This window comes from Acomys russatus, chromosome 31, assembly GCF_903995435.1.
Source record: "Acomys russatus chromosome 31, mAcoRus1.1, whole genome shotgun sequence".
Taxonomy (NCBI): Eukaryota; Metazoa; Chordata; class Mammalia; order Rodentia; family Muridae; genus Acomys; species Acomys russatus.
In genome coordinates, this window is record NC_067167.1 from 31,879,368 (window position 1) to 32,023,546 (window position 144,179).

The window sequence follows — 144,179 nt, forward strand, 5'->3', positions numbered from 1 at the left end:
AGTATATGCCACAGACTCTGTGAGGGCCAGGGGCCAAACCCGAGACACACTCGAGGATCTGGAGGCTGGCCTTGAGTGTGTGTTTAGGTAAACTCTGAACGTCTTCACGCCCCTGAACGCATCCCATCCCTGCACCCACTAGATTACAAGAGTATGTCTCTTAATTGTGACAACTAGAGAATGTTTTAAGATATCTTTAATTAAAAAACTTTTCTGCCCGTTAGGAAACCTCATTGGAGGTTGTTTATGTACATGGAGTGAAGGAAAACTGTACTGCTTTGGTAAAGATCACAGTTTCTGTTGCTTTTTATTTATTCATTTATCTTTTCCTTTTGAGATAAGATCTCACTGTGTAGGGGCGGGAGAGATGGCTCAGTGGTTCAGAGCACTGTCTGCTCTTCCAAAGGACCAGGTTCAATTCCCAGCACCCACATGGAAGTTCACAACTGTCTGTAGTTCCAGTTATAGGGGTTTTTTGGCACCTTCATCCCAATGCACATAGAATATAATTAAATAAATTATTAGAAAAAAAGGATCTCACTGTGTAGCTGTGGCTGCACTGTGTAGTCTCAGTTGGGTTTGAAGTTGGTGTGATCCTTTTGTTTGTCAGATGCTGGGATACAGCTAAGTCCCATCATGCCTAACTTGTGTATCTGACCCAATCTTTATCAATTTCCCTTGTGAAGCCTCCTCCAAACACCTGTGATGCTGGGAATCAAACCTTGCACACTCTTAGGCAAGATTCTACCAGTTAGCTGTTAGGTTTTTCTTTTCCTCCTGAAATTATGTCTACTTTATGTTTTCTATACAAGCACATTTTCCACTGTGTATCTCCAGCTCTGCATCATGTCCTGAGGGTGTTTGTAAGCGATAAAGGCAAGTGATGCTGACAATAGGACTGTATAAATGCGATTGTGGTTGAGTCAGGGGACATGGGCAGATTAGGGTTCTCTTTCCATATTTCTTATTATGTAGCTCCTAAGTTATTTGAAAAAACAGTTGATAACACCAAGGTTCCTGGACTTTTTGTCAATTTTGACCATTGCTTTTTTTAAAGAATTGGGTAGGACTTCGTGTTTTTCTTATTTCTGATTGTCCCCTTTTCTTACTATATACGCTTCTTTCTGTCTTAGTCTTCCACAGCTGTCTCCTGATTCCACCCCGCTAGCTATGAGACGGTGTTTGCCCTTTAGGTCTCTTTGTATAACTTCCTCTTGTTATATTGTTTGTTTTGAGACAGGGTTCAAAAATGTAGTCCAGGCTTACCTACAACTCCAGATGACCCCAAATTTACAGCAGTCCTCTTGCACCCAGCCTCTGGAATGCTAGAATTATAGGAGTGAGCCAGCATGTCCAGCCGTCATTCTAAAACTCTTTAATTGGATAAGATACCTTTTGTCCCTGTATTCTTTGGAGGCGTGCCTTCTCAGGGTGTGTGTGCTCCAGTCTTGCTGTTTTTCTGGCTAAGCCAGCCAGCCAGCAGGCCCCAGTGGTCCTCCGGTCTCACTCTTCTGGTTTGGGGCTCCTTCAGCCCTGGGATTACAGGCCACGCTGCCTGCTTTTTAGGGTGCTGGGGATCCAAATTTAGGTCCTCATTCTTGCTCAACAAGTGTTCTTTCCTGTTGAGCCACGTCCTCAGCTCACTTTTGTTCTTTCTGAGACAGGGAATCGCGTAGCCCACACTTCGCTTGAATTCACTTTACAGTTGAGGACGATGGTAAACTTTTAAAAGAATATACTGTTAGGATCTAACTGCTGCTCTGGCTGTGGCACAGTTCCAGCCTTTCCCCAGATACCAGCGGCACCCCAGTGAGACACTGAGTCTCCAGCTAACAGGCTTCCGGGGACCGCAGTGTTTTACCTGGGGAAATGGATAGACATCAAAGGGCATTTGTTTTGGTGCGAACATCCTATATCTACCTCCTTTCCCTGCCTCTTGCCTGGCAATCAGAGAGCCTGGCTATAGACTTATGTTTAGAAACCATTCTATCCTCAAAAAGGTGGAATATTGTACACAATTGCCAGCAGAATGTGGCTTACAGGCATTTCCCAGTGTTACGAGTTGTCTGTCCACTATGCCCTTGGAAATGGTCTGCCTTCATTTTCCTGCTGGCTTGTCTGTCTGTCTGAGAATGATTCTGCTTGTCCTTCCTTTCATGTTTGTGATGCTTGCTCTGTCTTTAGAGCCTCCCTTTTGCCCTGTGCCTAGCACTTTGCTGATGTTAATCAGCACATTTTGTTTTCTCCTTATGTTGGACTAGCATTCCCAGCTCTCCCCATGGCCAGGTCTTGTTTTTGTGATCATTCTTTTCCTGCTTAGTTTCCCCTTGGCTGCCTGCTGGTTGTTGGTTGACCTGAGTGGCAAGGGCTGGGTGTCCTCCCCAACTTCCACCTGGGTGAGGCTTTCCCTCTGAGCAGGAGCTCTGGATAGAGCATCTAAGCTCAGGGCAGTAGACTTTGTTAGGGTAAGCGGGAGGAAGCTAGCTACTAGAGCTGTAGGCCTTATACATGCCAGACGATTTCACATGGTGCCAGCATCCCTGCCTAACTTTCATTTTCTCTTTGGAGAAAAGATGTAGGAATTAAAGAAAGCAAAAATAAAAACCTGGGCACAGTGGGCGGAATGGTTGCCAAGCACCTGTGATGCTCTGGGTTTTATGCCCAGGACCACCAAAGCCACCTACCAAAGAAATAGACCTGTCAGTTCCAAGGAAAAGCTGCTTTGAACCTAGAGATTTAAGAACCTGGTTGCTTGATACATTCAGTATGTTTATTAGTACCATATTGCTCATTGCTTATTTTGTAGGACTTCATAACTCATGACGGTAGTTGCTTCAAACTTTTCAACTGAAATTCATCATTTTGTGATTTTCATTAAATGCGGAAGACACATTATTGCCAAAACAGTCACAAAGGCAGATGAAATGGCCCGGGGAATAAAAGTGCCCACTGTGCAAGGCTGACCTCATGAGTTTGAGCCCTAGAACACAAACGGTAAAAAGAGACAGATGACTACTGAAAGTTGTTCTCTGGTAAATATACTGCGACATGTGCCCCCCTGCCCCCGCCCCTGCAGCACATATAAAATAGCAATAACATTTAAAAAATCATTTATGTCTTCTAACCTTGAGGTTGATTAGAATTCCTTTTAGGAATAGACTTATAGTCTCCACTATTGCTTATTTTGGGTAGTTATTCTTAATTTGAATAGTAAAAGTTGTGTTGGTTTTCAGAGGCCTTTTTGATTTGGCATATAGAATTATCTTGTTTACTTAGACTATAAATTAAAAATAATGAGTACTTTGGTTGTAGTAATGTATACCTAGAATTAAAACCAAGGAACATCAAGGCCAGAGTTAGGTAGGTATTCAACTACATATTTTTCTTTTATGGCCATGTTAAAAAGCCATTCTAAATCTTCATTAAGTCTGAGGAAATTCTTCTTGGAATGGAATATCAGTAATAAACTTATATAAGATATTTGAATTAAGATTAAATCTTACGTTTTAAGAGTTGATTATTAATATGTTTTCAGCTTAAATATAGATATGAATTTTTACCTGTGGGAAACTGAGTAACTCATTAAGTTTATTGTAAGTGTTTGCCATATTTAATGAATGAGAAACATATTTATCTTTTCTAGTTCTTCAAGTCAAAACAAGGTTAATAGTTTTCTTAATAAGAAACTTTCAAGAAAACAGAAAAGATATAGAGAATCAGGTAATTTTTTTTTTTTTTTTTTTTTTGAGACAGGGTTTCTCTGTGTAGCCTTGGCTGTCCTGGACTTGCTTTGTAGACCAGGCTGGCTTCAAACTCACAGCGATCCACCTGCTTCTGCCTCCCGGGTGCTGGGATTACAGGTGTGAGCCACCGCGCCTGGCTGAATCAGGTAAATTTCAACTAAATTAAAATATATATCTTTTAAACCATTTAAACATTTTAATACATAGAACTAAGTCATTACTATGTGGTTTACAGCAACATAATTGGGAGCACAATCTTTAAGGAAGACTTGAATTACTCTTTCAGACTCCGATAGGCCCAAGGATCCTAGTGTTTCAGGAAACAGTGTCTGTGAATAGACACACTAGGGAAATGAGGATCCTGATGGAAGTGTGCTGTCTAGGTAGATGCATGGCCTTGACAAGCACTTACTGCTCAGGGACTTAGTAAGGAAGAGCATTGGGGGCAGGTGGTCTTTAGGATTGTCTTGAGGAAGATATTATTTAGAGATGAGAATCCACATCAGGAAACGTGCTGAACCAGCATAATCCTTATAACAATTCTGGAATAAATGCTATTGCCACTTTATAAATGGAATTAACTTCCGTGTTTATAGAAGCTGTGTTTAAGTGAAGCATTTGGCTCCGTGGCTGCTAAGGAGCCAAGTGAGAAGTTGAGCCTTGACCTGCTGTGTTCTGTGGCCATGTTCTTTTTAGTATGACACACAGCTTTCCATGTTGTAATATTAGACTATCGGCGTCATTCTTAAAAGTTGTTCCCTCTCATAATCTGTAGTTTGCCATAAGCTTGGTTTCTGTCACATTGTGTCACTCGGGAAAACTAGAAGTCATACATCAGACCTGTCTGTGGCTTGTGCCCAAAGTACAAATATGATCAGCTTTTAAATAGATAAATCAGAACTTATGTATAGTAGGTGATTAGTGAATCCAAAATTATCTTTAATTTATTTTAGTAATATTGTTCCCCACCCCCCACATGGGGTCCCATTTAGCCCAGGCTGGCCGTAAACATGCAATAGCCAAGCCTGGTCACTACCTTCCAAGAATGTGGTTGCAGTCATATGCTACCATGCCCAGACTTTCTTTTAGTGCCTTTGACCTTATTATTTTAACATATATTCTGTGTGGTAAATTAGATCTTTTGGAAATTAGTTTGATATTTGGGGAAAAACCAGAAGTCATTCTTAACCAAACCATCCTCACTTAGGAAGCAAAATGAGGATTGCCAGTTTAGTTAACCATGGTGAGCGGTGACTGCAGGTGCCAGTTTAGTTAACCATGGTGAGCAGTGACTGTAGGTGCCAGTTTAGTTAACCATGGTGAGCGGTGACTGCAGACGCCAGTTTAGTTAACCATGGTGAGCGGAGACTGCAGGTACCAGTTTAGTTAACCATGGTGAGCGGAGACTGCAGGTGCCAGTTTAGTTAACCATGGTGAGCGGTGACTGCAGGGGCCAGTTTAGTTAACCATGGTGAGCGGTGACTGCAGGTGCCAGTTTAGTTAACCATGGTGAGCGGAGACTGCAGACGCCAGTTTAGTTAACCATGGTGAGCGGTGACTGCAGACGCCAGTTTAATTAACCATGGTGAGCGGAGACTGCAGGCGCCAGTTTAGTTAACCATGATGAGCAGTGACTGGAGGAAGAACATTCTTTCAAGGTGACAAGAAAAGAGTAGTTTCAAAATTGCTTTGTGTGCTGGCAGTTTGGAGAGTCTGGCTGGGGTGGTTCCTGCCTGTGATAGAGCATTCAGGAGCAGGGAGGAGTGTCAGGAGTTTGAGGCCTGCCTGATTACATAAAACCCTGTCTCAGAAAACAAAACGACAACAAAAATGTAGCTAATGTGAATGGAGCTGGCTTTTTGTTTTTTGTGACTTGTTTTGTGAGCAGGGTCCCATGGCTGTCTTAAACTTGCTGAACTCCTGGTTATCCTGAGATTATCCAATTACAGGCCTGTGTTCCCATGCCTGCTTGAGCTAACTATATGGATGTAAATGGCTAAAATTACATCCTGAGATGCCTTTGTTAGTTCTGATTCCTCTTTGGGTTGGTGCTATGCTCATCTGGCACTGTACTGCAGAAGAATAAGCTGGTGAATGAATTCCTTCCATTGTAAAGATTGTCATTTTGTAGAACAGTTTGCAGAAGTTTGCATGATAATTATTGGTTAAATATAACTAGTGTTACATAATTTTTGATTGTCTGTGGCTTGTATAAATCCAAGCAGCTACCACATCTGAGTGCACTCCTTAATGCAGTCTTACATCTAAGTGTAATTTTATCTGAGGAACTTTAGATGCTGGAGGTTGGTAGAGTGTTTGCCTAGCATTCAGAAGACCCTGTTCGTTCCTCAGCACTGTCTAAATCAGGCCTGGTGGCATGCGCCTGCTGCCTAAGGAGGGAGAGGGAAGAAGGTCAGACGCTGCATAGCGTCTGTGGCAGTACAGCAGGCTGCAGTTTATCTTTGGCTGGCTGAAACTCTTCCGAAAGCTAATAAACCAGACGGCAACCCCCATAGACTTAGAGGTTGCATTATTCCTCAGCTGCACGCCATTTGAATGTGAGCAGTGCACTGAGTTCAGGCACTAAGGATAAGCAGATGTGATTACAGAGGGCTTTGTGTATCATTCTATCCTCATGGTGTTACTTTCCCTTTAAAATTTCCAGATGGTTGAGTTTGATGATGTATCCTTGTTTCTAAGGATTAAAAGATAAGAAAAATGTCTACAGTGCCTTTCTATTTTCCTTATCTTTTTTATCAACTTATTTTGTTATTTTGTGACAGGGACTTGTTTCTGTAAATCAGGATGGCCAGGGACTGTCATCACTCAACTCTCAGCCCTCGACTGCTCGGGTTGTAGGTACCCTCACCCCCACCCCTGCCCCACAATGCCTAGCTTTCTATTGCACTTTAATGTGTTTCCTTTTGTGCTTCCAAGAACAGTCATTATTACAAGGCCTTAATCAAACAATGCAAATCACTGTGCCCGGAGCCAGCAGTGCAGTAGGGGCTCTGTGGTTGTGTGGTGTGCCCTCTTTGAGCTTGTGTATGTGTGGGAGGGGAGAGAGCGCCGTAAACTAAAACCACAGCTCCCTTTGGAATCTCCATTGTGGACATTTCCAACAGGAAGGAGTTACAGGATGCCATAGGGATGTGCTGACCTAGGGAATGAAGGGATCCAAAGAAGCTGACATGAACTGAAGGAAAAAATATTTCTGGCAGGGCATTTTGGCCTTTGCTACGAACTGAAAGAATTCGCTGTGCCTGGGAGGGAAATGTGTAAAAAAGAGTGGATAGTAGAGTGATAAGATTGGGGAACAGGATTGGATAACCAAAGGCATGAGAATACCTGAGAGCTCTGTCTGCCTCCTGACCGCTAATGCGCAGATTCCAAGGCAGGATATCGTGTAGCCCAGTAGACCAGGTTGGTCTCAAACTTTCAGTGTAGCCACAGATGACTTTGACCTTTGGATATGTAGACCACAGAGATCACCTGCCTCTGTCTCCAAAGTGCTGTGTGCACCCGTATCCCTGGCTGTCTTGAACTCTTGATATTCTTGCCTCTGACTTGTCTGGCATCACAGATGTGTATTGTCATGCCCAGCTTAAGAGTTGTGACTTCTGTGGTAAGATTTCTTGAGTTCACAAGCCCATATTCCTGTTCTACCTGTGAATTGCCTTGGTATGGAGCTGCTTTGTCACTAGGGTACGCTTCATGGCACTCCAGGCTGCTCAGACCCTTGGCTGTTTATGGATGAACATCTGTTCAGGGACCAGTATGTCCTGTATCTTGCTGTGCCTGAAGGAGCAGTACATACGCTGTGCTTCATACTCCCAGCGTGAACAGCCAGAGATCAAGATACTCGTGTGGAAGATGCTGGTACACTGATAGGGAGGTGCTGAGGAGCTGTGCTGTAAGGAGGAAGTCTTCCCCCAGCCATGAATGACCTGGATTGCTACCTGCCCTGCATACCTACCATAAAGTCACTCACAGCTCATTGCTGTGGTTGTCTGTTGGTGTCCTCCAAGCTGCACAAGACTATACATCATTTTTGTTTTGTTTTCCAGACAGAGTTTCTCTGTATAGCCTTGGCTGTCCTGGACTCGCTTTGTAGATCAGGCTGACCTCAAACTCAAATCAATCCACCTGCCTCTGCTTCCCAAGTGCTGGGATTAAAGACATGTGCCACCACACTCAGCAAGACTATACATCTTGTGTCTACTGTGTAGACAGACCAAGCAGTGCCTCCCTGCCAGTTGTGGGAATGGGAGGTGCAGGTCTTGAGGACGGAAGCTTAAGTAGGACCTTACTGCCGCTCTTGTATATGAGTTCCTGGCCCTTTTCTACATGGGCTCTGCTTGTCCAGTGACCGGCAGGGCTTGGTCAGAAAGCACACCCAGACCTTTTTGGCCCACTGTGTTATTGATTATACCTTTGCCATGTATTGGCCATGTGTGGCTGCAGTAGGCAGCATTAACTAACAGTACAAGGCCTAGATGCTTGCTCCACATCTGGGAACAAGTTCATAGAGCTGTCAACAGGGAAAATAGACACCGAAGTGGACTGCTCTGGACTTGTCAAGAGTGTTGAGGGAGAGTTCGAGGGAAGCTGTCTAGATTATTCCCAGTCCAATGCTCAAAGCCCCTCACAACTGCAGGAGTTAAGGGTTCATCCCCAGCAGCGTTCCCACAGACATTACAGCCACTCTTCAGTAGTCCTCGATAGGGTCCCCATAGTCGTCACCAAGTAGAGGGGGCCACGGCCACCTGCCCCCTTCCTCTTGGAAGAATACACCACATCTGAAACCTGGGCGGGGCACCTTTCCTCTTCATAAACTCCAAGTGGTCCTGCTTATCCCATGATGTGCGCTGAGGACCAGGTTAGCCATTGGGTAGCTTTATGGCCCGTCAAGTACTCCTCTGCCCTCATCTCTAGCTTGGGCTGGGTCAGATTGGTCAGACAAATCGTTATCCCTGCATTTGGAACTCCCATCGTCTCAATGCAAAGCTCTTTTCTAAGGTTATCACATTGAGGTCAGGATCCTCCAGGTCTCTTGGCAGACACGCATGAGGGGAGCCAGCCACATGGTTCCTTCAGCACACTTCACAGTCTCTGCAGTCAGCACTCTCAGAGGGCGGACGAGAGAACCAGCGCTTGCAAGTTGTCCTGGATCTTCCACGCTTGTGCTCCCCTCCACTAGAGCAAATACATAAAATGTAAAGGGAAGTAAATAAGAAACAAGAAAGGTGGGGGGAAACCGGCTATGAATGTAGCAGAATGGGAAGCATTTACTTAGCGAGCCAAGGCTTTGTGTTTGATCTCCAGCCCCAGAATGAATATAGGGCCTTGGCTCTACTGAAGACTTCAGAGCCAGAGCCAGAGGATGATTCTGAGTCATCTTAGACATTTTGAATCTGGGGCCCAGCAGCTAAAAGTGCTTTGTTTTCCAGAGGAGCAGAGTATAGTTTCCTGCACCCAAGTAGGGCAGCTTACTACTGCCTGTAACTTCCGCTCAGGCCATCTGATATTCTTTGTGGCCTTTGGGGCATCTGCACACATGTGGTACACGTTCACACACCATGCGCACCACACCACATGACTTTTTTTTTTTTTTTTTTTTTTTTTTGGTTTTTCAAGACAGGGTTTCTCTGTGTAGCCTTAACTATCCTGGACTTGCTTTGTAGACCAGGCTGGCCTTGAACTCACAGCGATCCACCTGCGTCTGCTTCCGGAGTGTTGGGATTAAAGGCATACGCCACCACCGCCCGGCTAACAAATCTTTTAAAGAAAGATTTTGAAATTTTGTGGTGGGCCTTTTGAAAATTTTCTTTAATACAAGTTTTAGGCTGGTGATTAGGACAGAAAATACCTGCATGAAAATAGTAGTTTAAAAGAGAAGAGAGTAAGGCTGGCGGGGTGGTGCACACCTGTAGTCCCAGCGCTCAGGCAGAGGCTACATCTCTGAGTTCTAGGCCAGTTTGGTCTACAAAGCAAGTCCAGGACAGCCAAGACTACACAGAGAAACCCCATCTTGGGGAGAATATAGACTAAAGATAAAGAGCCGAGAAAGTGGTCACACACGTTAATTTTAGCACATAAAGGTTGAGGCCAGCATACTGACAATTCCAGGCCAGTCTCTGGGCTACATGGTGAACCCCAGTTTAGAAGGATAGGCCCTGCTTTTCCATGCATTAGAAGGAAATTGGAAGAAAACATAATTTTCTCACTTCAGACACCTATTTAAACTGTGACAAAGAAGAGTCAATAACCTTGAAGTCTTCCATTGTAAGAGTCTGGTGTCAACTGCTGTGCTCTGAGTATAGTTTGTTGCCCCCAAAGTGCATGTTGGATTGTGGTCATGAACGTAAGAGAGATGATGGGACCTTTAAGAGATTGTTAAAAGTGATTCCTATCGTTCTCAGAAGAGGGTTGCTCTCCTGAGGGGCTGCCCCTCCTCCTGTTCTCTGGCACACCCACCCGCCCTGTATGGTGATTCAGCTTTCCACTTGCACCACTCATGCTTACCTGATCTCCCAAGTCTGTAAAACCACGAGCGAAAAGTATCTTTCCTTTAATTCCGCAGTTCCAGACATTTTGTTACAGAATCAGAAAACAGACTAAGACAATTATGTGTGTAATACTATCTTACTATTGTGCCTGCTAATTCTGAAGTGAGCTTGTTCATCCTTGTCTTCAGCAGCATTCACGGTATGGCATAACGTAGTAATATTTAAACTTACAGAGGAGATTCAGGTAGGGATATGTGGCCTGTCAAAATGCTCTTTTAAACATGAGTAAAGCCACTGTGATGCAGGCCTGTAATCCCCAGCACTAGGGAGCTGGAAACAGGAAGATCAGGAATTCAAGATTACCACTAGCTACATGAGACCCTGTCTCAAAAGAAAACAAAACACTTGAATAATAGGTATATAACTAAATAATTTTTAGATCACAAAACACCTTATAAATAAAATCTATTTATTCTACCATGTTAGAATAATTCTAATAAAAACTATGCTGTCTTTTAAAACAACAACCAAAGAGGGAAAACACAACAGATTCTCTCATACCCTAGGCTGACCTTGAACTTCTGTTCAAACACCTGCATGTGTGGATATGGATCACAGGTGTGGACTACACCTTACTGAGGTTATGATAGTCATAAGGGAAAGCCACTTTTAAAAATTACTTATTTTAGTTTTGAGACAGTCTTACTCTGATTCTCAGGCTAGCCTTGAATTAAAGCAGTTTTCCTGCCTCAGCCTCCCTAATGTTACTATAGTCAGCTGAGAAGACCACATTTAATGCGAAGACCAGTTAAGGCCATTTCAGTCTCAGTGCTGGTTATAAAGTAGTATTCTTGAGTTTGTGTGTTTGATGGCAGGAGGGAGGAAGGAGGGAGGGAGGAAGGAGGTGTGAAGACAATATGGACTTCAGCTATTTTCTGATTTTTCCCAGACTTATTTAGTTTTAGTCCCCCCCTCAATTTTTAATTTATTTTTTGAAACAGGGTATCTCTGTGTGTAGCAGGGTACAGGATCTGCCTGCCTGTGCATCCTGAATCCTGGGATTAATGATATTCAACTGCACAACCAACCACCAGGCTTCATTGTTCTGTATCAACCTGCACTAAGTATAAAATCCAGTAGCTATGGAAAGTGGGTCTTCAGCCACCAGACTGTCTGAAGTAGTCTTAATAGCCCCAGTTAGTCTTAGTGTCTTTTGTCCTCCTCCTATTCTGTCTTTCTGTGAACACAGCAAATGCACATATTTGTATGTGGGATATTTTAGAAGCAGAATTAGAGCTATGTTTTAATGCTAGTTTTCCCACCTGTCAGTTTTAATTGTTAGTAAGTCATCATTGAGTTTCGTCTTAAAGCAAAACTGAAGAGGCTTAGGAACCAGCCCTCTGCCTGACGGTTTGGACAGATGAGGTAGTCATTTCTGTGCTTGGTTTCTTCATCTGTAAAATATACAGTATTGAAGGGCTGATTTGAAGTTTCCTAATAGCTCGGAATTGCTATTGAGGAATGCTAGAGTTTTAAAGCATAGACATGTCATTGTATTATATGTGGAAAATGATTATTTCTTTTTAGCTGTGAACACTTAAAGGAATAAGCTCTGTCTTTGAGCAACCACATAGTAGGGGAGGAGATCCTCCTCGGTCTTAGACCTAGGGAAGGGTAATAGGGTGAAAACAGGAGGATACAAGTGATGGGATAACAATTGAGTTGTAATCTGAATAAGTTAATAAAATTAAAATAAAACAAAGAATTGTTGGGTGAAGGTGTTGGTTTTGAATTGCCATTACTTGTTTATTATTATTATAAATTACTGTATGTTTACTAAAGCATGACTTTGGGGCTAAGGGCAGGTTACATACCTATGCCAACAGGGGGTCAGGAGTTTAAGCTGTTGCTTGGCTCTATGGTGAGTTTGAAGTCAGCCTGGCTGCATGAGACTGACTTAAAAGCTGAAAAAACAGAAGGCAGGTTTTGTTTTCTTGCCTTTAGTGTTGTGAATTGTTGATTATTTCCTTGCAGTTTTTCACCTTCATAGGTCCTTGAGTTTTTGTCTCCGTTTCCGTTTTTCTTGTGCACTTACTTTTTATGTGTATCTGTGTGCACATAAGTGCATGTGTGGAGGCCAGAGGATGCCTTGTAGGAGCTGGTTTTCTTCTTGTGTCCTGTGGGTTCTGGGCCATGGTTGGCAGCAAATGCCTTCACTACCGAGCCGTCTCACAGGAGCCGTCTGTTTAGCTTTGCTCTTTGTTCATGTACTCTTTGCCCATTTACATGCTGGATACCATTCTTTTGATCCATTTTTTTTCTTTTTCCGAGACAGGGTTTCTCTGTGTAGTCTTGGCTATCCTGGACTTGCTTTGTAGACTAGGATGGCTGGGAACTCAAAGCGGTCGGCGTGCCTCTGCCTTCCAAGTGCTGGGATTACAGGCATGCACCACCACGTCAGGCCTTTCGCTCCGTTTTGTTTGGTGCTAGAGATAGAACACAGGCTGGATGTTTTAGGCCAGCACTCCACCAAGGAACTTCACATTAGCCTTTGTATACTTTGTTCCTAATTTGAATTCAGCATCCTCACCCCCAATACAGTTTTCTTAAGAGACACAAATAAACACGGGTAGTAATAACTGAGGAAAGTGGTGCCTCTGGCAGGGGCTTGGGCAAGGAGAGCTTTAATTTAAGTTTCCTTTTTAACAAGCCAGTCAATGTGTAAATGGAGAGGGAAGATGAGCCTGCATCTTTAACTAAGGAGCTATAGACAGTTGATAGGTTCTGAGAGTCGGCGAGTTGGCTTTCTGTAGAGGTGTGGCTGGGAGGTACGCTCCGCTTCAGGGATGGTCCCACGCCTATTGGTGTACAGGGAGCACAGACTGGACAAGGTGGGTCACTCAGGTGTAGGAGGTGGGAAATGACCTGGGGGTAGTTAGGGAAAGGTGACCATGATTAAAGTACACTGTGTGGAATTCTTAAAGAATTCATAGGATTTTAAAATTGGTATCTGCATATATTCTTTCTTTGAATACTCCAGGCTGTTGAGTAGTACGGGTCTAAGATGACTATTTCAAAATACGTTTCTTATCCTAAACAAGAAATTTAGAACACTTTTCTCTTCTCATATAAAAGTTTTGGGCATTTCTTGTAAGAGATTTTCTTATTTCTTTTAAGTTGTTAAACTCATCCTCAAAGTTACACTTTGAGGTATATAGATACACACACACAAAATTCCCAACTCTTAATGTTTTTTCTCTTGTAATACAATCTTAAAGAGGATTGCAGTTGTAGTGCCTCCTATCCCACGTGAATAATTCTTGAAGGCATTGGTTTAAAAACTTGCTAATCAGCATTGTAAAAACACTAAATCAGTAGCAGTATTAGCAGCGTGAATATTAACATCCTTGAAGCTTATGGCAGTTGTACATACATGTGCATTTGTGCGTGCGTGTGTGCAAGTATGTGTGTAAATATGTAGGCCAAGTGGGGGAAAGCAACTCTGTCTAAGGCTTCTTTTCCCTCTGCCCTACCTGAGCCGAGGCCTCAGCTGGGTGTGGCTGGTAGAGGTGGGTCTGATAAGACCTCTGTTCACTGTACCTTTTCTCAAAAAGCAAGTTAGTTAAGGTTACTATTGGTGATGAAACACCATGACCAACTGGGGAAGGAAAGGGTTTATTTGACTCACAGTTCTGTATTAACAGTTTATCATTAAAAACAGTGAGGGCAGGAACTCAAGCAGGGCAGGAGCCTTGAGGCAGGAGCTGATGCGAGGACTGTGGGCAGTGCTGCTTACTGGCTTGCTCCTCTGGAACAGCCAACCCAGGGGTGGCACCTCCCACAGTGGGCTGAGCTGTGCCTGTCAATCACTAATTAAGAAACTGCCCGACAGGCTTGTGAGCATCCCTGTCTATGGAGGCATTTTCTCTATTGAGCTTCTTCCTCTCAGGTGACTTTGGCTTGTATCAGGTTGACATGAAACCAGCCAGGACGGAGGCTTAGTCTTATTGCTTTGCTTCCCGCGGTGACCCCACTGCTATTGTTTAAAGTTGGCGTTAGACTTTTAATGTTAGTTTCTCATGGTGCGCCTCATCTTCTCATTACGGGCTGCTCTCCTGCTGAGGGTGAAGTGGCGCAGCCTGTGACTAGTTAGTTGTCTTAGCTGGTCTTCCTAAGAAGTGAGACCCTAAGGACACTTTGTGTATGAAATGGAGAGAAGAGTTGCTGCTGTATGAAGGGACTCTTACTGAACATCTGCTAGTTTGAGTAGTATAGGAAAAGCAGTTTCTTCTATGATTCATCAGCTTTACATTTGAATATGGCAATGACTGAGAATGAATCACTAAAATGTATTAATATAAAAATACTTCAAAGTTAAAGTATATTTTACTCACACATGTAATTGCAGCTCTTGGGTTGTCAAGGCAGGTGAATCTCTGAAAAATCCAGGCCAGCTTGGACTATATAATGAGTTTAAAGCCAGTGTGGGATGCAAAGCAATACTCTCTCAGACACACACACACACACACACACACACACACACACACACACACACACACACAACCCTAAAAATTGTGACATCATTCATATTAGGTCTCTTGAAATATAGTTTTAATGTTATGAAGTCACTGCTATATTTGGTTTTTAACTTTATTTGTTTGTAAACAAGGTCTCCTGTAGCCTAGATTGTCCCTGAGTTTTCCACGTAAGAGAAGGAGTTTGTGGTCTTAACCTCCTAATCTAACCCTCCTGCCTTAATGCTGGGACTACAGGCCTGTGCCAACAAACCTGGAGAGTTTTCTGGGGAGCGTTTTTTACATCTTGATTTCCAAATTAACTGAATTGAGATTCTGGGAAAGAAAAAAAAAGTAAAAGGCTTTCAAAACTTGTGAAGCACATGGTGACAGATGCACAGCAGGTCCATATGTTGTGTATCTATTATTATAGTTAATCATTATTTTTGCTTTAGAGATGAGCTGTGGCTCACCTCCAAGAGAGTGAAACTGAATATGGAAATTCACATTGTTTTTCAACAGGAAGAGCTCTCTTTCTGGTGAATATCTTTGTCTCATACATAACATAGCATCTACTAGATGAAGAAGATGCAATTCTGGGTGTTACTGTGAAGTTTAAACGGATATTTGCATCAGATGGAAGACACTCTGTCTTCTCTTCCTCCCATATATGGACTTGATGCCATAGGCACACTAATTTTGCCATCTCCTCACGACTGCTCCTTTCCGCCTCCGTGCTTCTGCACAGCACCAGCCCTCCACCTGCCGAACACTCCCTTTTCTGAGTCCATTTCCTTTTCCCCTTTCAAAACTTGCATCCAAAATTATCTCCTCTGGAGAAGGCCTTTCACCATTTCCTCCACTTAGCGCTTACTGTCTTTGCTTTACCTTAACACAGATGCAGGATTCAGTTCTGTGACTTGCCAGCACCCATGCAGTGCTAAGATTACCTGCCCTATCTCATGTCACAGTTGTTCTGGGACCTCCTTCTATTGCACAGGTAGGGCAACGGAGTGCATGCCACCTCTCCTCTTACTGCATGCATTTCTTTAGGCGTACTCTTAGGTTTAGCTGTGCTAACATTTGAATATTTCCCCCATCATTTAAAAAGTTGTGTGTGTGTGTGTGTGTGTGTGTGTGTGTGTGTGTGTGTGTGTGTGTCTTTTAAGACAGCTTCTCACTTTGTTGCCCAGGCTGGTCTTAATTCACTAGGTAACAGACTGGCCTCAAAGTCATAATGATCCTCCTGTCTCCGCCTTTGAAGTGCTGGACTTAGAAGTGTGTACAGGGCGCCCAGCAGCATTGCTTGTGATAGTGTAGTCTTGTCTTTCTCTGTGTAATCATATGTTAAAATACAACCTAAAGCCCCAGCTACTTTATTCAGGTATGGTGTGCATGAAATTTTAAAAAATCCCTATTTTAAGTAACAATTTGCATTGTTACATACACCCATGAAACTAGCACGACAATTTAGACAAATTTTCCAGTACCCCTTTAAAATTCCCTCCTGCCTCTTCCTTTAATCTCTCTTCTTTCCCACTTTACCCCAGATAACAGCTGATTGGGGTTCTGTCTCAACACTCTGTATTACTTGTGGCTTGTTTTTTGTTTCTGGCTATTATAAGAAGCTGTTACAGAAATGAAGTCCATGTTACACGTCTTTTCATTTCCCTTGGGCCTACAATGGAGGAGTGTTTTATTTGGTTCTTGTCATCCTCGTCAGTCCTTTTATATTGTCATTTGAAAGTATTTTAGCTGTCCTTGTCATCCTTCAGTAGTATGACACTGTGGCTCTTCTTTGACTAATAGAGCTGAGCATCTTGCTCGACTTAGCCATATAGACTGTTTTTGTACTGTAGCCCATGAGGCTTTGCGCTCAGGGCAGTCCTGCCTTGCCGCCTGAGTGCTGGAGTTACGGATGCAATCTAGAATCCTGCCTCTAGAACCTTGACTCTGCTGTCAGATTAGTGTTGCTTCTCATCTTGTGGTTCTTTCAGATTCGATTCTTCTGTTGACTTAAAATTATTTCTTGAGATGTTATTAATTTTTATTTTATGTGCATAGGTGTTTTGTCTGTGCACCACATGTTTCTAGCATTCCTGAGGGAGGAGATCAGAAGAGAGGCTGTCTTAGAACTAGAGTTACAGCTAGTTGTAAGCCATCATGTGATTGGTAGGAACAGGACCTAGGTCCTCTGAAAGAGCAGCAAATGCTCCTCGGGGCGTCGTTCCAGCACCTTCCCATTGACTTAATAATTACTTTTATGTTTTTCCCCCTGAGACAGGTTTCACATAGAGTAGTTTTGTGTCAAACTCTTCTGTAACTGAGGATGATTTTGAACTTCTGGTTCCCTTCCTCTACCACGTAAGTGTTGGAATTCAGTTGTCTATTGTCATCCTGGCTTTCTACTGTGATGGGGCATGCATGGCAATCACTCTGCATCTCCAACCCTACAACTACAAGTTGTAGCAAGAGCTTAATTTTTATGCTGTCTGGCACATGACATTCAGGTTCTCCCCCTCATAGTTGAGGTTTTTGGTCTCCTGAGCAGAGGTTCTTACCAATCTCTCCAGCAGAGACTTACGGTTGCCATTTCTAGGGCACGAGATTGCTTGTATTAAGGAAGAAGCAAAGTACGCTGAGCTGGTCAGTGGATTAGTCAGTGGTTGGTGCTCTTTAGCTACCCTGTCACTGGTTTCAGCAGCTAACCATGGCACACAAATGTGTGGCTTGCGGCTGCATTGGTTGTTTTTTGTTTTCTTTATTTTTGAGATAGTCAAACACTATGTGGCCCTCACTAGCCTAGAACTTGCAGTGTAGGCTAAGCTGGCCGTGAACTAGAAGGGATCTGCCTGTCTCTGCCTCCCATGTACTGGATGGAAGGCTTATGCCGCTACACCTGAGGATTGGTGATTTGGGGCTGCAGTAAGTAAAGTTGTGTATTAGGAATGTAGGATGCAAATATCAAATTTGGAACTTGGGGTGTAGCTCAGTGGTAGAAATATTTCTATCATAGGCCAGACCTTAAGTTCTATTCCTCTGGTGAGAAGACCTGGTATTTGTCAGGAAATGAACTTGTAACTTTTCAGTACTTTAAAATCGTCTGCTATTTTCCCTCACTAGCGTGTGCATTTTCACAAATGCATCCTACTCTTCCCAGAAGCTGTCTTCTGCACCAGCAGTGAAGGATGGCAGTAACTGCTGCTGGTACAGTAGTGAGTAGTGGGATGTTGAATGGAAGAAAATGTTAGATACTGATCGAGTAGGTATAAAGAAAGCAACAGCTTCATATTAGTGTATACTTTGTGAAGGGATTTGCCTGCCTTGAGACAGTCTTGCTATGTAGCCCAGGCTGGCTCATAGTTTTCCTTCCTCTACCATTGAAATACTGTAATTGCAGGCCACAGCCACTGTGACTACCTGCATGAGAACCCAAGATGATTTTCAAAGAGCACCCAAATGCTTTGCTCTTTTCCCCTTGCTTAAGACACTTTAATTTAGGGTAAAAATAACAAGAAAAACAACAGATTATTATTATTATTAATTTTAAAATTATTATTACTTTAAAATATTATTTTATATGCCTGCCTGTGCACCACTGTGTTGTCCATAGAGGTCAGTAGAGGGCATCAGATTCCCAGGAACTGGGATTACAGATAGTTGTGAGCTACCACAAGTGGGCTGGAAATCAACCCAGGTCCTTAAGAAGAACAGCCAATGCTCTTAATCACTGAACTTTATCTATCCAGACTTGGTAGTTTTTTTGTTTTCCCCAGGAGACAGGATCTTGCTCTGTAGCTTAGACTGGCCAGGAAATTACGTAGCTGAGGCTAACCTCAAACTCAATTCTGTGCCTCAGCTTCTTAAACCCTAGTGTTATAGGTGTGATGTTTGTTTTTTGTTTTTTTGTTTTTACTTCTTTCGTATGTATTTTTGGCCCCACACTTAAGTTTTAATGAGAACATAGGGACTTTATATTCTGTTTATGTTCCTGTTCTTAATTTTTCCCATAATGGAAATGCTGATGGATCTTGGGTGTCCATTTTAATTTGTTCAGGAGAACTAATACTTGCTAGGCTAGAGAAGTATTTTGGAGTACATGTTCTCCCTACTGAAATTACATTTCTCCTGTTAAAGACATTTCTGAGCTTTGTGCTTGACACAACTTGGAATTTAAAAAACTGTGCAGATGATAAGTAGACCACAGGTTGGTAGTCTGATTTCTGAACACTTGAGTTTCTTGGCTTTTTGTTTTTGACAGGATTTTTTGAGAGCTCTTCCCTTATTTATTTTTATTTATTTATTTATTTTTGAGATGGAAGTGGCTCTTTTACAGTTGCTATGTGGGAGAAGCTGTGGTCAAGTGCGTAGCGAGGGTTACTCATCAGTTATTTGCGTCCACTCCTTGTTCATGAAGCAGATAGCTTTCTCAGAGTCGGGTGTTGATGGAGGTCTAGCTTGAAGTGTATTTCTTTTTCTTTTCTGCCTGAGAGAAGAGGCATTCCAAGATTGAGTGCTTCTCGTAAAAGGGCTGCTTTCCTCAGAAGATAAAAGCTCTGGTCATCAGAGGAACTAGATTGGGCAGATCAAAACCCAAATCACCTCTTTAATGGTCTACGTTGATTGCTAAATCGATAGGCTATAGAATCACATCAGAGACAAAGCTGGACAAGCCTGTGAGGGAGATTATGGACTGGATTGAGGTGTGAAGACCCCTACAAAGTGGACAATAGTAGTTCATGGGTTGGGGCCCTTGGACTGAGTGAGGGGGAGAAAAGCTGAGCAGACATATTCATCGTTCTCCACTTCCTGACTGTGGATACATGTGGTCTCATGTTCCTGCTGCCAGTGGTAGGTTGTACTTTTAACTGTTTCCTTTCCTAAGTTGTTTTTTCAGGCGTTTTGTATGTGGTAAATTGTAACAGGTGTAACTGAACCCAAACATTCCAGCCCTTGTAGATTTGCCACCACAACAATTGGGTATTTGTTAAATGCTCATAAAGACTGGCCTGTTTTATATGCCAATAACTTTGCCCTGTCTTTTGTCAATATCCTTCCCCCCCCCCCCATCCCCATGGTTTTTCTCTGTGTAGCCCTAGCTGTTGGAATTCCCTTCAGAGACCAGGTTGGCCTTGAACTCAGATCTACCTGCCTCTGCCTCCCAAATGCTGGGATTAAAGGTATATGCCACCACTTCTTTTTAAAAAGATTTATTTCTATTTTATGTGTATGGGTGTTTGCCTGCATGCATAACTGGTGCCCATAGAGCCAGATGAGGTCTTTGGGTCCCTTAGAACTGGAGTTAAAGATGGCTATAAGCCATCGTGTTGGTGCTGGGAACTGAACATAGATCCTCTACAGAGCAGCAAGTGCACTTGGCCACTGAAACATTTTTTTCAGCGCCATTGCTACTCCTAATTGAATGAGTGGTTTAGTTCTTTTGTTTCATGAATCATTTGAGTTCTCACTTGATGCCTGCTTTGTGCTAGGTATTGTTAATAAGATGTCCAAATGCCCAAAATAAAATAAGAACTAACTTACTTTTTTATTTATGGATGTTACAGGGTTGATAGTAAGGCATTAAATGAGATTTATACGCCAAAAATAGAAAAGAAAAAATAGAATAAAGAAAAAAAATTGAAGCAGAATTTTACTCTGTAGCTCATGCTGTAACTTACTATTTAGCCAGGTTGGTTTTGAACTTGGCACAGCCTCTCAAGTGCTGAGATTATAGGTACAGGCCATGACATCTGCAACTTATTGAAGGAGTGTCGGTCTCAGGCTGAGGAAATCACTTTTCTTTTAGAAGAGGGGATGCTTGGGCAAAGTTTGGACATCAGGCAGGTATTAGGAGCCTGAAGAGTGGAGCAGGCTCTTAGAGCATCCATTGAGGTCCAGGAGCTGAGCCCTGTTTATAACAGTGGGTCCTGCAGAACAAGTGTAAGGGGAGATAGATCATGGCGAGATTTAATGGGATGGCTGCTGAGGATGACCTCTAAAAAGAAAGGATAACATAGAATTTATAGTTCTGAAAAATAATAGATTGGTACAAAACTGAAGCCACCAAAGACCATTTGCTCCTTTAAAGAGTTGTAGTAGAAGCGGAAAGATTGCAGAGCCAGTCATGGAGAGTACAGATGAAGAAGATGAGAGCTGGATGGTGGGTTTTAAGAAGAGCCTTCCAGAGTAGAATTGCTGAGAAGGCAGTTGAATAGAGGAGGCTGGAGACAGGACTGGGAGTGCTCAGTCAGTGATGGCAGCTGAAGCCGTGGATCTTTAGGGTGACAGGAGAAGATGGGGACCAGAGATGCTTCGTTAGGGCTGTGAAGTGCACACCAGACAAAGAAGAAGAAGAACTACAGGAGTGTTCTGTTACAACTGGGCAATAGACTGTTATTTAACACTGTGGACTCAGATTCCACTAGGCTTTGAGACAATAATAAAAGTCTGTGTCTCTGTTAATTTAATGGTTTAAACAAACAAACAACAACTAAAACTTACCTTTTAAAACATTTCAGTGCAGGAGCTGGGGAGATGGCCCAGCAGTTTAGAGCGCTTGTTGATCTTGCAGAGAACTTGGTTTCAGTCCTGCTTTAGTAACAACTGCCTGTTTGGGGGCTTCCGTGGGCACCAGGCATGTACACATGGTATACAGATACACATTCAGGAAAACATTCATACACATAATAAACTTTAAAAAGGCATTTAGTACAAGTTACATTCAGGAGTATCACCTGCTCTTGCTTCCTGCATAATGATTCTGTTTCTACTTATTTTACTGTTTTCAACTGTAGCATTTCTGGGACAGGAAAGATGGCTCAGCAGTTAAGAGGTGCATATGCTTTCTGCAGAGGTATTCGTTCTATTGCCAGCACCAATGGCAGAAAGCTCGCAGCTGCTTGTAACTGTAGCTCCAGGGGTATTTGGCCCCTCTAGATTTCCATGGGCATACCCACACAGAGACTCAAATACATAGACCTACAAAAAGACTCACATACATACTGAAAAAAGTAAATGGAAGGCCTTAAAATGAGAAAAATACTGATTATTTTATCAACCTGGTATAGCCCAAGTGGTACACAGAATTCTAAAACCAAATACATGATTGTAAACCACTAATGAGAAAAATTGTAAACTACCCAGGTGAATAAAGGATTTGTGGAAAATCTAAAGAAGTTAGGCTCTCCTAGTCACAGAATGTAAATGCAGCTGCAGCAGCAGTAGGGTAGATAAACTTGACAGTGAATGTGAAGTCAAGCAGGCAAAAGACTCCTGTGCTCCTCGTTGTCTACATTCTCTCTTCTGCACTGAGCGCTAGTGAAAAATTAGCAGGTTTGGTAGAGTCTGAGAAAAACAAATCACCACAGATGATTAAAGCAAAAGGAAAATTAATATGAGGAATTAGATGCTGAGAAGTTTATTGGGAAAATGAGATGTGGGAACAGATGACAGTTTCTCCTTTTCAATTTTGTTCTTTGTGATAATTGTAGTTGTCTGGCAATGCCAAGTGGATAGCTGACAGGGAACCATTTGGTAATCACTCCAGAACCTCATGCCTACCAAAGTCCATGCTCACTGTGGCCAGGATGGACTGGCTTCTGTAGCCCTTGGCCCTTTCCAATGTCATGTACAGCATTACCTTGCCTCAATGTAAATCATTCAGACTCTCAGAGACACAGACCTTTGCAAAGTGTAGTTCTCAAGCCTTTAGCGTCTGTGACACAGAAGAAAGCACAAAGGCACTGAGACTGAATGATGAAATGTAACTGTGCCTATGCAGGTAACATATGAATATGTGCTCTATTAGTCATTTTTTTCTATTGCTGTGATAAAGCACCATGACAGAAGCAACTTACAGAGAAAAGATGGATTTTGGTCTCATAGTTCCAGAAGGGTGAGAGTCTATCACATGGGTAGGACATTATGGCAGTAAGTGCCAGGCATGGCAGGAGGAGCATTGAGCGCTCAAACCCTGACCTGCATGCAAGGAATACAAAGAGCCCACGGAAACAGTGTATGGCTTTTGAAACCTCAAAGCATGCTTCCTTCAGCAAGGAGGTACACCCAGACCTGCCCAAACACTGTCACCAATTGGGGACCGAGAATGGAGATGCCTGAGCATATGCACATCCCATTTAAACCACCATGCACACGTACATATTTTAGTACTTAAGGTTCTACAGAAAACCATTTGTGTGTGTGTGTGTGTGTGTGTGTGTGTGTGTGTGTGTAAGTAAAAGGGGGTGGGGAGCCTAGCGTGGTGGCACACGCCTTTAATTCCAGCACTCAGGGAGGCAGAGGCAGGCGGATCACTGTGAGTTTGAGGCCAACCTGGTTAGAGTCCAGAACAGCCAAAGCTACATACAGAAACCCTGTGTTGGGAGAGGGGGCAGGAGAGGAGCAGGGCAGCATATCAAATGATTTGAGGAACTGGGTAATATAATTATAGGGGCCTAGAAATAAACTCTTCAACTTGGGATAAAGCTCAGTTAGTAGAATGCTGGCCTAGCAGACAGAAGGCTTTGGGTTTGAGTGATAGTGCATGCTTGTCATCACAGCATGTGGGAAGTGAAGCCAAGAATCAAAGTTCAGGATTATCCTATGCTAGAACACATGCACACACACACGGATGCACAAATCAGAACAAAACAAAACCCTAAAATTTACAAGGCAGACTTCCATCTTCAGAGGACCTTAGTTTCTCTCCAAGGCTTCACTTGATTACATGAAGCCCACTTCATCTGTTGACTTTGAGGAATTGGCTCATTGCTATGGTGAGGAGTTGTATTTAGGAATATGCAAGGCACATTGAAAACCTAGAGAACTGGGGCTGGAGTCTTGAATGAAGGGAATCAGGAGGCCCATTTGCTTCTTTTTAGAGAATGTCAGACTTTATTCATTAACATTAATTAATTTAATAATATTATTAGCCTTGAACTAATTGGCTGAGTTCCACTCACATTATAGAAATTAACCTATTTTACTTTGAGAGTTCAAAAGTTAATCACATTTGAAAAAATCTTCTCAGCAACATCTATACTTAGACACGACAGAATCTTCTGGTTATCCTAGTGTAGACAAGTGGTAAAAAATCAACTTGGCAACCATATGTGCTTGTTTTGGAATTAATAATATTTAATATTGAGCCATATAATTATTAAGGCATATGTAAATGGATTAATTATTCTACTAATATTAATTAATGCTGGTTATTAATATGGCAGCAGTTATCCCTTAACCTGCTATTTCATAAATATAAGACAAGCGACCTGTTAGATTTATTAAAAAAAAACCTTAAAACTCTGGAGCTGGGCACATATTAATTCTCTATGCTGTCTTGTCTGTTCCCCAGTGAAAACTCCCATACATACTTGCACATATCCCATTTGGGCTGCTTCTGCTCCATCAGGCCAGTCCTCAGTGCAAGCTGCTCTAGGCCATGTGCCCAGGTTACCCTATGGTGATCTGCTACTTTCTTCCTCCTTCCTCTCTCCTCGATGACCCCACAAACCCACGAACCTTAGCTCTGCCTACTTCTGTTCTGCCCAGCCCAGCTATAAGCAACTTTATTAGCCAATCATGGGAAATTTGGGAGGCCAAAATGACCAACAAGTCATTTTAGATATGTGAGAGTTTTCTCTTAGGACAGTAAGGGTCTTGGGGTGGGTGGGTGGGGGGCAAGGAATTAACATTTGAATACATAGGAGCTCTAGATCAACCCCAACACATGCTTCTGTAAATCATACTTGCTCTGAACTGATTTTTACCTTACACTAATTCTCATGAAATCTAACTTCTGATACTTCTGAATATATCTGTATATGAGACACAGGGTCTCTAAACAGGTGATGTTAAGAGTCAATGAGATAGTTCAGTGGGTAAAAGCACTTGAACATAAGCGAGCCCTAAGTCTGGGTTTGATTCCCCAGAATCCACAGGGAAAGGAGAGAACCCGTTTATAAACTGCCCTCTACTGCCACATACACACCATAGCCTGTGCACCCCCTATCATATATAATGTGATGATGATAATAATAAATAAATAAACTTTAAAGGGACACAAAAGTTAAAGGTAAAAAGTCATTGAAGTGGGTGTTAATTCAGTGTTTCTGATATTCATATAATAAGGTTTACAAAAGACATGCAAACACAGGGAGAAGATGGCTACCTGCAAGCCAAGGGGAGAGGCCTTGGAACCTAACCTCCTTACACTGTGGCTTGGGATTTCCAGTCTTGTTTAAGCCTCCCAATCTGTGCTAGTTTGTCAGGACAGCTTGTATTAGTCAGAGTTCTCTAGAAGAACAGGATTTATAGAATGAAAATCCCCCCCCCCTCCCCGCTTTCTCTCTCCCTCTCTCTCCCCCTCCCCTTCTCCTCACCCCCCCCCCCCCACACACACACAATTTATTAAAGAAGTAAGCTCTAATGCCAATGAAGGAAGGAACTTGCCAACAAGAGTGATGGCAAGCAAAGAGAGCAACTTCCTTCTTCTGGTGTTCTTTAGGCTGCCTGTAGAAGGTGTGGCCCAGGTTAAAGATGGGTCTTCCCTCTTCAAAAGATCTGGATTAGAAGTGGGTCTTTCTGCTGGGGGGTGGGGGCTGGGGGGGGTTGGCGCACGCCTTTAATCCCAGCACTCGGGAGGCAGAGGCAGGCGGATCTCAGTAAGTTCGAGGCCAGCTTGGTCAAGAAAGTGAGTCCAAGATAGCCAAGGATACACAGAGAAACCATGTCTTGAAAAAAACAAAACAAAACAAAAAAAAGAAGTGAGTCTTTCCACCTCAGATGGTTTAATTAAGAAAATCACCTTGACAGGTATGTCCAGCCATTTGGGTTTTAGTCAGTTTCAGTTGTAGTCAAGTTAACAACCAAGAACAGTCATCACACAACCCTAGTAACCAATAAGATGCTTGATCCCAAAGGCAGCACCAAGGTCATGTTGCCATCTGACTGTGGCACAAGTCCTTGTAAACAGCACACTGATCCTTCTCCTTTTTCCAGAGTAGGACGCATAATAATGAGTGATGATGATGCCTGTAACTTCAACACCAACACAGAGTTAACAGCGATTTTAAGTATAATGTGAAGTCAGTGTATCTTACATGACAAGCCAGTGAGAGGAAAGAAAGCAAACTTACTGATTTATATGTGGACATATTCAAAATCAGAAATTACAATTCTCTGGGCACATACAGTTATATCTTCTAGTATATCCATTTTATATTGTTTCCTTTTGAAAGCATCCTGTTTGGTTGTGGTGTTTGAATTGTATTATTTTAGTTTTTCACTGACATTAATCATAAATAGCAATGCAAAGAGATTCCTGGGGGCCTTCCTACACTGCAAATATAGCATTTCTTACCTCCACGTGGACTAGTGTAATGTCTTTGTAGTCATTGAAATGAGTTGTTTCAGAGACAGTGATGTCCTAACATGGCTAGGTTGTAGTTTTAACCTGTGTCTGCTAAATGTAGCCTTCCTCCCTTTGGAACTAATACTTCTAGAAGTATGTGTCCCAACAAGCGGAGAAACAGTACCATTTAGTAGATGTCTTTTTCATAATACATGTATGTGTAGATTCTTGGTGAGCCATGCCACAGGAAGGGATGGCTACCTAGATCATTGGTGAGTAGAAAACCACATTTCTGATCCCTAGTTTCATCCCTGCCAACATGGCCACTTTGTTCATGAACCTATTGGGCAAACAGGAATGCCTGGGAAAAGACTCTGTGATATCACAGAATGGGCTGCTGTCCATTTGATCATTAAAGTCCCCCACTTTTGAGGTCACCCAGTTACCATCAATGTCAAGGCTAGTTAGTTTTTTTTTCTTTCTTTCTTTCTTTTTTTTTAAAGATTTATTTATTGATTGTCTACATGTACATCTGCAGGCCAGAAGAGGGCATCAAGTTACGTTATAGATGGTTGTGAGCTACCATGTGGTTTCTGGGAATTGAACTCAGGACCTCTAGAAGAGCAGTCAGTGCTCTTAACCTCTGAGCCATGTCTCCAGCCCCAAGGCTAGTTAGTTCTTCAGGCTTTGTGGTCTACACAGTGTCTTGTGCTATTTATTTTTGTCCTCCTAATCACTATTCCTTTTATTTTTCCTTTATAACCTTTTAAAACTATAAAGATCATTTTTAGATTATATGCTGTGGTTTAATGACATGCCCTCTCCACCCCCCAAAATAAAGGTTTAAACGTACAAGGCTGACTTACATGAAGTTGCTGTTCACTGTGTGTGTTGTCTTCCTGTCTGTGTGTGCACATGTGTGCATTTGTGAATGTAGGATGATACTGAGTAGCTTCCTCCACGGCTCTACCTGGCTTCTGAGACTAAGTCTCTCACTGAACCTGGAGCTCATTGACTTGCTCATTTGGTGAGTCTGTGAGCCCCAGAGATCTGCCTGAGTTCTGTCTTCCCAGTTCTTAGATTGCATGCGTGTGCCGCCGTGCTAGTTTTTAAACCTGGCTTCTGAGAATACAGTGCAGGTCCTCATGCTCTGTGTCTTCTCGCTTGGTCTTAGTGAGAGTGTATTGGAAAGGAACAACACATGGTTAAGGAAGAATGGATTCTGGAATTTCTAAGGCTTATATAACTCACTTCAACACAGAAACATTTACAATGAAGGCATTATTTTCTTTTTTAAAATTATTTTTTTACATATACATTTATATTATTACACATATATACAGTAAATACCTACAGCAAGAAGAACCATGACACAATCAGGAATTATATAAATGTTACATTCATAATGTTTTGGCTATTTGTATTTTGCAACCTTGAAGAAAATATCTTTCCTATTTTGGTGAGTCTAAAATTCTGAATGTAGATAAATATCTATCATATTATCTCATCATTATCAACTTAAAACATCTATCTAGACCTTAAAACATCTTAACCCCTAAACAATTAAGCTTAATTGCAAAACTAAACTATCTGGTATTCAACTCTATCAGAGACTTGAGTGCAGGTTAGCAGCTTCCTAAATGAGAAAATTATAGAGACAGTTTGCTACCTGAGCAGTCACCTGAAACTCTCTGTAACATTGGAGCATCATCTTCAGCCTTCTGGCCCAATATATCTGACAGACATATTTGTGACGCAGGAACTATTGAGGACTTGCTTACCCTGTCTTGGCAGAGTTTGGCTGTTGACTCTGGGTAGTTTCATTGGAACAAAAATGTCAGTGTCAGCATTATTTATTAAATGCTGTTCTCTAGATGTTTGCAAAGTAATTTAGAAAAGGGAAAGGATAATTACACCTACTCTATTAAGTTAAATGAAGTAAAGTCACCTAATGATTTTTTAAAATTACTCTTCTGTCTGCATGATAGCATTTGGAATGTGCAGGGATTTAGTTATGAAATTGCACAGATCTGCTTAGACATAGATTAATTCTGTTGGCTTCCAAAGGGTTCTTCTGATTATGAAGACCTATATTTTTCCAGTACAGGAAGTTTCTTCTCTTTTTGTTAATTATGCATCTTATAAATGTAGCCCAGGGTGGCTTCTTACTTAGTGACCTTTCCGCTTCAGTCCTGAGATCACAGGTACTCATGTACCACACCTGGGTCATGATAGATTCGTTATTAGGCAAATGTTGGATCTATTTTCAAACTGTACTTATTTACATGCCTGTGTACACATCCTATCTCACCAACTGTATTAACTAAAGCTTATCCACTTACTCTGCACATTAGTTTATTCATTTTACATTTGTATATAGTATTTCATTTTATATTTGTATATGTAGCACTCTTTTGAAGGGATGCCTATGTCTTTTAGTTCTATATATGATGAGTAAAATATTTTTCTTTATTACATTGGCATGGGAGATAGTCTGGTTTTGTTTCTTGAAGTGAGTTTTATATGTATAACCTCATCAGTTTTTTGTCTCTTCTTCCCAAACATTAGATGGTTGTATTAGTATAAGCCTTTTTCTAGGTATTTATTTTTGCTTGGGATAACTTTCTTTTTTATTTTTCTTTGAACCTTAATTCTTTAAAAATCATATTTATGGTTATTATTTTGTTATTGTGTGTGTGTTTTGCTTACATGTATGTCTGTACATCATATGTACACAGTGCCCATGGAGGCCAGAGAAGTGTTGGACCCCCTGTAACTGGAGTTATAGATGTTGGCTGTCATGTGGGTGTTGGAAATTGAACTCAGGTACTTTGAAATGACAGCAAATGCTCTTAAACACCAAGCAATCTCTCTAGATTAATTCTTAAGAAAAGAGCTTTGTCAAAGTCTTGTTTTTTGTTTTTTAATTTCCCAGTAACTGTAACATAAAATGATTTGTCCCCTTTACTGTACTTAATGGTTTTTCTACTTACCTAATACATACAATTTTCTTTTTTTAGGATTTCCAGACTTTAGGATGGCTAAGCATTAATGGAAGGAGAAGCGTAAGCTTTCGTCCATTATGGAGGCAGGGTTAACGGATGGAGAACCTGACAGAATTTCGGTGAGTAGTTTTAGAACAGTATAGAAAGCACATGTTATCAACAGCTAGCTGGGGAGTGCTTGATGTAAGCAGTAACTTTATTCTTTGAAATTCATTGAAAGCAAAGGCTTGTTTATTTGGTTGTTGCTTTTGGGGTTTTTTGTAGCCCTGGCAGGCTGTGAACTCACTGCTGAGACCAGGGTGGCCTTGTCCTAGAGATCTGACTCCCCTGCCTTTGAAGTGCTGGGACTAAAGGCAAGTGCCTACGTGCCTTGCAAACACAAATTACTGAAAGTATTTTTAAAATGACACTTCAGCTCCCATGTTGTTAACAGAATTAAAGATTGTTGGAGCAGAGCCCTGTCAAATTTCTGGTATTTCTACTTTATATCCTTTCTTTCCCAGCCATGTTGTCTCAAATATACTGATGTAATAGTCTGTGCTTGCTTTCTCAAGCCCTTTTTGGGTCTTAGTTAAAATCAAGGTATCAATAGTTGAGGAAACTTAAGTACCTCCAAATCTCAAATCATGTGCAGCTCTGAGCAAGTAGAGGGAACGAAACATTTAAACTAATAGAGTTAAGAGCAAGTGCACTGTAGAGTATATGGAAATGTGAAGATTTAATAACTGATGCTTCCTGAATTAGATTCTGAAATTAAAGTACATTTGGAAGGCAGGTTAAGGATATACTATCCAATAATCTTTTTAGATTGCCACTGGTATAGTTTAAGTGGATGATACATTATTTAAAAAAATGTCTTTGCTCCAAAATTGTCATTTTAACTCTTAGATTTGATTGATTCTATTAAATATTGACTTATAGAAGCTTTGATAGCAGTATTTCTTTTACGCAGTATAAAGTTGTCGTCAGGAAAGTGTAATGGTCATTGGTTAGCTTGTGTGTTTTGAGTGTGGTTCTTGGTGGTGGGGAACAATGAAACTGGCATTCTACCAAGATAAATCACCAGCCCTAGAGTTTGTTTGTTTGTTTTGCTTATTTATTTATTTATTTAGAAAATTTTTTGAGCAACACAGAGGCCATCATTTGGAATTCACTATGGAGATGAGTTACTGTTTCATCAAGGTGTTTGTAAGTTTAGTTGAGTAGATGTTCTTTGTCCAGGCTCCAGGGTAGGAACAGTGCAGTAATTAAAAGCAGCATGCAGTTTTGTGATTTGGATTAACTTGATTCAAACTTCTTTTGACTTTCTGGTTCAGATTTGTTTTGGTTCCTTAAATGTTAAAAAAAAAAAAAAAAGCTAAAAGTGATTGCTTGTTAATAGAGAATTAATGAGATTGGAAATAGCTTGGCTTGTTCAGGACATGGTAGCTGGCTGGGAAAGCACAGGTGATGGCAGGCTCTTTTTTTTTTTTTTAAGATTTATTTATTTAATTTATTTATTGCATATGAATGCTTTATCTACAGAAGAGGGTATCAGATTACATTATAGATGGTTGTGAGCCACCATGTGGTTGCTGGGAATTGAACTCAGGACCTCTGGAAGAGCAGACGGCGCTCTTAACCACTGAGCCATCTCTCCAGCCCCAGGTTCTTTTATCTTTACTCTGATTTCAAAAAAAGTCAAGAATAAACCTTGTATTTAGCATGCTATATTTACTAGACCATAACATTATCTTTAGAAACACTAATTCACTCTTCTTATGGCTGAAATGTGTTTGATACCCTAGTGATGATAAAAATTGTCAATAATAGGGCTTGGGATATAGGACCGCTCAAGCTCACTGTGGGAGGCACCTGAGCTAAGGAAGAAAGCCACTGAAGCACCAGCATTAGGCAGCCAGCAGGCAGCTCTCCTCCAGGTCTCTGCTGCGTGCCCTTGCCTGGGAATCAGTGCTTTTCTTGACTTCCCTTAAGAATGCACAATTGACTTGCTTATGTAAGCCATAGGAATGCTTTCCTCTCTTAAGTTGTTTTTGTTCAGTCTTATTACAGCAACAGAAAGGAAACTAGAATATAAACTAAATAGCATTAAATTTTGTATCAGAATCTGTATTAATGAAACCTCAGTGAATTTTTTAAAAAAAAATTCTAAATTCTGTTCCTTGAGAAGTTGAAACAAAGATGTTAAAAAAAGTGGGGAAGACTGTTTTGTTTATGGCCACTTTTTCTTCTATGATATAGTTTATTGTAGAGAGAATAATGTTGGTAATTTCAATATGAACTACAGAAGTGTGAATTTAGAACTAGTGTCATGGTTACCTTTTAAGTTTACTATTTATAAACTTGCACCGTTGGACTTGATGCCCCGAGCTAGTTACTGTTGACATACAGAAGAGGTGGATAAGAGCTTTGGTTCTGAGGATTTTTAGCTAGAAATCTGAGCTAGCTGACTGTATTATAATGATCCTGTTCTCTTAGTGCTCAGGAGGCTAAGGCTAAGAATTACGAACTGGAAGGCAGGTTTAACTACTGAGGACTTGTCTCAAAAAGAAAATAAGGAAAAGAAATTTGCCCCTTAGTGTGGGTAATGAACAAAATTTTCCAGGTTTATAGTTTCCCTTTGATTTATGTACAGATAATTGTAACATCTGTCTTCCAGAGTGATTTTGAGTGTTAATGGAAGCAAAGTCTTTATATAGTTTATTACAATGCCACACACATTATAAACATTTACTACATAAAAGCTACTATTGTTTTTTAGTAAATAAGCACTTTACCCACTGAACCATTGAAAAAGAAAGAAAAACATGGTTATGTAACTTTTTAACGTGCTCCCCAGTCCCTGTTTCTTGAAATTACAATTGGTAGAGAATTGCTTAGATGTAGACTTCAATTTTCTTACCACAAACTCTTTATACATGCTTTTGTGTATTACCAAGAGACTCTAGTGTTGTCTCTCCTCTTGTGGTAATGGGAGTCACTGACAATCACTGCCCGCGTTTGTTAACTCAACTAGCTTAGGAAAATCAGGGTTTGAGAGGATGACCATAATGAGTTTTAAGCAAGCTGACTGTGATGTATTTGTCTTCTAGACTATTAGTCTTTCTGCTATCTAAAAACTTTACTGAGCGTCTTAGGGTTTCTGTTGCTGCGACAAAACACCATGAGCAAAATGCAAGTTGAGGAGGAAAGGATTTATTTGGCTTATACTTCTGTATCACTGTTCATCACGGAAGGAAGTCAGGACAGGAACTCAAACAAGACAGGAACCCGAGGGCAGGAGCTGAGGATGCAGAGGCCATGGAGGAGTGCTGCTTACTTGCTTGTTCCTCATGGCTTGTTCAGCCTGTTTTCTTATAGCACTCAGGACTACCAGCCCAGGGATGGCCCCACCCACAATGGGCTGAGCCTCCCCCATCAGTTACTAATAAAGTAAATGCCTGGGTCTTATGGAAGCACTTTCTCAATATTCCCTCCTTTCAGATAACTCTAGTGTGTGTGTCTAGTTAACATAAGACCAGCCAGTACACTGAGACTACTGAAGGGAAATATTTTTTGAAGTATAGAATAATTTGAAAGACAGGCTTCATACTTTATGTGTATTTGTTTAAAATTGTGAAAGTTAAAGTTATGTTCCCAAGTGGAAAAATACTGTTTATGATTTTCTATTGAATAGGTACTAAAGATTTTATCATCTTGTTACACATTTTTCTTGTTAGATGTTGATATTGCTAAAGGCTTGCATAGTATGGCAATAAAAGTTGCTAGGTGTATGGCTGGTGGGGTGGCTCACTGGCAAGGGCACGTACCATCGTGCCTGACAGCCTGAATGTGATTTCCAGGCCCTACACCATAGAAGGGAAGAACTGACTCTGCAAGTTATCCTCTGACCTCCACCTACACACACATGCATGCTCCTCAGTGCATAGGAGAATAAAGCCAAAAGCTGATGTCTCCTTAGACTCACATAATTTCATATTGATATTCAAAGTAGGTCTACCTACAGTAAAAAATAAAGTATTCGAGGTACACAGTGACATTTAAGGAATCCAGTAAGAGGAAAAGTTAGGTACAAGAGAGTGAGAAAAATAGCCAGTCCTCTCACAGTGTTCCCTCAACTCTCCCAGCTAAAACCAGGAGCTGATCCTCTCCTTTCATCAGGTGCCTCTTGGACATCGAATTCAGGTTGCCAGGTTGGATTCAAGAGCATTTACTCATTAAGCCACCTTTTTGACTCACTACGTTACTATTAACTGAAGTTCATTCTTGACTCAGATGTCTTAGTTCATACTCTGTTTCAGGATCTCATCGAGGACGCCACATTGCACTGTTACTATGTCCCCTTAGGCTTATTGAGGCTGTGGAAGGTTGTGTATTTAAGTTGTTTCTAATAAACATTTACTTTGTTGTCTTTGTTGTTGTGAGAAGAATCTCATACACTGCTGGCTTGGAACTCACTATATAACCCAGACCAATGTACAATTTAGCAATCCTGCCTCAAGTCTCCCTGGTGTAAACCACAACTGGTTTACCTATACAGTTTCAAAAGGAGGTAGTTTTCCAAGTTGTTTCTCTCCTTTTCTTAGGATTAGATTGGCCTAAGGAGTTTTAGGGAGGAAGATCTCAGAAGTAAAGTCTCAGGTTGCTCTCGCTCACTATGCAGCCATTGCTGATCTTAATTTACCACATAGCCAAGGAAGACCTTGCACTCATGGTCTCTTCACCCTTCCAGGTGCTGGGCTACAGGTGTGTGCTGCCACACCTGTCTATAAACATGTGCTATTGTTTTTCTTTTTTCAGTCCTCATTCAGCTAAACCGGTTGGTTTGTGTGTATATATTGAGAGGTAAGAGTTGGGGAGAGTCCTTACAGAAGGTTGTCTTTTAGCAGGGTTGTCCATTGTGTATAGACTTCCTGAAGTACTTCCTGCTCTGCAGTTGCTTCATGTATCCACGTCTTTGGATGTGTGTTGTTGGTAGTGATGATGGGGGCATACTTCCTCTATATAAAGCAGTTGCTTTTTTCCATATTAACTTTATTTCTTTTATCTGTAGCATGATTTAAAGTGGTCTAAAGATTCTAAACAGTGGTTTGGAACATTTAAAAAAGATTCTAAAAGTGGGAGAGGGAGGTTCATTCATCTTTTCCGTGTTTGTCATTCTCATAATTCAGAAATCTAAGTTAAAAATGATACGTATTTAGGTGTCATATACGGCATTGACACTATAATGTTTAAACAGACAACAGAAAGCCTTTTGTTTTGCTGAACTAGACTTGAGAAGATCTGGATTTGACAGCTTATTTCTTTCAGTATAAATGAATACTATGGTTATTCAGGTTTTAACTAGATGGGCTGGAGATTTTTCATACTCACCATTAAGTCCTATTCTCCATGAGCTCTAAGGCTTCCTGTAAGCCAGATGTAACGGACGCTTAGTCTAAACTTGCTAAGTCAGTTACAATTGTGCACTTTAATTTCAAAATAATTTTGTTAGTAAAATGAAGGAGTCCCATACAACTTTTGAGAGAAATATGCAGGATTGGAAAATTTATAATATGAAAGTTGAAGGGGATTATGTAGGGGAAGGAAGTGAGAAGATGTCAGAAACAAAAGAGGGTAGTGAGGGAGAAAAGGCAGACAAACAGCACTTCCCTCTTTGTGGTCACAGTGAAAGCTGTGGGGAGAGAGGGACCCACAGCAGAGAGAGAGGAGAAAAGGCAGCAGGGTGCTGCAGTGATCCATGTGGAAAATTCCCAACACCATCATTTTGTATGCTAGCTAATTAAAAAAAAAAGAAAGAAAGAAATCTTGGATGTTAGACATACATGAAGATAAAAATGGAATCTCTACCATTTTATCTAGCAAGTATGGAGCGGTCAAAGTGTTTTCATCTGGATTCAGTGGGTTTTCATTTGCTTATAATTGCTTCAAAATTAGATAAAATTTAATATGGTGAAAAGAGTACCATGGAGCGAAAACAACCTTGAGAGGACTGTGTGTGTGAGGGGGAGGGAGGAAGGAGGTGGTAGTATAAACAACAGACACATATGCAGAAAAGCTAATTTTGGTTAAACATTGACCTATGGTGTTGGATAACTTCGCCTGCTTCATTGAATACATCCCATGACCACTGTGTCATTTTGCATTCATGTGTGCACCACTAAGAGTAGATTTTAAGGCTTATAGGCTGTGCCACTTGTTGCAGCAGAGGAGTTTTCAGAAATTATGCTTACAGATATGAGTAACAACTAGGGTGTATTAAATATCTGCTGCCATGTCTCAGAAATGATTTTCAGTGGTTTGCAGCTAAGCTCGTTTCTTTTCATAACTTTATGAGAGAACTGTCACTCCAATTTAATGCATAAACACAAAAGTGAATTTCTCAAGGCACCTGATGATTAAGTAGCAGAGATGGCATACATTTGGTGCTTTAATTCAAACTGTATTAGTTTTTTCTGTATCTCACCTATGCCAGAATCAGATTACACAGGGCCTCAAATGCTAGTTTTTACTATTTGGGATCTTGCTTTTAAGATAGCATTAGACTGTTAAATTTCTTTGAACCCTTTATCCCAGCACTTGGGAGGCAGAGGCAGACAGATCTCCCATTCAGGGCCAGCCTGATCTACGTAGAGAGTTCCAGGACAGCCTGGAATACACAGAGGACCTGTTCAAATGAACCAGAAACTAATCTAAGAGATGTGATTTAGGAGAATTATCCTGAGAGAACTGTGGAATATTAAAATGAAAATCAACTGAACTTTGGAGTTTTTTCGGTCTTGTTTTGAGTTAGTGTTTCACTGTATACCCTTGCGTAGTCTGAAACTAGCAGTGTAGTTCAGGTTTTGAGCTTGTCTCTAGCCTTTTGCCTCTGCTGTGATTTCAGGTGTGTGTTATGCTCAGCTCTGAACACTGGAGTTGTGTAGTGTGCTTTATGAAATTCTGGTGCGTAGATACATCTTTGTTCATGTGAATTAAAATCCCAGACTCTGAGATGCAGGCATCAGATCCCTTCAGCTTCCCTAGGTGATTGCAGCTGCAGCTAAGTTGGAGAACAGAATTAGAGGTTATTGGTCATATTGGAGAACAAGTAATATAAACAGCAGTTTAAACCTGTAGCAACGCCCATATAGAAACTCTGTGAAAGAGGCTAGAGATACAGATCGGTAGGACCTGAAGAGTCTGCGGCATCATTTTTTTTTTTTCCCCTAAACAGATACAAGGACTAGTATCAGAGGAAAGTGTGTAGCTTTTCTGGAGTTTGATAGCAGGTAAAAGGTGGACTCCAGGCAAGCAGATGTGATAGGATTTTCTGCCTGTGAGTTTTAGCGCATTAGCACCTGTACCAGTTCACAGCAGGTGAGATAATCTGTGGGCAGATGACAGTGTATGATGCAGAGGGGACCAGAAGAGTCAGTTACTGTTGAAGAGAGAAAATGGTTCTGTAGATGATGTTGTCTTGGGTGTTGAGAGGGACACAGGTCCGCTCCTGCCTTAGTGAAGGTCAGAGTGCCGTCGTAGCAGAGGAGAGTGTAAGCAATACAGCACTACAAGGAAGAGTCAGGGAACTAAAGCGTGTTTTTAAGGTATAGCAGGGCCAATGGGTGTGGAAAAATGCCTGGCCTTAGACATAGGTGTTTCTCTCTTTGCTTTGGTTTTCGTTTGTTTGCTTATTTTGAGGTCAATGTGGGGTCTCCTGTAGCTCAGGCTGGCCTTAGCTCACTATGTATGAGAAGCTGGTTTTGAACTCCTGGTCCTTCTGCCTTACCTTTCACGTGCTAGCATTCGAGGAGTGCATCGTCACACCTGGCTCTTTATTTCATGGGTTCTCTCAGGCTTGTCTTCCAACATTTCTTTCCCTGTTGCTCAAGATACTGTTAATTCCTTTTTTTTTTTTTTTAACTTAAACAGTCTTTAATGAGAGCTGTGCATGAGAGGCCTCTATTCCTGCATTTTCTCGATCGTTTCCTCCTTGTATTTGCCCTCTCCTTTCCTACTTGTCGGGGCTTGGCTTTCCTTTCCAAGATCTTCTTCCGGTCTTTGTCCAGCTTTAGCCTGGTGATGACCACCTTGCTGGGGTGGATGCCCACGTGGACAGTTGTGCCATTAGCCTTTTCTTGCTGCACTCGTTCAATGTAGATGACTTATTTTTTCCTGTACATCGGACCACTTTGCCAATCTGCTGGCCTTTATAGTGTCCTTGGACAACCTGCACTTCGTCGTCCTTCCAAACGGGCATGGACCGGACGTTGTACTTCTGTCTCAGCTCTTTGGAAAGGGGGGAAGACATGATCTTCCTCCAAATGTGAGAAGGGGCATTGAAACGGCGTTTGCGGTTCTTGCTCTGGTCAGAAGTCATGAAGGGGTTGAACATCATTTTGGTGGCTGCGATCCAGCGATGGCCGCAAGAGGAAAGAGCGATACTGTTAATTCTTGATTCTTCCTTACAGTAGAACCTTTCAGTTGCATTCTTCTAGTTAGTAATGCCTTTCCAGAGAGACTAAAATATGGTGGCGTTGTGGCAGTACACAGAAAAGGATCAGTATCTGATGTGTATTTGGTGCTTATTAAGCACTGCTTTTTAGAAAAGATCATTAAGCTCCCTTACAGTTTATGGTTTTGCAGTGGAGTAGTTAATAACTTGGCCACTGTTCCTGTTTGTGAGTGGGACTAGTTGAACTGCTCACTGCTCACCTCACTGGTTGGCTTCTCTGTGTGGCGTCACTGTCTCTGTGGTCAAAGCCAGTCTATACAAGAGTAAGTGAGGAATTAACTGAGAGCCTCGTCATGCCTTCTCTAGTAGCCGTTATGATTTTCAATAGTTTTCTGCATCCTATTTTTCTGAATTTTGCTCCTGCCTATATATTTTTTTAGAGTGTTGTTGTATTACTATACTTGTGTAGTAAGAAAAGAAAGTTATTTCGTGCATTCTTAGCTGTGTGCTCTGCCCTGAACTGCTTACCGTCACACTTTGATGGCTGCCTTCTCTGTAATACCATGCAGAGGGTATTCTGTATAGAAGTGAGGAAACTGAGGCTCCCAAAGGGCCATGTAGGCGAGGTCTCAGCCAGGCAGAGGGCTTTTTGTCATTGTGTGCAAAGACAAGTCCTTAGGTCATAACCTTGCCTATGTCACACCTACTCCTTCAAGCATACTTCTAGGGTATTTTGTATCCATTATCTAATATAATGCACACTTTAAAAATTATGTGGTACATAATCATTTTCAGGAGTTTGGCTGGCTGGTAGCTAATTGTGATTTCATGTGTGAGGTTCATTTTGATGCTCGAGCACTGCATGGTTTCTGAGACCTGAAGAACAAGTAACCACTTTCTTGTCTCTGGTAGATTTATGAGTCACAGAGACCGACAGTTCCATAGCATTAGCACTTGTGTCTGTGGCTTAATAAACCTAGCAAGACATACTAGTTTATGCAGTGAGTTTTAGAAACAGACTAGACTTCTAGAGGCTAAGAAAATATTTGTTACAATGTCTTCATTCACCTCTTGGTCCTGACTCCCTCCCTCCTTCCCTCCTTCCCTCCTTCCCTATCCTCTTCCCTCCTTCCTTTTGTCCCTCAAACATAGATTTCATGTTCATGGGTAAACAATGCATATAATTTGCCAGATGAAATTCCAAATAAGCTAAGTTCTTTCAGACTGAAAATTAAAATGATTTAAGCCCATCATGAGATTAAGCTTACACTGTATGATCAACTGAAATATTTACTCACCTGCATTTCTAATATAACCAGTTCTCATATCTCACCTGGTATGATTGTGACATGATAAAAATGGGTTTGGTTGTATTGTTTCCATAACCTCTTCAGGTAACTGATTGAGTCAGATTTAGAGGGAAACATTTCATGAATTCAAAGGCTAGGTTAATAGATTTAATTCTTTCATGGGAAGTTAATGACTTTTTTCTTGCTTTATGACTGCATTTTTCTTCCTGTCACCCCACCATTTGAAAGACGGTAGTTACAAGTGAAAAATGCCATTGGTCAGGGTTTGAGCGTCTCTCTCTAGAGGTACTTCAAGGAAGGAAGTGGATTTAGTTAGGGCAAGAAACTACCAATACCAGAAGAATTAACACTTACACTCCGTCACTAAAAATGGGTATAGATTGACAAATCTGTATGGTAGCAAAAGACTAATAAGGAAGAAAATTTGCCTGTGTCATGGATGACAGTTAAAGATGTTCTTAGGACTGAGGCAGAATCTGTGTTGAAATATTAGTGGTAACCGAATTTTAGGAATCTACTTGATCTTTTGATCAAATAAGAAAACTAAATTCAGGATAACTAGTCAAGGTTACATCTTTTACATTGTCATAAAGTTTGGTTTATAATTCAGACTATAGTCTGGAAGTAGATGCAGTAGGATCAGGAGTTCAAGGTCATCCTCGCTACCTATCAAGTTATGGCTAGCCTGATATACATTCTTTTTTTGTTTTCTCTTTTGAGACAGGGTTTCTTTGTGTAGCCTTGGCTGTCCTGGACTCACTTTGTAGACCAGGCTGGCCTCAAACTCTACCTTCCAAAGTGCTGGGATTACAGGCGTGCACTGCCTCGCTCAGCTGATATACATTCTTAAGATGGTAAAAAGAGAAGCCCAGAGTTCATACTTAAACTCTATGCTAATTCTTTGTGTGTTGTATTAGATGTACTGGTTCGTTTTATATCAGTCAGCTTGACATAGCTATGGTCTTCTGAGAGAAGGGGACCCTCACTTGAGAAAACACTTCCCTATAACCTGGCTGCAGGCAAGCCTGTAGGGCCAATTTTGATCAGTGATTGATGGGGAGGGCCCAGCCCATTTTGGGTGGTGCCATTCCTGGGCTGGTGATCCTGGGTTCTATAAGAAAGCAGGCTGAGCAAACCATGGAATGCAAGCCAGTAAGCAGCACCCCTCCATGGCTTCTGGCCTCTGCATCAGCTCCTGCCACCAGGTTCCTGTCTTGTTTGAATTCCTGTCCTGACTCCTTCAGTGTACAGTGATAAAGGTTTATTTGGCTTATATTTCCTCTCCTCTCCAAGTTGCCTTGGTCTTGATGTTTCATCACAGCAGTTGTAACCCTAAAGCATAGGTATGAAGCATATTAACATTTTGGGATTAAAAAAAAAAAAGATGGGCAAGATTACTTTTGTCTTAGAGAAATTGAGGGAGCCATTTAGTAGATAGGAATGTACAAACCTGCGCATAAGCACTTTCTCCCGTGAGCCTGGTGGGTGGCTGGCTTGCTGGAGGAAGGCTTAGCTGCCTGAACCCGATGGCCTGCGTGTGAGTGTGAAGATGGGAGGATAGAACTGCTCCCTAGATAATCCTCCAGCCCCCAGCTGCGCTCGGCAGCGCGACATCTCCCGGATCCCCAGCAGTAATGACAGTAAGAAGCTCACTGTAGGTTCAGTTTATAGTAACTATTAGGCCCCCTTTTCACTCGCGTGTTCACTCATTCATCATGTGTTGAATGTGTGTAATGTGTCAGCTTTTCTTGTTGCTTTAAGGAATATAGCAGTGAACAAAACAGACCAATTTTCACTGCAGTGGAGTAATGTCTGAATGGTGAAAAACAAAATATGACCTGGGTTAATGTGATAAAAAAAATAAAGCATGATAGGAAGGGGAGAGGACAACAGACTGTAGAATAGGAGTGGCACATAAAGAATCTTCTGATGGAGCAGCTTTTGAGCAGAACCTAAGGCTTTACCCATCTTTCCTCTCTCTCCTTTCTCTGGTAGGGATTGAGCATAGGCTCTTACGCATGTTAGGAAAATGGCGCTGCCCATTTTGTACATTTTATTTTAAGACAAGCTCTGGGTCTGCTTAAGTTCCCAGGCTGGCCTTGTGCTCTTTTCTATAGCCTAGGCAGGCCTTGGGATTGTACTCCGGCGTCAGCTTCCTGCATAGCTGGGATTACAGGCCTGCACAAGCAAGCCTGGCTATAAGGGGTGTTCTCTGAGCGAAGAGTGACAGTTGGGTCTGTTGAGTAGACTAGCAGTTGGCCTTTAATTGCTAGATGCAGGGCCAGTGTTTCAAGGACTAGGTGGGACCCTGGGCTCTGCCACAGCCCTGTCGGATAGTAAGGGAAGGGTGCCTGCTACACAGTGGCAATGCAGATGGGGTAGTGTGCTCACACACTAAGCAGGAAGGAAGTCAGATACTGGGAAGGAAAACTCCAGATTGGATTTTGGCAACAGAATTGCTTATATAAGTTGAGCCACTAGGATCAGAGGATTTTCAAATTGTTGGGCAGCTAGACAAAAAGAAAACTTGTGGTGGTGGTGGTTGGTGGTGGTGGAGGGGCATGCAGATGACAAATGCACAAGCAGTTCCGGCAGTGAAGACCTAGGTAAGTGGAGTGTCAAGGCTTTCTTACAGGAGATCAAAACGTTTCTGTGGGGTGAATAGTTTGCCTGGATTGTAGATTGTAAATGTGAGGGTTTGAGGTTGGTTTCATAAAGAACGGTGCATCACATGCCTTTGAGTGAGGATAACACAGTCAGCATGGTTACCTAGGACGTTATCTTAGGCTGAGTACTGTTCAGATCGGCTCTTTGTTTTGTCATGCTTTGAAAGAGCACCACACAGTATACTTAACATATTACTAAAGTTCATAGTAGCGCCAGAAAATTATAAAGTTTAATAACTAAAGCATTCACAGAGCAGAAAGAGAAACATCACAGGAGTTGATGGGCTAGGTTGAAGGATGATTAAAATTGAGAGGTCCTTATCTAACTCATTTTAGTGGCAAGGGAATACAGTGCATACTGTTGGTCTTGGCAGTCAGAAGCATATTTTATCACTTTTTGAATTTCAGTATCTAGCATGGTAAATCAAAGAGTTGTATGAAGGTCATTGTGGGTATAGCTTTTGAAAGAGGGAAGCAAACATCGAGAAATAGCATGATGTCTTATGGGAAAATAAAGAAAAGACCAGATGGAGATAGAACATTGTAGAGGAGAAGAATAATCAGAATTTAATGACTCGATTGAAAATGGGGGTGGGCTGGTCTGCCTGAGTAGGTGGATGGAAGAAAAGATGGATCAATGGGGAAAAATGGTTTCAGAGAGAGAGAGAGAGAGAGAGAGAGAGAGAGAGAGAGAGAGAGAGAGAGAGAGAGAGAGAGAGTGTGTTTTTTGACACGGGGAAAAAAGTCTTTCCTAAAAGCCTTCCTTTTTAAACAGAATTTTAGAACTAGACGTTAATGTCCAAATGCAGTTTGAGAGATAAGCCACATCTGCAGAAGAAAGTTAGAAGTTATCTGAGTAACAGGACCGGTGGCTCTGATGGCTCACTCACTGAGAGGACCACACTAGTACAAGAGTGGAAACATCAGTGAAGCCCATGGTAGCGGAAAAAGGAACATTGTAGCCTGACAGTTGTAATTTCCTGAAGCCACAGGGTTTGAAGAAGAAGGAAGGCTTCCTTGCGGGAAGGTGCTCCTGCGCACCCTGCCTTCCTGTAGCCGTTACTCTATCGTTTCACCACTTACCTCTTTGGTGAATTCTGGGGCTCTTTAATTTCAGACCTCAGGTATTTGAGATTAAATCACTCCTGAGAAAATGCATTTCCTTTTTAGATCATGCCATATTCAGAAGTTGCTGAAGTTCAAGAGACAGTGAGTAATGTATGGTCTTGTGTTTTAAGATGCTAACATTGCTGTGTTTTTCTGATTTCAAGTTGGAAATGGATATTTTCCACCACACTTTGTACTTTGTCATTATATAAAACATCAAGTGTAGATAGAAAGATCAACTTAAAATTTTGTTTCCATCTCTTATTTTTTAATAAAAGTAATGTATAATTAAACAGTATACAATACAATAAGTAAAACCCTGCCTCCTAAATACAACTACTGTCAGTGTTTTGGTGCATCTTTTCCTAAATTTGTTTGTCTTGATATTCAACGTTGTAAAAATGGAGTAAGTATGTAGTGGTCCAAAGCATGTTCTCTAACCAACAGGGAGAAGTAGTTCCCAGGGGGGAAGAAAAGCTCCTTTAAAATCTTTTCATGCAAAAGTCAAGTATAAAATGTGCACATTTTTGCAGAAGATTACAGGAATATGAGAAATCCAAGCTAAGTATAGAGTGATGACGCCCATTCTAAGAGCAAGTAGCTCTCGGCTGCATCATAGATCCCTTACTGAAGTTTCTGAGTCTGAAAGCCAAAGGAAGCCGAACAGAACACCCTGAGATGCTTTGTGTAATCCTCCCAAGTGTGGGTTCAGGGAGCTGTCTGCTCTGGGTTACTTCTGAGAATGACTGATGAGCTAACTGTACTGGGGAAGAGGTGCCGACCAGCTGTGTCCTTGCTGGAAAGCTGTCTGTGCCTCCCTTAGGCTCGGCAAAAGGCTATGTCAAGCCAGTACCTATACAGGGAAGACCGTGTAAAGCTATTGGATACGAAGCACAGTCTCATGGAGTCTCTTCTATACCACAGGGTGACTGTCGTCTTGGTTTGGCTGAGACAGAGGAGTTCCTAGGTTGAAGGGCATGGCGATAAGCTTCTACTTTGTCCTTTATGTTTCTTAAAGATGGACTACTCATAGACTCTGTGGCACACATTTAGATAAATGATAAAATTAGATCAGTTTTCATATAACACTTTTTAATGAGACATAGACTAATGTATAATTTTTGTATTTAATGCTTTTAATCAAAGTGCTTTGTAGCACACAAATTCCTAAATAAAAATTTCTAGCCACATTAGTTTTAAAAAACTATTTTCAGTCAAATTAGAAGATTTATTTCTATAGAAAATTACTGAGGTGAGTTTGAATATTTATTGATTAAAAAGAAAATGTTTCATCCTATCTTAATGGTCTTTGTCTAAGCGCTCTGAGATGTTTCTGGATTGTTTGAGATGTGAGCATGTTTTGGTACTTAGCTAAAGCCACAGAGTGCCTAGCTTATAAAAAGAATGATGTACGAGACACATCTGTAGATTTATTCCTTAGAAATTATCTCACAGTCTTCATGTGTTACACAACATGGCACGGTATCCCACTCGTGTAAGGATAACAAGCTAGTGTGTGTTCTGCTTAGTGATCTAAGTTACTTGGCAAGAAGACACTTAGGCACTTGTGTCCTCCTTCCTTAGGGCCCTCACAGGTGGGAAGGATGGCTTACTGGCATGCCATGGAACACCTCTTATCCACATCTTCCTGGCAAATGTCTCTGAAGCCATGCTTTGCTCTCATGGGGTTTCAGCTTTGGTTTTGGAGTGCTTTCACTTGAGTCTTAGATTTGTTGTCCATTGTAATTTGGTTTTCTGGTGCCTGTTCCTTTGTCATTGTCAGTGACCAAGGCATTCAGGTCATAAACCTAACTCACATGCCATCACTTGTGCTGCTTCTGCCAGCACTAACCTTTACTCTGTACAGACTTTGTATATTCAACTGCCTCCTTGGATCCTCTTGGATGTCTTAACAGATGCCTCACACTTAACTTTGCCGAGCTCCTTGGAATTCTTGTAACACAGCTGCTTAGCTGAGAGCATTTCTGTTGTGCAGGTGCTCAGTTCCTCACTTGAAATCATCTTGATTTCCCCTTTCTTTCCTCCCACTTGGTCTGCTTGGAAATCCTCCTGTTGCACTTTCAAAATATATTCAGAATGACCAACCCTTCATCATCTGCACTGCTGAGACCATGTTCCCTCCACATTGGTTCACTAAACTCCACTTACTCTCTTGTTCTCAGAGTCTTTTCAGAATAGTAAGTTGGAATAATCCTATTAAAATATCATCAGGCCACATCAGTCCTTTTCTCCACACTATTCATTGCTTTCCTATTCTGTTTTGAAATATAACCAAAGCCTCAACAAAGGCCACGGAAAGGCTTCATAGCTTAGCGTCTTTTTACTAGGTAGACTTCAGGCTTATTACTCGTCACTCCCTTGATGTGTCTAGCTTCTGCATCCACACTGTTTCTCAGACCCTTGGCACTGGCTGGCACCCTACTCCTCTGTGTTTACCTTCCGCTCCTGTAGACTCTTAGCTGGCACTTGCCTTGTTTGTTGAGTACTGTAGTGGGATGCTCTTAGGCTTGCCTTTCTGAAGCTCCTCCTGATGCTCTGTATACTCCTATTCTCTGCTCATCATTTATTTATTTATTTATCTTTGTTTTTTGAGACAGGGTTTCTCTCTGTTATCTTGGCTATCCTGAACTCAGCTTTGTAGACCAGGCCGGCCTTGAACTCACGGAGATCTGCCTGCCTCTGCCTCCTGAGTGCTGGGATTAAAGGCGTGCGCTACCACGCCTGGCTTATCTTTTATTTTTAAGCTATGTAATATACTATGAGTTATTACCTGTCCATTATGTTCTTCTACATATTCTCCACTAAAATTCAAATACCACTCTGACAGGATTCTAGTTTTATGTGAATCAAACCCAGGGCCAGAGCTAGGCACACACTGTACCACTGTCGTGCCAACCCTGACCCAAGAGAGGATTTTTGTCTATTTCATTTACTGCTAGTTTCCTTTGTTGCTTAAAATGGTATGTGTCTATACTTGTTACTCAGCAAATATTTATTGGATGTATGGATATTTCAGGCCATTACTCACTGTGTCAAACTGAACGAGTTGGAATTAATCCAATGTGATAAGCTGCAAATGGCACAAACATGCTGAAAGGTATACTGCTGATATTATAATGCAGTTATTTGAACAGTACTGTCCGTTAGAAATTAGTTTTGAGAGTGAACTTTTAATGAATAGAAACTGCACAGAAGTCAGCACAGTGTCATTAATCAATAGAATTGGAGAATTTAAAACAATCTGTACAATGACAAATGACGTGTATGTGTGCACGTATATGCTTGCTCTTATATGTTTTTGTTGTTGGTGTTGTCGTTTCTCTGTGTATCCTTGACTGTCCTGGATTCGCTTTGTAGCCTCGAACTCACAGTGATCCACCTGCCTCTGCCTCCTGAGTGCTGGGATTAAAGGCATGCACCACCACCGGCCGGCTGCTCTTGTATGTTTATGTGTGTGTGTCATGAGGTTGCAGTTAAAATTAAGGAGGGAATTCTGCTGTTATCTCCATTGAAAACTTGACTGGCTGGAGAGAAGAGATGCTCTTCAACCTGCCTATGCCTTCCAAGTGCTGGGATTAAAGGCATGCGCCACCATGCCCGGCTTGCTTTTTTAATTTTAAGATTCTTTTATCTTAAATTATGTGTTCATGCATGTGCCTGTGTTGTGGGTATATGTGTATGTGTGAATGCAGAGTCCATAGTGGGTTTTCTGGAGCTATAGGTGGTTGGAGCTGTATATGGGTGCTAGTAACTGAACTCAGGTCCTCTGGAAGAGCAGAGAGTGCTTTCTAGAGCTGGGCATCTCCATCCCCAGTTCACACACACTTTAACTGTTTTTCTCTTTTTCATCTCCTCCCTCGGGATGGTAATAAGCAACTGAGCAAAATGAGTCCTTGTAAACAGGGCTGTGCTCTTTGAAACTGAAGTCTGCTCACAGACGGATGAGCATGGGTGGGCACCTGAAGAAAAGCAGATGTTAGAACACCATATCCAGACTCGCTCAAAAGCTATCACTTTAGGAAAGTGACAGGTGTGAGAATTTCTCCAAGGAGATTTCAGAAGCCTCAAGCAAACAGCTTACCTTGTTTTGTCACAGCCAAGTCTGGGTCCTGCATTGTGCCCAGAGACAATGCAATTAGTGGGAAGTTTTTAGTTTTGATATATGAAGTGCAGGATATCTGAGAGCTCTGTACTCACATAGGGCACCTGGATGCTACTGTAGTTTAAAAGAGTCTCTGTAGAGGAGATGCTGGAGGATAAGAGTCTCTGTAGAGGAGATGCTGGAGGATGAGAGTCTCTGTAGAGGAGATGCTGGAGGATGAGAGTCTCTGTAGAGGAGATGCTGGAGGATAAGAGTCTCTGTAGAGGAGATGCTGGAGGATGAGAGTCTCTGTAGAGGAGATGCTGGAGGATGAGAGTCTCTGTAGAGGAGATGCTGGAGGATGAGAGTCTCTGTAGAGGAGATGCTGGAGGATGAGAGTCTCTGTAGAGGAGATGCTGGAGGATAAGAGTCTCTGTAGAGGAGATGCTGGAGGATAAGAGTCTCTGTAGAGGAGATGCTGGAGGATGAGAGTCTCTGTAGAGGAGATGCTGGAGGATAAGAGTCTCTGTAGAGGAGTGCTGGAGGATAAGAGTCTCTGTAGAGGAGATGCTGGAGGATAAGAGTCTCTGTAGAGGAGATGCTGGAGGATGAGAGTCTCTGTAGAGGAGATGCTGGAGGATGAGAGTCTCTGTAGAGGAGATGCTGGAGGATGAGAGTCTCTGTAGAGGAGATGCTGGAGGATAAGAGTCTCTGTAGAGGAGATGCTGGAGGATGAGAGTCTCTGTAGAGGAGATGCTGGAGGATAAGAGTCTCTGTAGAGGAGTGCTGGAGGATAAGAGTCTCTGTAGAGGTCTATATCCTTTTTTCTGTTGATGTCAGCTTTAAGTTCTTCATTTAAAGAACCGAGTCTTCAGCTTGGTATGGTAGAACCTCTCCAGGAGGTGGAGGAAACGGGACTGTGGGTTTGAAGCCAGCCTAGATTACTTAGTGAGGTTGTATTGGGCCTGGGTGATGACTATGCCGTTTGACTTCCTCTCTTTCTCTCTTTCTCTTTCCTTCCTTCCTCCCCCATCTCTTTCTCCACCCCCCCCCCCCAAGACAAGGTTTCTCTTTGTGGACTCTCTTTGTAGACTAGGCTGTCTTCGAACTTGACTTCCTAAAGGACTAGTAGCTGTAGATTATGCTTGTCTTTGGTAAGAAAATTATGTCTGATTTAAAACTTATCCTTGGGTTATTTGTCTTATAATAACTGTTTCTTTATTTTTGCCATTTGGTTGAAAAGAAAAGAAAAACCTATTTTGTTGATGTCTTTGTAGAAACTGTATCATGTTTGTCATAAACTATTCTAAGGCTAAATCCCGGCAGAGTGCTCCATGGTGTGCATAACTAATGCTTAGTAGCATGTGAGTGGTGGGTAGTTTTAAAACTTTAAATTTAAAAGGGTACATAACTTCCAGTGCGTCTTTCCTGCTCCTAATCTCTATCTTGAACTGTAATCAAAAGGAATTTACGGCTTGAGTAATTGCAAAGCAATATACTTTGGTGATTCTGTTTTTTCCTTCTTACCTTCACTTCCCCAAGTTAAAACAAATATTTGGTATTGCATAAGCCAATATTTTTCGGTATACAGAAGGAAATGTCTTAACAGCAAATCATGACGATTAAAGCTAATGTGCATGCGCTTCCTACTCACGGACTAACACTGTTCCTCTTGTCCTTTTGTCTCGCTGCTGCTTCCGTCCGGTGTCTGCTTCTCCCTGGTTTGGATTGTGTTTGTTTGCTGCTCAATTCCTCTGCATTACAAGCTTCTTGGTGATAGCAAAGATGTCCTTGGGCCATCAAGTAAGTAGCTAAAGTTGGGATGTCATGTTTTGGGACATGGTAGTGTTTTGGTGTTACTTGCAAATGATAAGTAGCATTTCAGTTTTAATTGTAGTACTGCTCAATGACCACTGCTTCTCTGTTGTCGTTGTTTACATGAGGGCCATAGCCAGACTGTACTAAAACCACAAGTACCTAGAGCAGTGGTTCTCAACCTGTGGGTCCCGACCCCTTCAGGATGGAACGGCCCTTTCACCCATTGCAAAACAGATACTCACATTACAGTTCATAACAGTAGCCAAAGTACAGTCACAAAGCAATAACAAAGTAATTTTATGGTTAGTGTCACTACAACATGAGCAACTGTAGTGCTTCCTAACCACTAAGTTATACGCTGATTCATTATTTGGGACCTCCTCCTCCGCACAAGACCCTTGTACAGACATCACCTAAAGAGATTGTATAAGGAATTCACTGTCGCACGAAACTGAGAAACCATTTTTCTTTGTAGAATTTTAATATAATAATTTGATTGTGTGGGGCTTGTTTGTTTGTTTTGTTTTTTGGTTTGTATTTTGGAAGTTCTAAGAAACTGTTTTATCTTAGACATCTGGAGGATTACCCTTTAAAATTATATCTTAATTTACTGTAACATTCTGCTGGTTTTGTTTTTTGTTTTCTGGGTAGGGATATATGTTGTGGTAGCTTTTGCATAAGCACAACAAATAAAACACATCACCTCAGGATTGTTTAGTCCATCCAGACAGTGACAGGAGCAGTTGTCACATTAAAAAATGATAGCAACACCGAATTGAAAAGAGCTATGAGATCAGTTAATACATTATTGATTTTATAGATGAAAGGCTGGGAGCTTAAATATCCAGAAAGCTACAGTTGACTACTCGTCTGCTAAATACTGCTCTTACTGATAATAAAAAGTGACAGCAAAGCATCATTGGCTGAATTAAGGTCTAACAAAGTACTTAAAGTTCTATTCCACCATAAATTGAACAGAGGTTCTGTTTTTGTTTTTGTTTTTTTTTTAATAACAACAAATAGGAACTGACTTAGAAGCTTGTATTCATGTTTAGCAGTCTCTTCACTGTTGCGAACCATCTGTGTGCTCTGGGCCTCATTTGGTGGGAGTGGGGGCTTCAAAGAAAAGGACTCAGCGAGATTTGGCAAAAGTTCTTCGTAGTGAGCTTTTTGTTGGGGTTGGTTTTTGTTGTTCTAAAGAGAGGGCGATTGGTGGCATGAATATGATTATATAATTACATTAGGAAACCCGTTGTTTTCCACAAATAACATATTTTAATGAAAAGTAGAACAGAACATATATAATATATAATCTTTGTTCTGTGTTAAAATTTTCCTCTCAAATACTGGTTAGAACATGTACTTATTATTTTAAAAAGATAATTTAAAGTTATACACAGCACATGCAATATTATCAGATAGTGGTAAACTTAAAAATAGAAGAACAGAAATCTTGATTTACCCAGATTTTTAAAAATTTATTTTAAGAATATTTTAAAGTCTTAAAACCCTCTACAGAGAGTCCTACCACTCCCTGCCTTAATCTCATAAGAGAAAGACTCACAGGTCTTCAGGGTAGTCAGCTTGACATGCAGACTACTTAGTGTCGTATTTTGGCTTCTATATAGCAGGAGGGAAAATGACAGAATTTGAAAAATTCTTCGAATGTTTGAGTTGAATTCAGGATCTAAGGAGGGTGGATAGGTTTGTACCTGGCACAGTAACCGTATTAATTATCCCAGTGTGATTTCTGTTAAGAGGAGCTGCAGAGGAGCTACTCACACTATAAGTGGAACCAGCAGAGGGCACTGTAAGGTTATGAATCACTTGTCAGAAACTACGCTTCGATGGTGATTCATTTGCCAAATAGCTTCTCAGTTATTTAGCAAATATTTACCAGCTGTGTCAATGGATACACTCAGACTCAAAGCCATTGGTGTTTCTTAAGCCTCGGTTCAGATATCCTATGTTGTGTACTTCCTGTAGGGATTTGTATTATGAAGAAACTTCCTTAGTCTGTAAATGTTTGTGATTGAGTTGAGACAAAACAACTTAAAAAAAAAGTGCCTCTAAAAAAAGTGGTTACTTGCAAACTGGGCATGAAGACACAAGCCTGTAATTCCAGAGTCAGGGAGGGAAACAGCAGGAGTATGTGCGGTCTGTTCAGTTTGGGTTCTGTAATGAGGCCGTGTCTCCAACAGTCACAAACACTGGGTTGGAAAGAGGTGAACTGACCTGTTTTCTTAGTTATGTAGTGGAGTTACTGAGCACACAGACCTGTGTGTTACTGATTAGATGCTGAAGCATGCTGTAATCTTTCCCTTTTCTCTACCTTGTGGCACTCCTCAGATGTGGTGACTCTGTGGTATTTTTATTTTTGCTTAAAAAAGGACTGTTTTTTCAAATTTTAAACTTTTAAAAATTATATATGCCTCTCTAAGGTTTTAAATCTAGCATTCTGTGTGTGTGTGTGTGTGTGTGTGTGTGTGTGTGTGTGTGTGTGTGTGTGTGTGTTAGCACCCATGTGATCACAGCGTGCTTTTGGAGGCCAGAGGACAATTTGTGGGAGTCACTTCTCTAGTTCCACTATGTGACCCTGAACTTGCTTCATCATGTTGAGTAGCAAGCACCTTTACTATGGAGTCATCGCTCTGGTTCCTGTACCCCCAAGTTTTTCTTGTTTTTAATTTCTTACATAATACCAAAGATTAAATCCAGGGCACCTCTCTCATACTAGGCAAGTGCCCTGCCAACTCTGTTTTTTAAAGAACTGTGTTACAGTGTATGTAATATGTTGAGAACTTTCTTTTTGTAGTTATTGTTATATTTCTGTGTCTCATTCATGCTCTTTGATCCAGAAATAGATGGCATATACTGTTCTAGCTTATGTTTGTGCCACAGTTTATTAATCTTTTATTTTATTTATTTTTGTGAGGTAGTGTCTTACTGTGCAGCCCTGGCTTGGCTGGAACCTACTATAGGGAATAGGCAGCTCTTGAACTCACAGAGATCCTCCTGCCTTTGCCCGCCAAGTGCTAGGATTAATGATGTACACCACCCTTGGATAATTCACTTAATCTTTTATTTTAGAATTTTTATTGTTGCTTTTTTATGAGCATGGGTGCTTTTTCTGAATGTATGTCTGTGTACATGGTGCCAGCAGAGGTCAGATGAGGGTGTTGGATCCCCTAGTACTGAACTTCCAGGTGGTTGTGAGTTTTCATGTGTACATGATGAACCTAACTCAGGCCTCTGAAGGGCAGCTAGTACTTTAACTGCTGAGCTGTCTCTACAGGACTCCTCATCCCACTTCATTTTAATTGTTAATTGGTGAGTATTTAAGCTGTTTTTTGTTTGTTTGTTTGTTTGTTTTCTGAACAGTGTTGTATGAAAATTTTTATTCTTGTCTCTTTGTATCCACATATAAGAGGGTCTCCCACCCTCGTCCCCCCAGGGGTAATAGCAGGATTGTGCTATTCATCAGGTATGTGCCAGTCCCAAGTTGTTTCCCAAAGTGCTAGTGTCCATTTATACTCCCAGCAGTGCCCAAGAGATCTTAATGATCCCATCTTCCTTATTTGATATTATCAAGCGTATTAATTTTTCACTTCTTATATAAATACCCTCTGTGAAACTGATTTCTATCTCTGATTATTAAGCAGAAAGAATCCTTTTCATGTACTTATTGGACAGTTATGTTTTCTGTGGCAACACTGCTCAGTTCTTCTTCTGTGATGCTGTTGGTCTTTCCTAGTTGATGTATAGGAGCTACATATTTAAAACACTTTACATAGAGCCCATTTATTTTTAAAAGATTTATTTATTTGTCATGTATAGTATTCTGCTTGCATGTACACCTGCATGCCAGAAGAGGGCACCAGATCTCAATTTTAGATGGTTTTCAGCCACCATGTGGTTTCTGGGGATTGAATTCAGGACCTCTGGAAGAGCAACCAGCGCTCTTAATCTCTAAGCCATCTTTCCACCCCCGTAGAGCCCTTTTAAACTATGGCTTGAATATAGTCTCCTGTTCAGTGTTTTTCCAGGTTCATTGTGAGATCATCTCATGACTGAAGTCATAATTTTAATGTGGTAGTGGTAATAGCACTAATGAGAAGGGAGTGGATGAACACTACCAGCAGAAGCAGCCTCACTGAATTGCTGAGGTAGACCTTGAACTTCAACACTTTGTAGCCTGGGCTGGCATAGAACTTGCAGTTTTTCCTGCCTCAGCTTTCCCGATAGCTGGGATTACAGGTTTGTGGCAGCAAGCACTGTATAAAATGGAAGACTGTTCCATTTGATGTGCATCTGGTTTTCCAACTAAAATGATAATGACTCTTTAGGCCCCTGGGTGAAAAATGAACTCCACACAGCAAAGGGCCATGTGCTTAGCTGACGAACCTCTGACACTGTGGGCTCATGGGGGAGGGGGTGGTGGTGGTGGCAGAGTAGGGGTTGTGGAAGTGGGGGGAAGCCATAGCAGTCTACGGAAAACGCTATTCCAGATAGAAGTCTGGAGGTGGGTCTAAAGATCCCATGGATCCCTGGATATAAAGGGTGAGGAAAAAGTGGGAACAGAAGAGCCGTGTCATGATTGCTGTGACAGAGGAGAGCCAGCGCTGTGCTCTGGGCGACCCGAGGTGCCTGGTACCTGGCAGCTGGATCTGGGAGAGCTGGTTTGGGGAGATATTATAACTGAAGCTGTAAATTTAGGAGCTACTGACCATGGATTTTTGTTTTTGTTTTGATTTTTACTTTGTGGTAAATATTTTATCATGCTTTTTCTCAGATAATAAATGAGAGAGCTTTTGTATTTGGGTTTTGAAATATAAGGAGCTAAAACATACTTTTGAAAACGTTAGCACAGTAGAGAATATGTGAGACAGTTTGATTTTTTTTTTTTTTTTTTTTTTTTTAAAGCTCAGTGATAAGATGTCAGTGAAGGGTTGTAGTTAACCAACAAGTAAAGGCCACGTCATCCATTTCAAGGTGAGCCTACGCTACTTGCAAACACAGAACCTGACGGGTATGGAGGCTGTAGGGCTAATGGGTCTGACCTGCCCATCCCCTCATGGCTTTTGTTTTCTATTTCTCTCTCACCCTTTTGGGTTACTCCTTTGTTTTGGTAGCTTGGCCAGGTGGGTGAGAGGTGGGGCAAAGTTCTCTACGAACTGCAAGTTGGTTTGGCGAGGGTTTTTTAGATGGTTATTTTATGTACCAATGATTTGTCTGCAGGTATGCCTGTGCACCACATGCATGCCCTGATGCCTTCAGCAGTGTATCCCCTAGAACTGGAATTGTGGATGGTTATGAACCTCCGTGTGGGAACTGGTAGCTAAACCAGTGTCCCCAACAAGAGCAACTCATGCTCCTAAGTGCTCGGCCGTCCCTGCAGCCCCTGTGACTCTTGCTTCTGTTGTTGCTATTTAGTCTTGGGAGAAGGCAGTCTCGGAACCTCAGCTGCGCTGTCTCTGAAACCATACCTACTTGCCACCACAAAATTAGAAACCACAGGAGAAATTCAGTTGAATTGAATGTATTTTTTTTCTCCTGCTAATAATCTGTCTTTTCTGATCGTTAATGAAGCTGTACATCTTTCCTTATACTTTTTGACCATTTGTGTTTCTTCTCTGAGACTACTCTTGCATGAAGAGTTAGTAGTCAATAAGAGCGTAGAGGACCGTGTCAGCTGGGTATCTGCAGGGTCTGCATTGTGTGTTAACCTCATCTGTCTACTCCTCCTGGATGTAGAGTAAATGAACACAAAAAACAAAGCGATTATGCAAGCTTACTAAGGTCAAAAGGGCATTTCAGTTTTAAGTTATTAATTATGCCATAAAGCCTATTACATTAATAGTAGTTACTTTTGTTTTCTTTCTTTGAGCTGTTGTAGGAAACAGTGACGAACCTCAGCTTTTGACCCCAGGAAAGATGAGTCAGCGCCAAGGCAAAGAAGCCTACCCAACCCCAACTAAAGACCTGCACCAGCCTTCTCTCACGCCCTCCAGTCCTCACAGCCAGGGTAAGTAAGGAGGACCGGCATTGCCGTGCCACTGTCCACCTGGCTTTATACAATTTCCGTTACTGTTTATTTTGCTTGCATCATTTTCAGTGGGCTTAGATGGAACACATTTTCCTTTCTAGTTTTTTGACAATGTATTTTGTTAGTTGTCTGATTCTTCTAAACCAGGGATTCTTTCACTTTTTGGTCTTATGACCTCCATGCATTCATAAAAAATATTGAACATTTCAAAGAGGGTCTGTTGATGTGAATTGCACTTGCTGATATTTATTGTAATATAAATTAACCTTAGGGAATTAGAAAGTTTTTATTATTAATTGAATTAAAATAATAAAGACATGTATTTGAAACTTTCACAGTCCCCACACCTAGCTATTTTGAGATACATGGTTGATTGTGCTCATCCATAGTTAATCTGGTGTGTCATAGAACATTTATAGTCACTCCAGTGCACGCTTGTAGTCCCAGCAACCAGGTGCAGAGGCAAGAGGCTTGTGAGTTCAAGGCCAGGCTGGGCTACATGGTGATAACCAGTCGTCAAAAATAGGGGGAAGTGGGGAGTCATTTTATACACTTGGACCTGGTGAGTGCTCGCCGTTCTTTCTCTATTCTCCCACTCCCAAGCCTCTTCATTTCCAGTAATACACAGCCACTACTTTATACCTACTTCTGAAAGACCAGTTCTTTTAGCTCCTTTGTTATTGATTCTTTAGCTCCCATACCTCTGGGTGGTTGTTTTCTGTGCCTGCTTACTTAATCATACAGCTCTCTTCATGTTGCTACAAGTGATAGGATTTAGTTTCCTGTAGCTCAACACACACATCACATTTTAATTATCCACTCGTGAACATAAAGGTTGATATCATGACTACTGTGACTTCAGTAAATCTTGGATTGCAAATATTACTTGTATATTGATTTCCTTATTTGAATATTTGGTATTGCTGGAATATGAGTAACGTGTTTATTACAATTGATGCTCCCTCACTTGCTAATGCTTTGGTATTTTTACAAGGCTTTAATGTCTAGCTTAATAAAAAGACTTTATTTCTGCTCCTATATAGTCAGTGTGCTGTGCTGTGCTGTGCTTGGCTGATTTGAAGTGTATGAATAAAATCTGGACGCACAAATACACACACATACTAAGTTAGGCATTCTGTGTAGACCAGCAAAACTTGATGGGTGGTACTCTTAAACATCTGCAAAACTCAATTGGAGCATACATTTTTGTGCTTTCTGCTTTAAAACTCATTGGTATGCCTTGAGTTTTATATTTTAAAAATGTACTACACGTAGTGGCTTATACATTTCTCATTTTATTTCACAGAATATTTAAATGTGTGTATAAAAAGTTCAAGATTATTTTGTTTTGTTTTGTTTTTTACTCCTTTGATGTTTGTAAGTGAAACACGTTCTTTTTCTATAAGTACATGGCAGCAAAGAATTTGGTGACTAATACTTGTAGTATTATGGAACTGACATTGCAGACCCCATAAAAGGGTGTTAAAGAGTCCCACAAGCCTGTGCATTGTGCCTTCTAACGTATGGAGTATTCTGGTACTTAGCTAAAGGTTTACTGCACATTCTCAGTTCCTTGTGGCACTCCATAGCTGCAGTGTAAGAGCTTTTGCTTTTAAGACTTGAACTTGAATTTGTTGTGTTTTTTATTTTGGGTGGTTTCAGTTGTTCGTTCTGAATTATGGTTTGAAATTGTGAAATGGGCAAGGCCAGAGATGAGCAGCTCCTCAGTTCTAAGTTGCACTTAGTCCTGCGTACTGTGATGAAATCTTGTCAAGATCTCGCTCTGTCCATCCAGGAATGTGAATCATCTCTTTGTTCAGGGTATTTTGCTGGATGCAACACCCACCCCGTGATATGGGAGGGAGCACAGCACCATAGTTGTATTATACTGTTGTAATTATTGTTTTAGTTATTGTTAATCTTTTGCAGTATAAACTAAACATTATTAGGTATGACTATACATAGTATATAGTCTGGATAAGGCTTACTAGCTTATTACATCTAGGGCTGTGTCAGGCTTTAATGCTTAGCTTCATGAATTATTATCTTTTGAGGCCAGTCTTGTGCAGCCCCTCTGCCCCGCCCCTTCTTGTTTTGGAGGCAGAGTCCCATGTGATCCAGGCTGGCTTTACACTGTGTACTCTGGGATGATGACCTTGAACTCAGGATCCTTCTGCTTTTACCTCATGAGTGCCAAGGTTACATGTGGGTACCACCATGCCCAGTTTATGTGGTGTGAGGATTGAACCCAGAACCTTCAGCGTGCTGGACTAGACCTCTACCACCAAGCAGCATCTCAGCCCCAAGACTTTGTTTCATAGGATTGCTGAAATTAAAACTAATTGTTGTTAATGCTATTAATACCTTCAGTCCTTGTTTGTTTGTTTTTGTCACATGTGCCTTTGACTTTTCAGTAAATTGGCCCAGTGTTCCAAATAGTTTTGGACATTGATTCCTTCAACTTTGCCTTCTGTTATGTCATGGGAGAACATGAAGATTTGATTATATTAATTTTGATCGTTTTTGAACAATAGTGTTTTATAGGGGAGGTGTTTTACAACATGTTCCATCACACATGAGAATTCAATTAATTTCTAGTTGTCCTACTAGTGGGGACATGAGGTTGAGTTATAGATTCAAGTGGCACTAGTCTAATCCTTTTTATTGAGAAGTTGCAGCTTTCCCTCTTTAACTGACTCTACCAAGTTCAGCCCCAGTGCAAGGTACACCCTTGACCATGTCTGGAACACAGCTTCTGTGTGCTGACTCTCAGGAAACCCTTCCATTAGATGGCCCCTCAGTGACGCTGGTCTCTTCTTAATCATCACTAACTTGTCAGCCTCAGTGACCAGCATTCATTATTCCAGCAAAGGTTTCCCCTTAGCAGTTCTTGTGCTTATTGATTGCAGCTGATTCTTCAGCTCCAGCTAACCAGAACTATAGACTCTTCACACAAAAAGTTTGGTAGAGTCTTTGCTTCCCTTTGGAGCTTTACAAGCCAGGCCTCTTTCATCTGCACTGCACCTTCCAAGCTCCTACAGAACAGGTCACTGAGCTCTCAACACTCAATGACTGTTGTAGCCCCAAGTTCCAAAGTGCTTCCACAGGCCTCCCCAAAGCAACATGCTCAGGCTTGTCACAGCAGTCCTGCTGCCAGCTGTCTTAGCTAGGGTTACTATTGTGGTGATGACTAATCCAACCTGGGGAGGAAAGGGTTTATTTTGCTCACAGTTCCTTAACAGTTCATCCTCAAAGACAGTGAGGGCAGGAACTGAGGCAGGACAGAAGCCTAGAGGCAGGAGCTGATGCAGAGGCTGTGGAGGAGTGGCTTGCTCCCCAGGGCTTTTCAACCTGCTTTCTTAGAGAACCCAGAACCACCAGCCCAGAGGTGGCACCACCCACAATGGGGCCCTTTCCCACCCTTTCCCACTGATCACTAATTGAGAAAATGCCTTACAGCCAGATCTTATGGGGGCATTTTCTCAATTCAGGCCCCTTCCTTTCTAATGACTCCAGCTTATATCAACTTGACGTAAAAGCAGCGACTACAGTGGATATCAGCTGAGCCAGTTAACAATGTAGACTTTCTAGTTTTTGCTTTCTTTTTTTAAAAAAACACTTATCAATGAATTTTTTTTTTTCTAAAAAGGAGAGATCTTCATTATCATCTTGGTTTTTTAATGTAAAACTTTTATTATGGATACATTAAGCATTCTTAGGTATTTATTATGTTTTAATTTTTAATAGAATCATCCCATCACCCCCATAATTAAAAACCAGATCTTAAAACTACCAAGATAATGGTGTTTTAGCACATCATGTTTTCTGAGTGTTTTTTTCCCCTAAGTATTAAAATAAAAGATCGTATCCATAAAAACATACCTCAGACTCTGGTAGGTAATACCTCCTGATAGTTCATGTGATTATTACACTAACAGTTGTCAGAACTATTTTGACAAAAATGATCTACTTGGGTTGAAGGCAGACACTTGAGCTTATGTGTTCTTCAGTAGCTTTAATAGACTCACTAAGAATTTCTTTTACTATGAGGCTGGCTGGCTTAGTGCCTCACTGGATAATGTACATACTGAACAAATTTGAGCCCGACTTTGAGCCTCAAGATTCATATAATAGTAGAAGAAAACTGATTTCAAAAATTTATCCTCTGGTAGCCCTTCCCTCCAATATACCATATACACACATAAATAATGAACAAATAAAAAGGAAGTTCTTTTAGTGTGGATAAGCCCATGCCTAAAACTAATAATAAAAAAATGAAAAAAAAAAAAAGAAAGAAAGAAAACTTTACTGTAACCTGGGCCACAATAGTACATTCCTGTAATTCTAGCGCTTGGGAGTTAGAGAAAGGAGGCCGAGGCGTTGGGCTGTGTGAGACCCTGTCTGAAACAAGCAGAACATAAAATAACCACCCCCTCCCCAAAACCCAAATCAGATGTGTTAAGTCTGCGATGAGATGATCTGCTGTCATAGGAAATAAAGACATGTGGAAAACTTTGATAGTCTACAGTATGCCAAATACCCACGGCCAGCGGTCTAGCTTCTGAGTGGGAAGAATTAGTTATAATAGCACAGCGACCAATGCTGAAGACAATGTCTTCTAGTGCTTTGGCATGTGCTAGCTCATAGACTTCTTATAGGAGCACATGGTATATAAATCATTTCCCCCTTCAGTTGGGAAGAGTGATTTTTCTTGCCCAAGTTTGCACGGTATATAAAGCAGCTTAAATCTGACAAAGAAATTTAATCTAGATTTTAGATCATAATCTAGGGGGGGGGGGAGGAGAGGGAGAGAGAGAGAATCCTGACACTATAAAACTTGCCAGCGAAACAGATTTCTTTAATATGGAAAACGTGGGGGAAATTATAAGTCTATCCTTATTAAAATTAAAGACATCTGCTCTGTCAAGGCGATCATTAGATGTGGGTAAGACATGCCAAGACTGAAAGAAAATATAATACAGTCATTAAAAGATGGCACAAATGTGCTTAATAACTGTTAAAATGCAATAATGATGTGAAAAGCCATTTTTATTTTGTTTTTCAAGACAGGGTTTCTCTTTGTAGCCCTGGCTGTCCTAGAACTTGCTCTGTAGACCAGGCTATCCTTGGAACTCAGAGATCACCTGCCTTTGCCTCCCAAATGCTGGGATTAAAAGTGTGTGCCATCATTGCCTGGCCTGAAAAGCCAAAATTTTAAGTGGGCCAAATAAGAATTGATACTTCATAAAAGATGCACATATTCATATGAAAGAATTTTCAACATACGTCTGTAGGGAAGTGCAAAGCCAAACAAACAAAACTCCATAATGTGATCCCACTACACAACCAGCAGAATAACCGAAGAGAAAGGCAAAGCACATGGGCCACGGTTCAGCTCACGGGCTGCCAGCAGACCGTAGTGTATGGCAGTGTTAATTCAGAACACAGCTGCTCTGTCAGAGATCACACCCAAAGTCCTTCTAGGTCTGTGTGATACTGCTGGACTACAAACATACCTTTAATCCTAGGAGACAGAGGCAAAGCTTAGGTCCAGTGCTGTCCAGTCAGTTCCTTCAAGTCAGTGAGTTGAGAGGCAGTGCAGTGGAATTGAGTTTGTAGCAGTTCAGTTAATGGAGTTCAGAGGCAGTTTTACCTTAAGAGTCTTACAGAGTCAGGTTGAAGAGACAACAAGCTAGACAGAGGTGAAGACAGAATGAGCCAGAGAAAGAGAGGGAGCCAGAAGACTAGACCAAATTGTTAGAGTTAGTTTGAGGCCAAACAGAGCAATTCAGTAAGAAAATAAGAGAAGCCAGATGGAATCGGTCAGCTTGGAGAGAAGTCTGAGCCAGAACAGCTGAGTTGAACCAGCCAGCAAGAGTTCTGAAAGAACTAAAAAGGGCAAGCTTATTCATCAGTAAGTCTCAAAGGCTAGAAGCATTCTAGGCCTAGACTGGATTGTACGGAACCTAGAAGCTTCTAGGACTAGGCCTAGGCTAGCAGATGGAGGCAGTGAGCTTCCAAGACGACAAGTGCATCATCAAATCAAAGTTCCTTTTGCAATGTAGAGGTGATGAACTACTTTAGAACGACGTGCTGTCTGCTGCCTAGCTCTCAGAAGGCAGAAGGTCAGTGCCTGGGCTAAATGGTGAGACCCTGGTCCCAACCGTCCCAACCGTCCCACCATCCTGGAAAAAAAGTTTGGCAGTCTTAAACTTTATAAAAAAATGTGATAAGAACTGTATCTGTTTCATCTACTCAAACAACATGGATATATAATAATGCTTAATTTCTCCATTTAATAATTAAAGAGCTTGAAAATCTAAACCAAGTTATCACCCTCATTAGCCAGCAATTAGACTTGGAGGTACTACCCAAAAGAAATCTAACAACAGCCTCGCTACAAAGCTGTGCCTTTGTTGGTCCTTCTCTCTTGCCGTTGCTGATCACTTCTAAAGATATGGTCCGTTTCTTTATTTGTTCATTGAGACAGCAGCATCTCATGTAGGCCAGGATGGCCTCAAACTAAGCAAGATCTCAATCTTTCCTACCTAGGAACCTCCCATCTCTTCAGCTGCCCCCCCCCAGGATACTCCCCCCCCCCCCCCCCCCCGCCCGCCACTTTTAAAAACCAGCTTACTTCCTAGTGGTTTGAGTTAAGTAGTATTACAGTGTCAGAAAGGTTAATATTTGTTTTATTCTGACTTGTTTGGGCTCAGTGCATCTTTCACTTGTTTGTCTGGAAAGGCTGATATGTTGACTAATTAAGCCCGTTTTCTCTCTCTGCCTGTGTTTTTTAAAAAACAGGAGTACCAAAGGAGCATGGGACTAAACCACAGCTCATCTCCTGAGAGATCCTCATTCCCTCCGGATCATAGGCCAGCTTCACGGTGTACCGTGATTGGTAGCTAACCTTCTTTGTTGTGAAAAATCATTTTCTTCATTTTTATTTTTAAGCTGTCTTGTAAATATATTGCTTTGTGAGAGAACAGCCTGTGTTCCTTGCTGAAACTTCAGCCCTTATTTATTTAATACAGGTTTCCTAAACATTTCATTCAGCCTGGCTTGAATTTATAATCCTTCTGTCTCACCTTCCTGAGTGCTGAAATTACAAGTGTGAACTAATTCTTAAATGTTACAGTTCTGAATTATTTTGTGTTACAGTTCTGCTTAGACCATCTGAGGATTGCATTTCTGTTAACCCTGTAGTAAAGACTCTTAAACCTCTTTGCTCTGGCAGAATTAAAGATGACAGGAAACAGTATCTAGAGGTAATAGAAAACATCAGTACAAGCAGAGATGTTCTAGGAAGCAGCATCTACTGTAAGGGTTGTGTCACATTCCCCAGGTGGCCGTATTGGGTGTTGCTGGTATAACCTCAGATGACAAACATAAAGAGAACCTTCATTAAAGCAGTTCACAGGTAAAAAAAAGACACTTTCTTCATGAACCGAAGCAATTCCTCCTTTCTTGGTAAGACATTGAAGCATACTCTGAACCTATAGTAGACCTTAGACACAGACATGTTCTTGAGTGCATATGTGCTACCTCTCATGAAAATCGTGCTGTCTATAGAGGACTGAGATTTTCCCTTTCCCCCATCTTTAGCTCCACCCTCTGAGTGCTTGTGCTGGCTTCTCGCCATAGTAGTTCTGTTAGAAATAGTGTGAACTACAGGTCATGCCACCTTCTGAGATTTTGAGTCCTTAATTCATTTGATTCTGCAGTTACCAATACTTGTTAAGATGTGGCTATTTTCTGGTTTGAAACTCCTTGTATTTAGGAAGTTGCTTCCTAATGTAATGAAAGTCAGCATTGTGTTTTGCAAATTAAGAAAATAAAAATAGAATATTTTATATTCCTCTTGGAAAATGTTACAATATCTATGTTTAATACTGTGTCACAAGGGAAACATAAATAAATAAATAAATAAATAAATAAAATAATTTATTGAAAATTAAGAATGGCTAATCCAGCTTTGTTTTAAGCATCTTTGCAGAGACTAGGGATGGTGGTGGTCTGGTTTATCATTGCCATGCTTTTTAGATTGCTTCTTTATCAAAGTTGAAAGAGGAATATAAGAATAACAAGGGACATTTTTTTTCTTGAAAAATGTTTTAAGTGTGTTTTTAATTTAAGATACTTACAGGGTGGTCATCTATTACCTATCCTAGTTAGTTCTTGCTGTTGAGATTTAATTTCCTTGGTGTTTGGGAAATCTGGGAGACTATACTCTCTTCTTTACTAAGTACTAACAGGGCTCCAGTTCAGTGGGATGCTGTCATTTTCACTTTCTTCTTTGAGGGATGTAGAACATACTTTTAATAATGTATAGTAAAGTAAAGCTACCATAATACTGCCAGTGAAACGGCTCAATGAGTAAAAGTGTTTTCAGCCAAGCCTCACAGTGTGAGTTCTGTCCGACCTGAGATCCAAATGGAGTGGAAGGACCAGTTCTTGCAGATTGTCCTCTGATCTCCACAAATGTGTCACGGTGTGATCCCCTGTGCCCCGCAATCGTGCGCGCACACACACACACACACACACACACACACACACGATAGGTAGATAATAATTGTAATTTAAATTATGCTCATCACAGTGGCTTGTATTTGTGTTTTCTGTGCATTAAGCAATACTTTTAACAGCTTTTGTTAAAAGGAAATTAATATCTTTACAATGAACTATTCCATGTAAATGCATAAAATACACTTGACATTTGCAGAAGGTATTACAAGTCAGTGCTTACTGACATGGGGCTGCAAGCTTCCAAGGCCTCACATGTAGCTCCTGAGTCCCATTCACTGTTGCATGGGCCTGCACACTGCCCTGGCCTTGTATTACAGTAATGGTACTGCCATGTGTGCACATCTAAGACACGGATTTGGAAGGCTGAGTAGTGTTCAAAGAAACACTTCAGATAAATTTAACAGTTTATTTGAACAAGAATAACTCCACTATCGGGCAGTACTCACTACCAGAAAGAGGCTCTAAGATTTCTGCAGTGAGAGCAGTGAGCACTGATAGACAGAACGGGGAAGTGGAGTACGAAATAGCTCTTTGCCTTATTTAAGCGTGGCCTGGTCAGTTGGTTGCCTGTGACCGGCTGTAGCTCAGTGGCTTTCTGATCTTGCTTGAGACCTGGTTTTCTGTGCAAAATTAGACCAATTTCAGTGTGTAGTCGCTTATAAGCAAGTTGTTCTGTAGTTTATTCAGTAGGAACTCAAATGTCAGAGACAGCCTCAGTCCACGTCTTTTCTGCCTATTTCACAAGTCTACTTGTGTAAGGATAGGGCAGTATTACCAAAGAAGGGTAAACAGAAAACTGGCGCATCGTGTGGCCGCGGGTTCTCTGAGAATGTACGAAGAGTCATGTCATGGTTCAGACATAAATGCACCTAACGGCTTGTGTGTTTCGGCCTTGGTCCCCTGGTGTCTAGGGCTGTTACTTCATCAGTGGACTAAAGCCTTAGGAAAGGCCTAGCTTCTGAATAGACTAGTAGAAAGTACATCTTGCTCTTAGGCTGCTCCTGTTATCTCCCTTGGCTTCCTGACAGGTTTTGTCACATGCTTCTCCACCATGGTGTTATGTCTCACTATGTGCCTTAGCAATGGGATAGCCAAAACAGACACAGACGCAAACCTCTGAACCATGAGCCAAAACCCTCCCTTCTTTCTTTTAAATCGCTTATGTGCATTGTTTTGCTATGATCATAAAGACACGAGGCTCTGTGGAAAAGGACTGGTCACAGTTATTAGTGACCCCTGGAAAACACCGGGCTCAGCATTGCTTGCGATTTGGTTCTGGGCAGTAGCAGGAATATGGCAGAAGTATTTTGTGCTGTTTAGCTCACAATATCCTATCAAATGAAAGGCAGGACACTTCACTCCCTTGTACTAGAGGTATTATCAGCTAATTCAAATGTGGGCCTAGGGAAAGAGGTGCCACACAGAGAGAGAGACAGAGAGAGAGACAGAGAGAGAGAGAGAGAGAGAGAGACAGAGAGAGAGAGAGAGACAGAGAGAGAGAGAGAGAGAGAGAGAGAGAGAGAGAGAGACAGAGAGAGAGAGAGAGAGAGAGAAGAGAGAGAAGACAGAAGAAAAGAGAGACCGAGAGAGAGAGAGAGACATAAGAGAAGACAGAGAGAGAGAGAACAGAAGAGAGAGAGAAGAGACAGAGAGAGAGACACAAGAGAGAGAGATGAGGACAAGAGAGAGAGAGGACAGAGAGAGAAGAAGAGACGAGAGAGAGAGAGACAGAGAGAGAGAGACAGAGAGAGAGAGACAGAGAGAGAGACAGAGAGAGAGAGAGAGAGAGAGAGAGAGAGAGAGAGAGAGAGAGAGAGAGAGAGAATGACTGTGGATGTGGATGTGGTTGGAAATGATACAGACGCTTGGGAGGCAGCGAACTCATCCCAAACAATGGCTACTTTGTGCAGCAAATTTGATTCTAGTGTAGAACCTGAACAAGAGATACATTAGAGGATTCTTTTAAGAACTCACAATGAGAACAAATTAAATAAAAACAATTTTTAGCTGGGCTGTGGTGGCGCCTTTAATCTCAGCATTTGGGAGGCAGAGGCAGGTGGATCGCTGTGAGTTCGAGGTCAGTCAAGGCTACACAGACCCTGTCTTCAAAAAACAAAAACAAAACGAAACAAACAAAAAGGTGCAATTTTTGAACCCTATAGTGTCTAGAAATATTTTTAGTGTTCTAATGCATAATTGCGAGTTTGGCAGGGTTAGGATTTCTAAGTAGGGTACCATTCTCCTTGAGATATTGACGATACTGCGTGTATGTCTTGCTTATTCTAGTATTACTAATGAATATTGAAAATATTAGTAGGTCATTTGACACATGAGCCAGTGTAATTTGCTGCTATGAATTGTGTACAAAAGGACTTTTTGATATAAATACTGGCAAGTGACTTGGCTTTTGTGCCTCTGTGAGACCATGGCTATTTGTGTATCTTAGGTTCATGGTGAAATGTGTTATAGATGTATTCCTGTACTTGTTTATATTCTTTAAAAAAATTACTTCTTTCCTTTGATGCTTCTTAAATTTTAGGAGAGACTACATTATTCTAATATTTTTACCTTGGCATTTTAAACTTGGAACTGTTGTAGACTTATATATAATAGTCCTACAATATAGATGCTATTCTTAGTATTTTATAGATAAGGAAATGGAGATCCCGTGAAACTTAAACTCTACCTAACTGTTAGAGGATAGTGACTTTTGTGATAGTATCTTCTTTATTTCTTGAAAGACAAGAACTAGCTAACATGGGTTAATTACAATTTTCTTATGTCAACAGTTAATATTAATTTACATTTTATGATATGGTGATGAATAAAACGATGCAAAATCAGAGACCGTCAGACAGCAAAACAACAGCTTTTAGTATTAACCATAAACTTTCTTTTACAATAATTTTAAAATGCCTTTGCCTAAGTGGGGAAAACCATATCATTAGACAGAAAATTTAGCTGTTGTATATGTAGTGCTGGCTGGCCTGGAACTTAGCTATGCACAGCGGTCGCTTCTTCCCCCTCAGTGCTGGGATTAAAGGCATGCACCACAGTGACTATCAGAAACTCAGTTTTTAAGTGCCTTTTCTCCTAAGGAGAAATACTCTTAGATTATATTGAATGATGTCTTATCTGAACTGAGAATCGGCCTTAAAGTGTGTGCATGGTGAGGAAGAAACTGAATCTTGGGGCAAAGTTTTTGTAAGACAAAACTACCAAGTTTAACTTGAATGAAGTAAGGTAGGGTAAGGCAAAAGTAATTTAGTAAAACGAGAAGAGTTCTTAGGAATTTTAAAAGTTAGGCATACAGAGATGATTTAGTTTATTTTGAAATAGCAAGTTATTTGGTTTTAAGTGGGCAAAAGTCACTGGTAGATTATGTACTCTGACCGGTTTAAACACAATGAAGAGGAGCTGTAGCCGCCAGTGCTTCACGGGACTGTGGTTTGCGCGCTCGGCATCATTATGGTGTCATTTTAATCTTCTGTGTTGATTGGATCGCATTAATGTCTTAATGACTCCTCCTGTATTCCTCTTCGAGTAAAACTTACATGTTAATTCTCTGCATTAGCAGTTGTGATTCATCAAAATTGTACTTGAAAGAAAGAGTATCTTTCCTTATGAGTTCTTAATCATGGCCAAGACAAGCAGACTAGATATAAATCTAGGAGCTTCCCAAAAGATAAAAACATGATGTTGAGATCTATTTCTCAAGTACTGAAAGCTGGAGGAGAAGATCTGGAAGAGGAGGAGAATGCGGCCAGATGCTGCAGAACCATAACAGATGTGGTAAAAGGCTGCTCGTGCTGAGAAAAGAAGAGACCCTATTACTTCACCCAGAATGGCTAAGTATTGATCTTGCTTTGTTTTTCTAAAGCAGCGACTCAATGCAGGGCATCCTTCCTTTGATACAAATGTAAAACATTAAGTGGAATAGCCCTTTAATCAATTCATTTTTTAAAAAAAAGAAACCAGTTGCCTGGCTCAGTGCCTTTGCTGTCAGCCTCTCTGTCTGTTTACTGCTGATTTGACAGCCTCTAGTCCTCCTTGGCTGTTAAATGTGGGTGTCCTTTGTTTGTGCTGTTTCCTACATTTGGATGTGAGAGAAAGCCTGCCTTTGCCATATTGGGCTAATGAGCCTTCTGGGTGAGCATATATACTAAATAGATCGTCTAAACCATGAAAGAAGAGAGTTCACAACAGCGGAGGTTTTCTTCATGCACTGGGGTTTCGTCTGTTTTATTTCCTCCACGAATTGATGGCCGAAAGCTTGTCCGGAATGCTTCCTTTGGAGGATACAATGAACTTTCTCCTTCCTTGCAAGGTTTGTTTGTCTAATCTTGCATTTTTGTCTTAATTTCTTTCATATTCTTAGTGAAAATAAATCAGGGATTTAAAAATCTTAACGTTGTGTTTCATTTTAACAATTCTGTTGTGAAAGCTTAGCTTTCAGTAACTGCTCTCTATGGCGAGGCTTTCCCTTATTTTCTTGTTATGGTCTCTTCAGCTAAAACTTGAGAGCTAATAAGTCAGTAAAATAGGAATCTTGGTTTGTTTTTTTTTTTATCATGTGTGTTTTGATTTAATTGTAATAGTAAATATATGACCCTTGATGACAATTAAATCATATCTCAATTTGACATATAGTACATATATATTTCTATAAAGAAATAGCATTGACAGAGGTTTTAGCAGTGAAACCTAGATATTTAACACATTTAGCCGTTTCTCTCAAACAGTATTGATAATTGATGTTCAGCGTATGTGTTAATCTTACAATCTTTTAATTCTTGACTATAGTAAAGTTTTTCATCTAAGTATAAATTTGTTGCTAGGCTTATTCCTGTGGAGTTAATTTTTGCTAAGAAAATGATATATGCAGTAATATTTATTGAATGAGATCAGGTGCTTTACAGCTATCATTTAGGCATTGATGTAGACAACTTGAGCTTCTGTTTGAAAGTAATTTATTGTGACAAATATTTGGTTACACATTTTAATATAATTTTTATATTTTCAGATTATGAAAATTATACCTTTTTGTACACTAAGATATCTTTTAATATTCATGGTAAAGAAATATTGACTAAAGTCTTTTTTTTTTGACATATACGTTTGCTGAATTTGAAATAGGGTTTCTGTTTTATCCCTAACCTTTATTTTTTGGTTCTTTGTGAATAATCATGACGATAAGTATATACATTATTTTAGATACCTAAACAATTAAATAAATTATTATAAACTCACTAATTTCAGTTTCTTTTTTAACAATGTTTTCAAAAAATGAATGAAATGAAAATTCATGGTTGTAAGCTGTACCTAAGTAGCATCAGCTTGGAATAGTATTTAATCCATCTCATCTTCTTAACATAGTGTGGTTACGACCATGCTTCACATATGTCCTTAAGCAGTGTAAATTTTGGTGTGTCTTTATTCAGAAGTGGCTTTAAATATACTGTACTGAAGCTTTGAATACTGTTAAGTGCTGCCATTGCTTTTATACAGTGAGACGTGGTTTCTTTTTGTGTGTGTCTTCCTGACCGTTTTTTAAAGCCGTTGCTAGGTATCGGCTCATGCTGTTAGTTGACCTTCACACCACAAATCTGCTTAGTGTTAAGGACTAATCAGTGACCTTGGCAGACAATAGAAAACTTGACTGTTTGAAAGTTTTGAGGCTATATATTTAATTAGGCAACTGGAAGCATCATTGTGAATTTATTTTGTCCAAGACTGTATTTTAGATAATTTTGATGGTTTTGTTTTAATAGATTAGTAAATGATTTGCTGTGTCTTCCAGTTCTTCCAGTAGAGAAACCCTGTAGGGATGCTTCCATGTGCAGTGCTTAAAGCTCTTCAGATATCAGCTGTAGCAGTCAGGCAGTAGAAGCTGGCATTCCAGAGAAAGCGCTTTTTGTTAGGTATTTACGTTAAAGGTAAAAAGAAATAGGCATCTGTTGTCTTCTGAGGTATTTTATTATATTGAAAAATTATCTTAGATGCATTTGCTTTCATCTAATGGCATTAGAGGAGAAATTAGTTCTGTATTAGTGATATTTAAAGAAAACTTTGTCTTACCCGGCAGTTTTTTTTTTCCATTTTAATTTTCATAGGGAATTTGACCCCTTTCTGCTTCCATCTCTCTCTTTCTCTCTCTACCACACTCTCTACCTCAAGAAATGTGTTGTTTTATCGCTGCTAATGAGCCCCACCTAGAGCCCCACCCTTGCCTGGTACTCATAACAACACTGGGATGCAGTGTGTTTTGCTTTGTTAGGGACTAATTATAGCTCTAAATCTCAGCTTTTATTTTCAGCTGTGGTCACTGTACTCTTTCTAGAACAATACCACCTAAGAATGGTGAGAAACCTTTAGCAAATCAGCTGCCCTTAAAGACTATAAGCTTCACTTCAGGCTTTTTCAAGTTTTTTTTTTGTTTTTGTTTTTGTTTTTGTTTTTTTACTTCTTAGATTAAAAAACAACTGCAGTATTTGGGGCTAGAGAGATGGCTCGGTGGTTAAGAGCACTCACTGCTCTTCTCGAGAATGCAGGTTCAATTCCCAGCACCCAAATGGTGGCTAACAATGCCTCTAACTCCAGTTCCTGCAGTTCCTAACCTCTTTTGGTCTTCATGAGTACCAGGCTCACACATGGGACACCTCAATACATGCAGGCAAAATACCTATACAAATAAAATAAAAATAAATAAAAATTTAATAATTGGTGTCTGTGTGTGAGGGGGTGATGGGAGCGTGCTATGCGCTTGTGTGGAGGTCAGAAAACAACTCGGAGGATTGGATTCTCTCCATGTAGACCCTGGAGATGGTGCATAGGTTGTCATGCTTAGAGTGATGACAAACACTGTTACCTGCGTATCCATCTTTCTGGCTCTTAGCAAATTTTCCATGCAATTTTTTTCTAGGATGTTCAGCGTAGTAAGTGTTTGTGTATATTAACTTAGTAGATGGCTGTTAAACCTGCATTTGTAGAAGTATAAGCAATTTTTAAAAGTCCAAAGCATAAACTTCAGGTTGTATCTAAATAGTAATGCTTAACAAGCCAGGTTGGCTCCTGGAATACTTGTTGTCAGTGATGTGAACATTCATATTCTTTAAAAAGCTGATTTACTCAGAACCAGCATTCTGCTTTGTTATAAGAAGTAAACTCTGTGTGCTAGTAAGAAATTATCTAATACCAAATTTATTTAGGTGAGAAACTAAGTCAATAGAAGCTTAAGCAAAGCTTGACATGGATTTATAATTACATGCTGGAAGAGTTCTATTCAATAGGATTATTGTGCGCCTCTGGCTACTCCAAATATGAAAAAAAAAAAAAAAAACAGGAACAAAAGGATATGACAGGTGTTGTAAATGCCAAGTTACGGGTGAATAATTTGTTTTTGGTTGAACTATAATTAGAAAGTCTCGTGTATTAGCTTTAATGAGAATATTTTGGAAAGGCATCAGTATGCTTTGTTGTTAGAGAGTACTTTGGCTCTCTCCTCAGACTCTCCAGCATTCTCCCTTGTAGCAGAATGGAACCTCTGGGTGACATTGTTGTCTAAGGTCTGCACCTGAAGAGTGATGGTACCAGTGCTTGGACTCCAATGCTTGCTGTCCGTACTGTCCCAGTGCCTTCATCATAAGCCATCATGATGAAAGATAAAAGCATTACACTTTTTATCTTTGAGTACTTGGCTCCTCTTGATAGAATAGCTGCTGCCTCTGACAAGTAGATAATAGGAAACAGTGAATGGATGGAACACTTGGGACAGAGGACATCAGTGTGTGCAGACAGCTCTCACTGAGGTCTTCTTGGCTTTCCTGGAACATGCTATGTAAAATCAGAGACCTACCAGCTTCTGTCTCCCAAGTGCTGAGATTAAGGGTGCTACTAAATATTTTTGACAAACTCCCAAAAGTCCTAATAAATATACCTCCATGGCATAAGTGTTAAAGAAACGGTCCTGATAAATAAACTTTAATGGCAGATTTTATTTTTATTTTTTGCTTTTGGTTTTTTGAGGCATAGTTTCTTTGTATATCCTTGGCTGTTCTGGACTCACTTTGTAGACCAGGCTGGTCTCGAACTCCCAGAGATCTGCCTGCCTCTGCCTCCCGAGTGGCAGATTTTTTAAAAAAGGTAGATTATCTTGTACCTTCTTTAGGAATTCAGATCTAACCAGTCTCATGAGAAGACCTATAATAAACACTGCCAACAATTTTTTTTTTTTTTTTTTTTTTGCCTTGGAATTTCCCTTGGAGCCCAGTATGTGCTTTGGATTTTTTTTTTTTTTTTTTTTTTTTTTGCTTTGGAATTTTTAAAAAATTATTTTTAGGACATTTGGAGGAGGTGTTGTTATGTGTTCTGTGTGTTTTATATTGGTTGTCCACCTTAAAAAAAAAAAAAAAACTTTAGTTGAATTTCAAGAAATTTTGGCCAGATTTGCATATTTTTGAAAGCATTTAACTTCAACCATTTATAACTTTGAAGTTAATCATATGATATGATATGAAGCTAATTATGTGATTTGCAAGTTAAAAGTATGAGACTCTTACAACGGAATTCATTTATTTGATTTGACAAGTGATATATAATCTGCATTCATGAATATAATTTTCTAACATTTGGAATGTTGCATGTAACTTTCAGTTTTTTAAAAAAGTTTGCTTCAGCCTGGGGCATGGCTCAACTGTTAAGGTACTCTCTATAAGAACATGAGGACCTGAGTTCAGACCCCAACACCTATGTGAGAACTAAGCACAGCAGAGCATTGCTGTCATCCCAGTGCTGGGAAGGTAGAGACATGAGTTTGCTGGTTGTTGTAGACACAGCTGGACATTTTTCTTAAGCTAGTGTACGGGTTGAAATAGATTGAACTTAGACTAGAACAACACTGGAGAAACTGAGGTCTCCTCATGTGAGAGCAAAACAGGATTTTTCTATTTACAAAATGTACATTTAGAAAGTGTGTTCTTTCCTGTGTATACTTAGAGGGTCTTTGAAGCTATGCTAGTCATTAGTATCAAGAATTCTTTATTCCTCTGAATACATTTCTGACATTTCAAATGGTGGTGTTGTTAATTTTATTGTTTTTGAGACAGGGTCTCTCTGCATAGCCTTGCCTGTCCTGGACTCGCTTTGTAGACCAGGCTGGCCTCGAACTCACAGTGATCCACCTGCCTCTGCCTCCTGAGTGCTGGGATTAAAGGTGTGCACCACCACCGCCCAGCTTCAAGTTTAAATTTGTAACTTCTAGTTTACTTTATATTTAAATTCTAAATTCCTGTAAGTTTTTATCTAAAAATCCATGTTGCATTTACGAAAATCTCCCCTCTCCCATACTCAAACTGAGTAGTCTTTACTTTTCCAGAGAAAAAAAATTTTTTTCATACTACAGATTTCATTTAGTAAAAATACCAGAATTAGTAAGATAGATTTTTTTTAAAAAATTATAAACCCCAAACAGAATAAATGATATTATCCCTGATACACTAACAATAATTTTGAAATGCTTTAGGCATTGGTTCTGTTGTTGATACATCTTTATGTGCCTTTAAAGGGAATGGAGCTTCAGTAAGATATGTGCCATGTACCCCTGTCTCATAAATTTTAGTATTGTCAATACTCTAACAGGACTCTTGTAGTTATAATTGAATTGTTTTTAGGATAAGGCTATGCATGTTTGTCCCACTGTGTTCATGCATTTAACACTTTATTAATTTTTTACTTATTTTTATCTCTACTTTCCGCCTTGTGTATATCTGAGTTTTGTGTGTGTGGTGTCCCCAGAGATCAGAAGAGGGAGTTAAAGCTCCTGGACCTCAAATTCTAGATGTTTGGGAACCTGTATGTGGGTGCAGGGAACTGAACGCAGGCTTTCTACAAGAACAAGTGCTCATAGCCATAATATCTCCAGCCCTGTTTTCAATTTTAGAGTCATGGTTTTAGACTATTTAGCTTAATATATACATTATACATTAGTTCAACATAAACTGTCTGCAAATGTCTATGCCAACTTTATATACATGCTCGTCTATTTCTTATAATAAATACACCAGCTATTTATTTCACTTTTTAAAAACTTATTTTATGTATATGAGTATTTTGCCTTCATGTGTGTGCATGTGTATGGCCTCCATACTGGGTTACAGGTGATCGTGAGCCATCATATGGGTTCTGGGAATTGAACCTGGGTCCTGTGCAAGAGCAACATGTGCCCTTAGCCACTGAGCCATCTCCCCAGCCCTTTATTTCACTTTTTAAGATGATGTCTCGTTATATTACCCAGCCTGGTCTCCAGCTCCTGGAGTCAACTGTTCTCCCAAAGAGCTGGCACTGCAGGCCCCGGCCCCCGACCTAGATGCTTGGTTGGTTGGTTGAGAGTGAGTGAGTGAGTGAGTGAGTGAGTGAGTGAGTGAGTGAGTTCTCTTGCCTCTCCTCCCCCTCCTTCTCTTCCTTTATTCCTTTTTTTTCCCCTTCCCTGTTCCTTCCCTCTCCTCTCCCCCGACCCTGTGTCCTCTTTTGTACCTTCATCCCTCTCTTTGATTTATTCTTACTGAAATCCCCCCCCCTCACCCCCCACTCTTCTTTACCACCTTCTGGAATATCCTTCCAGTTGACAGTCAGCGAGAAACGTTAGTTTGGATGGTATTGTCAGTTCAGACATCAGCTCACTAGTGTTCTGGGTATGGATAGATGGATGGATGGTGTGTGTGTGTGTGTGTGTGTGTGTGTGTAGAGAGAGAGAGACAGAACATTTCTAGCATGTGCATGGCTATGATTGTGGTGTGTCTGTGTGTGTGTGTGTGTGTGTGTGTGTGTGTGTGTGTGTGTGTGTGGTGTGTCTGTGTGTGTGTGTTAGTAGAGAGCATTTCTAGCATGTGCATGGCTATGATTGTGTTGTCCATCACTGTATCCACTGGGTGAACTGGTGCAAGCCTGTGTAAACTTGGCACTCAGAAAGACGAGGCAAGGGGAATCAGAAGGTCTTTCTTGGCTCCATAGTGAGTTCAAGGCCAGCCTTGCCTACACCAGGGCCTGTCTCAAAAGAAATGAGCTTGCTAGCATAAAAACTCTTAAGAGGGGGATTTTATGCAGTGTTCTAGTAGCACAGAAAATAATAATCAGTTTAATGCTAGTGGCCTCGGGGGAACTCTGGATTGCATCTCTCTGGGTTAATTCTTATAAAAACATTTAAAAAAAAACCCTTTTATTCTTTTTTTTTCTGATCCACAATTTTATTTTATTTTTCGTTAATATGTTTGTTTGTTTACTTTATGTCCAGATTGCAGCTTCCCCTCCCTCCTCTCCTTCCAGTCCCTGCTTCTCACCTCTCCTTCCCCTAAGCGCCCCTCTCTTTCTCCTCAGAGAAAAGGAGACCTCCCATGGATATAAACATACCTTGGCGCATCAAGTTGTAGTAGGCCTGAGCACATCTCCTGTTGGGGCTAGAAAAGGCATAGGGGAGGGGAGTAGGGAGAAATCGGGAGGGAGGGAGGAATGGGAGGATACAAGCGATGGGATAACTTTTGAGAAGTAAGATGAATGAATTAATAAAAAAATTTAAAAATAAGAAAGAAAGTAAGGGAATGGCCAACCGATGCATGGCCCAACTTGAGTCTCATGGCATGACACTTTTAACAATATTCTGCTATTTTTTTCAGGCAGGAGGCTAGCATACTTGTTATCTGAGTGCCTTCAACCAGGAGCTGATGAAAACATGCAGAGACCCAGAGCCAGACATTAGACAGAGCTTGGGGACTCTTGTGGAAGAAGGGGAGGAAGGGTTAAAAGACCCAGAGAGATCAAAGACACCACACACACACACACACACACACACACACACACACAAACCTACAGAATCAATTAACCTAGGCCCATAGGGATGCACAGAGACTGAAAACCTAATGTTCTTTGAGAGTTTCACAATGCACACAATGTAATTCTGTCATATGAGCACACTCAACCCTCCAGTCCTCCTCCTGGCTCTTCCCAGATCACCTTCTTCCTCCACCTACCCTCTTCCTAACTTCGTTCTTTTAAAATGTCTTTTATTAATGTGTACATGTGACTAATTGTGTTGATGGATGTTGTGTGTATGTGGGTGCATAGGCCAGAAGGCAGTGACAGATCCCTCAGAGTGGGAGTTAAAGCAGCTGTAAGCTGCCTGATTTGGGTGCTGGGATCTGAACTTAGGCCCTTTGAAGGATGGCAAGTGCTCTTAACCCTTGACCGGCTCCCCAAGCTCCCTCCTCCTTTAAAACAAAAACCTACAGAATCTAGTTCGGCTCCACCTTAATTTTAAGAAATGCAGTGAGATGACTGTAAGCATAGTAGTTTGAGCCCTATGAGCACAGAAGAATATCAAGTTTGCGCTTTAACATTAATATTAAACTAAATTAATATTCAAAAGTTGCAATAATTGAACATTGATATTTCCCTCCAAAGGTTTTGAAAGAGGAAAAGAAGATATTTCTCAAAATAAAGATGACTCTTCACTTTCAATGTCAAAGAGCAAGGTAGGTGTGTTGTTGTTGCCACTATGTGGTCGGACATTTTTCTGCCATTTAAAATGAGGGTCCCGAACTGCACTCCTGTGAGTGTCCGTAGGACCTGTTATGTTGTTATGTTTAAGGCATGTAGGATAGATCGGACTGATAGCGTGCTGTTGAGTACTTGGAGTGTACTGACTGGGGACCGTTGCTCTCTGCAGAGAGACGCTGGATTGGGTGTGTGGGCAGCAGCAGAGCATCTCAGACTGACATCCGCTTAGGGATGTCTCAGGCTTCATGTTTTTAACAAAACATTTTTAAGTATTTCAAATTTATTTATATGACCATCAAAATACATATACATTTAACAGATATTGCGCAAAGTAGTACTATCCTATAATTGAACCAGGACATGGTTATTCAAAATTAGTACTTTTTAAAGTATCACTGTAGTGATGTGGTAGCTCTCCACAGATTGATGAACGTTGAATGAGTTTTCAAAATTTGTCAAGGGATTGGCTTTTTGACTTTTTTCTGATAAGACTTAGTAGCAGCAATGAGAGCTTTTATGAAATTTTTGGAATCAACTTGAATGGTTGAAAGAAAACCTATTTCTTAACCTAGAGAACTCTCCTGCTTGTAGCAGTAGGCTTTGCTCATCCTACCCGGTTGTTTTTGCTCCTGTTCTTAGAAATAGTTGAGAGGATTTACATACTGTTTTGATGCCTGTTTTGCACATACCATTCATAGTTAACTTTCAGAATATTGGTAACTTAGAGGGGTATGGGTGAAAGTTTAATAGCACATTTTATTTATTGGGCATATGTGCACAGGTATATGTGCACTGGCCCGGAATTCACCAAGTCAGTGAGATCAGCCACATGACCCCAGAGAATCTGCCTCTCCACTCTTCAGCATCAGAATTACAAGCACACACGGCCATACCTGCTCCCCACGACACACGTTTTTGTGTGTTTCTGGAGCTCTAATGAGGGCCTCCTGCTTCCTGCGCATGTACTCTACCAGATGAGTCATCTTCCAACCCAATACATTGTATCTGTGGAGCTTAATTAAGTACATGTTTGCTCTATAGGTGGGAAACCATATTTTTTCAACTCATTGCAAGGTTCATAGTTGAGTCTCCTATAATAAAAGGCACACTAACAAGACAAAAACATGCACACTTATTTAATGTGTCATGTAACATTGGAGCCTTCAGAAATGAAGACAAACCTTCCCCCAAAGAAGCAAGTAGGGCAACTGGTGTGTGTTGTCTCTTGGTTCGATGAGGAGTCCAAGTGTGACTGAGCAAAAGGATAGTGCAAGGGCTGGGATCTAGCCCAGTGATTCGCTCCTTGTCTCAAATGCAGTGCTTTAGGTCAGTCCCAGCTCCATGCAAACAAGTCAAGAGGATGTTCTGTTTTGCTCTCTGCTGCTGTAATAAAACACTGACCAACCGAGCTCTCAGGAGGACTTACACTACCATGCCACAGTCCATCATCAAGGGCAGTCAGGGCAGGAACTCAAGCAGGGATCTGGAGGCAGGAACTGAAGAAGAGACTGAAAAAATGCTGCTTCCTGGCTTTCTTAGTCTGCTTTCTTATATAGCCCATGTGTAGCAAGGCCCACAGTGGGCTGGGCCCTCCCACACCAATCATTAATCAAGAAAATGCCCACAAGCCAATGTGATGGATGTAATTGTTGAGGGTCCTTCTCATGACTCTAGTTTGTGTCAAACTGACTGCAGCACTAACCAGCACAGAGAGAGGGCAGTGCAGCAGAACTCAGGCTCTTGGTTGAATTCTTGTTATATGTGTCATTGGATCCTTTCCTCCAAGTATAGGAGAGCCTTTGCTTCAGGGAAAAGTTACATGTTCTTTTGTAGCCTGGTCCAGGGAACAAAGACACGATACAGTCAGAGTGGTTTCTTCTTTGTAGTCACAGTAACTTACTATTCTTGTTATTTAAAAAAAAAAAAAAAAAAAAAAGTAGTATTTTATAGTTTCTATATGAAATCACAAGAAATTTGATATGTAATGCCTTGTTCTGAAAGGCAGATTTTGACTACATGTGCAATCTAGAATATAATTAGAAACCTGAATCAGAGTGTATACCAAGTATTATGTTGAACACTTTATGTGCATTACTTCATTTACCCCTCAGAGCGCTCCTGTGGAGTAGCAGTAAACTAGGATGACTTCTTAAAGTTATACTGCCTGTAAGGCATGATGGTTAGGAGAGGTGGGAGGCATGCTAAGCATTCTAAAGCCATTTAACAGATCCAAGAAATGCTATGTGTTAAAAACCCTGTGGTCACTATTAAGATGATGGCCAGCCATGTTTGTGAAGGAAGAGAAGCCTACTGTAGTGAGGCATCATCTACATAAACAAAGAGGCTTTATGGGTTTTTTGTTTGTTTGTTTGTTTGTTTTTGGTTGGTTAAATACGTGTTAATTCAGAGTCAGGCCTAGTGGGACATAACTACAACTACAGCTCCTTCAGAGACTGAGGCCAGAGGATTGTAAGTTCAAGGCCAACGTGGGCAGCTTAGTAAAAACCTTTTCTCAAAAATTAAAAAGGAAAAAAGGGGTAGTTGGCATGGCTCAATGTTAGAGCATTGTTAGTATGCAAGAGGCCATAGGTTTAACCCCAGTAACAAAGTTTAAGAAAAATAATGTGCTGGTTCAGAAAGCTAAGGCTGTGGTATTGGGCTCATTGTTTGTCACAGCTCGACTACACAGGATTGTCTGAGCCTGCTAAAGTTATCTGTGTCTTCATTTGCAGCCTCTCACAGCATGCCTCTAGCCTATTTATCTTTTAATAGCCAAACCAGGTCTTGTCACTTGGAGTTGTTGGGGACTATGTTCTCTTATTTATAAAGATAACTTACGTTTGATTCTGGTTGCTATTCTGTATGAAGAACTTTTAAAAGCAGTAAACCAATATAGTAAGATTACCAAAACCATGAAGCTCAGAATTAGATAGCCAACGTACAAAGTCCTGCTTATCTATTTGGTGTCTGTGATTTGGGAAAGACATTTAATCTGTAGATGTACTTTGCATTTCATATAGGGAGTACTACCGCTATTCCATAAGAGAAGTGGCGCAAACGCAGTGCTTAACCTAGCACCTTGCAAGTAGTAAGCAGCCATTAGCTGCACCCACATGAGTGTTCTTCATTACATAGTGTTCTCTGAAGTGCACTCTCCTGTGTGTAAGAAGTAGACTTCCGTGACAGTTGTAAGGCACCGCGTTCCTCTGACAGTGGCTGTATCATCATGGGGCCTGAGTCCACAGAGGAAACAGATAGCTGTATAGCGGGAGGAATTACATAAAATTGCTTTGGTATCACAGCCTATGCATCATCGTGAGAGCAAGCGATGTGGCATTTCAAGTTAGGTTAGCAACTTGAAAGGTTAACCAGGTTGACCTCTCTTTTTTTGTGTTGAAAAGTATTTTCAGTCTGTTTCCTATCAATTACTGCCATCATCATAACCTCTTTTATGCCCTATTTATGTAAAGGTATTTTGTACCAACCACCAGGGGTATTTTTAGCATAAATAAGATAAATAAGCTTTAATGACATTTTCATTCTGTTAGTTGGCCAAAAATGTTTAGCTCATTTCTTTTCTTCAGCTGGTACACTGCCTACCTATCAGTGAATAAAGATAGTGCTGTCACCATGGGCCCTAAAGTTCAGTGAAGGAGTTTGTATTCAAATGTTTAATTCTCGGTTATAGCTGATGATATTATGCAGGTCTGGCTGTTGAGCATTTGGAAGCCACCATTTGGATCAAGTCCCATGTAACCCTCGGTACCCAGGGTGTTACTAAGAATGTCAGTGTGCTTTCCTATGTCTGATAGTGGTAAAAATGAAAAAATTGCAGGACACTGCAAAAGTAGATTGATATTGTTCTTCTAAGGTTTACAGAGATGGCTCTTGAATGTATGCACTTGTACCCTAGCGAAAGACTGGGCATTGCATAGGGAGAGCTGGGTTTTGTCACTGCTGTGTTAATGACTGTGACTGAGAAATCAGCCTCTATGAAAAATGACTAGAGGAGCACGTGCTGTTCAATGTTTAAGGTTTTATGAAGACTAAATAACTATTAACTTTAAATATAAAACCTACAACTTGTCATTAATCTTAATTTAAGCCCACGGGAAAGATGGGAGGAAGCCCTGAGTCAATAGCTCAGTCTCAGGGTTTGCAGATCGGAGGAGGTGGGGGGTGGGTCGTATGTGTGTCAATTTGATGAGACTTACATGGTTTCCTTTGCTCAGCATTTTTCAACAGTCATTTTAACACTTCCTTGGCAATTTTTATACTAAGAATAACTGGACAATTCTATGTTTTCTTAGAAATGTTCGGAGGAATACAGTATAAAATTTAGAAATATTACCTTCACATTGCAGATTAACTTTTGAGTGTGCATGTGAAAACATAACACACACACACACACACACACACACACACACACACACACACCATGTGGGGAAAACGGTATTGAAAATCTGCATTTGCTTCAGTCAGCAAATAGGAAGAGTGTAAGAAAAGTAATGTTACGTTTAACGTGGTATGTAAAATAAATGTGAGTTTTAATTATCTTCTCTTTATCTCATCTTCATCTCAGTCTGAATCTAAACTTTATAATGGCTCAGAAAAGGACAATTCAACATCAAGTAAACTCACTAAGAAAGAGTCTCTTAAGGTTAGTTTCTGTAGTTATTTTTAACCTCTTTTTATATTATAATTACATTTCTCCCTTCCCTTTCCCCTTCTAAGCCCTCCCATATACCCCTCCATCTGCTCTCCTCAAAGTTCACGGCCTCTTCTTTTGTTAATTTTGTTAACACATGCGTGTGTGTGTGTGTGTGTGTGTGTGTGTGTGTGTGTGTGTGTGTGTGTATTCCTAAACAGAACCTACTCAGCCATATAGTGTTACTTGTGTGTTTTCAAGGCTGGCCGTTAGCAGTGAACAGTCCAGTGGTGTGCTCTTCCCTGAGGAAGGCTGCTGCTTTTGATCCCAGCTTCCCTCAGTTGCCTGGTGGGGGTTTGCCCTGTCCACTTTGATGCGCTCATTGGTGGTGTCCTTGCTCAGCTCATGTTTGCGCAGTCATGTTGGTGGGACTTTACGGCGAACACTTCTGGTGCTAGGAGACACGGTCTCATAGCAAAGTCTGTGCTCCTCTCACAGTGTGGCTTGATGTGCTTTTGAAAATGGGTCAGTATGAAAATTTTGTGTGTGTCCTCCTGTAGGGAGAGGGAAAACTCCAGAGGGACGGAAAGGCCAACACAAAAGCAAACTGTTGATGTTCTTGTGGTATGGTGAGGTCAGATGATGAGGCTTTCTGATGACTGAGAGCAGGCAGCTTTAGGCCACAGCTAGCCATAGCACAGCTCTGAAGCCAGTGTCTCTCCACAGTATTAACAGGGTGGAGAGAGCACCTCATTGTGTATGGACCCCCAGTGAACATTTCTGGCATCTATTTAAGTTAGTTTACTGATTTCCAAGCCAATACGAGTATAGATTTTGTTTGACTTGTATCATGCTTTAAATTTTGAGACAGTGATAGTCCAGATTATCTTAAGAAATGTTTACTGTTGAGGCTACCGTCCCAAATGGCTGTGGAACTTGGTGCTTAAAGGACACGTATTCTCTCCTGGTCCCTGCTTATCCATCACATCCATCTGTGTTCTATGGCTAGTTCTGTGTGCATTTGTATCATCAGTCTCATAGTAAATCTATTTAATAGCACTGGCTGCTTGTCCAGAGGACCGAGTTCAGTACCCAGGACCCACATGGCAGCTAGCAACCCTCTCTGTAGCTCCAGTTCCAGAAGATCTCTTGCCTCCATGGGCACTACATGCATGTGATGGACAAACATACACCAAATAAAAATAAATACCCCCAAATAAAATGACAATAACTATGTATATAATCTTAATTAAATTTAACTTGATTTTGTCTTATCGTTTAAGAAAAAAATGTAGACACTAATAGGTTATTACTCTTTCCCCATCCAAATATCAAAACAACAATAAAACTATTAGCTGACTTTTGCTTTCTTGGGTTAATTCAAAGAAATAATTTATCTATGAAAGTAAAATGTTTAATATTTTGAACAAATTGATCTCATGGTTTCTTAATTATTTCTGTCTTAGATTTTAGTAAGAAAAAGGGCACCACCATATTGACCACGTCCCCTGGATGGGGAGGCCTGGTGGCACTCAGAGGAAGAATAGCAGGCTACCAAGAAGAGACTTGATACCCTATGAGCATATACAGGGGGAGGAGGTCCCCCTCAATCATGGTCATAGGGGAGGGGGGTAAGGGGAAAATGGGAGGGAGGGAGGAATGGGAGGATACAAGGGATGGGATAACAATTGAGATGTAATATAAATGAATTAATTAAAAAAAGATTAAAAAAAAAAAAAGAAAGAAAAAGGGCACCACTTTCACTTGGGAGCAAGTGCAGCATTGCTTGTATGAACAAAAGCTAGTAGTAGCTCAGAAGTTTTCTACCCTGAGTGTGCACTGGAAAGGCAGCCTGGTGATTTAGCGCGCAGCCTTGGATCCTGTTCACACTTGGCTAGCTGTCTGATTGATTTGGGCCACGTTGCTTCCTCTGCCTCGGTATCCTTGGATGTAAATTGAGGCTTAATAAAAATTCTACTTGAACAGCTGATTGTGGTGATGAAATGAAGTCATGGTATAGGTATGAGTCTCGAGCACAACAGCTCACTCATGTGCTCAGTGTGGACACTGGCAATGTCTTAGTCATGCCAGGGCTCCTGTGGCCCAGCGAAAAGAACATGGTAGACATAGAAACTCTCAAAAAAAAAAAAAAAAAAAAAGTCAAATGGGAGATGATTTGTGTTAAACACAAAGCTGTGCATTTCTATAGACTGTGTGCATCTGAAAGGATAGAAGTGATTTAAAAGGATACAGAGGTCTGGAGTAGTGATCATAGAAAGCAGACTCTAACCTGGATTGTTGGAAGCTCTGGTCTAGTGTTTTTAATCTTAAATGCTGGATTGTAAAAGGAAATTGTTTCATACCAAGTACTTTATTTCTATTCATGTTACATTAGGTACAAAAGAAAAATTACCGAGAGGAGAAGAAGAGAGCCACGAAGGAGTTGCTCAGCACCATCACTGACCCCTCTGTCATTGTCATGGCCGACTGGCTGAAGGTCAGGGCTTGGGTTTGCGCTCTAGCTGAATGTTTACTCACGGGATGAGAAAGGGCGAGGCAAAACAGACGATGGATTCGCAGGAGGGAAACTGTTTTTGTGTTCTGTGTGCCAGTCTTCACAGGGAAAAGGAACTCCGTATAACAGCACACGCACAGCAGCCTGTTACGCCTTTGGATTAGCGTGATACCTGCCATGTTATCTAATGTAACCATTATAGAAACACGCTGTTACTCCCCTCACCATTCGGTGTTATTGCAGGGTAGAGTTTGTATTATATATGAAATGAGGATGAGTTTGCACCTGAAAAGCACTGTACAATGTGTGCAAAGCACACACTGCTGTTGTGGTTCCTTTTTCTCTGTCTTAATCACCCTCACCTGAGGGAAAGCGCAGAAATCTTTACTCCCAGCTTTGAAAGTAAATTTGAGTTAACAAAACTGCTACCGAACGATTCCTAGATATTGAACAGCAAAAGTTCCCCCAGCACAGTGAGAGTCTTCATCATGGCTTCACACACGCGAGTACTGCAAGGGTTTTCTTCAGTTGTGTGCTGAAAGGAAGTTCCAGCTTTCTTTATCTCTTCTTAAGAGCATACAGGCCCTGGATCCTACTTGTTTTCTTTACTAGAGTCAAACTTACCTAACTCTACAAGTCCCCAGACACACTCAGGATGGATGGGGCGTACCTCCCCTCCCCGACCCACTTTGTTATTATAAAATAAGGCATTGCTGTGTGGCCCTGGCTGGCCTTGGACACATGGCAGTCCTCTGGCCTGCACATCCACATGCTGGGAATATATAGGTGTACACTCCAACACCCAACTCCGTGGCTGGCCTTTTAAACCCTACCTTCATTTCTGACAGTTGGCCCTCTTTTCTGTTGTTACATCTCCAAGATCAAGAATATTATGTCAGGCTAACTATCTTTCCTTTGATTCTCTTAACTTACCATCTCATTCATAGAGGAGGATGCCCACACACCTTTTCTTGATGATTTTTCTCTCTCTCTCTTTTTTTTCTCGCTTCAAAGTCTCACTTCCTAACACTCTATATCTTGGATTTATATTGTTCTGCCCACTGTGTTCCTTAAGGATTCCTGTATTCATTTATGCTATATTAATGTACATTACAATTCACGTGTGTGCAATTAGTAAATGTGAAGCAAGCTCCTCCTGTAATCCGAATGCTGTCCTGGCATCCTCTTCAGCACTGTGAAGCCAGTGAATTGCCCAGCAGCAACCTTTACTAGAGTACAGGCATAGACAGTGAGAGAGAAACTTGATAAAAGCTGTGACGGCATTAGAGCTTAAGATGAGGAGCATTTCACAAACATAAGTAATGTGCTTACACTTAAAGGCTTCCTCCTAGACATTACAGAGCACACCTTAGGAACAGTTACCTGAGGAGGCCAGCGTTAGGAACTAGGGAGAGGTTCCAGAAAAGCAAGGTTAGGAAAGACAGAATGAGCATGTATTCACAGAAATTACAGATGTAACAACTGTTACAAAAAGAATAATTTCAGTACTATGGAAGTTTATTTTAGTGACCCTTGAAGTGATCAAGGCAGTTAAGGCTTCTACTTCATGTATTTGAAACTTTGGCCTACTATTCAATGAAAACCTGAGCGTCTTAGCATCAGGAACCATCACAACTCCACACGTCTGCAGTGTATGCCATGCAGTAGCCTTTAACTGAAGACCTAGTCAGAGTAACGGCATATGCAACATAGCTTTAGATCGAAACATCTTGGCAGCCATTATTCTCTCTGTTTCTCTGTAGTCTAGAAAGAGAAACCAGTGTCAGTCTTTAAAGTGAGCTCGTCTTTCTGTAGATTCGTGGCACCCTGAAGAGCTGGACCAAGCTGTGGTGTGTGCTGAAACCCGGAGTGCTCCTTATCTATAAAACACAAAAAAATGGCCAGTGGGTTGGAACAGTGCTTCTGAATGCTTGTGAGATCATTGAACGTCCATCAAAGAAGGATGGCTTTTGTTTCAAGCTTTTCCATCCTTTGGAGCAGTCTATTTGGGCAGTGAAGGTATGTGAGCACTTTTTGAGATAAAAGGTAAAGGCGACAATGAGGAGAAGTAAGGTAAGTCAATCAAATGCCTTCTGTCGCTATCTGAAATCAAACGTGTACCAAAAAGCCTTTCTCTTGCTTTTAAGACTTTTAAGACTTAAAACAATTTTCCTGAAAACATTTCTCCATATATTGCATCTTACTTTCTATTTTCTCACTGAAGATTAAATTTATATTTTTATGAATCGTGGTTCCTCTTTCTTCCTTGTAACTTTGTGTAATGTTGACTGCATCTTTGTTCTTCATCGGAGTGGTGGCCTAACGCAGAGATTGCCACTTACTCTTGTGGCCTTCCCTGTAGTGATGGGATGTCTAAAAGCAGAAGCTGTCGTGCTTGCTCTTACGAGAGGCAGCTTTCTTTAACCAAATCACCAACTCTTAAGTTTCACAGTGAGTGTTGCTTTAGTGCCTAGGATGACTAATTAGTTCATCTTGCATAAAGGGCTAACTCTACCAAGCAGTGTCGATGTACCTAGGAAGAGATTTGGGCTTTTTATCAGAGTAGTCAGGATTCATTAAGGAATAAATGTAAAATTACTGAATTATTTCAGTTCTTATTGCTGAGTTACAACTAAATGTCTAGCTACCTAATTTAAACTTGTAGAGATAAAGTATTTCTCACCTAGTAATAGCTATAGGATGATAATTGTTAACATTAAATTGTGTTAGTATGGTACATTTTAGATTTTTTAAATATATGAGCAACATGTGTGGACAGAACAAAAGCTTAACCCATGGATGAGGTATTTTGAATGGAGTCTTTTGTTTCATCCTCATAGTTTTAAGAAGCATGCAGCTAAAGATGGAATCCAAAGTGCTCACGTTAATCTTTCTCCTAGCAAGTGTCAAGAATAAAATCTAGGGAGTCAAACTCTAGAACCTAATGTATCCTTATTCTAGGAGTGGCATTGCACCCGAATTGAGCCTTAGTGATACTGGTGATAGTGAGAGGGGAGCGGGGGGAAGGGGAGAGGTGTGTGAGAGTTTTGAAATAACCACAGTTATGAAGTGATTCTCTTTCACTTCTTGGTTTGGAAAAATGTAAAGGTTTTTGTGATTGATATTTAAAACAAATAGCAACTGTTTATAATGGGGCTATCTATTTTCCCCCAGACCCAGTCAAAATTCATTTCCTTTTACCTATTTCCAGTGACTTTTTTCAAACTTTTAGAAATTCAGTATTTCTCACATAGTAAAACCTGTAAGATAGAAATTCTGTTAAAATTTTGTCAGTATGTTAAATATTAGGTTTTCTTTAATATATGAGCAATATGTAAGATAATATTTAAGTGATAAATGCTATCATTTGTTTAATTTTCTATTAAGAGGCTTATTTGTTGGGAAAGAAGACTTTAATACTAAACATTAGCATTCTTAAGATGAATGAATTAATGATAATTTGTGCCTGATGTAACCCATATCTGATAGGAGTACTAACGGCTGACACATCGTCGGCCCATCTCCATACTTACTCTGTATCACCTATTTTCTCATTAAGGGTCCAAAGGGCGAAGCAGTTGGATCCATAACCCAGCCTTTACCTAGCAGCTACTTGATTATCAGAGCTACTTCAGAGTCAGATGGTAAATGCTTTCTCATGGATTGGCTCTTGTCTCTAAGGATTTATGTTATGTCTTACTTGTGTTAACATTGGAGGAAATCATGTGTTCATAGGACAGTTGAAGCAAAATCCTGTAATCATAACTATGTAGAATGCGAAGTACTTTACCTGTTAGCTTTGCAGTCAAGAACTCTGATAGGAAGGACATGTATAACTGGGCAGAGCTAGCAGCTCAGGTTTTCTCGCACCCTCCACTGACATGTTAATGCTTTGGGGGACTTAATAGTATTCCTCTGTAGTAATTTGTTATACATCATTTTAATAGAGATACTCAATTATAAGCTGTCATACTTTAAGTTAACATTTGTGGAATACATAACACTGGTTTGGTTTCATTTTACATAAGAAAGCAAAATACAAACAACTTTTATCTCAGAGAGAGAGAGAGAGAGAGAGAGAGAGAGAGAGAGAGAGAGAGAACATAACCTGAAAGCTTTAGAAGTGACAGTGATGAATTTGCTCCTTACTGTCACGCTTTATACTTTAGATGAGCTTGATGTAGGCAGCCTTAGACCCTTCCTGTGCTGACTGCTAGAATACTAGAGAAGTACTGCAGAAATGTGAGGTACCACTACAAAAATGTTTAATATGGTTTAATTTTTCTGCCAGATTTTGAAATAAGTATGTATGAATTTTAACAATACTTAAATATATCAACGTATTTCATAATTTCACTGTTAACAATTTTAAATTGTGAAAGAAAGCTTTTAACGTTGGCAGTGATGGCAGCTAAGATAGCATTCTATAGGTATATTCTTGACTTAAAACGTTGGTGTTAAGCAGACTGAAGAAGACTCAGAAGGACAAGTATTGCATGCTTTCTTCTATATGTGAAATCTAAACAGAAGAGCAGAGACAGTGAGAGAGAAGTACATGCTGGGAGGAGGAAGGAAATGGAGCAGTCGTTGAGTGCTGGGGTGGATGTGACCTCTGTGACTAGAGTGTATGTGGACTGTCACAACAAGGCTTGTGATTGAGGAGTGCAAACTAACAAATTATTCTTATACATGCCCGAAGAGTGGAGGCTAAACCTGCTGTCAACAGTGAGACAGTTCAGTTAGTTTATAGTAGAAACATGTTCTCTCCAATGTACTTTATGTACCTTATTTGATACTCTAAAGCCGCATGTTAAGCTGGGGGTGGCGCACGCCTTTAATCCCAGCATTCAGGAAGGAGGCAGAGGCAGGTAGATCGCTGTGAGTTCGAGGTCAGCCTGGTCTGCAAAGTAAGTCCAGGATAGCCAAAGGCTACACAGAGAGACCCTGTCTCCAAAACCAAAACAACAACAAAAAATAAATTGCGTGTTAATGTTTTAAGGTTTGGGAAATGAAGTATATTTATGTTAGATTGAACATGCTTGCATAATACATGCTGTCTCCTATTTATTGTGATTTTTTTAAGTGCTTATTGTTTAAAAAGCAAAACATTGCATTAAAACCCTGGCAAATTTTTACATTTAAATCAATGTTTCCAGTGCTTCTTTGTCAAATACCCAGTATATTTAAAGGTAAGAGGGTTAAGTGAAACGAATGCTGGCTTCATTAATCCTCTTGCTTGTAAATCCGTGTTCTTCTAGGAAGGTGTTGGATGGATGCCTTGGAGTTAGCCTTGAAATGTTCTAGTCTCCTTAAGCGTACAATGATCAGGGAAGGGAAGGAGCATGACCTGAGCATCTCATCAGACAACACACACGTGACTCTGTATGGCTTACTGCGGGCTAACAATCTCCACAGTGGTGACAACTTCCAGTAAGTAGCTGTTGTTGCTAATGTGATTATGCTCATTAAACTGGTTGTCGTTTCTACTGCCTTAGTAATGTGTAGTGTTGAAATTTGCTTGTCCTATTATCATGGCTCTTAAAGCCTTTAACAGTAGTTTATTTGCTGTAAACCAGGCATAGGGATTTACTTTCTTCTGGCTGGCGTGCATTGTTCTTCTTTCCCAGCTACAAGTGTGCTGAGTAGTTACTTTGTCTTTGTGCATAGTATAACTTCCGTTAAAGGAATTTTCTATTTCTTGCTGTCTCCTCCTATATAATCCTATTTCACGATCAGTTTGAATGTTGTATGCCACGTGAAGCTTCCTGGCCTCAAAACAATGAGACACGTCTTTCCTTCTGTTGTTCTTCTCAGAGCATGTTCTGTAATGGCCATTTGTGAAGCTTTTTTATGTGTGTGGGCGCTCTGCCTGTTGCCTGTCTGTGCTCCACATTCCTGCAGTGCCTTCAGGGACCAGAAGAGGGTGTCAGAGCCCCTGGGACAGGAGTTGCACATGGCATGGGTGCTGGGGATTAAACCTGGGTCCTTTGGAGGAGCAGCCAGTTCTCTTAACCACTGAGCCTCTCCAGGTCCTATGGAAGCATTTTGAGTGGTAGTCTTATCTGGTTTGTGATTTTACTTCTTGAATTATTCACTGTAGCTAATATTAACATATTTCTCTGGCAAAACTGCACAGATTTTTTTTTCAGGTACTGAATGTTTTTTGTTGCTTTGTAGGGAAAAAACCCCACCCTTCTCTCCTTTTTATCATTTAAACCTTTATTTCGGGTCTATAGGCATATTCCTTAAGCTGAACTTGTCCTTTTCTTTGCTCCCCGAATCTTTCCCCTTACAATTAAGCCTATCACAGAAACGTTAAGTATAACTCAGTGCCGAGGACCACCCCAGTTGGGTATGGGCGTCCCTGGGACAAGGGTCCTCGAAGACTTGGTGGGCAAGAATTCGGCGGTGACAGAGACAAACACAGAGGCAGTTTGAATCTGAGTGTATTTTGCAGGCAAGCAGTCTAGATTATTATACACATTTTGAAACGGAGTGTTTTGTGGTTACATTTTCTATGGAGTAGATTCAAGGGGTCAGTGATGCAATCAGGCATCTAGAATACACAGTACACAGTACATAGTACTTGGCACAGGCAGATATTACATTCTCAGGTTGAGCCCAGGAGCCAGAGACCGTCCTCAGTAAAATAAATGTTGTGCTGTTAGTCAATGTCTGACACCTTTTTCCCATTGATGACTAACAATTTATCCCCTCCCTCACACACTCCCGTATAGAGGAGAGGTGGACAAGGTGTAGTAGCCAATCTATAGGGTTCTCTATATCTAGGAGGACACCAGAGACTGCCCTTCAGTACATATGCCACGCCATACGGAGTTTTGTATTGTAGGGATTAAAATTCCACTTTAATTTTCATTCTCGTCCGAGTTACCTTTTCCTTGAATAGGCTCTGCCTTTGGTAAAGACCCTTCATGTAATTGAGGGGATTTTTTTAACCGCCTCTTTTGCTGTAAGTTATTGAAAAAGTTCTCCATTGTTTTATTATTCTTAAGAACTTTCAGGATGACTAATAATAAATTAGGCGCATTTGGAGGAGGCGTCTCATTCTGCGGTTTCTAGGCTGATGCTTTGTCCAATTCTCCTCCTGGCACCGTATCCCTGGTCACCTTGTTGTTGCCTTGACTGTGAGTGAGGAGAATAATAGGACAAATAAGAAGGACTACCAGGAAGCAGGCCGCTATGAACACCCCAAGGGAAAGAGCACCGTGGCCTTTTTCAGGAGATTCTCCCTTTAGGCTGGTCGCCTCAGGCCCGCGGAGCAGCGTTGTCTCGCGGAATCCACTGGAGGTGGTGCAGCAGCTCAAGTGTGTCTTGCTCTTAGCGGTTGGTTTTGATGCCTTCGGAGCTCTTGACAGTGGAAAGTCATACTTCATCAGCTGAGAACCTGATGCTCTTAGTGTCTTCTTTAAGCCAAGTGTGGCAGTGATGCTGCTTTCAGTAATGTGTTTGTGGAATAGTAGCTGGGCAGCTGTAGCATGCAGTATCTAAATGTTGTGAGAATGTTTTAGCCCCGAGAGAAGAGAGGCAAGAGCTTAGGTTGTCGTCTTCCACCATCGCAGGCTTCTGTTAAATGTCTTTGTGCCTTTATTCGCTGATTTGTAAAAGAAAAGGAACATACTGCCTAATGGGCTGGTTTCAAAGATTAAATAAGGTAAACTTTAGAACTGTGCATAGCACATAGTGAACTTACAGTAAATACTGCATACTGCTCTGGTTTATGGACCTGTATTCTTCGTCTCCTTTGTTCTTTCATGTGATGATTCCACTAAGGTTGAACGATAGTGAAATTGAAAGGCAGCACTTTAAGGACCAAGATATGTACTCTGATAAGTCTGACAAAGAGAACGATCAGGAGCACGATGAGTCTGACAATGAAGTGATGGGGAAAAGTGAGGAGAGTGATACGGATACATCAGAGCGCCAGGATGACTCCTACCTGGAGCCCGAGCCTGTGGAGCCCTTAAAGGAGACCACCTACATGGAGCAGAGCCACGAGGAGCTCGGAGAGGTGAGTCGCTCGTACTGTCAGGCTCCAGCTCTCTAACTCCACAAAGTTTCCACACAGTTGCAGGTATTGTTTACCTGGCTTATTGTTTTCCCCAAAGAATACTTATATGCCAGTGTCTTTTCAAAGGTGGATTGAGAAATGTATTTGCATTTATCATCAACCAAAACCATACCCGGCTGCTAGTGTGCTCTGCTAAACTTTAAGTTTACATTTTCAAGTTTGTTTTTTAAATAGAATATTGTTTCATGTTATTGCCAGGTATAAAGTAAGTTGCAAATAAGCATAACTTTAAAACTCGCTTCTTAGTAGTAGTGCATAGAAGTAAATACATGTGCAGCAGTAACCTACAGTGCTGAATGTGGTGGTACGGTGCCGTAGTCTCAGCATGTGGGAGAACAAAGCAGGAAGTGCACAAGTTTCAAAGCAACCTGGGATAGATAGCAAGACCTTGTCTCAAAAGAAAAATAAATTTAATTGAACAAGTAAAACAATAGAATTTGGTTCTTCTTTGTATGTTGTTATCTTGGTCTTTCTTACAGCTCTCTTTACTTTTATAGCCTATACTTTATTACCTAAATGGTTGTTTGCACGTTGTCATAATACTTGGAGTAGTCCTGAGAGTCAGCCTTAGTCATTCACTTCTTGTCTGTGTGTCTTCATCTGGGATAAATGTATTAAATGTAGTTCTGTGTGTTGTTGATTGTTAAAGGCAGGTGAGGCTTCTCAAACGGAAACCGTGTCTGAAGAGAATAAAAGCCTTATCTGGACTCTGCTCAAGCAAGTCCGTCCTGGCATGGACCTGTCCAGGGTGGTTCTTCCCACCTTCATATTGGAGCCCCGGTCTTTCCTGGATAAGCTCTCCGATTACTACTACCATGCGGATTTCCTGTCTGAGTAAGTAGTGTTCCAGAGAGAGAGAACCCTGCATGCTGTTAGAAGGTAACAAAAACCCAGGGGTGGTGGCTTGCGCGTGTAATCCTAGGAGTAGGGAGGTGGGGACAGGTGGCTTCCTGGGGCTCAGCAAGGCCAGTGAGAGACCCTGCCTCAAGGTAGGTAACATCTGAGGAAGAGTGACACCTGAGGCCATGCTCTGGGGAATAGCAGTCTTGTGCTCAGCCTTCCATAGCTCACTGCTGCCACGTCTGTGGGTCTCATGGCATGTTGTCCGTGCTGCTAAATTTTGGCCCAGTGATTTGGGTTTTAAAATCTGTATCAGTAAGCCTGGCACAATTCTTCAAAACTCAGATTCTACTCTCAGATGCACTTGTGAAAGAGATTGCCTTTTTCTAAATGAAGACAACTTTGAACATTCACAGTCGCTATTTCGTAGCAATTGCAACAATAGTCAAATGGTCAGGGAGAGCGGGAAACTGAGTCATGGCTCCTCCAGATGTCTTCTATATAGACTAGGTGTGACGCTGGTAGTTTGCTCAAGTGGGAAATCGGCGGGTAACATATGCAGGAAGGTGAAGGACTGTGACTGGAAGCTGTTGATTATCTTAACTCTTCTCACACTTTGAGCTTTGTAGCACAGGCACAGCCTCACCTTCATCTGAGAGGCTACAGTGGGCTGTCCTCTCCCCTGTGCGCTGTTAGCTTCTAACACCGTTTAGATTACATGCAACCACGTGAGCAAGGCTCGATCATCTTTCTCCAACTGAGGGCCTTAAATGTCACAAGTCTATATTTGCTTATTTGGGATATTTTCTTGTTTCCTTTTTTCTTTGTTATGTTTGGGTTGGTCGTGGTGGTGATGGTTTTTTTTTGTTTTTTTTTTTTTGGCTTTGGGGGTGTCCCCCTCCCCTTCGCCCCGGTTCCTTAGAGAATCTATAATCTTGGGGAAGCATGGCAGCAGATGGCCTGACCAGGAAGCTAAGAGATTACATCTCCAGCCCACTCGAAAAGCAGAGAGTGTTTATTTTTTTAATCACAGATAATCCCTGGATTCTACAGAATCCTGTTTTGGAAACTTTGGTTCGGAATTTCCAAAAATATTTATCAGTGTCCTGGGTAGTATATCAAAGAATCAGAAAAAAATGGAATAAGGTAACCAGATTTTTAAAAATGCTTCTTTAAAGATTGAATTTTTCACTCTTTTAAAAATGATGTGTAGGTTTGTTGTAGCCGGGGTATATGCATATGTACACAGGCATTGGGGCCCCTGGAGTCAGAGCTACAGGCCTGTGAGCCATTGATCAGGGCACTTGGAATGGACCTCTGGCTCCCTACTGAGGAGTGGGCACTGTTAACTGTCTGCAGCAGCAGATTCACATGACTGCTTTACTGCTTACTTGAACATGAATTAGGTTTCTAACTGTAAGTCATAGTAAGTATGAAAGAGAAATTGCGATTGCATAAAATGCTTCTATTTACCATTTTGTTTTTTAGAGCTGCTCTTGAGGAAAATCCCTATTTCCGTTTGAAGAAGGTCGTGAAATGGTATTTGTCAGGGTTCTATAAGAAGCCAAAGGTAAGTTTATACTTGGCTGCTTCTTCCTCCTTTTAGGAGAATCTGTGTTTGTGCCTTTGTGTGGGTATGCGGCTGCCATGGGCACATGTGGAGCTCGGTTCTGTCTTTACATCATGTGAGTCACCAGAGTGGGAGGCAAGTGCCCTTCTCTGTGCTGCTGTTGAGGCACACAGGAGACCTACCTGATCTCTGAAAAGCATCCGCGTGCAGCTCACGTTGGTGATCATTCATCCGTAGTCATTAGACTAGGCTGACAAGCGTGTGTGAGTAAGGAGCCCTAGGAGGGAAGCACATGGTAGCAGCCGCAGCTAGAGCAGCCTGCCTCCCTAGGTCCCAGCTTCTCTGTCCCAAGGACGGACAAGAAAGCAAGAGCAAGAAACATGCTTGAAGGAACAGTGCCAGAAAGATCATGAGACTCGAATAAAATGCTTTTCTCTGGAAAGGCGCGGGCCACCATCAAAAAAAAAAAAAAAAAAAAAAAAAAAAAAAAAAAGCCACCCCTAATCTAACGATGCAGCAGTCACTAGATCCACAGAGAAGTGTGCTATTAGTGAAGCAGATTTCACACTCCTTCAGTCAGGAGGTGTGTACGCTTCCACTGTGCTGCTCAAGCAGTAAGTGAGAACTAGTTCACAAGAGAGTATCATGAAAAGAGCTTCAAACAGAAATTAGGAAATGTAGCTTTTATTTCTAAGAATGTTATGAACTATGTCTGTGAGCCACCTCAAACGATCTAAAAGATGGAGATGTTGACATACAAATACTGTATTATTTGGCATTTCTAATACTGGGTACACCCGCAGTAAATATTCAAAAGATGCTTGCACCTCCATATTCATTGCAGCACTGTTTGCAGTAACCAAATACAGACCAGACTCAGCCTCTAACAGATGAAAGGATCGTGATGTTGGACCAGTCAGTTCTCAGGTTTATTTTAAAGCACCCATTGCTGTCTTGAGGCAGTATCTGACAAGAATGTCCGGCATCTCATAGAGTTGCTTTCTTAGTTTCAAATTTTTATTTATTACTCTTTGAGATTTTCACACAGTGTAATCTTATAGTACATTTTGGTCATTTTTCACCCCATTGTTCTTTCATCTCTGTATATTCTTGAGCTCTCTTTCTTTTTTTTAAGTTCTTATATATAATTTTAGATTGCTTATTGGTATTTACCATGAAATTTCAAAATTTATATTTAGATATTATCTTGATTGAAGTTATATTTTTATTTCATGTAAGTTTCATTTACTGTAAAACTTTATAAGGTGATCTTTCAGACAAGACAATTTAACTTTGAACCTTTATGTGTAATTTTAAACTTGTATTTTTTTCTTGAACCAGGGACTGAAGAAACCATATAATCCTATACTTGGTGAAACTTTCCGTTGTTTATGGATTCATCCCAGGACAAACAGCAAAACTTTCTACATTGCTGAACAGGTATGAGAAGTGCATGCTACGAAAAGGATCTAGAAATGCTGGCTTGGTAAATCACTCCTGTTTAGCTTCTTGTTAGGGAAGGTTGTGTAAGCACTGAACGCTGAGTCCTGAACACTGCTAATAACACACTGCAGAGCATTGCTGCTGCGCTCCCGTCAGTTGCCTCACTGTGGCTCAGTCCCCATGTCAGCAGTGTGTACTTAGCCTGGCATTTGATTGGGGTGAATGATTGTTTTCCATGATCATTTCTCATGGCTGTTCCTCAGCATGTGGTGCTTCCATTATAGGTCTTTAAAATTATTTTATTTATTTATTCACTTATTTATTATTTATTCACTTTACTTCTGGGTCATAGCCCTTTCCCTCCTCTCCTCCTAGTCCCACCCTCCCTCCATCCGTCCTTCCCGATTCCTCAGAAAAGGGAGCACACACACACACCCCCATCCACCCACCCTAGCTCATCAAGTTGCATCAGGACTGAATTCATCTTCTTCCCCTGTGGCCTGGCAAGGCAGTCCCGTCAGAAGGATGTGATTGAAAAGCAGGCAACAGAGTCTATGTCAGAGACAGCCCCCACTCCCCTCACTAGTGGACCCACATGAAGCCTGAGCTGCCCATCTGCTACATGTGTGTAGAGGACCTAGCTCCAGTCTATGCATGGTCCTTGCTTGGTGCTTCAGACTCTACAATGGCCCTTGGGCCCTGGCTCGTTGGCTCTGTTGGTCTCTTTGTAGAACTCTTATCACCTCTAGATCCTTTTACCCTTCCCCCCATTTTTCAACAAGACTTCCTACTCACTGCCCAATGTGTGGCTGTGAGTCTCAGCATCTGTTTTGAACCACTGCTGGGTGGAGCCTCACAGAGGACAACTCTGTTGGCTCTCTTCCATGGGGTGGGTCTTGGGATGGGCCAGGCATTGGTTGGCCATTGCCTCAATCTCTGCTCTATCTTTTCTATCTTTATCCCTGCTCGTTTTGTAGAGAGGGTAGATTTGGATCAAAGTTTTTGTGGTGGGTTTTTGATCTCCTGCCTCCACTAGCTGTCTTGTCTAGTTAGGGAGTGTCCTCCTCAGTCTCCATGGCTCCTGCTACTAGGGGTCTCAGCTATAATTCCCTCTCCCACCTTGTTTCTTCTCTTTAACCACTATCTCTGTCTATTCGATTTACCCTTCTGAGTGAGATTTAAGCATCTTCCCTTGGGTCTTTCTGGTTGGTTATCTTCTTTGGATCTCTGCATTGTAGTATGTTTATCCTGTACTAAATGACTACCATCTGCTTATAAATGAGCACGTACCATGTGTATCGTTCTGGGCCTGAGTTACCTCACTCAGGATGATCATTTCTAGTTCCATCCATTTGCCTGCAAATTTCATATGTCATTGTTTTTGATAGCTGAGTAGTATTCCATTGTGTAAATGTACTAGAATTTCTTTATCCATTCTTAAGTTGAGGTTGTTTCCAGATTCTGGCTGTTATTAATAAAGCTCCTATGAACATAGTTGAGCAAATCTTGTTGTTATATGGTGGAGCATCTTTAAGGTATATGTTCGGGAGTGGTATAGCTGGGTCTTTAGGTAGTACTATTCCCAATTTTCTGAGAAAGTGACAGATTGGTTGTACACGTTTTCACTCCAACCAGCAATGGAGTAGTGTTCCTGCAGCTGATAAACACCTTCAGCAAAGTAGCTGGATACAAAATTAACTAAAAAAAAATCAGTAGCCCTCTTGTATAAAAACAGTAAGTGGACTGAGAAAGAAATTAGGAAAACAGCAGCCTCACAATAGCCACAAATAATACAAAATATCTTGGTGTAACTCTAACCAAGTAAGTGAAAGACTTGTATGGAAAAAAACTTCAAATCTCTGAAGAAAGAAATTGAAGAGAGTATCAGAAGGTGGAAAGATGCCCATGCTCATGGGTCAGTAGGATCAACATAGTAATAATGGCCATCTGACCAAAAGCAATCTACAAATTCAGTGCAATTTCCATCAAAATACCAACACAATTCTTCATAGACCTTGAAAGAACAATTCTAAACTTCACATAGAAAAACAAAAACCCAGAAGAGCTAAAAACAATCTTATACAATGACTTCTGGAGGTATCTCTATCCCTGACTTCAAGCTATACTGCAGAGCAATAGTAATAAAAACCGCACGGTACTGGCATGGAAGCAGACTGGTTGGTCATTGGAATCCAGTCAAAAACCTAGAAATAAACCCTCATACTACAGACACTTGATTTTTGAAAAAGGAGTGAAACACATACAATGGAAAAAAGACAGCATCTTCAACAAATGTTGCTGGTCTAACTGAATGTCTAGATGTAGGAAAATGCAAATAGTTCCATATTTATCACTCTGCACAAAACTCAAGTCCAAGTGGACCAAAGACTTCCGTACAGTTTTTACAGCACAAAAACTGATTACTTAGAACATTGTGTACTTGTGTGCATGTGTGCTTTTGTGTGTGTATGTGTGTAGTCCTAAAGCTATATTATAATATCAAGCTGGAAGTGGTTTATTACAATTTCCACACAAGTTGTTGATTAACTTTTAAGGGGCCCCTGCCCTATGCTGTGAATGCCAGGCGGTGGATTTCTTTGGGGACAGAAACCTGGTTACCGTAATGATTACACTTCATTCTGTTGCTTACCAGCTATTCCTTCTTATGCTTAGATCTGACTTTTGATACTAGCACAACAGGATGCTTGTTTTGTTAAATGTCATGATTTTTCCTGTGTTCTGTAGGTGTCCCATCACCCACCAATATCTGCCTTCTATGTTAGTAACCGGAAAGATGGATTTTGCCTTAGTGGTAGCATCCTGGCTAAGTCCAAGTTTTATGGTGAGTTTTCCCTTGTCCTAAACTGTGCCTTCCAAAACGTCATGCCTTCTGTTAAGTTTTTATTTGAAAATACATTCATTTTAGTTGTCGTTTTTGGCAAGCAATTGATGTCATTTAACTGTGACTCCTTTTGAGTCTTACTCATCTAGAAGGAAGGCACCTCTTATCCAGCGTCCTCACACACTTGTAGAAGCATCACTCCTAGAAGGGCACACTGAGTGTGGACAATCTCTCGTGCATGGTGGCCTAGTTTGCCCTCATCACTGTGTTTCAGAGTGCCTGAGGGAGTTGACCCTTGTTTCTCTGTCTTTCAGGATAGAAAGCATCCATTTGGTCCTGGCCATTCAGTAATGGTATTTAGCCTTGGGCCAATATCATTTATAGAAAATGTGTGTGTGTGTAAGAAAGGACTGTAGAAAATACGATTTTAGTGGGAAATCTTAATACAGTGCCTTTGGCAGTTCAGACAAGCCTAGTCAAAACTATGTGGGGGAATATATCCTTAAATGCTATTGTTTGGCTTCTAATTTAAAAAAAAAAATTTTTTTTTAACCCAGAATTAGATTCAACTAAGGGATTTTAAACCTGAGAGAAAACGAACATAAGGATGAAATAGAAAAGATAAAGTATGAAACAAAAATCTAAATTTTAATTATGAGAGAACTCAGGAAACCAGACACCAGTCTGTGACAGGAAACGTACCATGTAACCGCTTTCCATTAGGAGCTCAGCATGTGCCTCTAGTTCTTCAACACCCTTTGCACAGTTTTGCTTTTGATTTGGGTTGGGTGTCTTGTCTTCAGAAGGTCCACAGATTTTATATTGAGGTTATTTCTTCTCCTGTCAAGCTTCAGTCCCTAACTCTAACCCCAGCTACACTGTAAGTGGCTCTAATGAGTACTTGTTGCCCCTGTAGGCATGTCTTACTGAGTATGAGGTACATGCTTAATATTCTGGCATTACTTCTGCACTTGGCTTTCTTTTTCTTATGTATTAATACAACTTCTATGCATCATGGCTGGCTTTTTACAATTTGAAAGAATCCAGACTTCACAAGGGCACTTTAAAGCTTTTTGGGGTTGTTTGTTTTTGGTTTGTTTTGTTGGTTTTTTTGAGACAAGGTTTTCTCTTTGTACCTTGACTGTCCTGGACTCACTTTGTAGATTAGTCTGGCCTTGAACTTACAGAGATCCACCTGTCTCTGCCTCCTGAGTGCACCACTGTGCACAGCTTGAGCACTTTAAAGTTAAAAACTACCTTCATATTTTTCTTTTGAGTAAACGCATCTAAAGAGATTGTGTATAACTTAGGAAGTAGCCTGTTAGGCAGATATCATGTGGCATCTCATGTTGGACTCTAGAAAAGTTGATCTAGAGATAGTAGAATGGTAGCTACCAGAGGCTGAGGTGGCTTGGAGGCCAGGGGAAAGGTCGTGGTTGTGCATAAATGTTTGCAGGCTTTTATATAAATGTTCACAGCCTTATTCCTAGTAGTTCAAGGCTGATAGCAGAATCCAACATTAACTCCTATGGATCTTTCATATCAATTTAAAGAATGATGCTTGATGCAATAGGACAGACAAATCTGAAACATATGTGCTAGGTGAAATAAGCCAAATATACATTATGTATTATATATTATATAGCGCTTCCTAGAATTGGTAAAAAAAAAAAAAAAAAAAAATACAAGGATTGGAAACAGATCAGTGGTTCCCCAGGGATAACTGGAGTCTTTTAGAATACTAGTTTAGATAGATATATAGATGAATGGGTGGGTAGGTTGGGTACTTACTGAACAAGATAGATAGATAGATAGGTAGGTAGATAGACAGACAGAAAGAAAGAAAGAAAGAAAGAAAGAAAGAAAGAAAGAAAGAAAAGAAAGAAGAAAGAAAGAAAGAAAGAAAGAAAGAAAGAAAGAAAGAAAAGAAAAAGAAGGAAGACAGTCAAGTGATCAGGAGGTCAGACCCTAGCCCCGGGCATAGTAGTAAGCACAGCACTACTGAGCTACATTCCCACCCTTAGTCATTTGAGACTTTCTGTGAGGTTCAGGCTGATGCTGAGGCCCTGTCCTTCCTGTGTCCACCTTCCAGATGCTGATACAGGTATGTGCTGCCAAGCAGCTCATTTTTATGCAGTATCAGACACTATCCCACTTAATGCTTTAGAACAGGCTATTCACTGTGTGGTGATTACATCCCATCAAAGATGCAGATGTTAGGGAAGAAAAAACACGAGAGACAGGCTAGAAGAGATCACTGTGGCATCTTATCACTTGGCTTTTGCATATTTTAAGCATTTATGTAATTATTAATCAATTATAAATGTTTAAATCATTAGACTTACCCATATGTGACTTAAGATAAATGTTTTGACTCAGAAGAGGCAAACTAAACTCTGTAATGCAACAGTATTTTTTTGGCTATTGTACATGATGAGATTTTTTTCATTTGACTTTCCTAAACAAATCCTAAGTGTGCCTTTTGAAAATACTTATTTTAGCCGGGCAGTGGTAGTGCATGCTTTTATCCCAGCACTCGAGAGGAAGAGTTCAAGGCCAGCCAAGGCTACACAGAGAAACTGTGTCGTGAAAACCAAAACAAACAGAAACCCTCACTTTGTAAGAGTGGGGATATAAATCAAGTAATGTTTCAGTTATAATGTACCGAACACGTGTGTTGGCACATGTATCAAGATGGAGATGTTTGTAAGTATTTCTCCCGCAGGAATGTAGTAGACGTTGCAAATATACTTTGTTTTGAATGGCTGGATTCATTTTGTGAAATTTAATAATACCTTTTTCTTTTAGGAAACTCATTATCTGCGATATTAGAGGGAGAAGCACGGTTAACTTTCCTGAATAGAGGTGAAGATTATGTAATGACAATGCCATATGCTCATTGTAAAGGTAAATATTTTCCATACTTACACCAGGTATTTCTGAAAACTTCTTTGAAAGTTACTGTATATGGCTGGAATTTGTTGTGCTTGAGATGAACTCAGACTCTGTTTGAAGCCCCTTGGCCCATCATTTCGTGAGCGTGTTGCTGTTGCTGAGTGTTCCTGTGGTGGTGAAATGGTCCGCACTGAGCTGATGTGCCTTTCTGGGATGCGTTCCTTAAGAGAGTGGTTGATAACAAAGGAGTTCCCTTGCCTCTGTTGCCTGTGAAAGTTTTGAAATTAAATGGAACTACCTATTTTAGAATCCTTGAAAGTTATTCACTCTTGCATTAATACCTTTTATAAAGTTTAAACTGCTATTTTTCAGTACTTGAAGTCCTTTAAATTTTTTTCTTCAGTCTCATTTGACAATTTCTTCTTCCTAACTTGGGTTTTGGTTTGTTTGAGTCATTGTCTTACCATGTGGCTCAGGCTGCCCTTGAACTCAGGATCCTTGTGCCTCTGCCTCCCTAGTGTTGAGGTGACTGATGTGTCCTGCAGCACCTTGCTAATATGTGGCAAAAACTAGATAATGCTCAGAGCTCTCAACAAGAGTAAAATAAAGGACCTACAATTTTAAATACATAAGAATCAATATTTTTAAATTTTATATCATTTATTACATCCATGTCCAACTAGAGAATTCTTTTTTCCCACAGCAGTGTAGTACTTAGGAAAAAAAAAAACTAAGATTAAAACATAGGGAATTGTGATTAAGAACATTTTCTAAGCTGGGTGTGGTGGCACATGCCTTTAATCCCAGCACTTGGGAGTCAGAGGCAGGCAGATCTCTGAGTTCGAGGCCAGCTTGGTCTACAAAGCAAATCCAGTACAGCCAAGGCTACACAGAGAGACCCTGCCTTGAAAAACCAGAAGAAAGAGAGAGAGAGAGAGAGAGAGAGAGAGAGAGAGAGAGAGAGAGAGAGAGAGAGAGAGACCATTTTCTAGGTGTTTTCTATATTGCTAAGTTTTATGAATTATTTTATAAAATAGGAGTTACATGGCCAAGTAAGTATGAATAATAGCATTTTATGGTCTGCTTGCCCTCAGACGTTACCATTGTGCATTTGCCTATTAAAGGCTACCTCAGCTGCTTAGTTCAATTAAACATGCATGTGAACAAACCCAATCAACTTTCTTAGGATGTGTTTTGAACACAGGATTTATCTTGTGGTTGTGTTTGTTTGCTTAGCTTACCTGAAGTCAGTTCCTGTTATTTGTAGTAATTATATACTATAAGGTGACAACAAACACAGAATTAGCACATTATGAGCTATTGTTTCCAGAGAAAGTAATGAGGTACATTATTTCTATTATCTAATGAGCACATAGCCTTGTGTGTGCTTGTAGACACATTTTATTCAGTGTTCATTTTGTTGTCGATTTTGTTTCCATTGGAAATGAGTCATGAGCTAACACTAACTCAAGTGAGTGAAGCATTAGCACATCGTCCCTGTAAGGGTCACTACAAGCCTGCCCTTCAGAAGACGACACCCCAGCACTTCAGCATTGCGCTACATTAGTTTTCAACAGCAAAATCATCAGGGGAAAAAGCATGACCAAAATACCTTGCAGAAAGACTGGTTGTGTTTAACAGTGTGCGCATTGATGCAGCGCGGCGGGCCTACTTCTGCCTCAGCATCAGGCTACTCCCAAGCATGTCCATGAGTTACCACAGGCACAGTGGGTATTGAGTTGAGGATTACCTGTGTTGTTACAATGTTTATGACCTGTAGTGTGTATATGTGGAGGTTGGAGCATGACCTGTGGCAGCAGGATCTTCTTCCATGTGGGTCCCAGCAGTCCAGCTCAGAGCCTAAGGTTTGGCAGGAAGTGCTTTTACCTCCTCGCTCATTGGCCCGGCTCTGTATTTAATGAGGAGTCTGTGAAGTTGCCAACTAAACATAATGTGAGTACACTTTTTAATACTCTAAAGCAGACTCTGCGTATTTACATGTTTTTGCTGAGGGAGGCAGCATGCCCTTAGACCTCAGCATTCTCCTAGAAAGGGTACCGAGTTACAAAATGCTGCATATTTTACATCAGGGTCTCTCTGTCCTCAACTTCTGTAATGGCTTTTCCTTTAGGAATTCTTTACGGAACAATGACACTGGAGCTTGGCGGAACTGTCACTATTACCTGTCAAAAGACTGGATACAGTGCAATACTTGAATTTAAACTAAAGGTTGGTAAAGGAGGGTTTGTGGGACACTCGCCCACTTGACCATGTGGCTCTGGCAGGCCATGCCCCTCTCCCCCGTTCCCTCTGCCTTGCTAAGAACCATTAGACTACATTCCTGAAGCTAGCCCCAAGGTCTATAACCTTATTTGGCCACTACCTCCTCCTGAGGCTGACTACCAAGGTCCAGCTATCAAAGTATTGACGTCCAGCAATCAAAATCCCCTTTGGATCACCTAATTAACAGGTCCAATTAAAATTACACACCTCAGCCTAACACAGGGTTTCTCATTTTACCTTGATAAACTGCCATTTGCCTATGGGCCATGTCTGTGTCCTCTGTATCCAGAGGCAGACCTTTGTCCCATTCCCAGACAAATAACCCGCCACCCTGCCGTGTTCTCTCTGCCCTCTTCTCCCCTTTCCTTTGTTCCTTCCCCTTCTCCCTCCATCTCTGTCTTCTTTGTCCATCATCTCTTCTTTCTGTCCCTTTGGGGCAAATACATCTGCTTTGTGCTGAGAACTTGGTCTGGGAACTTAGTTTTAGGGGTCCTGAGCCAATACTTTCCCTTTCAGTGGTATTGCCTAATTAAGGACAAGCTGCGCTGTAAATAGTGAAGAAAAAAAGTATAGTTTAGTTATGAAATAACTAAATAAAAAGTACGCTTTATGTCCGGTCACAGAGAAAGGCATCCAAGGGCATATTCTGTGAGTATCTTGGTACAACTTGAGACAAATGAACACAAAATCCACCATTCCCTTTGTTTTAAATTTTAATGATAAAGCTTGTTGCTGTGGAGGAAATGGGCCTTAAATGAATGAAGCATCTCTATGTGCTAAAGCATTGCTTCACAGCCAGGTGCAACACATTCCTGTAATCCCAGCACTTGGAGGCAGAGGCAGGTGGGTCTCTGAGTTCGAGGCCAGCCTGGCCTACAAAGTGAGTCTAGGACAGCCAAGGCTACACGGAGAAACCTTGTCTCAGAAAAAACAAAGAAACAAAACAAAACAAAAATCATTGCTTTCCAAAGCCCCCAAAGTTAGATATGAATTAGGACTCCAGTTGATACAGTAGGACACTTTCATATTAGCTGTGATTTCTGTATAAAAAATTACTTTGAAATAAAATTACTTTGAACTCAGCATGCTTAAGAATACCCATGTGCTACTCCTCATCAGATTTATATCCTGGAATTTGGACAGGGCACATTGGAGATGGTTTGTCTCTTAGAAAATGGAGGCCATCAGGAAATCTTGCAAAATATGAGTGACCCAGTTAACATCAAAATGCACTAAAGACTTGCCTATTCAAGGGTCTGACACATGAAAGGCCACAACTGTTACTCTGAGCACCTGTTCATGTGGCCTTTCCATGGGACTTGGCTTCTTGAAAGCATGGCCGCTTTAAAGTAGCTGGGGGTCTTGCTCAGCAGCACAAGGGTTTCCAAGTTCGAGTGTCACGGTAACAGGCTGGGGCTCAGGTGACTTCCACCACTAGTCTTAGAAGCCCAATTTATAATTTAATAAATTGTGTTCAGATAAAAAATAGGAACCATAGTAATAGTTGGTATTAATTGCTTCCCTGTTGATATTTCAAGGACTAGAATCTCTTTTCTAATGGAAATGAACTCTTAAGTATTACTTGATGCAGTGCCCTTTGCTTTGCCAGGCTTTACATTTGTTGATACTAGTTTGAAAATCATGAAAGTGGTCTCAAACAGTTACTAGTGTCATTACATATCAAAGAATCAAAATTTTGTCTCTAAGGAATCACATTAGTAAGACAATATAATAACCCAAAGTATATTCCTTCTAACTTTATTTTTTGGAAGGATTTTTTCAAATTTTTAAAGTTCCCTCAGTTTTCTGAGTTTTTCATAATGTGTTGCCACTTTGATAGGGTTCAGTCTTGGAGGTTTGGCAAGATCAGCATTCCAGACCACGTGGGTTGTGGATCTTTGCAACCTTTCTGAATTATTTAGTTTCATAGTCTGTTTTTAGCTATATTTTCCACAGTCACAATTAAGATTTTTTTCAAATTAAAAGTCTCTAACTTAAATTTGAGTTTTTTTTTACTTTCAAAGAGTATGGTAACTGTATAATTCTTTTGATGTGTAATTATCTATAACGTAAATAAATTTAAAAATGCTCAATTTTTCTTTTTTTTTTTTTTTTTTAAAGCCATTTCTAGGAAGTAGTGATTATGTTAACCAAATATCAGGGAAACTTAAATTGGGAAAAGAAGTCCTAGCTACTTTGGAAGGCCACTGGGTAAGTATTTTTTTTTAATGTTAGCATTATAAAAATAATTTTATCGGATAGAGAAAAATGAACAATCCTGTTGTAGAAGTAACACTAGTTAACTAAACTCCATCCTAACAGCAGGTGTTTTGGTACTGCTCTATTGCCAGGGACACTGTTTTATGTAATGTTTTATATTCCTAGACTTTTGAGTAGAAGTAGCTATCAGTTATATGGCACTCAGTATTAAGAATATAGCTTTTACTATCACTTAATATTTAATAAAGTATTACATAGATACTGATTTTTTTCATTTAATTTATTAATTTATTTAATTTATATGCATGATACCTATGTGGATGTCAGAGGACAGCTTACAGGAGTCAGTGCTCTCATTCTGCCATAGGGTTCCAGGAATCAAGCTCAGGGCATCTGAATTGGCGGCACCGTTGCCAGCGGAGCCATCTTTCTGATACATATGTATGATCTCTCAGAGCGTCTGAATAGTTAGCATAAAGTAAGAAGTATGCTGAGAACTGAGCCCTGGGACTGTGCGGCCCAGAACATCACTGGTTCCAGTTTGGGTGGTGTTTCTTTTGGAGGAGGATGGGAAGGTGCAGTATAAAAGCAATGGCTTTGATTTACTTCTCTGCCAACCTAGCTTCCTATTTATGTAATTCTTTACCAGGAGCTTGAGAGACTGAAATGGACTATGGTGTATTTCTTCAGTGGATTTTCACTTAGTGTATGATATTCTGCATTATAATAAGAAAAAAAAAAAAAGAAGTAGTAGAATGAAAAATGAAGCTAGGTTTAGGGTCTCAGCTAACTGGCTACATAGGTTCTGCAAAAATGGCTTTTTAAGTTGTGTGTATATGGTGCTGTCTCTCACCGTGTGGGTCTCAGGAATAGATTTGGTGGCAAGTGCCATTACCCATAGAGCCATCTCCCTGATCCTGCAAAATGTTTTAGTTGACTTCCTATCTGAATATTATTTGGAATAATGATAGAGTCATCTTTGCCACTTTATTTTATTTTATTTATTTTGAGACACAGTCCCATTTTACAGCCCTGCCTGGCCTCAAACTCTGCCTCTGTCTCCTAGGTGCTGGGATTAAAGGTGTGTGCCACCACATCTGGGCAGATAGTTGTTCTGAAAACATAAAAGTGTCTAGATTATGTTCAGGTTTTAATGCTAAAAAAGACTGGAGGTTTTTCAGTAATTTGATTTCCTACATCTTGCACAGTATCTCATGGGCTGCAAACACCACACTCTTCTGTGACAGTTCAGACATGGTGCTTGAGGATTTGCTTGTAGTATTTGAAATTTGTTAAGTAAGACTTATAAAATCTCATGAACTTTCTATTCAGCCAGCCAATTTTTCTAATTGCTTGGTATTTATATATTTGAACTCCTATTTTTATACAAAGAAAAGAATTTGAATTTTGAGAAATGCACTAGGTAATTTGTTTTGGGATATTTTTAGCGGAATTCAGCAGGAAGAATCTGTTACTGTTACTATGGGGTGTAAGTCCTCCTTTAAATAAAAGTAACTGTACTAAAGTTTTAATTCCTTTATATACAGGATAGTGAAGTTTTCATTAATGACAAGAAGACTGATAACTCAGAAGTTTTCTGGAATCCAACCCCTGATATTAAACAGTGGAGATTAATAAGGCACACTGTAAAATTTGAAGAACAGGATGATTTTGAGTCAGAGAAGTAAGTATTCCATCTTTTAGCCAACTTGATGAAAATTACGGAGTATTTCAAATGCATAATAGTGTAGTGACACTATTCTCTGTCTGCTAACTCGGCAAGAAGGTTTCTCGTTGTTGGCTGGAGGCATTCTGTGTTGGTGTGTGTGACATTTTTCTGCAGCTCAGAGCTAAAAAATCCTGTTTTCTCTCCTCTACTCCTGTGCTTTAAGTTTCTGTTTGCATTCTAACCTGGCACAGGCCAGTCGGAAGGTGGAGTGAAGGGTGCACGGTCTGCTTGCTCTGTCCTCTGAAACAAGAATAGCACCCCCGCTGCCCTGGTTTCCAAAGGGTTTAAATGATGGGGCAATGCCATTGTTAATGTTGTAGTTCCTGATACTAAGTCACGACATTCTTTCCAGAATGCTGAGACTTTGGACAAAATAGCTATTTGTGTGTTCAGAGTTCTGTGCAAGTATTGCTTTAAAGTCCTACTTCAGGTGTGACAGCCACATGAAAGGGACATGCATTCAACACGTACCTCCATTTTCTATGTGTGTGTACAATTCAGTGCTTTTAATTTTTTAATAAGGGGTTTTATGCAGAGCAAAGTCGCCTTGAATTTGCTGTCTAGCTGAGATTATCCTTTAACTGTTATTACTGATCTTGCCTCTACTTCCCAGTACTGGGCACAACTCAACATATATTAAGGATGACATAGTATAAGACTTAGAAAAAGAAGCTGTTACCAGCTACGTAGAAGACAGAAAATTAGCCTGTGTGTAATGAATTGAAAAGTCTCTTTTAGTTTTGACGTGTTCCCTCTTAGACAGAGGAGATGCTGATGTGTTACACTCTCATTTAGCTGATGAGAAAAGGAAAATTTTAATATGAGAAATCATTTTCTCATGCTGTTTTTTGTTAAGTTAGTGGTTCTCAACAGTATTGGTTCATTTAAATCTAGGAAGCATTTAAAAAGCCTATGCTTGGGTGCGTTTCTAGAAGCTGAATTTAAAAGTTCTCTGATAGTTCATGCATCCACGATCTCAGGTGGATCATCCTGAGGCCTAGGACTTGTAAATAGTGTATCAGGACCCTCTGAGGAGCTACTGACTAAGGTGGGACTGAAGGACTTCCTTGTCCGCATTCCTGTCGCCTTCGTCAGCGGTTTTCACGTGTGTTTAGGAACCCCTTCACTGAGTGGCTGCTGCCCACTGGGGGTGCTGAGTTTGTCTCTCGGCTCACTTCCAAGCTCATGAGTGTGAGCATTGTCAAAATCCACGTGAGCAGCACTCACTCAACAAAAATAAAACTCTGTAGAGACTGGATTTCCTGTTGGCTTTTTAAAATATTGTTTTACATGTATATTAGACTCTGGCAGCGAGTAACAAGAGCGATAAATGCCAAAGACCAAACAGAAGCTACTCAAGAAAAGTGTGTGTTGGAAGAAGCTCAGAGACAAGCTGCCAGAGACCGGAAAGCAAAAGGGGAAGAGTGGGCTTGTAAGTTATTTGAACTGGATCCACTCACGGGAGAATGGCACTATAAGTTTTCAGAGTAAGTAATTTAAATATTTATTTCAAAATATACTAACATAACTTATATTTTGAGTATATTTTTATCAATATGAATTAGTGTGAAATTTTATTTTACAGACTTTTTTGGCTTGGTTTTGTTTTTTTGAGACGGAGTTTCTTTGTGCAGCCCTGGCTGTCCTGGAACTCACTCTGTAGACCAGGCTGGCCTTGACCTCAGAGATCTGCCTGCCTCTGCCTCCCAAGTTCTGGGATTAAACTCATGTGCCACTACCGCCCAGCCAGTTTTGCAGACTTTTAAATTTGTATGTGTGTGAACCTTTGTGAGTTGATACGTACTGTGTGCATGCAGTCAGAAAAGGGTCCCCTGGGACTGGAATTGTGGATGCTTATGAGCCACTCTGTAGATTTGGGGAACTGAATTCAGGCTCTCTGCAAGAGCAGTGAGTGCTCTTAACCACTAAGCTACCTCTTCAGCCCATAATATGTATTTTTATTTTATTTTATTTTTTGAGATAGCTCTGACCTGGCATTTGCTATATAGACCAGGCTGACCTTAACTCAGAGATCCACCTGCCTCTGCTCAGTGCTGAGATTAAAGGTGTGCACCATTACGCCTGGCTTCATAGTGTGATATTTTAAACTTGATGTTCTATTATTTATTTCATGCTCTATGATAGTAGTGTTCCAGATAAGCTAAGAATCAGAAGATTAGATATAAGAAATCTTAAGGTTAGAACAATGTTTTACTGTAATTACTTCATGAAATCTATTAAGAAGAAACTAAGTTCTGTAGCTATTTATTTTTATTTATTTATTTAGTACTCGACCATGGGACCCACTTAATGATATGATACAATTTGAAAAAGATGGAGTTATCCAGACCAAAGTGAAACATCGCACTCCAATGGTATGTAACATAAAAATAGCTATATTCGATAGACTAACTCTTTACTATCTGTGGTATTTACTTTGAAAATTAAAACTTTAGGTAAATAAAATGACATTATAAGTAGCTCCAAGCAAAAACTACTAGAGCTCTCCAAATATCAAAACATTTGCAGCCACTAAGGGTATGAAGGACCAAGAAAGGGCTTCAAAACTGTAGGAAGACAAGGTAGCATTGTAGGAGCTCTTGCCTCACCTCTTCCTGAGCACAGCTATAGTATTGTGATGTCCCTGTGTTCCACTATAGACCACACACACACACACACACACACACACACACACACACACACACACCCTCTCACACACACACACACACACACACACACTCTCTCTCTCTCCTCTCTCACATGCATACACGCACCCTCACACACATACCCTCTCTACACACGCAAGTACGCACACACCTCCCTCTCTCCTGTGAGGCACGTGATGATGCACTCATTTCTAAGAGTGTCATTAATTAATTATAGAAAGGAGCTAAACATAAATACAAGAGCCAAAAGGGACCATAATGGGAGATTTTCACTAGAGAAATCTAACAACAGATTTAAATAGGTACAAGACAGAATCTGTTACACAAGAGATAAAAAACTATTCAAATGATCCAGTATAAGAAAGAGAAGAGACAAATAGATGACAGTGTGAGTGGAAGCTTAGAGACCCATTGGGACACCCTCTGTTGGGCTGTATGAATTACGGAGTCTGCAAGGAAATCAGGGACAGAAATGGGTGAAGCATGCTTAAGAAAAGGCTAGTATATTCCCAGGTGTAATGGCAAATAAGAATCTATAAATCCAAGAAGCTCAACATTCTTTCATAGGATAAGCTCAGATTGTTGAAAGCCAAAACAAAAACAAAAAAAAAAAACAAACAAAAAACCCATAGCCTTAAAGGCAGCAAGAAAGAACTTGTAATGTTTTTAACAGATAATACGAAAGATTTCTAAAAATCCCCAGGCAACCTCAATGAATCCTGCAACCTTGCAAGGCATAAAATGGCCACACAGATAACATTTGCGTTTCTGTATAGCGAGGACTCACACAAGGAAATTAAGAAAGCAGTTGAGTGTATAACAGCACCCGGAAGAGCAAACTTCCAGGAATTAACAGAACTAAGCTGTGGAAGGTTTGTGCAGTGAAAACTGTAAAGCTTGCTAAGAATTCCAGGAAGATAAAAGGAAATCGCCCATTTTCTTAGGCTGGAAGAGCTCATATTATTACAGTGCAGCGCTACCCCCAGACAGCTGAAAGACAGAAAACAAAAGAAATGGGAAAGCCGATCCTCAAGTTCATATGGGATTTTGAGGGTCTGTTTGCTTATTTTAGAACAAAGTTGGAAGACCTATTTTCCAGTTTCAAGGTTTTTTTGGTTTGGTTTGGGGTTTTTTTTGTTTTGTTTTGTTTGGTTTGGTTTGGTTTGGTTTTTTTTTTTTTTTGGGTTTTTTTTTTTTTTTTTTTTTTTTGGTTTTTCGAGACAGGGTTTCTCTGTGTAGCCTTGGCCATCCTGGACTCACTTTGTAGACCAGGCTGGCCTCGAACTCACAGCGATCCGCCTGCCTCTGCCTCCCGAGTGCTGGGATTAAAGGCGTGCGCCACCACACCAGGCTTCCAGTTTCAAGTTTTATCACAGTGCTACAATAATCAAAACTGACTTTGCTGTTAGGACAGGCTTGACGTGTAGACCACGGGGTAAGGTTGAGTCCAGATGTAAACCGGTAAAGGTTACTCTGGAGGGCTGCGCTGATGGCTCAGCATGGAGGAGCATTGGCTCTTCTTCCAGAGGACCCATGTGGCGGGTCCCATCATCTATGACTTTAGTTTCAGGGAATCTGCACCTCCTTCTGTCCTTCTCAGGTACTGCATACATGTGTGTAGACATATACTCAGACAAACACACATACACAGAAAATAAAAGTAAAAAAAAAAAATTTAAGGTTTTAAAAATTATTTTTGGCAATGAGTTCTCCAACTCCTTGGAAAAAGACTAGTCTCTTGAAACAAATGGTACAGAGGCAAATCTACCTGCCTTGTACTGTACAAAAAAAGAACTTAAAATAAATCTGTACACAACATGAGAGCTAAGACTATAAAATTCTTAGAAAATGATGTAAGTCATCATAAGGAAATAACAGTTAATAAAAACACTGAAAGCACAAATAGCAAAAACAAACCAAAAAGCTAAATTATGGGGGATGGAGAGCTGCCCCAGCAATTAAAAATACTTGCTGCTCCTGTAGAGGACCTGGGATCTGCTCTTAGCACCTACAGAGCAACTCTGAATTGTTCATAACTCCTGTTTTAAGGGATCCAACGCCCCTCTGTGGCCTCTGCCAGCACCAGGCACACCTGTGGTGTATATATATACTTGCAGAGCACCCATACATAAATAAACAAACAAAAAATTAAATCTTGAACACTTATAAACATCATATGATGCCATGAAGAAGGCAAGAGACAAGCTACAGAATAAAAGAAAATATATGATAATCATTATCTAACAATGTTTAAATATTCAAAATACTTAAGGAATCCCTGGCTTAACAAAAAGACAGCCTTTTTTTTTTTTTTTAAAGCAAATGACTACTAAATTAAACATATCTCCAAAGAAAACACAAATGACCAAAAAAATAAAAATGTTTAATATTAACATATAAATGCAACTCAAGACCACAATTAGTTTATTACTTCCCACTTAATATGTAAAAAAAAAGTTAAATTAGAAAATACAAGTGTTGGTGAGGATATGGGGAGCCAGAGCCCCAGCACATTCCTGGTGAGAATGTAGTTTTGCAGCCATGGCAAAGAACAGTTATGCTACAGGAGTGTATAACAGAATTATCACATGACCCAGCTCTTCTACTCCAAAAGAGTTGGAAGCCAGACCTGTCGATGGGATGTCACAGAGCTGGCTGCTGTAGTGCACGTCTAATCCCAGCACTCAGGAGGCAGAGGCAGGTGGATTGCTGTGAGTTCGAGGCCAGCCTGGGTGTGTACAGTTCAGGAATAGGAGCGAAATTAACTCCATACGGTTCTTCTTTTTAGTCTTTGTATCCAGCTAAAATCAACTAAATGCACCGTATCTTGTCAAATAAAACTTCATTAGATTGTTCAAGATTGGATTTCCAAGCATCATACCCATTGGTGGTTTCGTTTAGTTTGGTTTTGGGTTTGGGTTTTCAAGATAGGATTTCTCTGTGTGGTCTTGGCTGTCCTGGAACTCACTCTGTAGCCCAGGCTGGCCTCAAACTCAGATCCACCTGCCTCTGCCTCTGGAGTGCTGGGATTAAAGGCGTGCGCCGCCACCGCCTGGCTCCATCGGTGCTTTTGACAATTGTGCATGCAAGTGGTTTAATTCCAGGTTATAGTGAAACTTTACATGAATGTGATTTTTATTCAGGTTAGTGTTCCAAAAATGAAACATAAGCCAACAAGGCAACAGAAGAAAGTAACAAAAGGCTATTCATCCCCAGAACCTGACATCCAGGACTCATCTGGAAGTGAAGGTAAAGATGCTTATCACTGGCTGCTCACTGTAATTTGAAGGAAGTCTTGACTGCGCTGCTAGGTGTGTGTTAGGGGTCTCCACAGGAACTCAAGGTTTGTGTGGAGACAGGGCTCGGTGTGAGTGCTGCGGGTTGTGGATGGGCAGCCAGCTCAGAGGCACTAGGGTAAAGGCGTGGGAGAGGAGAAAGGAGACGCTTGCAGACAGCCCAGCAGCTGCAGCTCTGTGTTTTGGTGAAAATTTGATGATTGAGTTCAAGAAGCATATTTTAAATTTTGAGTCAGTTCATGCATCCAAAGAGCTTCCTAAAGTAAGATAGTTGTGTTTGGAAGCCGCTGACCAGTGAGAATATAGACATGTACAGCTCGGCACAGCTAGATTACATAGTGTCTTGACCAAGTCAGCTACTGTGTGGACGCTTTGAACTATGTAAGATACTGTGCAAAACTGAAAAAATAACTTTATAAAGTCTCCTTTAAACATGGTGTATGGGTTTAAACTAAGCTGGGAGCCTAATTTACTTAGAGAGGTAACACTAGAGGAGTAAATAGTAAATGAGGCATTAGACATGAGTGATGAGGGCCTTAGAGAGCTCAGGCCAGGTGGGAGAAGGTTCTTGGAAGACCCTTGATGGGTTTCTGGACTCCCCAGTGGCTTGCTACTCTAAGCCTGGCACATGGGGTGGCGCCAGCATCCTGAACAAGGCCAGTAGTACAGTGGTATGGGTGACAGCACAGAGACTGTTACAGTGTCACTGCACAGCAAGGGACTAAACACAACTTCACCTTGGAACAGTTAACCAGTGCGAGGTCAGGGAGCCCATAGGGTGGGATGGTACCTGTGGACATGTTGCATGTAGAGATATTTCTAACTCTTTAATTGCCTCTCTTATCATTACTACTGTATTGCCTGTAATATGTCAGCTAATGTGTGTAGAGGAATTTAAATTCAGAACATGGCTTCTATGGAAGAGATCATATCCAAAGACCTTCTAGGTCAGTGTGATCTGGCTGGAATACAAATATGCCTTTAATCCAGGAGACAGGCAAACAGATCTGAGTTCAAGGCCAACCTGGTGTAGAGCAAGTTTCAGGTAAAGAAAAAATTAGGTGCAGGTGTGGTGATACGTGCCTTTAATCCCCAACAATGAAGGTAAAAGTTAGTTTGTAGCACCCATATTTGAATGGCAGAAAAAGTGACAGATCAGAGAAAGATTTGACAGAAGAGGATATACCCAAGAAGAGAGGGGAAAGGGAAGCTACTTCAGGGGCAATGCAGAGAGAGGAGGCAGTTTTACCTGCAGAGTTTTACAGAGAGAGGTTGAATGAGACAACAAGCTACACATGGGTGAAGACAGAATGATCCAGAAAACGAGGAGGAGCCAGAAGAGTAGAGCAGATTGCTAGAGTTAGTTTAAGGCCAAGCATATCAATTCAGAGGCCGAGAGAAAAAGCCAGATTGAATAAGTCAGCTGGGAGAAGAGTTTGAGCCAGAACAGCTGAGTTGAACCAGCCAGCCCAGAGCTCAGAAAGAACAAGAAAGGATGAGCTTATTCAGCAGTAGGTTTCAGAGGCTGAAAACATTCTAAGCCTAGGTTAGATCTTATGGAGGCTAGAAGCTTCCAGGAGTAGGCCTAGGTTAGCAGACAAAGGCAGTGAGCCTCCCAGACAACAACTGAATTAGCCTAATAAAAGTTCCTTTTACAAATGTTTATTGACCACTTGATGCCTTACAACCTTGGAATTGGGATCATACTGTTACCTGTAGTTTAAAAAAGAGAAACCTTGAGAGAAAGCCATGAGCACAATTGGGAAGGGAATGCAAGACACAAGGGCACTAGAGGTTGAAAGGAGCTTAGAAAGTAGACTTCTTCAGATCTGTGCCAGCGGGCTAGGCAGAATAGAGTGTAATATTTTCCCAAAATTAATACAGATTTTATTTATTTTTGTTTCATGTGCATTGGTGGTTTTATCTGTGGAAGGGTGTTGGATCGCTTGGTACTGCAATATGGGTGCTGGGAATGGAACTGAGGTCCTCTAGAACAGCAGCCAGCTCTTAACCACTGAGCCACCTTCCCAACCCCATTAATACAGATTTTAAATGAATTATTTTTGCTTGTTTTAATAAGTTAAAAAAAACCTGATTCCACGAATCATTTGTAACTACTCTATTTAGTATTCTAGTTTTGATTTGCTATGTTTGGGACTTAAAATGCCTAGTATTATATTTATAAATTATGACTACAACTTCATTCTAAATGTGTTTTAGCTCAATCTGTAAAACCAAGTACACGAAGAAAGAAGGGGATAGACCTGGGAGACATTCAAAGTTCCATTGAGTCTATAAAACAAACACAGGAAGAAATTAAAAGGTAATGCGTTCTGATAGTGATTCATTTGAGTCCAGAGGAGACAAGACACTGTTGGAGAAAACCACGCAAACTTTACGTTTTATGAAAACTCTGCTAAGGTTCAGAAATAGTCCTGACCTCTGTTGCCTGAATTCTGAAAATTAAAAACCCCTCGCACATTCACTAGGGGAGAGGTGGAACCGTGAGGGTTTTCTGTGTGTGAGGCTGAGTATTCACTGCTAATGGCGTGCGAGGAACCTAACTGGTGTAGGTAGGTGCAGGGAAAGAATCGTGTCTGAGAAAGGTAACGGCCTTGCTTGTTCCTGCGGTCCCTGTTCTGTGTGGCTAACATGTGGCTGTAATGTACCATTTACTTAAAAAAACTGAAATACCTACATGGGAGAATAGTCACCGCCTAGAAACCAGAACTCCCCGCACATGGGCTAGCACCAAACACGAACACTTAACAGAGGGCCTGGCGGAAAGAAGTTCCTGTTCTGCCCCATTACTGAGACTAGACATGGAAGCTTCTGGGTGTTTTCTATTACACTTTCCTGCTTCTATGCATGCAGCCCTCAGGGCTGGGTCTGTGTTCAGGGCAATTATATACAAAACATGTCTCTGTTCTTGGCTGCCCTCTCTCTGACATGCAGCTGTGATTTCACCTCCAGCCTCATCTGTGTTCCCGGACCTGTCCTGCCCCATACTTCTGCCGTATGACCCTGCTCACATCTGTCATGCTGTGTGCACACCCATGTGTCCCACTGCCCTGACACACCTGGCTTCACAGATTGCCCTTCTTCCCATTTTATTCATCAAGAAAAAGTTTTCACCCTGGGGAGGTGGCACACGCCTTTAATCCCAGCACTCAGGAGGCAGCGATAGGCAGATCTCTAGCCTGGGCTACCTAGAGTATTCTAGGGTGTTAGCGCCAGGGAGAGGCAAGGGATGGTGGGGTGGGGAGAGATGGACGGCTATGGACAAGAGTGGACACTGGAAACTGTTTGAAAAAGGAAAAACTTGGCTTACCCAATAGAGTGCTTTCAAGCGTTACCTTCTTACGCCTTTTCTGATCATGTGCCCTGCCCTGTGCATGGCTGGCCTAACTTCCCATCTGCCCTCCTTCTGAGCCCTCTTCAGAGTTGCTCTTACGAGCTGCTGGGCCCCCTGGCCTGCGGCTCCTTCAGAGCACACAGAATGGCATGTGGACCTTGAGCATTAGCAGGCCTTAAATTTGTGTTCACATTATATAATTTAATTATATGTATAAACCTACTTGGTTGCTTTTGCCTTCTTTTTTTTTTCATAGCACAGTTCCAAAAAGAAATAAAAATTCACTCATCAGCTCCTTTTAAAGATACTAGAAGTATATTTTATGACTAAATTTAAATTTTATAGCACACACACACACACAACAAAAACAAAAAAAACACTGCTGAATATTCTTCAGTTTCAGAATGTTAGGAAATCTGTTGCATTGTTTTTTTTTTTCCTGGAGAATTTGGAATTTTTACTTTATTCTTGTCCTCCAACTAAAGGTAAAAGAAATTTAGCCAACTAAAGAGCAAATACTCTTCTCAACCCACTGTTGTAATATAAAAGATAGTCTACTTCTATATCATTAAGCACTGATGATCGTGTTTGATATGGTACCTAAGGTAATATGCCTGATACCATGTGCTTAAAGCATAGTAACCTGGCACTGGCACTCTTAGGTCTTGGTTAGAGGAGTAATGGGCTACACTAGTTACTTCAGTTAATGTACTTAGATACCTTGTGACACACAATAACAAAGGGTAATAATGAAGTCTAGTGCTAACATTTCTAAAAAAATAATTATTAAATTTATTGTTGCTCATTTTGCAGAAACATTATGGCTCTTCGAAATCATTTGCTTTCAAGTACACCTGCTACGGATTATTTTCTGCAACAGAAAGACTACTTTGTCATTTTCCTCCTGATTTTGCTTCAAGTCATAATAAACTTTATGTTCAAGTAGAAGTTCTCATCAGTTGAATCAGTGAACTGGGAAGATCAGACTTGACCTGGGACCAGTGTTCAGATTGGTTTGCTCTTTATTAAATAAAGCACGTCCATACGTCTGACTCAAACAAAATAGGAGATGAATGTAGAAGTGTCTGCCTCCCTTTCATGTCTTTTATCCTTAACCCGAAACAAGAGCTATTCTATTTGGTTATTAAACTGACTGTGTTGAGTGCCAGAGCACTTCTATGACATTGTGCCTACATGTGAGCATAAGAAATCCACACGTGTACACAAGAACTCTTACCTGACAATAGTTTCTGGTATGTTATGAAATATTCTGATACCATTGTTCATAACAAAAATGCTGTCACTCTTATAAATATATGTATAGTCAACTATCTCCTTCAGAGGACTGGCATACAGCTTTCATTAAGAAATTACAGTGAGGAAATGATAGAAATAGACATTATGAATAATTCAATGCATTATACTGTTAAAACCATCTTCAAGGTATCTAGCTCAGTTGTCTTCTTAGAAACACCAAGAAAAAAGTGTGAGTGATGAGAATTAGTATATTGTAAGGGACAAGTAGAAAATTTTTAAGAGTTTACACAAGGTTTTCTAATCCCTAGGATTAATGTTACAGATATAGGTGAGTATGTACTTCTATCTATCAATATTAATGACTGGTGTACAGCCACGTGGATCTGTATGTTACAGGCCCACGGTAAGCACCTCCTGGAAACAGTGGTCAGAGGGTTATAGGGTATGTGAAATCCTGATAATTCGGTGTTTTCTTTACGGAAACCATTTTAGCTTTCATTTAGACACTGGAGTGCTCAGTGAGTAAATAGAAGAGAAGAATTCTAGCTAATATACTTCAAAAGTCAAAAAAGGCAGTAAGAAAAGACACTGCAGTGATCTTTATTCTAAGACATTCAAATTAATTTGCTTAAATGTGCAATAAGTTGAGCATTGGAAAATACCAGGTTATGAAACTTACCTCTTTCCATCGTCCTGTGGTGGCCACAATTCTATACGAGTCCTTCTGTTCACGATCAGGCAAATTTTGTTCCTAAGGGGTTTGGCCTATTTTTTCAGCTTAATATTGTATGTTTTTACATATATATTTATTATTGTCAAAAACACTTCTGTAAAAGGTAGTTAAGTTTTGAAACGTCATAAAACTTAGATTCCTCAAACTACGGGTTTTAGAAGGGTTTATACATTGTGGAAAACTAAGAAAGCTGTTGGTCTGGCTGCATCTGGCTTCAATTAGGAAGAGACCAAGACACAAGTAAAACTACAGCCAGCTCTGTGCTATGAGGTGTACAAAGACGAGAGATGGCTGCTACAGTGCTAAAACCAGAAGTCCCTTCTAATGAACACACTATCTGAAGTTCCCTTAGGTTTTTATGAAAAGCCATTTCCCGTGTGGGGTTAGCAAAACAAAATGTTGTGTTTCATATGAAAATATTTTAAACTTTGTTAACAGCATAAGCAAGACGTACCTGTATCCAGTATTTCATTATTACAGAGTTTTGGGTTATATTTCATATTTGTCAATATATTTTTTGTATTCATATTCTACCAATATTATGCTCAACTGCCTATTATTCATTGATGTGATATTTTGTAAATAATGTACAACTTAATCTTTATATGATTTTAAATTAGTATTAATTTATATTATATATAACTTGATTGGTTGATCACTAAAAGCCGTTTCATTGTTAAACCCTGAGATATTAAGCTGTTGGTGACCTGCCTTAGGGCTCTTTCTTAATTTTTTGTGTTGTTTCATGTGATCTGAACAGTGCTTTACTTGTATTGACATCCGAGACTGGAAATGTAGTTGGTTTTTTGTTTTTGTTTTAATTTCAATTTCGAGCTAATGTTAATGAATCCTTATCCAAGGAATAAAACTAATGCGCAGGGTGACTGTTTGAGCCGAAGGCTTCGATGACGCTTTCAGGTGTCTGAGTTTCTCCTCTCTGTGAACTGAACACAACACTCAGGAATTGGTGGCTTCGTACGTGAGTCCTTTAAACAGCTTGTAATTGAACTTGAGTTCAGTTAGACTGTGTGACTTTTCTGAGGGTTATCTTCCCTCATAAATGGACTCACAATGGTGTGACTCAGTGTTCCAGACTGTCTGAAAACTTCATGTGGTTTCTAGGGTTTTGATTTTTGTTTTTGAGTCTGACCAGTTTTCTTCATCTATCCAGAACTTTATTTTCTCACATAAAAATTTAGATAAGTAGTAATAATAATTGGCACTTCTAATTTTCAGTTGTTACATGTCTTTATTGTCCTCCATTTAGTGAGATGTTGCTGGCTAGGGCACCTCTGAGGTGCCCATGTGCAACAGCAATAGAGACTTAACTTGTAATTCCTAGCTCTACTGTTTTTAGTATGACTTAGGAAGGTACCGTGGTCATCGTTGTCACAGCTCAGCTGACAACTGCACTCCGTGAAAAGCTGGCCTTGTAAGATACAACCTTCATTTACTATTTCATGCTTTTGTGCCTTTAAGGAAATATTTTTGTTAATTTTTGTTATGAAACAATAATGTGTTCAAAGTGTTTATGGGCTTGTCATAAAAGGGTCATTTCTCTGTATCACTTTATTTCCTTTTATATAGCTGAAGAATATGTAAGCAGTAATGTACTTTTATAAGGGTTTGTCTAGTTATTTCAATAAAATATTTCAAATATATTCATACTCAGACATCATTGAAGTAACCCTGTCAAAGATTACTCTGAGTATTGTAAACAGTGCCTTTTTGATGGAATTCACACTGTTTTGGGTGTCAACTTGTGCCATATTCACAGAATTTTGTGGAAGGCAGTTTTAACTTTTTGAAGAATATCCTCATCAAAATAAAAAAAAATGTATAAAATATCCCATTGTTTTTCAATGTTTGGCATTTCTAGTCAGCAGTAAATAGTTTTGTTTTGCTTTTTTGTCTTATTATAGGGATGATGGCATAAGATGAGCCATACATGAGACTGAAGGTTATTTTGAATTATGTTAAATATAAATTTTTAAAAATTCATGTTTATATCAAATTTTCCAATTTGACCCAGTGGGAAGAACCTCCCATAATTCAATAAGTTTGCATTTCAACTTCTTTTTTATTTGACTAAGTATAAAAAGAGATTCTTTAAAATGTATAACCTGCCACCACTGCAAAATTTGGTTTCATTTTGTTATGTATTGTGTGAGTTTAGTATATCTAATTTTTGTTGCAATTAAAATACTATTTTGTTTCAGTTTTTAATTGAAAACGGACAGTTAAAATTATACAGGACCAGTGTCTTATTAATAATGAGAGCCACAGGAAAACATTGACAAAAATGAATGTGACTATACTTAATGAAGTATTTAGAAAAATTAGCCTCTTCATTTATCATGAAAATTATTTTAATATTGAAATCCTTTATCTGAAAAAAAAAATGCCATGAAACATTTGAATGATGAGCCACAGAACTTGAGTTGAATTTATTACCACTTTTGGCATGTTAAATATCCATTTAACTTTAAATACTTCAGTTAATGGCTGTTTATAAAGTCAAGCACTATCACCGGTCAGTTTTGTATGATAGGATATAAGTATGTTGTTACCTGCAGTGTAAGCATAGCACACTGTTGAATTCACTTAAGGTGCATAGTAAATGTATAGCTAGTCACAGGCGGTTTTGTAATGTATACATTTCTAATCTATTATTCCTAACCTGTTGTGTTTGCAGAGAGAAAAGAATTTTTCTAATCTGTAAAATTACGTTAACTTCTACAAGTAGGTATTCTAAATAAACTTTTTTAAAAAGAGCAATCTGCAATCCGGCTCTTGATATAGCAACTAAATCCTCTCTTGTTTATTGGCGGGGGCGGGGGTGGGGGGAGGGCTGTGTGCAAAACATGGGTACAGGTTTGACAGGAATTTAACAGAATCCCTAATGTATGTTTTACTTGGTACTTCATACTCATTCTTTCTTGAGAAGTGGAAATTTTGCATATTCCATGTTAAAAGTGAAGCTGAGTATCTACATGACCTCAAAACTACACAGTAAGAATGAAAGCACAATCTTTGTGAAGAGATAACCCTTTTGAATCATGTCTACACAGTGACACTGCACTTAAGTAGAACCTTGACTGGACTAGTTAAATATTTGCAATAACCCACTATTTAACTGTGTATTAAGATGATGCCCAGTGATGAATGCAACAGGGCGAGGTAGCATTGCCATTAACCATTGAAATTTTGTTTTCTCCTCCAGTCATTAGTAAACCTCAGATAAGTTCCAGGAAAGTTTTACTCTTGCGTTCGCCTTCCTTTCTCCCCATTCTAACTTGCCCCTTTGAATCCACTTGCTACTTCTAGAAATAAGGGAAGGCGAACCTACAATTTTTCTGTTTTGCATGGCAGTATGGAATAAGGAAACACCTGTTAGTGTTAAACAGCAGTCAATATCTAAAATATGTTTCCTGCTAATGTTGACATTTTCTTCTGCATTCTCTTTGTGCATTTAACAACCCAAGAGGATAATCCACTGTAAGAATGTGAGTTAAGAACCAATACTTGACTGTACAAAATATTTCCTAGCGTATTCACCTCAGAACTTTAAGATTTTTATTTTTTTATTTATTTTTAGTGTATGTTATCTCCATCCTCCCCCCCACCCCACCCCACACACACACACACACACAAAGATAAGGAAAAGCAGGGACCACAGAAGTTAGGTGCTGAAAGTCGGGGGTGATTGACTGGAAGAATCGCCTGAGCCATGAATCCAGCGCTTATGCTCTCCCTTAATATATGAAACACGTCTGCTTTAGGATTGTAAATAGTGCATGAGGTTAATCTATTGAGTCGTACAATTGTACAATTGATCGTCGATGTGGATAAAGGGCAAACCTCTATTATTTCTGGTAAGTGGTTAAACTAGGTGGCGGTTTCTTCGATTACTGAAAGCGAGAAAGGTAGCGCACTCCAGAGGAAGACAACCTAAAAATGGCGGTGGCCAAGTTGTTTGGTGGCTGTCCTGCATCCTAAACCATTTACGTGAAGGCAAGGGAGCAAGCGATACCGCACAGACACTGTAGGAATAAACCTAAGATAGGGGGAGGGACGTTATTCTTCGGCCGAGCCCCTTCTCCACAGGCAGACGTGGGGGTGTATGGGCCGGGCCGCCTGCAGGGCACGAGTGCAGGATTGTACCTGGAGACCCCAGGACCACTTCAGTCTCCGCCCTCGGCAGGCGGCCTCCAACAGGGCCCTTCCGCCACGATGGCCAATCTACGCAAGCCTTGCTGCTGCGCTTCCGGCTTTCTCCCCGCCTTCTCCGTTTCCGCCCTCCAGCGGCCCTGACCTTCTGTCCCCTGCCTATGAAGGGAGTGTTTGGCATGTTCCGGATCCATGGCATCTCTGGGGTCTGTGACCGCGGCGCTGCGGGTGGTTGAAGTGCTAGAAACCATCGCGAGCCGCTGCGTGGGGCCCGGGGGCGGCCAAGTGCTGTGTACGAAGCCCACCGGCGAGGTGCTGCTTAGCCGGGATGGAGGCCGCCTCCTGGAGGCGCTGCACTTAGAGCATCCCTTAGCCAGGTACCTTGCTCCACCTGCAGTCCCGCCACGCCCGCAGGTCTCCCTCCACCTCTCATCCGGTCCTGAGGCCAGGGACCTGGATAAAACCCTTGTTGTAAGACCAGGGTAGACATCAGGGTAGAGCGCTGCCCAAACCTCATCACCAACCTAGAATACTTCGCACTCTTTTCCCTCCCTGGCATTTTAGACTAGAACAAAGTAGCTTAGCAAAAGTTAAGCCAAGGTTGTATGCCAAAAAGACAATAGTCTTTGTGTCTGTAGCTATATGAAAATATGGGTTTAACTTGGCACCAACATAGAAAATCTGAGTTACTTTTTTTTCCTTCCCAATACAGGATGATAGTGGCATGTGTTTCCAGCCACCTTAAAAAAACAGGAGATGGTGCTAAAACATTTATTATTTTTCTTTGCCACTTACTCAGAGGACTTCATACAATGAGAGAAAAAGAAAAACATTCATTCACTTCTGAAAATATTCAGACCCATGAAAGGCATTGGAAAGACTGTTGTCAGTGGAAATTTGTTTCCCAGGCGCTGCTAACGTTTCACACACAAATACTGGGTTGCGTTGTGGACCAGTATCTAAGCAGGCACTATTTATCTGTCTTTTCTTGGTCTGCTAAAGGAAGAACACTGTGCAGGCGCTCTGTAGAGTTACTCCTGGAAGCTTACTTTTGTGGAAGAGTGGGAAGGAACAATCACAGATTGATTTCACAGCTGATGTGTGACTACGTTTTCAAGTGTATGGCGTGTGAAGGTGGCACTGAGGTGTTGGAGTTGGTGGACAGCTGTTTTGAGGAGTTGAATGTTGGTGTGACAGGCCTTCCCGTTTCAGATTCTAGAGTTGTGGAGGGCCTTGTGCTTTCCAGAGACTTTTCTGTGTATTGCCCAGCAGATGGTGACATAAGGATGGTGATAGTAACGGAAATCCTCCAGCCTCTGTTTTCTTCACCCAGATCCGAGTTTATTCTCAGTTCAGAAGCAGAGTTTCAGGCATCTCAGCGTTGGATCGTGGAAAGGACAAAGACAGTAATGAAACACTTGCAAAGTCAGAATATAAAACTGCTCCTGTCCAGTGTGAAGCAGCCGGACCTAGTGGTGTATTGTGCGAGGCTGAGTGGCATATCCGTGGTGGACTGTTTACCACCTGAAGAAGTTTCTCTTGTCCAGAGGATCACTGGTCTTTCTCCCTGTGTCCTACCACAGGTCACTTCACAGTGGGAACTTTCCGATGCTACTTTGGTGACATTTTGTAAACCCTTCATCCTTAGATCCAGAAGGTACGTTCATGTTGGCTTGATTAGCACTGGTGCGTTTATACCTCACTGTATGGTCCTTTGTGGACCAGTTCTGGGGCTTGTCCAGCAACACCAGAGTGCTTTTCATGGAGCATTTAAGATGCTTCGGCAATTATTTACTGGCCTTGACCTAAATTACATCGTGCAAACCGAAGGCCAATGTGACTCAAGTCCTGTTGCTTGTAACAATAGCACAGAGAGTCATCACGTGCCAGAAATGGGTCAGGACAGAATAGCAAAGAGCAAAAATAAGCTGGAAACATCTCAGACATACTTAGAAGTATATTCAAATTTGGTGGCCTCAGATACAGAATTAAAAACACATGTGCCGTGGTCAGCACACAAGGAGACACCAATAGATACATCCCAACCAGATGAAGCACCAGAGTGCTTGTCTCCAGAAAAAAGTTCGACAGTTGATGGCTGTGACGTGTTAATGGGGAACAATTCCACTGGAAATCCTACAGCAGAAAACACTAGAACAGAAGTTTCTTTGGAAAATGTCCAAGTCACAGATAATCCCAGAAAGGGGTCCACGATGCCAGCAGTGCACAGGTCACTAGGCACCTGTGCTTCCCGGGGTTACTGTTCATCAGCTGTGCCAGCAGGCTGTGTCCTGCCAGCGGGGGGTCAGTTTGAGATTCTAATGCATTACTACCTTCTCAGCTATGCCAGACAATGTGGGCGACCTGACGAAAGCACGGTCAGCGTGTTAATAGCTAATGCACTTTTAGGCATCCCCAAAATCCTTCACAAGCCTAAGAGGGGAAAGGACAGCTTCCCACACGTATATATGCGGTCCCTCCACGCACTGCAAACCAGTCGGCCCATGGTAAGCCATCATCCAGGCTTGGAGTCTCTGGCTGGTAAGTACGTGTTACTGAGTTCAGTTCTTCAGTGTTTGGCGAAAATATTAACCATTGATTTAATAATCAACATCAAGAGACAACCCCAGAAAATCGATGACCAAGATTCTGAAGATGAACTTTAACACTAAGTCTTTTGTTGCTCAAACTTTTAATCTGGAGCCAGGGAGGTGGCTTGGTGGGCAAAGGTATTTAATGCCAAACCTGATGGCCTGTGGCTAATACCCAGGGACCACTGCAGAGGAGAGAATGAAGTCCTGAGAATTGTCCTGTGTCCTACACACACCTCTACAGATACAAGCACTAAATGTGAGGAAAAGATCTATTGTTTGGCTAAATATTAAAACAGGATTCTGACTTTGAAGTCAAGCCAGTCTTTAGCTTAAGTGCATTGAGTCCCCCACACCATACAGACACAAATACCAGCTTTATGGAACACAGCCTAACTAAATATGCCTCTTGTCTTATATATCTGTCTCAGGTCTGTGATACTCTGTGTCTGAGGGAGTTTATCTCTGTATTTCCCTTTTCTGGATTTTTTTCCAGTTTATTTTCTTTAACTTTTTGTACTGCATAGGATCATGTAATCTCCCTACTTGAACGAGGTCTTCAGATGCCACCTTACATTGTGAACATGAATATAAAATATCATCGTATTTCAAATATTTTTGTGGACAAAAAAATTTGTAAAGCAGCTAATAAAAGTCAAGTTTTCTCTGTAAAAAGCATATAAATCAATTTCCCTTTTGTGTGTCATTTGGTTTATTTCTGTTTCTAGTGAAAACCATTGGTTAGGGCACGGGAGGATAGTTTAGCACGTAATGGATGCATTTGCCACCCAAACCTGGCACCTGAATTTGAAGGAGAGAAATAACTCCACAAAGCTGTCTTCCGGGCACCGGTCATATGCCGTGGCACTGTGCACACACAGATAGTAAAGAATCCGCAACAGCTGCACCTTTGAGTAGCTGTCTAAAAATAGAGCTAGTCGTTGTGAACTCACCTTTTATAGTTAGAAGTTAATGCCGGAAAAACGAGTGCATTCTTTTGGCTTCCTCCCAGCGCCTAAATCTTGTAAGGATTCCGTGCTGATGCTAGTTTTTCTTGGGTTTAGTGCATGGCCAGAGTTTAAGAGCAACAAATAATTGGACAGTCGTTCCTAGAGTAAATTTGCAAGTGTTTGCATGTCACTTTAAACGCTTGTCAGCGCAAGGAGCAATACTGTGCCTGAAGTCACAAAGAACAGTGCCTTCTACTTTTAGCAATTCTCTGTAGCACTCCACACAATGTTTCCTTCACACCAGTGTTTAAATGTGCTTGTTAAGCGGCACAGTGTTATCTCCACCCGTTCCCCTAAATACGTGTTTCCAGCTTATTCCTTAACTAAATTCTTACTGTGCAAATACCAGGTTAGATGCTGGTATCTACTCTGCTGTCACACACTTGGTGGGCTGAGGTAGCTCTGGAGAAAGGGTCCTGCTGCACAGGCACGAAGAGCCTGAGCCTGAATCCCCAGGACCCACCTACAAGCCAGGCTTGACAGCATACATACCTCTGATCCTACAGCCTGCAGTGGTGGTCGAGACAAGCACGTCTCTGCAGCTCTCAAAATACCTGGAGAGCAACTGAGGAAATATATCCAAAATCAGCACACACCTCCCCTAGCCCCGCCGGCCTCCATATGTGTGTTTGCACCTGAACTCCCCCACCCGCAAACACACACATTCAAATCTGTATGTACCGTGCACCACACAAACCCATAGCATCTTCATGTAGCCCGGTGGCTTTTACATACATACAGCACTGTCCTGTAGGCTTATGCCATATGGAACATTATTTCAGTTTTCTGGGCGTAGGGAGAATAATCTTTCTGAATTCATAGATGGATGAACCTACCGTAAACTGCTGCACAGCTTTTCTGTTTGTTTTTAATCGCCTGTCGGGTTATTTTGTTTCATTTTTTAAAAAGATTTATTTTATGTATGTGAGTACACTGTCTTCCTGGACACCAAAAGAGGACATCAGATTTCATTACAGATGGTTGTGAACTGTCATGTGGGTGCTGAGAATTGAACCCGGGTCCTTTGGAAGGGAAGTCAGTGCTCTTAACCACTGAGCCATCTCTCCAGCCCCCAAGGAGATCATTTTTTTAAATGTAATTAAATTCCACGAGGGATTTGAAGGGACATGTAATAAGAACCAGATTACAGTAAGGATCTAAAATAGAAAATGCAGACAAGGGGAAATGTGGAGACAACTTAAAATCAAGATCGCTTTCTTGTTTTCTGGTGCTGCCTGCTAAATAATCCCCGACACTTAGTAAAGCATCTTATTCCTCTTGGGGCTCAGCTTGGCAGAACTCATCTGGACTTCTCTGTGCAGAGTCACAGAGGGAGCCAAGGTGCAAGGTACGAGAACTCAGGCCTCACTGCTCCATGGAAGTGTCGATGTCACACTGTAAGGCTAGTGTCTGGAGTGGCTAGAGAGAGGCAGCTAGCCATTTGGGAGCACGGTCTGCTGCCTGGCAGGAAGGAAAAGAAGACAAATGTGCCTCTTTTGAGCTTCTGTGGTGTCTCATCTAAACCTACCGCCCACAAGCCCACATCCTCCAGGAACTTTTCTCAACCTCATGTTATCTCAAGCCTCCATGAGCCATTTTTATCTTCAAACCAGTCAGCATTAAATAATTGAGCACCCTTGAACTGCTTCAGCCAAAAGAGCTATTTACTCATGCTGTACAGGAAAGAAATGTCACCGTGTTTACATTTCACATGAAAGGAATGGGGCGTATGAATGCAGTTTTAAGCACGATCACGAATTGCTCATTCTCTCCCAGAAGGGATATATGCACTTCTGTTTGCTGGCATAGGAAAAAAAAAAAAAAAATGGGGTTTTCATTCAGTCTTAACTGTGAGCGGGGACATGGACTTGTCTGTAGCTGAGCTTTGACCACAGCCGAGGACAATTCCTGGGGGACGAAAGGCACAGGAGTGGGTGATGGAGCTTGGACCCCGGCATGACCCAACAGTCATTCCAGCCCCCTGGACTACACACTCAAGACTTGTGTGAGAGGGAAATCCACCGCTATTTGCCTCTGCCTTCATGAACACCTTAGTTCTGGCAGTCCCACCGTTATTCCAGCAAAAGGCCCCTCTGCGGCTGTATGGATAACTGTAAAGTCTTCAAAGAGCAAAATTAGACAGCCAGCTTCCGATTTTATCAACTCTTTTCAGTACTTAATTTTTCCAAGGTGCTTTTGCTTTGGGGGGCCCTGGAGGCTGGGTTATGAAATATGTTTAATGGAAACGCGTCAAGTGCAGATGACTTGCATGTTTTGATCAGAGGCTGCTGGGGCATTGGTCCTTTGTTTCTTGCTCCATGTGCTTCGAATGCCACTTGCTGCCAGTTTCTAGAAATGCTCTTGAGGCACCAAAAATTCCTCTGCTGAAAGTCTTGAGGCAGCTCCATGCTGGATAGTTTTTAAAATTTATTTATTATGCATACAGTGTTCTACCTGCTTGTACCCCTATAGGGCAGAAGAGGGCATCAGATCACATTACAGATGGTTGTGAGCCACCATGTGGTTGCTGCGAATTGAACTCAGAACCTCTGGAAGAGCAGTCACTGCTTTTAACCCCTGAGCCACCTCTCCAGCCCCTTTTTTAAAATTTTTAATTAAGTCTCTATCTCTGTCTGTCTGTCTGTGTCTGTGTCTCTCTCTGTCTCTGTCTCTGTCTCTCTCTGTGCATGTGTCTGTCTGTGTGTGTGTCTGTCTGTCTGTCTGTCTGTCTGTCTGACTGTCTGTGAGTGTAGGTTCCTGTGGAAACTAAAGATATTAGATTCCCTGGAGATAGAGATGGGATTGTCGGCAGTTAATAATTGCCGGTCACACAATGACAGTGACTGGCATGGGTGCTGGAAACTGGCAGTTAATAATTGCCGGTCACACAATGACAGTGACTGGCATGGGTGCTGGAAACTGAATTTGAACTCCGGTCCTCTACAAGAAGAGTTTACCCTTTTAATCGATGAGCCATTTTTTTAGCCCCCGGCTTCTTAGCAAATATTTAACCACTTCGAGGTTTGCATTCCCGGAAGGGATGGCATTCTTATGGTGCTGAGAAGTCTGTGTTTTTTCTAATCCAAGCATCTTCACTGTATCCTTTTCCCAATATGGGCACCTTTTGGTCTTTTTATCCCTATCAGAGTGTGGCTGAGGAAGGTTTCCCGTCAGAAAGGAAGCAGCCCTCACTGGGAACAGCCTTCGCTTTCCAATTGCCTGTACCTCCTGTCCCCTCCAGACTGAAACACTTTCTCTGGAATTCTTGATTTGATAACTGTCCCAGTGAGAGGCTCCACACTCTTGTCACAGTGTGGGGCCTGCCCCTGGACCTCTAAGTACTCCTGTGAGTTGTAACTGTTGTCTTTAGAGGCAGCAGGCACTACGCATGCTGCCTGAAGTTGCCCAAGATGTTCTTAAGAAGAGGCACAGATCACTTCAGTCATCTTTGGTAGTGTGTGACATCAGTTACTTCAAAATTTGGGCAATGTTTTGAGTTGAACTTCTTGATTGGTAGGGAATTGTCTGAGGACAGCAGTGCTGTTTTTCCATTGTAAGTTGGCAACAGACGGATAGAAAAGGACCATCTACAGGCTGGGAGGTTAACGAGATCCTGAAATCTGACCAAGAGGAATTGCGACATAGTGTACGGCATGGAATTCAAGTAATTTGGTGTTTTGTTTGTTTGGTTGGTTTTGTTTGGTTTGGTTTTTCAAGACAGGGTTTCTCTGTGTAGCCTTGGCTGTGCGGGACTTGCCTTGTAGACCAGGCTGGCCTCGAACTCAGAGATCCTCCTGGCTCTGCCTCCCAGAGTGCTGGGATTACATGCATGCGCCACCATGCCCAGCTGAATTCAAGTACTTTTTATTTCAAATTTAAATACATACGACATGAGACTAGCATTCCAGGCCCTGAGCTACATAGACACTTCCTCAAAGTAACAAAACAACAAAAAACTTGTGTCAGTAGGATAAAAAAAACAAAACAAAAACACAGTGTACACATCTGAATGAAGAGAAGACAGAATAAGTCAGTGCTGTCCTGAACCAAACGCCAACTTCAGTAAAGCAGAAGACCGTGTCAGACATGCCATGGTGACTCTGGGCCTTCTTCACTTTGATGTAGGGTGTGCTAGTTCCTTCTCCTATAGAACCACAGATGGAGACTCTCTCCTCCGCATACTCATGAAGCACTCAATTTGTTTTGCTTGCCCCCCTCCCTTTTTGAACAAGGAAACCCACCCTGGACCATATTTTTATTTCCTGAGTCCTTCCCTAAGAACCAGTATGCACAGAGCTTCTTGATGCTGAAAATCACAGTGGAGCATCTAGATAAAAGGACAGTTTGTCCAAGAGGCAGGTGCAGCCAGGTAACAGAAACATTGCATTTATGGATCCTGTTATGATTTGGGGCTCTCCTGTATAGGCTCCCAGACTGTATCCAGATATTTTACATTGCCTGCCTGTGCAATCTGTAAGCCTCAGTCTCTCCTCCTCCCCGAGACTGTAGATCCTGCGGCAGCTCTTCATCTTCACACACGTCTTAAGGCCTGGCCGGCCTGGCAGCTAATCTTATGAAGAAAGCTATAAGCCGGCATGGTTATCGTGCTGTGAAAATGCTCATGGGTTAGGAGCATTTTTAACTCGACAGCTGTGCTAGTCTAGTCATCTGTGCACCAGTGACCTATAGTGATTAACCTAGAACGGGAAGAGATTTATCCTGCTACGGTTTGAGACTAGAGTCTACAGTCACGTGATGGGTATTTGCTTGGTTGGTTTGCTCTTTGCCTTCGCCAAGGCTCAATATTATATGGCAGGATCAAACCTGCCCATCTCACAGCAGCCATAGAAGGGCCAGAGTCCCAGGGCACCCTTTAAATGTGAACCTAAAAGGTCTTGCATCCAGGCCCCACCTCCTAAAGTTTCCACTACCTTCTAGAGTCATCAACTGTGGACCTAGTATTCCACACATGAGATTTGGGGTGGAGGGGTGGGGTGGGGCTTTGATTCAAACCACAGTGACATTTAATTTTCTAATTACATCTTTTGAAGACAGTTTCTCAAATTCAGTTACTCAGATCTCACACAGATTGAAGGCAGTCTTTGGGTCCTAGGTTGGAGACAGATCAAGCTTTGTAAATTGAATTCTTGGTAAAGTCTTGAGGACGTTTTTGTTCTGTGTTATCAGATTCTACAGACGTCATTGTCTTTCCAAATCCTTGTGTAGCTTAAAGATTTGTAGAAATCGAAGGTAACTTGGAGAGGAGTGACAGTGGTCCTCACTTTTTGTAAAACAGATGATTGTTGTCCAGGGAAGCTATGTACATCCCCACTCTGTGAAAGAGGCTGGTTTTGCACTGTCAGTGTGCTTACTTTCTGCAACTGTAATAAAATGTCAGGTAAAATCAGCTTAAAAGCAGGAAAGGTTTCTTTTGCCTCATGGTTTTAGAGGTTTCATGGTAACTGTGCCCAGTCATGTCTGGGCCTGTGGCATGCACTCGCTTGATGAGAGAGCATCATGGAGCAAAGCTGCTCACGTCATGGAGGCAAAAGTGGGTTAGGGAGGGAGGGAGGGAGGAATAATAAAAATACTGGAGACAAAATGTGTCCTTCTAGGGACTGCCCCAACCATGCTACACTCTGAAGTTCCCACTGCCTCCCTCTAGTTCAAAGGCCTCAAGCCCCAACGGCCCATCTATGAGCAACGCACCACTGAAGGCCAAGCCTACAAGTGGGCTGTGGGAGGGGCATTCCTCAGCCGAATCCTTGAACCCTTAGAATCTTAATTCTCTTTCTGAAGGACTCCTATCTGTGACTTTCCTTGGAGACTCCTTCCAGGCAACACTTCAGATTGGTTTCCTCACTTCACAGCAATGAAGCTAAAACCTTCCACACACTTCAGAGTGGTGTAGTTTTTCTTTCTCTCTTTCTTTCTTCCTTTCTTCCTTCCTTTCTTTCTTTTTTAACGGTTTTTTGAGACAGGGTTTCTCTGTGTAGCCTTGACTGTCCTGGCCTCGCTTTGTAAACCAGACTGGCCTTGAACTCACAGAGATCCACCTGCCTCTGTCTCACGAGTGCGCCACCACATTAGAGTGGTATAGTTTCTTAAGAGTGCTCTTTAATGCCCTCTTCTCCAGCTGCTCTGTCCAATCCCAGAAGAAAGAGCGGCTGAGTGAACAAAGAGCCCAGGGCTTCCGAGCTGGCTGTTTATTCAGGAGAAAGTGGATTAAGAGCTGTCTGAAAGGGCAAAATGATGTTTGCCGCCTCTGCCGGACACATTAGGCCCATTAGGTGTTCTTTGCGCATTTGCACAGCCAGGTGTGGGCACTCTTGCTGTTTGGGGCTGGTTTACTTTGTTGAGGTTTTTCTCTTGCCTACATTTTTAACTAGTTCGCATAAACACAGGGGGCCGGGGTGGGGGCGGGGCCAGGAGATCAGAGAAACAGATGTGCTGGCCTTAGAGAAACAGCATCTGCTGTACCTCTGACATCCTTGTCTCCTAGGCTGCCTTCTGCACAGGCTGTGCATCTGCTCCTAGGAACTCAGCATCTTTTTATTCATATTTCTGAAAGAAGGAAAAAAGAGCACACCATTGGCCCCGCTTTAAAAAGAAGCTGGCTTCGGCCCTGGGACGAAAGAGCATTTGCCTGAGGTGGGGAGATGGAGGTGGTGAGTCATAGGCCTTTAGGAGGTGGGGGCTCAGAAGCTCAGCCAGTTTCATAATGCTTGCTTGGTCTAAGACGATTCACAGATAAGGAGGAAATTTCCTGTTGTCCTGGACCACTGGGGGATTTTACCAAGAGCCATGGGAGGCATAATGAGGGTCACTACCACGTGCAAGGACATGGAGCAGAGCAACCGCAGTGAGGAGGGTGAGAAGGGCAGCGTGGAAACGCTCAGAGAGACAGGCAAACTCAGGAGAGTGTTTGAGTCTGAGTGTCACTCGCCTATCTTTGCCCACTGATGCTTCGAGAACTTCCATTCTCGAGGGCCTATACCCGACTAAGACGGTCCGTGACATCTGCCCCCTGTTATGCCATGCGTCCTGAGCCTTAAGTGCAGGGGCTGTATTGGAAACGTATTGCTTCAGGCCAGGCACGCCACGGTCTGTGGTTCTCTGCATTTTGGCCAGTTGTGGTTTCTGTAATGGTCTCCATCTGCTGCAAAAAGAAGCATCTCTGATGCGGGCTGAGAGCTGCCCTGTGGGTGTAGGGGCAAGTATTCAAATTGCAGTTAAAAATGACACTGGTTTAGGGAAGTGGCAGTAGCAAGTCCTCCTCAAGGATCCAGGACCTTAGCAGCTGTGGGTGGTTGGGTAAGTTCACAGCACCATGCATGCCTTTCCTCCCACTGGGCAGGCCTTAAGTACAGCTGGGTGGTTGTCGGTTACCCAAAGGATGTAAGTGCCACTGTTGCACCTCTAGGAGTTGTCGAGGACGGGCTACATGGCCAATGTTCAGCCATCTTGTCGGAGCCTAGGGTCCTATTTCTCCAGAAGTCTGCCATTCACCAGAAACTAGCTGACCTTGTCGTAGGTCGGCAGTTAGACACCTGTTGTGGTTTATTGTGGGGGCTGGTCATTTCAGACCCCCGAGCTACTCCTTTTCCGGTAGGACTACTGATAAGATCAGATTAAGGGCCAGCTGCCTGTGAGCAGCAGTTCCGGGAGCTTTTTCCTGACTAACCAGATCCTTCACGACCTTCCTGGAATTTCTCTCCTGCAATTAGCAGCTGTAAAGGTAGATACCTACCTGCTGGAGCATTCCAGAGTTAGGTATCCATAGCAACCCTTGCTTACACAAATACCATGCCTCTGTGCCTATATAAACTCTGTGCAATTTTTCAATAAACGGGGTTTGATCAGAATGCAGACTTGCCCCCTTCTTCGTGTCGTGTGTTCTGTCCCTATACAGGAAAATTTTCCTCCCGAGCGTTAGTCGAACCCCAGCAGGCTGGGGCAAGGAGTAGCTGGGATGGTTATTGTTGTGGTTTGTAGGCATTACAGGCTGCCACTTCTTGAGACCCCCAAATTCAAGAAACTCAGGCAAGACAGAGTCCGGTAGCACAGAAGCCTCTGACCTGAAGAGTGGCTAAGTGAAAGCAGGAGACTCCATTTGTTTTTACAGAGTTGAGTCAGGCCTTTTGGATGTGCATAAGGAACCCATGTGAGTATGTATTTTGCAGTGTGTGTGTTGTGTGTGCCTACCTCTGAGTGTGTCCGTGGCATGTGGTGATTCAATGGGATGTGGCATCAGAAAGTCGTCAGCCTTGCCTGTGATCACAGATAATGGTGAATTGGCATTGTTGCAAAGGGAAATACAATTTGGCTTAGCTGTGAGATACTAGTACTGATGACAAGCATCTGCACCTGCCCCTCACCATTTATTCTTAATTGCTATGCCATACAGTTGCAATCATGGGTATCGTCAGATAGGTGCCCACTAACCTCTGGGAAGCAGGCTTGGCTGGCACAGCCATCTCTGCTCTTGGCCCTCTACTCCGATAGCAGTTTGGTTTGAGGCCCAAGCAGCACGATCACCTGTTCCCAGCCATCAGCATAGAGTCTCTGTTATTTAGGCACTATCAAGAGCAGGTTACCGTGTGCCAGACCCTTGCTGGGTAGCCATCGGGACACAGAGAAAACGAACAAGAACATGTTTTGGTCTCGTTTGTTGTTTTTTGTTTGTTTGTTTGTTTCATTCTAACAAAATCTCTAAGTCCTTTATGGATCATATGTATAATTTACATGTGTGGTAATTTGAATAGGCATGGCCCCCATAGGATGGAACTCTCAGCTCCTTCTCCAGCACCGTGTCTGCCTGCATGCCACCATGCTTCCCGCCATGTCTGCCTGCATGCCGCCATGCTTCCCGCCATGATGATAATGGACTGAACCTCTGAACTGTGAGCCAGCCCCAGTTAAATGTTTTCCTTTATATGAGTTACCATGGTCATGGTGTCTCTTCGTAGCAATAGAACACTGACTAAGACACTGGGATTTACCAAGTACTTGGATCCAGGCAAAGTCCTTTTCAATATATTGACTCATTGAACCTTCGGAATTATCTCCTGGGGTTGCAGACATGGCACGGTGGTTAAGAGCACTGCCTGCTCTTCCAAAGAACCCAGGTTCAATTCCTAGCACCCACATGGCAGCTGGCAACTGTCTGTAACTCCAAGATCTGACACCCTCACACCAATGCACATAAATTAAAACTAAATTTAAATATATATACATATATGTATATATAAAGAGCACTTACTGTTCTTGCAGAGGAGCCAGCTGCAGTGGCTCAAAACAGCCTGTAACTCCGGCTCTTGGAGCTCCAACATTCTCTGCTGCCTTTGAGGGGTCCTGCACTCAGGTACCCTCTCTCTCCCTCCCTCCCTCCCTCCCTCTCTCCCTCTCTCCCTTCCTCTCTCTCTGTCTGTCTGTCTGTCTGTCTCTCTCTCTCTCTCTGTCTCTCCCTCCATCCCTCCCTCCCTCTCTCCCTCTCTCCCTTCCTCTCTCTCTCTCTGTCTGTCTGTCTATCTCTCTCTCTCTCTCTGTCTCTCCCTCCCTCCCTCTTTTTCTACCTCCCTCCCTCCTTCTCTCGCTCCCTCTTTCTCTCTCTCTCTCACTCACTCATACACATACACACTCTTGTGCACATGTGTGCACACACACATACACACACACATTCACACACACACACATTTTTTAAATAAAAACAAAATCTTAAAAACAAAAGAATTACCCCACCTTGACTCTCACAGTACCCACCTTTTGAAGAGGAGACTGGGAGACTGGTAATCTTCCCAAAGCCAAACAATTTGCAGTCTGGCACTTGACCTGCACCTAAGCCTGTCGTTACTACAGCCAGGGATGTGATAGAGAGAGAGCACTTTAGGGTCCCATAATTTAGAAATGTTCTCAGTTAATCACGATTTGTTGCAAATTAATGCAATATGCAATTTAATCACTATTGCAACAAGTAATTGTCATCTCAATCAAGACCTCAACATTTTGTCAGCTTAACAAGGGAGTAGCGATATCAGGGCTAGTGGAATGGCTCCATGGGCAAAGGTACTTGCCACAGGGGTTGGTAGCATGAGTCCAATTCCCAGAACCTATGTGGTAGAAGGCAAGCCCTCTCACCTCCACACGCACACTGTGGCACATGAGTGTTCCCACACACACACTGTGGCACATGAGTGCCCCCCACACTGTGGCACATGAGTGACCCCATACACACTGTGGCACATGAGTGCCCACACACACACTGTGGCACATGAGTGCCCCCACACACACTGTGTCACATGAGTGCCCCCCCCCACACACTGTGGCACATGAGTGCTCACACACATGTGGCACATGAGTGCCCCCATACACACTGTGGTACATGAGTGCTCCCCCCCACACTATGGCACATGAGTGGCCCCCCACACACATGTGGCACATGAGTGCCCCCACACACACATGTGGCACATGAGTGCCCCCACACTGTGGCACATGAGTGCCCCCATACACACTGTGGCACATGAGTACTCCCCCACACACTATGGCACATAAGTGCCCCCCCCACATGTGGCACATGAGTGCCCCCCACACTGTGGCACATGAATGTCCCCATATACACTGTGGCACATGAGTGCCCACACACACACTGTGTCACATGAGTGCCACCACACACACTGCAGCACACGAGTGCCCCCCCCCCACAATAAATAAATAGCAAAGCAAGACAGCAGAGGCAGAACTCTAATGCTGTGGTTCACAGAAGAATCTCAGAAGGCTGTGTGTGTCCCTCACACACAGAGACGTGCGAACTCCAGTGTCTCGCCTCTGTGGCCTCCTCCTGCAGCAGCAAGCTTGAGTTTTATTGCTTTTCAGTAAAGAGACCTTGAGGATAACTGGAGTTTGGTTCCAGTTCCAACGAACTCCAATTTCCCTGCAGAGACCCAGACCAGATCTCTCTGTAAGCTTTCTAATGTTAATTAATAATGATAGTTTTCAAAAGGAGTCACTTGGATCGTCATCCTTAGAGATTAATTAGATAATTAACTTAGGAAAGTGGTTATGAAATATAAAGCGCTTCATAAATCCTGAGGATGTATGCCCCAGCGTTCTCACTAGGCCTGGAGGGTGGACAGAGCTGGAGAGGGAGCTCAGCAGGTAGAGCATGCATCACTGTTGTAGGGGTCCTGAGTTCAATCCCCAGCGTTGACACTGGGGGGCTCACCAACCACCTGTAACTCCAGTTCTGGCCTTCCCAGGCACCTGGACTCCTGTGCACACAACTCACACTTCCAAAGGTCCTTGAATTTGATCCTAGACGTGAGTATGATATGCAAATACTATAAAGCTTCTCAGAGAAACCATGCGTAAAAAAAAAAATCTGTGTAGGTAAGATCCATGCTGATACATTAGATGAAAGGTTGACTTAGCACTGAAAAATCAAAGGCAAGTCACAGACTTAGACAAAATACCTACAAAGCAAATGTCTCATAAGAGACTTCTAATAAAAATATACAAAGAACTACTAAAACTCAACAAAAAGGAAACAGTGGACTCAATTAGGAACTCAGGGTTTGAGCTTTGAGATGGTTGCTGGGCTTTCTCAGCCAACCCAGCACCTTCCTGTTTCTCTTCCAGTTCTCTAATATCTTGAGCCTTTTCCTATTGTCTATTGAGTTCCCAGGCTTCTGAGTTATTCTTTTAAATTATTTCTGTCATCTGAAGGGATCTTGGGAGGAAAAGTATGTCGCTATACACTCTGTCAGCCATTTTGGACATCTTGACCTGGAAACCTGCTGTGTTTACAGTTCAAGTGTCTCCCAACTTTGTGGGTTTAACAACCAAAGCAACTTGAAAGAACCCAAGAGGGAATAGCTCAGTTGGTAAACAGATTGCCACGCAAGCATAAGGACACAAGTTCAATCCCCAGAGCCCCTGTAAAAGCTGGGGAGAGTGGGGAATGCTTGTAATCCCAGGGCTGGGGAGGCAGGGACAGCCAGATCCATGGGGCTTGCTGCCAGCCAGCCACACCTAACCAGCCAGCCCCAGGGCCCACTGAGGGATCCTGTCTGAAAACCAAGGCAGACGGCCCCTGAAGAGCATCATCTGACTTTGCCCCTGGTCTCCAAGTATACTTGCACACACCCACACACACACACGCGCGCGTGCACGCATACACACACACAGACACACAGACACACACACAGACAGACACACACACAGACACACACACATACAGACACACACACAGACACACACACACACACAGGTGCATACACACAAGAGCCCAGATAGAAACCTAGAAAGAAGACTAGTGATATTAGAAGATGTCTTTTGTTGTTTGTTTTTTGTTTTTGTTTTTTGAGACGAAGTTTCTCTGTTGCCTGGAAGTCCTGGAACTCGCTCTGTAAACCAGGCTGTCTCTGAACTCATGGAAATTTGCCTGTCTCTGCCTCCCAAGTCCTGAGATTAAAGGTGCGCACCACCACCCGTAGCCTAGAATATGTCTTCTATTGTACATTTCTCAGCTGCAGTTCCAAGATCTTTCCAGCCACTCTTGGTCCTGGACACCTTGACAGTAAATTAAAAGGCTGCACCTTAGTCAATGAGAGGACATGGCAAAGGGACAGGATACATGTTTGAGTTTCTTCTGTGGACCAGCTAAAACACACTGGTACTGACAAAGGAGAAAAACCACTCAGATATGAGAGGGGGTGATCTGGTGACAATCCATCTCTCAGCTCAACAAATAGTGCAGTCTGCATTTGGAATCAAAACACAGCCCACACCAAGAAATCCCTGTCACACCCTCCTTCAGTTGGCAGCTTGCAGCCCCTCTGCAGCAGGCACATTTGTAACATTAGTAGTCTTCCAGTTTTTACACATTCGATCGATGAAACAGGGCTCCTGTGCGTCTGGGTCTTTCTGTTCGTGAGAGTCGTTCGTTGTGTTGCGAGCAGCTGCTGCTCATTGTAATGCATGGATGCACTGTGGAGTTGTTTGCACAATGAAGTGCTATCAAATTTGTCTTCTCTTTAAGTCTTTGCTACATTTCATTTATTTATTTTGGGTCTGTGCCCACCTGTGTGTACAGATGTGCCACAATGTGCCATGGAGGTCAGAGGACAGTATGTGAGACTCAGTTCTTGTCTTCCACCATGGGACCCCAGGGATTGAACTCAGCTCCTCTAGCTTGGATGCAGACACCTTTACTCACAAAGTCAACTTGCTAGCCTCCTTCCATATTTCGTTTTCATGAACAGCATCTGGTCTTGAAATTCTGAAGAGCACAGCTGTTGAAAATTAAGTCCAGTGCTGCCAGGCAGTGGTAGTGCATGCCTTTAATGCCAGCAGTAGGAGGCAGAGGCAAGCGGATCTCTGAGTTCGAGGCCAGCCTAGTCTACAGAGGGAACTCCAGGACACCCAGGGCTACACAGAAAAAATATTTTATTATTTTTTTTTGAAGTTCGCTAACAACATTGTTCTTGAAAGAGCAAAAGTTTGATGGCATAAGGTCTTGACTGAAGATGGTGACTTTACCACGGTGTCAGCGGCTGAGTCAGGAAGTCTGTTTTGCTTCTTGGGGGTAATGGCTTTGAAAGCAATCTCTTTAATCCGATTACTTAGGATCTTTGATCCCAGACCTCTTTTCCCAGAATCACAGCTTCTCAGAATGAAACAAAGCAAAAACACAGCTTTTTCATTCAACTCTTTGATTTATTAGCTCTAAAATATTGTTTCTTTGTAACATTTACGTGGTCATAAGAGCATGTTACTTTTGATGCCAAAACCATTGTACTTTGTTTACTTTGATAGACGCTGATTTTTCCCACCAACACACTCACATGCGTATGTTAACACACACACACACACACACACACACACCCACACACACACACAACCACACACCAGCCTCGCTATCATCGACTTAGGGCCTAACTATAGAGAAATCACTGTTTGAGTTTAACTTCATTGCTGTAGTCTTTTTGACACATTAGAAATCAACACTGTTTGGATTGAAAACCCATATAGAAAAATGCACTGTTACAGTGCATTGGCACAGAAGTGTGCAGAATGCTACTGGTTAGATCAGCATTAGTCCCCACCCTGAGGCTTTGGGGAGGTGGTGGAGCCTCTAAGTAGGGTCTAGGGAGGAGTTCTGATGTCACAGGGGTCAGATCCTCAAAAAGGAGAATGAGACCAAGCCTAGCTCCTGTCTTGTTTACTCCCCAGCCACATGAGGCATTCAGCTTCTGCTGCTTCGTGTTCTAGCTGCGATGGGTCAGCATGTCAAAGACTCAGAAATGACAAAGCCTACTGACCCCAGACTGAAGCCTCCAACACCGTGAGCCAAAACGAACCTTCCCTGCTTTTAAAGTTGCTTGTCTCGGGCATTTTGTTACACTGACGGAGAGCTGATGCGATAGTTGTGAGTGTTAACTTGCCACAGCTCAGAATCATGTGGGAAGAGAGCCTTGATAGAGTGGTTTATATCAGGAGGGTTGGTCTGTGGCGTTGTCTGTAGGGGGTTGACTTTACTGTTCATTCATGTGGGAAGACCAGCCCATCGTGGGCAGCACCATCCCCTATGCGGGAGAGACCCTGAGTCATGTGGGGCAGTGGAAAACTAGATGAGCAGGAAGTAGGTGGTATGAGCGCGTTCATTTCTCTCTGGTCTAGAGTGTGAGTGTGATGGGACCAGCTGCTTGAGCTCCTGCCTTGACTTCCCCAAAACGATGGACTGTACCCTAGAGCTGTAAGCTGAAAAAACCTTCCATTATACAGTTTTCATCAGGGTATTTTATCACAGAAGCAGAAAGGAAACCAAGACAAACTGGCTAACACCGAATATTTTTCAATGTCCAGTTTATGGAGACATAATTTTCATACAGTGGCAACAAAGCCCAGCTCCTTTGATACATAGTGCTGTAAGTCTGAGCAAGTGAGCTCAGTTTTATGGCCATCAAAATCAAGACACACAAAAGTCCGTCATTCCTCAAGGTTCCCTCCTGGGGCTCTCTCTGCCTCACCAGCTGCTGAGTTCGCGTCAGTGAACACAGTGTGCTTTGCTGGACACAGATGAGTGGCACAGGCCTGTCTGCTCTCACTTGTCCCTGGCTGTGCCCTACACACACCATGTGAGCCTCTCCGGTACTTTTTCCATGGACTCCCACAAGCCTAACACCTGGTTTACTTAAATCCCTCTCTTCCTTAGTTCTGTGTGGAGGGAAACCTTTGGAGAATTTTTTTTTTTTTAGCAAAGGAATTACATAATTTGATTTGCATTTCCCTAGAACCACCTAGTGATGTAGAGGAAGATCCTTGCTTATGAGACATACACATTGCAGTCCGGTGGAAAATACGTCTACAGCATGCTTGGAGATGGTTCACCAATGTGTGTGTTCATGTTTGCATGTATCTATGTGAATAAAATTAGTTAATGCTAATTGGTAATATGAAATGCTCATGGCACTTCAACTTTTTGTGGGGGGTCTCAGTTACTTTTCTGTTGCTATGATAAAATACCTGGACTAAAGTGAGTTAGAGGAGAAAGGACTCATTTCCCAGAGGGCTGCAGTCTGTTCTTCCATGTGTAGCTTGGCTTTTTTTAAGATTTATTTTATTTATTGTATATGAGTGCTTTATCTGCAGAAGAGGGTATCAGATCACATTAGAGATGGTTGTGAGCCACCATGTGGTTGCTGGGAATTGAACTCAGGACCTCTGGAAGAGCAGGCAGTGCTCTTAACCACTGGGCCATCTCGCCAGCGCCCCAGCTTGGCTCTTCTTAGATCAGGGCTCTTAATACGATTTCAGGAGTGCCCTCTGTGCATTTGATGGCTCTAGATGTGTGTGTGTTGTAAATTCAGGAAAGAAGCCTGGGCTACTATTATAAAATCTGTGCCTGCGAGCATTCCGTGATGTCTAAACTATTGAGGTAAGCAGGATGCCCTAGGACCTGGGTATGGTTAGATAGGAGGCGCAGTCTGTTCTTGGGGAAGTGGGATGTGAGCAGCCTGGCAAGCAGGATATTGATACCCCCTGGTCTGATCTCATCCTGCCTGACAATGCATACATATAGCTCTACCCATAAAGGAAAGCTTGGCCGCCTAGGTTTGGAACAGCCTACTTCCTGAGACTATCTTGGCCACACCCACAAGCTTGGATCCAATGACCTCCTGAGGCAGGCATTGGTATGCTAGCAAAATCTGTTGCTGTGGAGCCAGGTGAGCTGACTGAGGAGTCAGGCACAGACTGTGGAAATTCCCCCAGGCCAAGGCATGCTGCACAGCTGCCTGCCCCCTCTCCTCACTCTCTTCTCTCTGTAGGCTGCCAGGTAAGGATGCCCCATGTTTCCACAAACAGTGGGGGAAAAAAAATCAAGCCAGGCAGAACTAATAGAGTATTCTCTTTCTTGGCTGCATCTCTTTGTGCTGTCACTGCCCCACTGGTTTGCCACTGTGCCCCTCAGAGCTTTTCTTTCACACACAGTTTGCATCTCTTCCATCAAGGTCCTTATTACTATTTCAAGAGCTTTCTCTCTGTGTGTGATGGATTTGTGCTTTAAAGTTTTATTTTCTTTCTGGGTCAGTCGTATTCAAATAACTCAAAACCAAAAATGGCATAATAGACTCAGAGAAATGTCCTTCCAAATTCCTCCAAACTCACGCTCCCTAAATCACTGTCTGTACGTGCTATGATTGCCTGGACACACTTGGCCAGAAGTGTGACCAGGAAATACAGCCTCTAACTAGGTACTGATAGGCCCACCTACATGATGTGCCTACGTAAGAACGGCTTTGGCGTTGCTCCAATGCCTGTCTCCTTCTGTAGGACTCCTGGCCTTCTCCCTGGGGGAAGGCTGCCATTTTGTCTCCTGGGAAGAGAGAAAGCATTTTCTAAGCAATAAGGCTTGAGCAGAGACTTGAAGGGGATTTTGAGGAGGACTATTTGAGGCATAGCAACAGCAATGGTCAGAGAAGTGGGAAGTAGAAGGTGGTGGTTCCAGAAAGAACCAGAAATGTGTCCATGCCATCCATGGTCAAGTAGTTGGCTTTGATTCTCGTGGGGGTGGCATTTCACTGTCAGGTTTGAGGCAGAAGAACAATGTGATGGTTTATCCTTACACACACTGTCCCATTTGGGTTTACTCTCCAACTGTTCACCCAAATTTCTCTCAGTTCCAACACTATCTCCCTAGCCTCTCCCAACTTTGTGTCCACTTTCTTCTGTGGACAACTCACTGAGCTAAATTTATGTTGACCATATATTCATCCACTAGAACATGAGTTGGCCTACAAGACACCCTTCTTACCTTTCATTTGTTTGTTTGTTTTCCGGAGCTGAGCACCAAACCCAGGACCTTGTGCTTGCTAGGCAAGAGCTCTACCACTGAGCTAAATCCCCAACCTGGGACACCCTTTTTAAAAAATGGACTCTCCCCTAGAAACCTTCACCTGCCAATATCTTCCCAGTTATGGATGGGAACTTGTGGGCTCCTTCTCCTTCCACAGTAGGCTATTGGCTGGCTTGATCTTGTACAGGACTTATGCAGCCACTCCCAGCTGCTGTGGTTACGAGAGCAGCAGTGCTGTGATGTCCAGAAGACTCATTTCCCCTCTAGCTTCTCACAATCCCCCCCTCCCCCTTTACTGAAATGTCCCTCAAGCCTTGGAGTCGGGGGAGTGCAATACAGATGGTCCATTTGTTGCGGAGTCCTACACTGGCACTTACTCTCTTCGTATTGATCAGCCGTTGAGTTTTTGCATTAAGTACCATCCATGCACAAAGAAATTCCTCAGACAAGATCTGAAAACTTCATCAATCTATAGGTATAGAGATACAAGTTTAGAAAAGTTAATATTATGTCTATTTAGCAGAAAAATAGTATTCGTTTCATCCTTAGGGACTATGAGGCCCCCAACCATGGATTCTTGGCTGGGTTTATAGTATCAGGCATGTGTGTCTTCTGGTGTAGTGGGCCTTAAATCCAACTGGAAAGAGTTTGGCTAGGCCAGTAACGTGCGTGGTACAACACTGGCACATCTTGCTACACTAGCCATTACAGCAGGTCACAGGGCTCACATGTAGGTAAGACTGCTGATGACTTTTCCCCCCAGAAGCCCACAAAGCACCTTCTAGCACCATGGAAGCTCGCCAGGGGGAAGAAAGCTCCCTGCTTGGTGACAACTTGATCTCTCCAAGTCCTGTGACCAAAGCATGTGGTGTTTTCAGCAATAGGGTCTTATCATAAAGCTCTTCTGGGCAACCAGGAGCAATGACAGCATCCTGTATTGTTTTATCACACAGGGTCTCTGTGATATCCCTGACCAACCAATCATAAGAAGGAATCCC

The 144,179-nt window shown here is 41.5% G+C and overlaps 2 protein-coding genes and 1 pseudogene across 6 annotated transcripts; 2 read left to right on the forward strand and 1 right to left on the reverse strand.

Moving 5' to 3' along the window:
• The first annotated feature begins 29,113 nt into the window (after positions 1-29,113).
• Osbpl8 (oxysterol binding protein like 8) lies at positions 29,114-117,213 on the forward strand. 5 transcript variants are annotated; one of them, XM_051139670.1, is made up of 23 exons: positions 29,122-29,240; positions 48,507-48,543; positions 54,446-54,583; positions 75,581-75,651; positions 80,259-80,336; positions 82,720-82,821; positions 84,655-84,858; positions 86,399-86,483; positions 88,098-88,269; positions 90,631-90,868; positions 91,578-91,762; positions 93,257-93,338; positions 94,680-94,778; positions 97,527-97,623; positions 100,432-100,530; positions 102,650-102,747; positions 104,923-105,012; positions 106,569-106,705; positions 108,052-108,237; positions 109,038-109,125; positions 112,560-112,665; positions 114,933-115,035; positions 116,881-117,213. In XM_051139670.1, the coding sequence occupies exons 1-23, from the start codon at positions 29,199-29,201 to the stop codon at positions 117,011-117,013; spliced, it is 2,670 nt and encodes an 889-aa protein (XP_050995627.1). In that variant the 5' UTR covers positions 29,122-29,198; the 3' UTR covers positions 117,014-117,213. The 5 variants fall into 5 exon arrangements, with proteins under 5 accessions (XP_050995631.1, XP_050995630.1, XP_050995627.1 ...); XM_051139671.1 differs by having other exon boundaries at positions 29,127-29,240; positions 54,455-54,583; XM_051139674.1 differs by lacking the exon at positions 48,507-48,543 and having other exon boundaries at positions 29,114-29,240; positions 54,455-54,583.
• Positions 37,063-37,498, reverse strand: LOC127183580 (60S ribosomal protein L26-like; annotated as a pseudogene).
• Positions 117,214-122,332: 5,119 nt separating the features above from the next.
• Bbs10 (Bardet-Biedl syndrome 10) lies at positions 122,333-125,048 on the forward strand. Its single transcript, XM_051139654.1, has 2 exons — positions 122,333-122,604; positions 122,940-125,048. Exons 1-2 carry the CDS (start codon positions 122,420-122,422, stop codon positions 124,891-124,893), a joined length of 2,139 nt encoding a protein of 712 aa, XP_050995611.1. The 5' UTR covers positions 122,333-122,419; the 3' UTR covers positions 124,894-125,048.
• Positions 125,049-144,179: the final 19,131 nt, after the last annotated feature.

What these genes read in the sequence shown, in the direction of transcription:
- Bbs10 (XM_051139654.1), top strand. Translation starts at nt 122,420, where the DNA reads ATGGCATCTCTGGGGTCTGTGACCGCGGCGCTGCGGGTGGTTGAAGTG. An exon ending in TTAGAGCATCCCTTAGCCAG is followed by an intron (nt 122,605 to 122,939) that starts GTACCTTGCTCC and finishes TTCCCAATACAG; the next exon opens with GATGATAGTGGCATGTGTTT.
- Osbpl8 (XM_051139670.1), top strand. Translation starts at nt 29,199, where the DNA reads ATGGAGGCAGGGTTAACGGATGGAGAACCTGACAGAATTTCG. An exon ending in AGCTACTTCAGAGTCAGATG is followed by an intron (nt 86,484 to 88,097) that starts GTAAATGCTTTC and finishes GTGTTCTTCTAG; the next exon opens with GAAGGTGTTGGATGGATGCC. An exon ending in ACACAGGAAGAAATTAAAAG is followed by an intron (nt 115,036 to 116,880) that starts GTAATGCGTTCT and finishes CTCATTTTGCAG; the next exon opens with AAACATTATGGCTCTTCGAA.